This window comes from Pieris brassicae, chromosome 11, assembly GCF_905147105.1.
Source record: "Pieris brassicae chromosome 11, ilPieBrab1.1, whole genome shotgun sequence".
Taxonomy (NCBI): Eukaryota; Metazoa; Arthropoda; class Insecta; order Lepidoptera; family Pieridae; genus Pieris; species Pieris brassicae.
Window position 1 is genome coordinate 1901655 of NC_059675.1, and position 138351 is coordinate 2040005.

At 32.9% G+C, this 138351-nt stretch overlaps 3 protein-coding genes across 4 annotated transcripts; 2 read left to right on the top strand and 1 right to left on the bottom strand.

Moving 5' to 3' along the window:
* The first annotated feature begins 820 nt into the window (after positions 1-820).
* LOC123716419 (mitochondrial potassium channel ATP-binding subunit) lies at positions 821-11230 on the top strand. 2 transcript variants are annotated; one of them, XM_045672156.1, is made up of 14 exons: positions 821-979; positions 1074-1398; positions 1641-1796; positions 1979-2124; positions 2225-2300; positions 2607-2747; positions 3173-3357; positions 3826-4003; positions 4432-4551; positions 5067-5170; positions 6061-6235; positions 7658-7836; positions 8840-8987; positions 9912-11230. In XM_045672156.1, exons 1-14 carry the CDS (start codon positions 933-935, stop codon positions 10002-10004), a joined length of 2073 nt encoding a protein of 690 aa, XP_045528112.1. In that variant the 5' UTR covers positions 821-932; the 3' UTR covers positions 10005-11230. The 2 variants fall into 2 exon arrangements, with proteins under 2 accessions (XP_045528112.1, XP_045528113.1); XM_045672157.1 differs by lacking the exons at positions 7658-7836; positions 9912-11230 and having other exon boundaries at positions 8840-8979.
* A 2457-nt stretch (positions 11231-13687) lies between these two features.
* On the bottom strand, positions 13688-88967 carry LOC123716223 (hemicentin-2-like). Its single transcript, XM_045671856.1, has 8 exons — positions 88945-88967; positions 43317-43410; positions 37499-37647; positions 35108-35188; positions 28178-28261; positions 16048-16182; positions 14899-15115; positions 13688-14143 (listed from the first exon to the last, which is right to left on the bottom strand). The coding sequence occupies exons 2-8, from the start codon at positions 43408-43410 to the stop codon at positions 14028-14030; spliced, it is 876 nt and encodes a 291-aa protein (XP_045527812.1). The 5' UTR covers positions 88945-88967; the 3' UTR covers positions 13688-14027.
* A 10597-nt stretch (positions 88968-99564) lies between these two features.
* Positions 99565-104304, top strand: LOC123716353 (insulin-like growth factor-binding protein complex acid labile subunit). The gene is made up of 2 exons (XM_045672049.1): positions 99565-99754; positions 101224-104304. The coding sequence occupies exons 1-2, from the start codon at positions 99718-99720 to the stop codon at positions 103935-103937; spliced, it is 2751 nt and encodes a 916-aa protein (XP_045528005.1). The 5' UTR covers positions 99565-99717; the 3' UTR covers positions 103938-104304.
* The last annotated feature ends 34047 nt before the right edge of the window (positions 104305-138351 follow it).

Below are 138351 nucleotides of genomic sequence, written 5' to 3' on the forward strand. Positions count from 1 at the left end.
TGCTAAGGGGAGAATCGATTTTATTGTTCTCCACTATGGTATAGAATTTATTATGTCTCTATATAAAAAGGTACTAATTTCATTACAATTGTGAGCCGAGGACATTTCACGGTGCTATATTAACACGAATTATATTAACATTATCTAGATTGTTTTTAAATTATCTGTATTTGATTTACCACCAGTAATTTATCTGTGGAGGATGTTTTAAAACCTATTTTGGCGCCAATTCCGTTTTCCTCTGAAAGTAAGTATAGAAAATACAATTAAAGTAAACTATCTACTTTAATTATTATCTTTGCCTGTAGCAATAGTCTATTTATTGCATATAAATGTAACTATAAACAAAACACATTCAATATATTTCCATATATAACATTAATCTACATTTATGAAGTTTAATAGATACTAAATAAATAATTGTAGTATTTACTAATAATCGTGTAAATCCATAAAATAAAACATTTTTTCTATTAAACAAATACAAAATTTGTTCAATTATTTAAATTTAATATTATAATTTGAAATGAATTTTTAAGTTGGTGACGGCTGATTACCATATTATTTTATTGATATTTCAAGGTAAACAATTCAGTTTGCAATCTATCGCTGCACTGCACCCGTGCGCTGCAGCCGCTGCACTGCTGCCATCCATACAATCTCATTACTATAAGCTATTGTACACACTGCCACCTATTATCCTCATTTTAATTTTTACTCTGCCTGTCATTTAAGCACAGACTACCAAAATATCATTAAATATTTGACAGTAACATGACAAATTGTAAATTGACATTCGACCGACGTAATCTGCGCCAAGTTTTAATTCAAAACAATTTTGAATTGATTACAATAATTTTTATTTACAACCCAGTAATAAAATGATGACATAACATTTTGATTTATCCATTCAAATTTTAAAATCGTTTACAATGTGGCATTTATTAAATTCACAGTCCTGCCAATTAATAAGACAAAGGTTAGTAATTGTTTCATATAACAAAGTTGTGGTTAGATAACTGTGCATTCAAATTAAACAGGAAATTCTTTAATTATAATGAATATGTTTTCAGGCTTACTGCTTTTAGGAGTAATGGACATTACTTGAACTTATTAAAAACAAAACCATCGGATGCGGTGAAAAGATATATTTCAAAGAATTGTACAGAAAATGAACTTAAAGCTTTTCAAATCGCCCCCTGGAAACTTTGTACAGGCATCAGTGTAGGATTATGCGCACGTTTATTTTTAAGTGATACCGTATTTTGTAAAGCTCAAACTCACTCTAGAATTATACAAAGAAGACCAAATGTTCTCGATGATAGTGGAAGGTTTGACTGGTCAAAGTTCATTGAATACCTTAAACCACATAAATGGTTGTTGATTGCTGCAGTAGCTGTAAGTATCTTTGTATACATGTTTGAATAAGGAAGTGAGAACTAGCTAATTGTAATTAATAACAATTTTTTATTATATTTCAAACAATGTCCTGTTTTCATTTTTATTTTTTATTATCTATACATTTATATTCTAGTAAGTAAGGCTCGTTAAATTATAAGATTATGTAAGAGTTATAACAGTAATTAATTTACAAAAATGTTTTTATTGCATCCATAATAAATAAAAATTGTTCTTTTCAGTCAGCTATGACAGTGGCATTCCTGAATATTTATATTCCAGCTATGTTAGGAGTTATTGTTAATATATTAGCTGAATTAAAACACAATCCATCTCTAGACTTTATTGAACAAATCAAATATCCAGCATTTAAAATGGTCTCTTTATATATTGGACAGGTAAGCTTTACAATTTGTGAGTTTATTAATGATTTTAACATTTATAATATCTATAGTAATCAATTTCACAGTCAAAATATTGAATCACTTATATTACATAAATTCTGAACATATATATGGTTGTAAAATGTAGTCTTAAAGTTATTATTAATATCATTTAGATAAGAAATATTATTTTTCAGGCTTTATTTACATTCTTCTATATACATCTGTTAGCACAAGTAGGAGAAAAAGTAGCAGCACAAATGAAACAAGATCTATTTGTGTCTATATTAAATCAAGACATGGCTTTTTTTGATAAGGAAAGGACTGGAGAAATAGTTAATAGGTGTGTAAATAATAGGAAACTAAAATGTACTATTATTATATTTTCTTAAATTGATTTTTACACTGGCAAGCAAAAAATGTTTATATTGGTGTAATTTCAGAATAACTGTTGATGTACAAGACTTCAAGAGTTCATTTAAGCAAACAATATCAGGTGGACTTAGAGCTATTACACAGGTACACCTAAATGTGGATAAATAATTTAATAGATATAAGAAAACATAGGAAAATATTGGATTAAAACATGTTCTGCCCTATGGGTCTACTATATATACACATTGTCAATTTTCAAATCAAAGGCGTTGAATATAGGATAAGAACTGGCAAGAAACTCTGCCTCGTTTTTTAATTATTTTATTTTACAAGATGCTTGTAAGGAGTTGCAACCATTACACCTTGCTGAGTTATAATATTGTTTTAAAAATATTAGTAGTTATGCTAATTTACTTAACACCCTTGAATAATTTTATATGTACTTTGCAGGTTGTGGGTTCCGCAGTGAGTCTCCTAGTAATATCACCTCAGTTAACTGGTCTTACAATGCTATGTGTACCCACAGTTGTTATTGGAGGGACTTTTATTGGATCACTATTGAGGAAACTATCCAGAGAAGCACAGTCTCAGGTTCCATTTAATTAAATTTGTTCAAAAAAGTTATTAAATAGGTACATATTATCCTCAAATAAAATATAGCGTAATTGATGTTCGTATTTAGTAGTGAAAAATAATAATTTGACATTAAGAAAAGTAAAAAATTGAATATCTGTTGATATAGATGAGCAGTGTGTGTGTTTGTCCCTTTTTTTAATTTTTTTATATCTGCTCCATAATTGTAAATAACTTGACTTTCATATATCTAATGGTCATGTAAACTATCAACAAATTATCATAAATATGTCAATTAACACTTTACTTCGATGACAATATATCTAAATGTCCAATTGTGAAATGACATATGACATATGCATTTCCCGCCATGTCACCTGCCAGAAATATTTCACTGAGAATTGAATTCTATGTTTACAATTCTAATAAAATCTTATTTCTAGATAGAAAAAGCAACATTAGTAGCAGAAGAAGCGATCTCGAATATGCGAACAGTGCGAGCGTTTGCAGGTGAAGAGAATGAGGCGCAAATGTTCGCGGAAGAATGCGATTCCGCTGCAAATCTTAGTATGGAACTGGGGTTAGGTGTTGGACTATTCCAGGCGGGAACTAATTTGTTTCTTAATGGGTAATTATATTTATGTGGTTACTTATTGAAGATTTTCTAGTAAATAGATGTAAAAATGTGTGGCCGTGGAGTACCCTCACTTATTTCACACAACTTTTTTTTTATTTGTCATGCTGTAGTCTGCACCTATTTCTTATAGTATAGTCTGTTTAAATATGTAAGGTAGTGCAGTAAGCGCAAACCTATTGGCTAATCTTTGAGTCATATAATGCTGTGTAGATCTTTATAACTACTATTGACTATGATGGGCTATTATTAAAAAGAGGGTTTAAAGCATGTCTTCCAAATTTCGTATTTGTATGTATGTTTAATGATTTGTATTGGTTAACTATATTGAGATGCATTTGCACGCATTATGCAGGGAACTTACATAATAGGTACCTATGTTAATGATATTGACAGGTAATTGAAGTCGGCTTAGTTTTTTAAAAATATTTCACTATATTACGATCAACAACAATATTTCAGAATGGTGCTAGGAACAATGTTTTTGGGTGGTCACCTAATGTCAACTGGGCAGATGTCAGCCGGTGACGTCATGGCGTTCCTTGTGAATGCACAGACTATACAACGGTCGGTAGCACAGATATCATTGCTATTTGGATCTGTCATTAAGGGCATTAGTGCTGGTGGACGGGTTTTTGAGGTATGTCCCATAATTTTTAAGCAGGGAAATGAAATAATATATCTCTTTTAACGAAGATAGCTTTTTATACTAAGAGTAATGATTATTTTGAAAATAAAGAAAATGTATAAAAACATTCTAAAATATTCTCCGGTTTTTCGGGAAATGTGTTTCAACATAATTTAAACTTAGATATTGTTAAGAGGCCGGCAACGCACTCGCGAGCCCTCTTGCATTGAGTGTCCATGGGTGGCGGTATCACCTATCGTCAGATGACCGTCCTGCCCATTTGCCCCCTTTTCTATAAAAAATCAAAAATGTCATACAGAAAACATTCATTAATTTAAAAACAAAATATTACTAGCATGTGTAGAGAAACCATATTATTTTACGTGACTCTATAATTTATGGTAACCACTATGGTGGTAATATGTGTATTAAATATTCAGTACATCAACAAGGAGCCACAAATGGACACATCTGGTACAAAGACAATCAAATATCACGAGTTTCATGGTAATATAGAATTCAAAGATGTCACCTTCGCATATCCGACCAGACCCGATGCGGTGAGTATTTTTTTTAAACAACAAAATATTGATATATTCAGTAGTACGTTGAAAAATTTATAGCTTCTAAATTTCAATTATCGCCAGTTCTCAAATCAAGGGCGTAGAACTGACGAGAACTATCTGTTATTTATATAATCCATTATTCAACGTTTACCGTACCATGATCGTATTAGGATCTTGTAACGCGCAGGTACCTTGGGTTGGATTGTTATAACAACAGTTCACGCAGAAGAAACTCCTGTGCTATTTCTTCTGCAGTCGATAATTTTTTTAATCTACCTTTAATTGTATTATACAGAAGTGTAAATATAGGAAATTATTTTCGCATAATACTCGCTACACGGCTGATACGCGTATAATACGATGTACGCGTATGATACGATGTACGCTTATGATACGCAGAACATGTATGATACGTGGTACGCGGATGATACGCTTTACGCGTATGATACTACGGTCTCTTAAGCCGAAGATAGAATTCTGTTGTGTGAGGTGTTATTTATTAATTTCAGGTAGTATTAAATAACTTCAATTTAAAAATACCAGCGGGGAAGACAGTTGCAATAGTCGGTAGTTCCGGAAATGGGAAATCTACTATCGCCGCTTTATTGGAAAGGTAATTTAATATTTATGAGCAGTATTCGCCTAGTGGCTTCAGCGTGCGGACAAGGCTTTGCTATTACCTTGTGATGCCTCGGGTGATTGCTGGTGGCTCTGTGGGGTTTTAGCCATAGCTAAAGGGTTCAACCCTTCACCACTAGGTAACCCTGCAGCAGGAGGGTATGCGTAACGCATTTCCCCAGGAAAAAAGAAGAAGAAAAAGTGGCTTCAGCGTGCGACTCTCATCCCTGAGGCCGTAGGTTCGAACCCCGGCTGTGCACCAAAGGACTTTCTATGTGCGCATTTATCACTCACTTGTATGGTGAATGAAAGTATAGCGAGGAAATCGGTATCCCTTAAACCCAAAAAGTCAGCAAGTGTCAGGCACAGAAGGCACGGAATAAACAAAATCTTTGTCCAAGACCAAGGATTTTCTTCTATATTATATTGTCTATAACGCCATCTATGCAAAATCCCCGTACTAGACTATCTAAAGTTAGTAATTCTTGTTTGGGGAAAGCGATACTCTTTCATAAAATCGCAGAGGCTCTTTTATCTCTGCCTTTTAATAAATTTAAGAAATGTATTAAAGAAAGGCTGTGTAAAAAGGTTTACTACAAAGTTAACGATAAAAGGGCCTGGGACTAGTGCTAGACAGGCTACTTTTAATTAATTTGCGATATTTGTTTTAAAATTAGTGTGATGATTTGCTATTTTAAAAGAGTACCCAGAGTTACGCCGGCTTTTTCTCTCGGCTCTACTCTCCTACATCCTCGTATCTTCTTTGCCAATGAATAGGCATGTCTACTTATATTTAATGACGTGGAATAAGTGATACTTGTATCATATGTTCCATAATAAACGTATTTTTATTTTATGATGTGTTTAGGAAACTACTAATTACAGGTTCTACGATGTAAATAAGGGTAAAGTGACGATAGATGGCGTGGATATACGCGAGATGGAAGGAAACTGGCTTCGGGGTCGCGCCATTGGGCTGATTAGCCAAGAACCAGTGTTGTTCGCAACTACAGTTAAAGAAAATATTCGCTATGGGAAACCGGATGCCACTGATGCAGAGGTAAGATTATGAGAAACAAAATCTTAAATCTAGTTTTTAGAGTTGTCAAACCACCCTATATAAAGTTTGACATATTTGACTAAGACAAGTTGACATATTAATTAGATTATGGACTTAAGTGTATTTAGTATGCCTAAATATTCCAAATAATATATCGGCTTGTTTAATACTGCGAATGGAAAGAGGACAAATAATAATGGTATATTTATTTTTCTCATGGCAATGTGTACGTTTTGCTCACTCAGGCTTTCTTTTGTTTTATAAGCGAGGCGACTTCCTAAATCGACGGAGTAACACCCCTAGCGTATAACCAAACGCGGGCACTCTCTTCAATATTGCAGTCATTCGTTTCATAGCAATTACCTAAATCATGGGAGTTATGCCCCGAGAGTATACCCAGACGTAGGCACTCTCTTCAACTGTTATTTTGTATTCATTCGTTTCATATCAATTAACTAAATCATGGGAGGTACGCCCCGAGAGTATACTCAGACGTAGGCACTCTCTTCAACTGTTATTTTGTATTCATTCGTTTCATATCAATTAACTAAATCATGGGAGGTACGCCCCGAGAGTATACCCAGACGTAGGCACTCTTCAAAAGTTGCTTTGTATTCATTCGTTTCATATCAATTAACTAAATCATGGGAGTTACGCCCAGAGAATATACCCAGACGTAGGCACTCTCTTCAACTGTTATTTTGTATTCATTCGTTTAATAGCAATTAACATTTCTTTATATTCTATTGTTGTACGCGAGTGGTTAATATAGAGTAAAAAAAAATACAAAAAATATGAAATACCAAATTATCATTAGTATCAACTCGACGTCCGTCATTCTACAACTGAGATTTTCTTACGGCAGTTTTTGCTGCGCACCACCACTATTTGAAGCCAGCTGTCCTCTGTAGTATTACCAAACCAATGCGACCTTAGGGCCCTTCAAGAATCGAGCGTACCACGTCTTAAAAGCTGGCAACGCATTTGCGAGCCTTCTGGCAATTTGTATATGGGCGGCGGTATCACTTAACATCAGGTGAGCCTCCTGTCCGTTTGCCTTCACCGAGATCCAGGAACCGTACATTATGTTTAGTTTTTTTATATTTGATCATCATGCAAAACCAAAAATTGATACACAAACATAATATATTAAACTGTGTTTCAAGACAACGTATACAGCTTCAATTAGCCAAAAAAAACTAAATTAATCAGAAGTTGGTGGTATTGAATACTCTAACAGAAATCTGAAGCTGAGTGGTTTTTATTAAATCTCTTTTTGGATTAGTGAGTCGAATGCACATGCATCTCAAAGCAACATATCGTTCGATCGGCTGCTCGTATCTCGAAACACTTGTTATATTGAGGTACAACTGTATAACATTTCGACAATTTCCAATAGATACTAATAAAGGACATTGTCAGGTATACAGGGCCGCACAAACAGCAAACGCCGAGGAGTTCATACGCAACTTCCCAGATGGGTACGACACTATGGTAGGGGAAAGGGGAATGTCGCTCAGCGGAGGGCAGAAGCAGCGCATTGCTATCGCCAGAGCTGTCTTGAAAGATCCACCAGTTATGATACTAGATGAGGCTACTAGGTAATTCAATACTTAATATACGTCATGTTGCCAGTGCCGGATTAGTCACGTAGTAGCAAATGCCACGGGCCCTACGAATTTGGGGTCCCCGCGCACCAATGTACCCGTTACAGTAATAAAATATCACTTTAAAATCTAAAAGTCGATTTAGTTCAATCCTAAAAATAAATAGGTATTTTACAAACTTTTTACTGTAATGTTTATATAATTGACATATTTTGATTAGCATCTATATCTACATTTCAAGCGGGCAGATTTTTATTCTTGATTCTTGTTGAATATAGAGTATGATTTTATTAAAGAAGGCTATATTGAAAGTGTTACATTGCCGATATCTATATTTGCCTATATTATCTGTTTGATATTATGTCCAAAAAAATGTGTGTGTGTGTGTCAGCTACGACGCACGATTGGAGTTTACTCCTTACGAACGATAATTATGATATATATCGAATAGAAAAAAAGGGTAAATGAACGCATCTGCTAAAATGATAAGAGAAACAAACATATATCTGTAATTATTCGGATTATTTATATTACTTCAATAAAGCGTATTACATAAAGTATGTTACAAAACAATATAAATAATAATAATAATAATAATAACAATAATAATTGTGTTCAATTTATACAAATCCAATTTTAGAGAGAGAATAAGATGGAATCATTCTTTTACACGTTCAATCCTAGAGATATATATGTTTGTCTCTTTCTACGTAACGCCTCAACTTTTCGTGTTACACTTGATTTTACTCCTCATAAAATTTCCGTACCGGGCCTTATAACTCAAATCGTTTCTTAAGGAGTAAACTCCAAAAAAAATATTTGTAACTGTTTTTTTCATTTAACACCCTAAACTTGAGAACTTAAAGCAATCCTAGGGCCTCTTGATAGATGTTACGGCACTGCCTGTCGCGCGTCAACGCAATTTAGCGAAGAAAGGCAGACCACTAACAATCGAATCCAATAATTTTCGTATAAACGTAATTTCGTTTGTTTTCAGTGCGTTGGACGCAACGAGTGAGAAAGTGGTCCAGACGGCGCTCGAGACAGCTTCCAAGGGGCGCACAGTGTTGGTGATCGCGCATCGACTGTCGACAATTATTAATGCGGATCTGATTGTGGTGCTGAACAAAGGAAGTGTTGTTGAAGTAAGTGGAGAATTAACTCGTATGATGTCTTTATTAATAAAGTTTTTATCACTAGAAACTAGATATATGAAGTTATTTTTTTGGCGCGTTAGGAAAAAATTATGAGTGTAAATTTTTATGATGCGCACGCGCACCGTCACAAAAAACTGGCATCCTGAAGTTAGCTATAGTCAAAATTTTAGGTTTTTTTGAAGTTATACTTCAATCGGCGCGTTAGGGAAAAATTATGTCAATATTTTGTTATTGTTAGTGTCGTTTTTTCTACAAAAGTAGCATAAATTTATTAACAGACTTTTATCTTGTTTCGTTACCATTATATAACGAAAATTAAAAAGGTGTTTGTTATATTGTATTTTTTCTCTTCACACCTTTTTTATGATTTCATTTGTGATTTCTACAAAGATGTAAACGCCAAATGACGTCCAGTACGTATACGTCAATGTTGGTGATTGTAAATATTTGCCACCGTTTCCTATTCATCTGCATATATGACGTCAGGATACAATTATCAGTATATATCCCACCTTTAATATTATTTTGGTTTCTGTGACCAGATGATTTTTTTTTAAACTTACTTATCAATATTCTCAATTCTTAATTTGCTTACTGTCGAAATAAAATGGACAAATTATTTGAGCTATTATCTGATACTTCTAAACCAGCTGCCCATCGAAGTATTTCCGAACTAATTCGACTTCGGCTCCTTCAAGAAAATAGCCTTCTTCTAGCAAGTGTCCATGGGCGGTATCACTTAACATCAGAGAGTCTTCTGCCCGTTTGCCTCCTATAACATAAAAAAAATCAACGAGAGCGAACAGTGTGTGAGAGAGAGGGCCTCCAAGAGCGAGAGAGCTATATTTTTAACTTTGACGATGTCTATTCAAAAAGGCGGGAAAATTTAATTACACATTGCATAATTTACAGATGGGAACTCATGACCAATTAAAGAAGCAAAAAGGACATTATTGGAATCTAATTAAACAACAAGACCATGAAACGGATAACCGTTCGTTATAAATATAGAATAAGTAGAGCATTTTTTTAATTTATTTTTGTTATATAGAGAAATGAGTTTTGTATGGATAATATTTTGGTTAAATTATTAGTAACACGGTATGTAATAATGAAACGCGCTTTAATCTGGGATTTATCTACATGAGAATGACACTATGTAGTGTATAGTGAAAATATGTGTTGGAAATCGATTGAACACTTTGGAAATTACTTTAAATATTAAATATGCTGAATCAAAAATCGTTTTATTTTCCTATGTATGCCGTAGCTAGACGGTGGAATCACTATTCCGTGACATTTAAAAGAGCTCATACAATTACCAGTTCTTTCCTTTACGTGACCTTACATGATGGGCATATTATGAACTTCCTGGAACTTCGTACGGTTTGTATAAATACTTAATAGTAGGTATTCTTTGTCCCTTTCGGAATATTAATTTAAGATTATCTATTTTTACTAGCTAACAAACTCTTTAACTCACTGTAACTTTAATAAATAAATAAAAGGTCTTTTTTTCTTGCAAAATTAAAGTAAAGTTAATCCTACTATAATTTTTTAAAAGAAAATATTTTACATCAACGTATTTTTTACTAATTTTTATCTGTACTATGTGTCTGTTGCTTTGACCATGCTATGTTCTAAGGCCCTTTGATTTTTCTTTTTAACTTGAAATATATAAACTTTTTATAAATATTTTTCATTAAAATTTGGTTTGGGTTTATATTAATCGGTGATTTATCGTCACAATGGCGGGTTGGGTTGATGCCGTTAACCTCAGCGCGAGCAGTGGACGGTTCACGCCAACACCAACAATGATTTTTCCTCTCATATTCCTTTGCGTCAAATTATTTTTTTTAAACTTTGATTTAGTGCTAGTGTGCTGTGTAATTATTGTGTTTATGGCATTTCTTTTCGAACCTGCGCAATTTTAAAAGTTTATATCGTGTCGTGTCACGTGTCATGTGCTAATGTATTGGACTATAGTTGCTATTGACCAATGACAATCGCACGGCGTGCTGAATTGTTTTGACTTTTGTGTTACATTTTCACCACTCAGATCCGTAACTCAGTGCATAAATCGTAAACAAAAACAGAGTACTTTGGATTGTCAGTCGATTGGGTTGGGAATGTAGATTTGTCGATTTGTTTGTGTTTGTAATTTGGTTTTTTTTTTCTATTTTCAATATTTAATTTTATTTTTATTGTTAAAAAAATTGAGCAACTTACAGGCTGAGTTGAGCCCATTTTTTATTAAAGTGATTGTGTTTGTATTTTCTTTGTCTTTTATTTCTTCCTATGAAATTCTGTGTTGTGTAAATATTTATGATTTGCCTCTTAGCGATAAAAGGCTTGTTTTAGCAAACCCTTATACATGACTTAGATAAGTGAAATAACTACTGTGAACTACGCGCTTAAGACTCGAACGACAAAATCAACCAATTAAAAACACCATTCATTCGAAGAAATCTTTATTGCATACAGAATCACCAAAATTATTTGTACAATAATAGTTTGAATAACACTGACAAGTTATTTACATTATTATAATTATTTACAAACATTTTTTTTTGAATATAATTTAGGTTAAATTCAAATTTATATTATCACACCGTAGATTTTAAAATAATTTTCATTCAAGTTAACTATGAAATATGGTAAATTATTTGTACGATTTACTATTAACTGAAATGTTTTATTTATTAACCAATTGTTTTCCAAGGAACAAGAGAAATTAATAATCGTTTTAAAGTCAAGTTTACGTAATTCTTATAGATTTTATACTTATTGCTAAGGTTAAATCTAGTCTACATTTTATTTCCTGGGAATTTGCGTAAACCTACTTTCATGTTGCGCTTTTGAAAACTATACTAAACATTTTTTGCACAATACTTTCTTAAGGAGTTATGATTATATCCATTTTGTCAACGTCGGCAAAATAGAATGAATCATCATCAGTTGAGAGAGAAAATTGGCGCAAAAACATAAAAAATAACCTAAAATTTTTTTGTTAAAAAATATTAATTCAAGAATGTCTTTATTGGCAAATAGTAATTATGACAGTCGAATGAGATTAACATTATTGACAATATTGGTCAAAGTAGACTCTACTTTGACTTTTAAATCCGAGTTATAAAATAAACCATAGATAATCATTTCAATTAAAGAAACATTCGAAAACGCAATTTAATCTAGGCCCTCAAGCTATTACTTGAAAATAGCTTTAGATTTTTGAGGTACAGCTCAAATAGGAAGATCTAAGTATTTTGAAAATGAAATATCGTTTTAGTTAATTTGGAGAGTTCTGTGCGAGAAAATATTTTTTGATTGGCTATCAAAACAAGTAAATTGTCAAATTTATACACAATTGACGCAATACGGTGACTGTACACTGATATCAAAAATGTATTTTACAGAATTATAATTAGGTTCACTAGGAATGATTGGTTTTCAAATTTTAAATATTTTGGAATACAAACTATGATTTTTCCTTTATATAAATTAAAACGAAAGACATTTATTTTTAATTTTTTTTTAATTCCTTGTGAAACGGACTGCCGAAGATTTTCAGCTATTCAGGAGGAAATAACATAGTACAATCAGAATTTGACAATTAACGAGTTGCAATCAGTGTAATAGGACTGATTTAGTGATTTTGTTTTTATCCGAAGAATAATTCACTTACATGCACCCACACACACACTCACGCATGTTGTGAGCAATTGAAATAAATTTAATAAAAAAACAAAAAAAATGTTATGGAATAGCTAGGAACCCAACAAGTATTTTTTACTTAAAAGGGTTCCCAAATCTTACACATAATGAAACATTTATTTTTATTTTTACTTGCTTAATCGCCAATGACTAAAGGAGGCTATTTCACTAACTCAACATAGCCTTTGTCGACAGTTGTTTGGTAAAAACTAATATTTAATTTGAAAACCAACCCAATACAATTTCAATCTATTCTAATATCTCAAATAATGTTAACGTATGTATAATTCAATATTTCAGTTACTACCTACGTTACAATATCTACTATTACGTATAACTTTAGTGTTATGTCCATGTACAATAACGTAGTTTCATATGTACAGAGTTTGATAATTTTAAAGGAAATATACTACTTAAACCTTACTGACCATTCTTTATATAATAATAAATGACAGTTTTATACAGTGTAACCGAACACAGACTGCATATAAGAGCTTATTCTGTATAAATTATTGAAAATATATTCCAATTGGAAATTAAAGTAGCAGAACAAGATATTTGTCGAATAAAATTATCTCTGGTATAAGCATATAAGAGTTAAAAATACCTGATATAGATTCGAAAGGTTTCTTGTTCTGTTGTATTAAAATAATGAAGAAACATATCTTCAATTTAGCTGCGCCTCTAGTATGTCAACCATTGTCAAAAACGCAACAATCTTATCGACGAGCACGCTGCTTTATACAAAAATGTGACTCGTGCATATTTGCAAAATCAAAAATACATATTTAGAGTTCATATTTTGCTTAGGAAACTAACTATACATTTAGTCATCATAGAAACACTTGTACAAAGACCATTCGTATTATAGTCTATAGATGGAAAGATTTGAAGCTTTGAAAACTAAGAATAGAATAAAGTAGAACTGATTCATTTAGTTATTTTAAACAAAAAGGATCACATCAACGTCTATGATTTTTTTGTATCGGTACGTAACTTGTCAAGTTATTTTACTTTTATTATATTTTAAAATTATAATAGTCAATGTAATCTGTGGACTTAATGTTTCTGTATAAAACTGTCAAATTCGTCGAGCCCTCATCTCTCACCGCCTTAAGATTGAGACAACATTAATGTTTTATTTAAATAATTACATAAATAATATAAAATTCTTAATAAATATAAAGATGTTAAAATAATTTCTGCCTGCCAACTTACATATCGTTACTTATTACAATTCATTTTCAAAATATTAGGCAGTAAGATTTTCAGAAAGGTAACATTTAAAGAAAAAAACGCCTTAACAATTTACCGTCATCGTACGACAAAATGCACCAACACAGACGCTAGAAGAAGAATACACGTTACGCTTGAGGTAATACCATGGATGGCGCTAGTGTTGCGTCGTAGAATGGCCGCCATTTTATTACCTGTAAAAAACGTAATTCCAATCAATATAATGTTTCAATTCTGGTTTCTTTAAGTGGTAGGTGGAATGTAAACGGCCAACGGTACAGCCCTAAAAGTCAGCTAGTATGATGTATTTAATACTAATGAATATTGTCTTCCTTTATAAATTCCCTAAGTTCAAAATCAACAAAAATTTCGTCTGGAAAATCAATCTAGCAGTTCAGTCACCTCTCATTCCAATTCTCGAGAAAACAACAGAATAAACGCTTAGTCTTGTCTTTTGTTAAAATAGCTTTTACACATTAAGAAAAACACTTTTTGAACGGATTAAGGCTATGTATTATTATTAAAAACTTATAGTTACTTACATAATTCTAAATTTTAAATTTTTTCCGAGTCGGAAAGTGTTCAAAAAGTTCAAAAAGTGTTTTTCTTAAGAATAAACGCAGCAGAACAAACGCAAGAATATATTCAGTGGAACAATTAAAAAAGGTTTTCTAAGCGCCTATCGGATACCTAATCCGCATTGTTAAGCGAAATATTTTTAAATAGGAAATTACTAGTAAAAACTAAAATTTTTAGTTAAGTGGAAGTGTAATCACGCCTGTAGGCTATTTATTAATTAAAAGTATTACTTTTGTATCTGTAAGTTAAAGATTACAGCACCGGCGATATTTTCCAAATGTTAACTTAGCACTATGCGTCCGTTATATATCTACTAACTGTAATATATATAATTTTTATACACATAAGAGCGTAATTAAACAATACTCACTGCCTTCCGATACAAAAACGTGTATAGACGCCGGCTCGGTATTACTCGCACTGCAAGTGTAATTTCCTGAATCCTTCAATGTGGCTCCGCGTACTGTAAGTCTGGATTGAGTTCTTGCTCCCGGCTCCGTCTCCACCGTGATTCCTCCTCTCGTCGCGTCATAGTTAATCATGCGGTCATTGTGGTACCAGAATACGTATTGTGGTGGTGTAGGACTCTGTATTATTATAGTACAAATATGGCATTATTATTGATTCAAATTAACGAATTAACGTAGGTTTTTGACATTTAAATTCAGATGAATCTGTTAGCTATCAGTTTATCTTAGTATATAATTTTTATTAAAATGAATTTTTTAAAATTATGTTTATTAGTAGTATTTCTTTGCTTCATTAGATGGCGTTATACAAGTTAATGTTTTGTAGCCGTCTTAAAAAAGGAGGTTGTTATAATAGATTTTGGTTGAACATGCATATAATACAATCTCCAGGCACGTGTGATAAACTTTGTGTGTCCACAACATTCTTGTAAACTAAAACTCATATCGAGATATTTTTTATATTATGTATAATCCAACTAAGATCCAAGTAGCATCAATAAATTTTTAATATATGGAAATCTAGGCATTTCTTGTGGAAGTTTATTTGTTCGTAGTACGTGTACTATACATGTAGTATTGTACAAGTTATTTCATGTATAATTCTAGTAAAAAAATCAGTCTACAACGTGGTATATGGCGGCAGTGCGCCCGCCAAGTCGAGCAAAAAAAGTGGGACGGCTGTACTCCGTTATCTCGAAGCAGTTCAGGCCATATTCGACCCTCCTTTAACTGCGTTGTGGATAAAATTAGAACAATTTATCTCTCAAATAAAACATGGTATACTAAATGAGATTGTTTAGTGCGATTGCCAAGTCGATTTTCATATTAAAAAACATAAAAGGTTTGTAATATTGGTCCGTTAAAGAAGTCGTTTGGTGATTAACTAATTACGTGATTTAAGACAGGTCCCTTATGTAGGGACTGAATAAATTAACCGACTTAGAATTACATAGATCTCACAACTTTTTACGGTACATGCGGTATTTATTATACGTAAATATAAAAATCAACACAACGTGGTTTCCTATAAATAATCTCAATAAATGTACCTTTTCAACAATGCATATGAGGTGTATAACGCTGCCGAGGTCGACGTGATGTTCACCCGATCCCAGGATGAAAGCCTCGGGGACCACTATCTGCAGTCGGACGTAATGCGACACGATGCCGGTACGGGTTGACACCTGGAATTATTAACTTGAGTTTGGGTGTGGCTTCATAATTGGATGATAAATATTTTTGGCAGTCAGGCGAGGTGTTCCATTTAGAGATATCCATTTACGCTTATTTTTGTCGCCGACATAGTCATATATGTTAACAATTATAAAGCCCGTTTATTTCCAATCTTTAAAAATTTTGACAGTTTAGATTTGTTTTTTAAATGATTTCCTAACTTCCTTCAGTACCATTTATCCATCCAATTTTCTAAATACCATCAGATCGGAATGGTCTTCTCCAGCTTTTTCCAATTTTCTCTATCCATGGCTTACTTTCTCTATTCGCTTCCTGCTAACGATTCTATATTTTCTATTAACCTTTATTAGGCCACTCTCTTCTCCATTTTCCCCCTCGTCTTTCCATAGAAGCAATGGAAAGAAGAGTACTAAAAATAAGAAGAATACAAAAGGTATAGCTTAGTAAAGGTAAAGGTCTTTAAAGTACGAGTACATCTTTTATCTGTGCATGTTTTAGGTCATAATATAAGATAGTGTGTAACTTTTGCTTTTCGTATTATGTTATCGCTTTTTACTTTGTGTATCTTAATAGTAGTGTAACTATTATTATTTTTATTGAGTTTTAATTGTATGTGTGGAGTTTGATGGTACACATGGATTTGTAATTAATAAAATATTTTGTAGGCTTATGCTGAAGTTTCATGTTTATTTAGGCCTTGCTTTATCAACTATTTTGGCAACGAGCCTACACCTAAAAAGTGGACTACATTTTAGTGGGTGCGTTACCAACTTTTACCTAAGATAAGGAGTTGTTCGCCTTAAAGGGTTTAATTCAAGAACGACGAATACAATTAGTTTTGGATTGATATCATATTATATCGAGAAAGGCTACATATAGGATAGGTAATATAATGTGTATTACATCAAAAGAAGGAAGGTGTTGGGTGGTATTAAGTTTAAATTAAAATTTCCACGTGATGTACGACTCACTAGGGATATCATTGTGACGTCAGTACAATGAACACAAGGCTTTTTAAACTTCCCTTAGTTATTAATACTACTACTATAAGGCTAATTCAAGGCAAATTGTAACAAACTATCTACAAATAAACTGCGTGATCCATCCAAGCTCGTTAAACATTTAATTAAATTTAACCGCTTGCCTAATTAAATCTAAACACGCAAGATAAGAGTAATAGAAGAGGTTTAATCAGAAATAACGACTTCTTAATTCTTACACAATTCCTTGTCCAAACATTCCACAGAGCAGTGTAATACGCAAACAATCACTTTGCTACGTGACCTGACTGTAAGCGATTATATATGCTGTGGCGTCGACTAGGTAAACGTTTTGCTCTTTTACTTTATGATTTAGTTGAGAACTTTATAACTGTTACATGTTTTAGGAAAATAGTTGAGGCAATCTGCATTACGAGAAAATAGTCTTTTCAAAAAGGAAATTAAGCATTAAGTAATTCAAGCGTCTGAATCACGAGAATTCTCAATGTATTACAAATATGTATAAAATTGTGAATTATAATGGTGAACATTCGTACTTAAATGGCTTTGATACATAAGCCGACGGTTGTAAGTTTGATCACTAGCGAGAAAATGTCTGGGCGTTTTCTTTCTTATATGTAATATTTTAAATAATACCCGTCTGAAGGAATACAAAGCGCTAAAAAGTAAAGTAAAACTATTTCTTATAATATATTGAATTAGTTTCCTGGAGTGGTATCCAGGTCTCCTCTCCAAATAGTCCAGTCTTCTGCGCCCATCAGTATTACCAAGATCGAACCTTATAGATCCATATAAAACAGATCATACGCCATGCGTCATACCAATTATGACAATGCATAATTAATAAATATTTTTTTTATAGAACAGGGGCAAACGGAGAGGAGGCTCATCTGGTGAAAGTAATACCGCCGCTCAAGGACACACATGCCAGAGGGCTCGCGAGTGCGTTGCGGGCCTTTTAAGAATTGAGACGGTCTTTGGACAGCTGGTTCCACATAGTGGTGCGCGGCAAAAGCTGCATTAAAAACGCTCAGTTGTGGAACGGCGGATTTCGAGGTGGTTTTTCGCATACTCAGCAGTAGGTAGTAATCCGAACAACTCCTCTGAACCCTCTCCATGGTAAGTAGGGTAGAAGAGTAACCATAACCCAACGTCAAGGGATCAAGCAGCTCGGAGAGGGATTGGTTGTCGACGATATTTTTTTAAAGATCGTATATAAAAAATAAAACGTGTGTATAAATTATTCAAACTTCCTATAACTACCTAAATATTACAAAAAAAGAACAGCTTATATAATTTCCATGTGTTACAAATCTACGTAACGAATGAATACGAAAAAACATATTGGACATAACAATCGTTTTATCAAGTTACCTAATAGCTTTGTTTTGATAAGTTCGTATCTTTATTTTAGTAAATTAATGATGCTAAGAAACATTAGAATTTCCACCCGTATACCATTTATATTACATCGAATATATATCATTGTTATGTTTTCTTTGTATTATTACTTGGTTAATTGCGTCCCTTGTCATTGACGTATCCGTTTGTTCAAGAGTAGATATTATAAATCGATTACGTAATAATAATTATCTAACGATTCAAAAACAAATATTAAAAAGCGTTTTAATTTAAATTCTTTTAGGTTTTACATAAAAAGTTATAATTATAGTGTTGGTTAAAAGAGGACGTAATGACAAAGATACGAAAGCTTAGCTGGTATGGCCATGTAGAAGAGATGAACGGAAAGCTTACAAGTAGTATACAACCGTGGATGGATAAATCGGGTATACACTTGTATCGGGTATATATACCTACACCCATGCGTCATACTCGTTAACGGGTGCTACTTGTGGTGACTGGTCGGGCTTCGATTCGTGTATGCGGTGATTTTAGTTATTTTGACTATGTATTTGCTACCACGAGAATGTACCTATCATGCTTACTGCTGATAGAGGACAAATCTTTTTTTTTCTTTTATATTTTTTTATTATTATAGTTAATTACTTAAAGAAATGTCACGTGGAGCATGGTGCAATGGTTGCAGCTCCTTACAAACATTTTGTAAAACAACAAACTTGGTGATTAAAAAGAGTGGCGAAGAGTGTTTTGCCAGTTCTTCTCGTTCTATGTCCTTGATTTAAGAACTGGCAGTTAATGTAAAATGAGAAGCATTTAATATATTTATTTTTGACGTTCATAAGTGTACATTGTGTTACCTAAATGAAAAAAAAGATTTTGAATTTGAATGGATTGATGGAGAGTGGTATATCAGGACCGTAGCAAGCTGAGATCCATGGTATCTGCCTACCCCTTTGGGAAACTTTAGCGTGATGATATAAATAGAAAAAATAAGTTTTAATTAGTGAGCATACAAAATTGTACTAAAACCGATACGAATTTGGTATTTGTCCAACAATAATGAAAATTACATTATTTAAATAAAAGCACACACTTTAGGAAATAGTCAAGCTCTTAAATTATATCTTCAATCTTTATAAACTTCTATACGAGAGAAGGCCGACCCCTGATCGATCGCCTCAAAGAATAATAATGAATAAACCAAGTGACAAAGTAACGCAGGTAGTTCAGGAACATCGCATTTATACATATAGTTGCTAAACTCATATTTTATACATGACACAACCCCCAAATATATATCTTGACGATATATTTAGTGCCGACCACACTATAATCTTGTTACTGATGATTTACGACAACTTGGACGTCAAAAGTTTCTCCAGCATAGTTCCATTAAGAATGTTTTGCAAAGACGGCTACCGCTAAGCGATTCTTTGTGCTGACCCTTAGAGATGATTCATGACACGTTATTTGTTGAAGAGTCGCCCTTTCTGTGACCCTTGATAGGGTTGCCAAACTTTAACTTATTTTAAGAAAAAGCGCTTCCCATATTAACCTTGCTGTATCTATTATGCTCTTTCATTAAAGTTCAATATACATCGTTATTAAGCAGCAGTGTTCGCATAGCGGATTGATTTATTATTTATGATATATTCTTGGATATAAATACAACATACAAATAATTTGATGTTCAATTAGGTATGAGGGTGTGGAATTATTTAATTAATTACCATATAAAATTCGCAATATTAGCGAGTCTAACAAATTCAAAAGGGCATTAAAGATACATGTCAAAGTGATTCTAGTAGATTAAAATTGGGACGAGACTCTCGCTCGTATATACATAATGTTTCTCATGTAAATAAAATACAATATTGTAATGAGAAAATAAAGTTCTTTAAACATTATAAATATATTGATATAACTCAGGGAGAATGCCACGCCGTGCACGAATATTTAGGGAAACTTTATTGAAGGCTCTTAGTCATTTGTGTTGAAACATTTTGATTGGCAGCTGATTCTAACGTAATAACTATGGATACTAATGCGTAGGAAAACGTGCATGCAGTCGTCAAGGCATTCCGGATGGAAGGATCTCTCTTTCTATAAAATTAAGCTGATTCATGCCGAAATATTGTTCTGTGGTCGCTTTTTATCGCTTAAAACATTTCCATTGTATAACATATGTAAACCCTACAGGATACCGCAAATATTCTTTTGTTTCAAGTGAGAATTGTGGAGCCCGATAGGAATAATTTTATGTAAATAGCTGAGCCATCTCTGAGCGCTAAAAAATTCAGAGGGCCTCGTTGAACCGCCTTTTGTTTCGTTTCACGTTGTATTTGGAAAATGGAAAATTCAGGAAAACTTAATTCGACTGTCTGGGTTTTAGTGCCCATTGTAGCTTTTTAATTAGAGCCATAGAAACCGTAATGAAAACATACACGCTGAGTGTTTTTAATTGTGACTTATTGTTTATAGAGTGGGTTTTCAACGGTCTGTTACCGTTAAACAAAAAGTCTTGGGTTAAATAATACCGAGAGAAAGAAAAATTAAAATATAATTTGTTAATGAATTTTCAAAAATAATAAATTACAACGTAGATAACAAAATCTATATTAATTCAACTATTCCGCGTATCTTCAAAGCTTAAAATGCTACATAAATAACACGGAAACTTCATACAAAATTTAAGCCGACATAAATAAGTGTACAATGAAAACATTAAGAAAGCAAGGCGTGTAACTTGCAACCTCAAACTAAATGAGAAGACTGTTTGAAGTTGCATTAATGCGGTGCAATTTACTTTAAAAGTGAGTAAACAAGTCAACTCCAAGTGTTCTCGGATTCAGATCACGCTAATGGAAGTGCTAAAATAAATAAAACACTACACTCGCCAAATGGGTTTAATAGGGATGCGACGTTGGCGCAAAATCTATTTATCTTGTATTTTTTAACATTGTTAAAAGTAAAGGAAATGTTATTTAGACGGAATTATTTTTACACTTATAGTTGATAGTTGTTAGGTTTTCAAACTTTACTGTATTGGAAATAAATATGTCTACGAGTTTAAATCAGTCGATAACTAATCGGACATTTCCGTATCTGCGCCGATAGTTTTTTGATATCTCCCGCTTTATGCTCTTGCTTCCAGCGCTGGTGGAGATTGCAATACTATGGTTTTTGTATTTATGTCTCTCAATATCTGTAGCAAAGTTTCCAGTACTACAATCTCGATATAGCGGGTTTTTTTTCAAGCAACTATTGATATTAATACTAGCGATTTGTAATAACGACGTTGGCAGGTCATTTGTAATTTTACAGGCCTTATTCTGTCGAGCCGTTAAGTATATATTGGTAGTTATAATTTTAAAAAACCATTTAGAAACAGATATTAATCTAAGCAACGGCAAAAAAGCCTTGACCTAACAGTTTTGTATATTTTCCTTCATATATTGCGGTGCCTTGATAGGATTAGCCTCCTCTACCTGACACATGTCACTGATAATTTTACGTATTTGTTTTCCTGACGATTTTTCAAGTTTTACTTGTACATATACATTTCTGCATAGCCGAAGCACACTTCTCAAATAAAAGTCATTTATTATTTATTTACTTTAAATTTTCATAACCATTCTAAATATAACAAAGTAGGGGAAATAATAAATAGACATTAAAAGTTGATTACTGCTAAGATCAGTTTCTTCCAGACAAAACACTACTTCTAAAAAAAATCTTCCTATAATATGGACTAAAGCCCAATTTCAAAATAGAACGTGTGAAATGTATTCCCACGTTGAAAACAAAACATTTGATATCTGATAAAATAAGAATACGTAATCCTAACCCAATACGGCTAAACGTAAAACGAAATAGCCTTTCAAAGCGCAAAATATGCTTGTAATACAAGAAACCTTTTTTTGTTTTTATCACTACGATATCAACGCTAACCGACGAAAATATTCATAATAATGAAAATTCTATTCAAATATTATCGTAAACACAAATATTTCTGAAGAAACAGCGCATAAGTAAATATCGTGCTCTTTAACAAACTCTTGGAATAAAATTTGCCGGATCAAATCAATGTAATTCGAAGCTGCGTTTTACAAATATAATTTTATTTGCCTGCTTTTGGAATGTAAAGGGAATTTGTGGTGTGTTTACATTTATAAGTACATAAATAAAATAATAAATCTCGCTGTATACATGATTAATAATATATGATTATTGATTCATATTAACGTAAATGATGACGGACGAATCATCTTGTTTTTGCGCTTTTTGGACTAAAACTTCCACCTGACCTAATTACCACCTGTTAATGGCTCTAAAAGGTTTTCCTCTACGTACGGTAAACGTTTAAAAATAAATTAGTAAATATAAGAAGCATTTTCTTTGTCAATTCATTGTCAATTTTAACATCGAATTCGAACCCATGTCCCTTATAACGCAATCTACAAATATATGGTAAAAAATTAAACTTTTGCCAGAAAGGTTTCTGCATTTGCTTAACTAATTTACAAAAAATATATTGTCTTTTGTACAAAGGACGACTTTTTACGACTTGCAGGACACTTATCCTTAAAGATAGAGATCCAAAATACAAAATATGTTTAAAATAAAGCTTGAAGCTCTGTATTACTTTGGTAAAACATTTTTTTTTGGATATAGATACGGAAATAAAATAATGAGAAACGAAAACCATATCATCATGGCGTCGGTTAAAAAATATAGCATTAATTTAAATCATAACAAAGCGCTCAGCATATATTAATCGTTAGTCAAGTGTTGAACATTAAAATGTATCAAGTTGACACGTCATGTTGAATAATTTAGACTTATGAATATTGTATTATGCCCGAGAACACTTTGCAACATGGCTAGTTCTTTAAACGCAAAAGGTTTAACTTGTATACTGTAAGTTAAAAATGTCAATTTTTAAGCTGTAATATCTTTTCTTTATATATGGCAGCTACAGTATTTTTATGGATACTAGTATGACTGCGTGTATAAACTATTATGAAAAAAAATCCTTAACAACAAACTATTTATTTTATTTTATTACGCTATCATACATTTGTATCAATGGTTACCAATTTATAACCAATTGTTCTATGCTTTCCTAAATGCACCTTTAATCTCTAATATAATCTTTAATACCTACTGTAGACATAAAACAATGATTGTACAATGTGTTAAAAATAGTTTAATCTAATAATTGATCTTAAATGTAATATTCAATTATAGTTCAATTTCAAGGAATTGTTCCAGAAATGAAAAGTTTAATTGATGTTAATTGGTTATGTATGTATAACAAAATGCCAAACTTAGTAATTATACTAGTCATATAAAAGCAGTGTTGGCCTAGTAGCTTTAGCGTGGAACTCTCATGGCTGAGGTCGTGCACCAATGGACATTCTTTCTATGTGCGCATTTAACATTCGCTCGAACGGTGAAGGAAAACATCGTGAGGAAACCAGCTTTCCTTAGACACGACAAGTCGACGGCGTGTGTCAGGGACGAATAGCTGATCACCTACTTGCTTATTACATTGGCAAATGATCATGAAACAGATACAGAAATCAGGCCCAGACCCTAGTGAGGTTGTAGTACTGATTTATCTACATAAAAATATTAACTCTTTTGATTTGGTTTTGATAGTATGTAAATTTTAACAAATGAGAACCAACAAGAGCTGAAACTCATTACTGTAGCGACACTGTAAGTTGATTAGTGTGTCATTAAATTTGTAGAATCACCCTTCATGTTGGCTGTTAAACAATAGAAATGGATTCAATAATGATAATGCTATTCTTCTTTGTAAAACTAAGCTATGTTAGAGTAGTCCTAAGCTAGACTACGTACCAAAGCCAGGCTAGGCTTTCTAATAAGAAAAAGTAGTCGACATGGTCAAATCGGCTTATACTGTGAACGAATTCGGGCGAGTCAATTATCGGAAATAGATGGAAACTCGGTGAAAAAAGGAAAAATGTGCCTGTAAACGTCACTTTCTGCTATTGCTTCTTTGTAAATGAAGTAGTTCTAATTGTAGACTTTTTCATAGGGTGAACAGGCAGGAGGCTCACCTGATGTTTATTTATTTATTTACATATAACAAATACATTTCTATAAAAAAAACTTCTTTGTGACCTTATTTTTCGAAAAATTATATATACTATATGCTTTACAGAAATTGGTTAAATAAAGTTAAATTAGATAAAGTTTAACAAAAGGCTTTTATTATCATAGACATGAAAAAAATTAATACCATAATCACATCCACGTGGTGGTGTGTTGAAAAATACAATTAAAAACTGAGGTTAACTTTAAATAACTTAGAAAAAGACACATAATTATTTACTTTTTTTAGAAATTCACTGGATTTACAATTAATAGAAAAACGGTCTTGTCTAGTGATGGGAGTAAGTCCGCTACTCTGCTGGAGCTACTCTTCGAATCAATCGTGGTAGGGACACGGAAAAGATGGCGCGTAACGGAAAAATGTGACGGATTTTTTTTTCAACGCCGATAAAGAAGTTTAACTTCAATAAAAAGTAAAAATTTAAATCAAGGTATATTAAAAAAATAAGATACAATGCAAAACATGACAGTAGAACGTTAGCTAATTAGATATGAAATATCAGGAGGACAAACATACTAGTACTAGTAGATATAATAATAAATGATAGCGTACTGCCGGTCTTTTAAGAATTGGTACGTTCTTTTCTTCAAAGAACAATTGACGAATATCAAAAATCTAGGAGTTTTAATTAAGGGTCCAGTTTTGCGTTTCCTCTGAAAAGGTTTTTTACTCCTATTTTTTCGATTAGAATTTTTTTTATTAAACATATTGCAACGATTTTCAGCTGTTCCAGGTCAATCTCGCAACTTTCACGTACTGTTGACGCAATCATAGATTGCATGCTGTGCAAACAGAAAATTCGCGGCAAATAGACGAAAATTTTAACAGTACACCAAAAAGTTTCTACAACAAAATGATTTTAGGTATTTTAAAAATAATAATTTATTTCGGGATAGGTGATCATAAAAGTATCTGCCTCAAAGGGAATTGAGAACCAAGCTCAAAACTTAATCTGCTTAACCTTATTAACACAAAAAAAACCAGCATCCTTATGTTCGGTTTAATACCGTATTAGAGACATGTCGTGCTTATTATAACTAATTATGTTTTCTCTTGATTTTGTTATACATATTTGATTATATTTTAATGTAATTGCTAAGCCGGAAGTTGGTTACACTCTTCTTCGAAATTCCTATTTTTATTCATCTTCATGCTTGCCCGCTCTACGCCCTTGACTTGCTATCTGGTAGTAAATGTACATTCAAAATCAATTTAACATCTTTTCTATTGACGTTCATAAGTACTTGGTAACATATATGAATAAAGTTAGTTTGACTCAAATAGATCACTGAGCCTTGGCCTGGCCCTATCCGTTATAAGTTCTTATACTATATATAAAGAATACATAAATAAACATTCCAAAATTATAATGCCTCTTTTCGTTTAGGTTTTAAGAACGATTTTCACTTCGAACAATCTTTTGCAAAGATATTTTCGTTTGAAATATCGAAAAGGCTTACCTTTTGTAAACATCCTAATACGTCCATAATATATTTAATGTACGAAATATCGGAATTCTCGCTTCAACCCTTTGTTGCGAAAATACTATGTAATATAAAATTCCTTTTAAAAGTCTTTTTATAAGAAATATTATTCCGTCATCAGTTTATCAATCCTGAGTGACTGAACGTGAAAATTGTTATAATTTGCTTATGGGCTTCTGTCGATCTTTTTAATAGACCAGTAGATGAGCCCTGTCGATCGGATTGGTATACAGCCGTAATTCAAACGCATGACCTGTGTTAAGAGCACGCTCAAGCCATTAGGTTCTAGACCAACATTAAAAAAACTCAGAATCTAATCAAGAATCATCCACGAACTTCTTTATGAACATATAACTTACAAACAGAAAAATAATTTGTACAGATGTCTTCGGCTGAACTACTATAGTTTAATAATCGGGTCAAGTCTAATCACCCAAGCTCCGTAAGTAATTCAAGTCTTATTAACGTCGCCTACGTGGCCGTCCCAGGCAAACCTGGCGCCGTACAGTTGCAGATGAGGCAAAGGCAGCAGGAAAGACTTTGAGAGGTGAAATACGAGGCTCAAGACCGAACAAGATCGAGACTCACTGTAAACTCCCTCTACCCCATTGAGGGGTTATAGGAAATAAAGTGAAATAAGTTAAAACGTCGGTTTTTGTGATTAAGATGTTCTTATCATATACGTCCGTAGGATGTCTTAAATGCTCACAGAACATGGTCTCACGATTGTGTATCGCACGCATTAGCCAACACTGCTCTATGTATAGATGCAATTAATTAAGCAAGAAACAACGTCGGACGGTATCAAGATTAGTATCAGTGATAACCCATAATTTGATTTAAGACATTACTCGCCTTGGATATTGAGTGTTAGTTACAGTAATTTATGATGCAGTAATTTAGACGTGGCCTGATACGATAATTCTTGTTATTGAGAAGTTTATGATGACGTAGTATGAATTACCGTCTCGTTAATTAAACTCTAATGGTTATTACAAATCACATAAAACTGTTAAATAAAAATCTTTATTAAAGACAATACATGTAAGAGGTATTTTAGTATTTTTAAACACATTTCAATATTTTTTTAATTCAATTCTAATTTAATAAAATATGAACTTGTTGATAAGCAACTTAACGCATGTGCCAGTTACTCATGTGGTTGATTTTGTTGTTAACGAATTTACGTCCAACATCCGCCCGAGTTCGAGTCGAGTATAAGCATGCACACGAGCATTCTTCGATTAATTTGGACAGTTTATGTGAAATCAGTGTAGTGAATTATAGTGAATCAAGTAATTAATGGAGTGTTTATTTTGCTACCTTTGATGTAGCTCCATTATGTTATACTATTTTGTACTGTACAGTTCCTGGGTCCGGGGTATTTTAAATAATTTTTTTTTTTACTCTACACTAACCACTCGCGTATAACAATAGAACATGAGCGAAATAACGAAATGCTAACTGCTATGTAGCGAATGAATGCTACTTAACAGTCAAAGAGAGTGCCTACGTCTGGCTATACTCTCGGGGCGTAACTCCGACGATTTAGGAAATCATCACGCTTATAAAACTAAGAAAGCCTGAGTGAGCAAAATGTACAGCCATGGCTCGTACATATACTAATGAAAATCTTTTTATAGAATAATTAAATAAGTTTGTTATTGAAGAGCTGGGAACCCTGACACAAGTACGTTTCACTTAAAACGGTTTCTAAATCCTACACATTGTAATGCATTGTTATAATGAATAATTGCATTTTAAATTTTATTAAATCAAAATAATACAATAGAATTATTATATTTCAAATATCTTAAAGGCCGAGTTTCCTTACCCCATACTTCATCTCAGTAAGATGCAGGCAAAAGCCTGTACCTATGCCTCAACTAAAGGACTTTAAAACTATAACCACCATAATTGCGCTCCTAGCACTATCCAGATTCAGATTTACAGTCAGTCTTTTAGGGATTTTGATAATATTAAAAAGCCATACCTGACATTCATAAGTGCCATTGTCTCGTTTCTGTACAAACTTGATTTGAAGAGTCCAGTCCTCAGAACCCTCTCCGTGAAGAACCTGCAATTTTATTAACAGTATATTAAAATTTATATACCGTAGTCTTCAACACCAATTCTGACACCGTTGGTGAGTTTTTTTCGATGGTGAGTTTCGGAGTTAGACATCGAAATGTTATACAAAAACTTCGGGATATGTAACTCTATGGGCACTGGTGAGTTGTAGATCGATTTTTATTTTTTTACTAGCTGCCCCCGCGAACTTCGTTTCTCCTTAATGTGGTTTTAGTTAGCCTTAATACCGTGACACCAAAGAATAATTTCTGTATTATCGTCAATATACTTTGAATTTGATTTACACGTCGGTCTAAGTAACACGTGGTTGGCTATGATAACACCAAAGATTAAAAACTAGAAATAATTGAATTTCACGGTAATTCGTTTACTACAAAATAAATTTAATTTATACTTTAGCCTCAATAACACCTGGTAATCATGATATTGAATTGTAGCTTATATGACACGTTTGTCGGTTTACGAGTTTCGAGTTAACAGATAATTGTGACTGTCAATTAATTGTAGACAAATTATTTGCAATAAAATAAAATTGCGACTATAATTAAAGATCTAAGCTATCCTGTCTCTTAAGTTGGACCAGACTGATCACGGTGTGCCAATTTAATTTAATATCGGTTAAGTAGTATAGAAGTCCATTGTGGAAAAACATCGTGACAGGAGATTTATATATATTAAGATATATAAATATACATGGTAAAAACACAACAGTCTTTGGTTAAATCTAGAATGGCAATAAAGTATCGATGTAAACTTTAATTAATTGAGTCTCTGTGGAATATTGAAATAGACTTTACAATAAGGAAATTGCAGTTTCATAAAGCTTTATTAAAAACCACTATTTATGAAGAAAACTTCGAGCTGTTATTATAATTAATGCTAAAAGTTATACAGTTAATGTAGTTTATGAAGCATACATATTTCGAATGATGTTTTTGTAATATTTGTTCACTTAGTTGGCGAGAGCTAATGCTTTTGATATTTCAGATTTTTTACATCGTTATCATAGCAAAAACCATAATTAGATAGAAGTAGATAATTGTGTAATATAGGTGAAAAATTTACTACAGTCCATTGGAAATAAATGTTTTTTTATCGAAAGAACAAAATCCACGAACATAACACCCATATTTAATACATATCTACGATTGAATAAAACATTTTTATATTTTGTGAACATCACAAATAATCAAATAGTTAACGGAATAATATGCGGTCTTACTATAAGTGAAAAAACTAACAGTATTTCATGGGCGAATCTAAACATAACCACGAACAAACAGTCATCATATAGTATTCGTGATTACTACATCAATTTATAAAAAAAATATATTAAGCTGAAAATTCTCATGCACAGGTATTCCTGCTCCTATTAAAACGAACCAGTGTCCAACTTGTAATTGTTTAATTATTAATTGTTTTAGAGACTGGACGGTATGAATTTGATTCCGTGGAAGATAGGCCGGGTGCTGGTACGGGATGCAACTTGTTCAGATACACTGGCCCATTCCCAACAACAGAGCTGGTGAGGCTTGTGATGTGGCTGAAAAAGCTAAAGCCTGCAAATACAGGGCTCCGAATATGATTTTGTCCCATTCGGTGTCGAGACCCTTGGTCCGTGGGGTCCTAACGCTATAAGGCTTTTAATTGAATATCAAAAGGGTTCGTTGACATCACGGGATACCGAAGACCTGGCAGCTACCTCGGACAAAGAATTAGTCTACTTATTGATAGGGGAAACGTTGTCAGTATCTTCGGAACCTTGCATAAAGGGACTCTTTTTAATAATATATGTTAGTTATTTTATTTTATGGTTGCTTATTGTTTTTATACCTATATCATGAATAAAATATATTTAATTAATTATTTTAATTGATTGAAAAAAAATTGTCTCCTGTTCTACATTTGAAAATATATTACATTTAATAATGGACAAATTTGGAAATGTTAATACATTATTATAGAGGTATTATTTTAAGGTTTGGTTATTCGCGTGACAGTAATTTGTTTTGTATACAGTTATAATATTGTATTGGAGGCAATTTAATGATAGAGTAATCGTCCATCAAAATAATATTAAATTAAAACTATTGAATAATAAAGAAAGAGGGTCTTTTAGTTGTCATTTATTTTTGGTAATACAATTTCCACGTTGAGTTTTAGGTCATGGTTGAAGATCTAAATACTTAAAAGATCTTAGCGCCACCGATTATTTATTTATTATTTAATAGTAACAAACAATACATATTATGCTAATAATAGTCGAAATAATCTTACAATTTAAACACGGCTTTGATACTTGTAATTGTACTAGACCGCAAAGTTTTGAGAGCTTGAGGATGTTGGCAGATCAGGTAAGTTGAAAATTGTTAATGACAACTAACTTAAGAGGTTTCGGAGAATCCTATCAATACTTTACGAGCTCTCAAAGCTAATTGAAAGTTCATTGTTTGATGGCAATCAGTGTTAGTGTTGAAACTTTAAAAATATAGTTATTTTTAGTATTACTTAGACGCATTAGTTTTACTCGGCGTCTAAACAAAATATATATTTTTTATACAACAGGGGGCAAACACGGCTTCTGCCCGGTATCACTTAACATGAAGTGAGCCTCCGGGCTGGCTAACCCATGCACACTCACATTGGTCGCAAGTACGCTGCCGACCTTTTACGGAAATTGGTTTGGAAATTCTTCTGGACAGCTAGTTGTAGAACTTCGTATTCTGCCTTGCTGGTCTTTACGGACTGTTATTGATTGATATTGAAGCACCATTTGCGCAAATTTTTGAAAGATAAATCAATTTTATATAAAAAACACGTACACACTAAAGAAACAAAGTAAATACTCTTTAACTTTTCCTTGATTCTTATTCCGAGAAGAATTCCACATAAAATAAAAACTGTCAGTTTCTTTCTTTCATACAAACGGCAACATAAGGAAAATGGAACGAGAAAGCCTTGGGGAAAGTCAAGTGTAAAGCGTTATTTTTAATATTATCTTGGAAACAACGACTTATTGGTTATCACACATGACCTCCATTCTGGAGAAGCCAACATCGGGCTAGTGTGCAGGTCAAAACCTTAGAAGGATACCAATGATACCGACAAATGTGTGTCCCATACTCCGTAACCGTATTTCACAGGTATTGAAATTATAGTCCTTAGACGTAGATTTAAAGGCCGGCAACACACCCGCGATTCCTCTGGCATTGATAGGATCCATTGGCAGCAGTATCACTTATCACCAGAAAGAGCCTCTTGCCTGGATCTTTTGGTGCCTTTATTAAAAAAAAATTAGTTACTTAATAATTTAAATAAATCTGCTACAAAACTTAATGCCCGATTAGTTAACTGCGAATTAAATCAAGTATAGTATCATCTAATTGGGATTTACGGTTAACCTAATTAAAAATTAAATAGCTTTAACAGTTAACATTTAACAACTCCTACAGAAACACTGTAAATGATTTGCTTAATATTTTGTCTAAATAATACAAGTTTCACACGTTTTTATTTATATAAAATCACCTTTAGTAAAAATGTCACTTCCAATTTCATATTAAATAAGTTACCGCGTCAAATTTGTTACCGGCAAAATGATGAATGTGAGTAATAAAATGAGTGAGCGAAAGTTTTAGCTATGAAATTTTACATTGGATATCCGACACGGCATCCACTAATATTCCGTTTCAATCTCCCTATTGGAACTATCGATAAAGGTGTTACGAGTATCGTTGTTTATGAGTACTAAATGGAGTGAAGAATTAGCAGGATTAGCAATGTGGCTATTTCGATTCACGGATTACACTAATAGAAAATCCTTTGCGCATCTAACACTTACTGGAACGGTTAAGGAAAATATCGTAAATATCAGGCATTCGATTGCCAAGTAAAAAACAGATTTTACGAATGGTTGTCTAGCGGTTTCCTAATCGACAGATTAGTACGAATTTTATGAGTTAATAAATTTACGTTTTTAAACGTAATTCTGACTGAGGCATAGTTACGGTTTTCTGTAAACAAATTAAATTATTATATAACATTCCATCGTGTTGTTTTGTTTTGCAAAAGCATCACGTGTGATGTAAATAAAATATATACGATAAAAGTCCAACTCGTTATCTTTATATATATTATTCTACTGTAGGTAGGTCTATGTCACTGAACTCCCCTATTGATTTGCAGCCTCTATGACAGATGGCGCCACAGTCGGTATCTAGGCTATTTATATATACATCAAATAAGCAGCTGGTATATATATGAATCTTCTGTGCGTGTCCGTAATTAAACTCTTTAACGTCTGGACAAATTTTGTTATTAATTTTGCCGAGAATGATTTACATTATTAGATTTTTGTTGTATATAAGACGTGTATACAACGTCTGTCGGGTCCGCTAGAATAATATTCAATCACGGCTTTTGTTATTAAAAAAAGCTTTTGGAACAAAAATACTTCATAAAAAATCACACATCAATTTCATTCACTTAAACAGTCTTCTTACATCAAACAATGTGTTATTGTAGCATTAAACCATTTTAAAATTCCTTTACTATTAAAAAAAGTATAATAAATCTTTATACTTAACTAAAGATAAATAATAAATTAATGGCACTACAACCTTTTTAGATCTGGGCCTCAGATTTCTGTGTCTGTTTCATGATGATTTGTTAATCTATAAGGCAAGTGTAGGTGATCAGCGTTCTGCACCTGACGCAAGCCGTCGACTTTTTGGGTCTAAGGCAAGCCGGTTTCCTCACGATGTTTTCCTTCACCGTTCGAGCGAATGTTAAAATGCGCACATATAAAATCCATTGGTGCACAGCCGGGTTCGAACCTACGACCTCAGTATTTACTGTGCACAGTTTGTGTTTCCACCACATCAACTTCCTTTATATTAAGAACACTTATACAATAAATAAAAAAAAAATAATAAAAAAATGCTCTATTGAGCAGTGTTGGCCCAGTGGCTTCAGCGTGTTTATTAACAAGCTAATTAAGATTATTGCGTCCTTGAATGTGTGTATCATTTGGGAGGCTAATTAGCAAATAAAAAGTTATAATGGGCTATTCTTAGCTACCACGGAAATTTACATATGAAAATATCGAGGAAGTTTTCAGGGCGCTCCACTTAGCTAGTGGGACCTCATGCATATTCACTAAGCCGCTAATCTGGATCAAGAATAATACTTTCAGCAGAATTCCGCTTTATTCTGCAACTGCAATGGCTGGAGATTTGTTTTAATTTGACTAACTATACTATAGCTTAATGTTATAAAATCCTTTTCAGTGCTGTGTGTAGCAAAGGGTCTGTTTAGCGCGTTTGGCAAGTTTTTCATATTTGGAACGTCAGCTAAATTATTAAAATTTAATTAAAGATCGTATTATTTTTAAGTTACGAATATACATAGCTATTTTATTTATTACATTTTGTATATTATTTTTGCAAAAAAGAACGACCTTAACGACCTTGCGAGTGACGGTATATTTGACTGCAGCATCTTAGTATAAGCACAAATAAAAAATAATTAAATAACATAACAAACTAAACCTATTGTTGGTTTCATCATCAACCTCGCTGAATTGATATCATTATCTTATTATATCACAAGCTTTGCTTATTACATTTTTACGAAATATTTAATTTTTACCTACATCTACCTTTCATAAATTATTATGTATAATGTATGTGAAACAAAACACTCAACTAAAGATATAGCCAAAGATAGAATACATAATATACACAAAAAGATTCAAACATTTACTAAACTTAGAAAGGTACATTAAAAAAAGTTAAATACATGTAACTAATACCTAATTCGGTTATGTGATGGTGTGAAAGTGAGATGCGTTCATGATGCAAAAATATTGTATTTTTGATTTCTATATTTTTGTTCTCAGAATCTTATTAGTGATAAAACAACTCATACATACATATATTCATTTTCATTGTGTTCTGTGTAAATTACTATTATTTGATTCCATGATTTCCACCTTTAATATTACGTCATCTTTCTTAAACTTTATTTGGTAAAATAAGTTTATTTTATTGTTTATTTTAGCCTAAATTTATACTTCAAAATAAAAACGTGGATAGTTTTCGAATTTCCTTAATTCGATTTTGATAGCTACACACAATTTTTCGATGGTTTTTAAATCGAATACAGCACACACGTTGATTTTTTTTAATTTATTCGCATTCGCAACATTTAGTTCTGTATGCCTAGTACTCCGACTAACTTAGTTTCAAGAACTTGAGATAAGACAGGCTTAACGGGTTTAAAGATATACATTTTAATAAGGACCTTACACATTAAAATATCAGTCATATATATATGTCTATACCAATCTTGTCCATCTCACAGCTCATCATTTTTATCTCCGTCATTAAGTTGTGGAATAGGCTGCCCGACTCCATACGACGGGCTACCTCCCTCATATCCTTTAAAAATCTTCTACATAAACATTTCTTAACCATATCCTATCCTTGTCAATCGTGACTTTAGTATTTCTTATTCTTCTGTACTGCATTGCACTTCATGAAACCGCGAGTTTCGTTTTTTAGTTAAAGTTACTTAAAAAAATGGATTGTTTTTGATTAAGGTTGGTGTTTATACATTTTGTTCAAAGATTCGTTTATGGACAACTTGCATTTTGCCCACCATATATTTTTTTATTAGTACACAGCCTGGAAGACATCGCTTGTTAGCGATAAGGCCGCCCGTTGGATCCCTTATAATTCTTATGTCATTTGTTTTTCTATAAATGTAAATGTAAATTCATAAATAATATAAAATATCAGTTACCTTAATATGTGTGTCTCACTAATCTTACCTGAAACCGTTCATCATTGGTGTAGGTGAACTTCCCGGAGCTCAAGATATGCCAGTCGCGTTTTCTAATCCAGGACACTTGCTGCAAAGGAAATAGACCATTAATATATTGTCATCTCACTCAGCACTCCGCTTGTAAAATGAAAAACTGTATTCGTATTCGTGAAATTCGTAGGTTTATTTGATTAAAAAAGGAATTGATTATGGCTTCAGGTATGTTTTTTATTTTAGTGTTAGCTTGGATAAGTCTTCGCGCGTTGATCCGTCCAATGCACCAATAGTTTTATTATAATTGAGACTTCCTTGTTAGGAAGCGGGACCATCGCAAGGTCACTAATTAAGTTTAAAAAATAATAATAATATTAATCTGAAGTCTATCTGCAAAAGGTTGAAGGGCTTTGATATCGGCTGGTAATTCAAGTATTATGGTGTATCGTGTATTAGATGCGTATTTGTAGAGAGATTATAGATAATATGCATATTATGGAGCTCTAATTTTTTTTAAATAGTGATACTATTTTATCTAAAATCTTTAATGACGCAAATATTAGTGAATTATATTAAGTACCTAAACAATTTTCTTTATACAAAATTAGGAATATAAAATTTATTAAAATATATCAGACATGCTACTGCTTGACACAAGATTACCACCATTAATCTATGTTTTACACGTTTCACACACACAACTCTTAAATTTGGCTACTAACGCAACGATCAGACAATTAATCAGACAAGAAATTAAAATACATTATAAGAGGTATACATCTAGAATCTACATCACTAAAACCTTCAACAGGAGCAGTGTTGGTCTAGTGACTTCAGCGTGCAACTTTCCTTCCTCAGGTTGAAGTTTCGGTCCCCGGCTGTGCACCAATGGATTGGATCATTCTGTGTGCGCATTTAACATTACCTTGAACGGTGAAGGTAAACATCGTGAGGAAACCGGCTTGCCTTAGACCCAAAAAGTCGACGGCATGCGTCAGGCACAGAAGGCTTATCACCTACTTGCCTATTCGATTATCAAAATGATCATGAAACAGATATAGAAATCTGAGGTTCAGACCTAAAACGGTTGAAGGCCATTGATTGAACATGTTTCAATATCATATAATATAAAATTAATTAGGAAGTTTTTTAATAAACTTTTTACGCAACGTCTACAATGCATAACAATATTGCGCAGAATCCGTTACCACAAAACACTGAAAATCCGAAACAAACTACAAATATTTACACGAACCTTAATGAAGAATAGTTGAGTGACTCATAAAATTAGTTTCATACGTAACCAGTTGTAACCAGTTAGTACCGGAATGCATGAATTCTAGTTATATAAAATTTTCAGCTGTAAAACGCTTGCTAAGCTCATAGCTGGCAAGTTGGCACAATTACAATCTGACTTGCAGTACAATTTGCATATCGCATACGTCCACTTGATATTTAGAATTTCGAGATATGGAATATTGTGACAGCAATTTGTTTGAATGAAAGGCTATTTGGATTGATTGATGTATTCATGCTGTGAACTCACAAATTTTGTAATAGTATTGAAAATTTGATTGTTTGATATCGTAATATCAACTGTGCTGGCCACTTAATACTAGAAAGCTTAGTTTATTGTACTGTGAATAATTAAATATAAACAAAAAATGTGTGCGTGTACTAGTGTACACACGTAAGAAGTAAAACTTCTTTATGACCTTATTTTTTGAAAAATGATTTACTATATGCAATTGTACAGAAATTGGTTAAATAAAGTTAAATTAGATAAAGTTTAACAAAAGGCTTTTATTATCATAGACATGAATACAAATAATACAATTATTTAATTTTACCTTATTACTACTGAGATAATAACACAAAATCATTAATTGTAATAGAATTATTACTTTCATAGCTATCGTTATTATATATTTTTGTTATTAATGGCTTCGAATCTTTTTGAATCGACCGTGGTAGACAAGAAAAAGATGGCGCGTAACGGAAAAACATGACGCGTAACCGGAAAAATGTGACGGTATTTTTTTTTCGAAGGCCATAAAAAATTTCACTACAAAAAATCATTTGTAATTTTACGGTTGACATCTATTAATGTCCGGATATTATATTTGAATTTTAATATAAATAGCTAAAACATTAGTATATGCCCTTAATAAAATAGTTTTTTTGTTCCTTTAAAGGTCGGCAACGTACACGTACTTCTTTTCTTTCAGTGTTTGCCAAGTAGGCTTCAACAAACATCATGTTACGTGTATAAAGATAATTTTACGATCAGAACATGCTTCCTCACGATGTTATACTGTGAAAACAGGTTGGTGGACAGTCGTAGTTCTTACTTTCCATCAAACTTATTTCAATAAACTTTAGTTTTTAATAGCTTAAATCTTACCCCTCGTTCATTTAAGTGCCCTACAAGGCAGTGGAGGTACGCTGTGCCTCCCAGCTGTGCTGTGACATTGCTTACGGAGTTGTTCGCTGTAACATCTGCTGGTGCAACACTGCCACGCCAACCACGAGCTTTCGATGCGCCGTGATGTCCTGGAAAAGATATCCATACTAATATCATAAATGATAAAGTGTGTTTTTTTGTTTGCAACGGTGAGACCTATTATGAATTAATTGGAAAAATGTGTGCGTGTACTAGTGTACACTCGTAAGAAGTGAAACTTCTGTATGACCTTATTTTTCGAAAAATGATCTACTTCATGCAACTTTACAGAAATTGGTTAAATAAAATAAAATTAGATATAGTTTAACAAAAGGCTTTTATTATCATAGACATGAATACAATTAATACAATTATTTCATTTTACCTTATTACTACTAAGATTATTACAGAATTTCATTAATTGTAATAGAATTATTACTATCATAGCTATCCTTATTAAATATTTTTGTTATTAATTAATGGCTTGGAATCTCTTCGAATCAACCGTGGTAGGGACAAGAAAAACATGGCGCCTAACAGAAAAATGTGACGGTAAATTTTTTTACAACGCCGATAAAGAAGTTTCAATTGTATAATCAAATTACAAAAAGGGTTAAAACAAATTAAACAAACTTATTATTAATACATAATAGAAAAGTTTGTATTTTTTGAAGTGCAACCCTCTCAGCATATCCGTCTTACCCACAAGTTTACCGTCCAGGGATTTTTTAAATTAAAGCTGGCACGTATAATCTTATAAAAAACAATATAGTTACACTGTATTTGTATCCAATATAACATCGAGTTATTTGAATGGTGTTATTTTAATAAACCCCTAACAAAAGCTATTTATAATATTTGATAATGTTTCAAATATAAGTGTAATCTAATTATGCACTCTGTATTAATACTAATACTTCAAATGTAATTCTTACAAGCTGTCTACTATATACCATACCTACTAGTCATAACTTTTATCATTAATATATACAGTTATTGTTTTACAATAAAAGTCTAAATAGTCTTCAAATTAAACATAACGCAACTGATATTAAAATATAGTAACAAAAACTCAAAATCTAAACGTATTACGGTTTTTTGCATATATAATCACAAACCTAAAGAGTTTTCAAATCAATTTCGTTTCGTATAAACTTTACTGTTCTACGGTACCTAACATGTATATACAATTTCATTGTCCACACCTAAACTTTCTATTGACCCCTTTACACTTTTAGATATTCTTTGATGTATAGTCAAGTAGCACTAGAACGGTGCTCTCAAGCCTCGCAACAGTTCGTCTTGCAGGGTTTGCCAGCCGCACTATTAAGGCTTAGTCCTTTGAACACCAGGCAGCCTAAGTGAACGTTCCACTAATATTACAGTGATGGTATAAGCTTCCTTGCTTATGACTTTTACTCGTTCTGATCAATAGACAGTATTGCCTATAACTCCAATATAATTCATGAAATAGATTTTTGAAATCCAAAAGTTCTCGCTTCAAGGTTAGTTTGGTAACATTCATTTCACTTCATTTAGCCCATTTCTAACTCAGATATGTTTCCACTTAACTTACTGATTTTTTATTAATCTATTCGGCTTTCTCCGTCTTTAATTTTATCTCTAAAACCACCTGTGGTTGCTGTGGGAACAGATAAGTCGCTGGAATCGCTACCGTTGTTACTAACTTGGAACATTTTCATATCTTCTGACAAAGAAAGCCGTTTGGAAAATTCAGACGTTAAATGACAAATAGTTGATGAACTTGCAGAATGATCCAAAACTTTAAGGTTTTATTTTGCTCATCGTGCTAGGGAATTGTTCCGCCGGTCCGTATTGCACGGGTTCGACACTTTTTTTGGGTTTCCACACGCAAATTCGGTGTCCAGGCAATTGACACAGTTTGCACACGAAAGACTCCGAATTGGACACGAATTTGGCGTAGACATGAAACTTGTTGGCCATTGACGATTTTTTACGCATCTTATTAGCAAAAGTTCTTAAAATGTATTGTTCTCAAATTCTTTATAAAATTGTGTTTTTTTTGTTAACAGTAGTATATTTTATTTAACAACGCTTTCAAATTTTAAACTTGTCTCAATATTATTAAAACAAAATATTAATACGTCCTACAATCACTGCCGCTTGCACTCTACCCTCTCTATATTTTCCAGTTCGTTGTAAAATTCACTTGAAATAAACAAGTTTTTATCTAAGCATAACACCACTCGTAATCAGTTTATTGACATACGATCCATATAACCTTTTTTCAATTAAGTATATTGATTTAAGAAAAACGTAATCACGTACTTGCCTATTAGATTAACAAATAAACATGCAACAGTACAGAAATCAGAGGCCTAAAAAGATTGTAGCGCCACTGATTTATTCCATTTTTGAAATCGAGATTATTGCATTGTTTCAACCGTCATTTGTCTTTTTCCGTCTAATTGTCTTGAATATTGGACTCTGTGCTATTAAATTTGTAATTAGACTGATTTAGTTAGTATCAATAAGTGTTTACTTGTTACAAACACTTTAATTTTTAGTGTAAACACCACGCTTCGCCAAAAATAAACCGAACATAGAATTTCCATTTTTGGCCAATATCGAAATGTAAAGTGGAAAGTTATGAAACGGTTTAAGTTATTGAGTGCTAACAAGTTTAACTGGATTGACACGCGCGGATAAAATTGTTAACTGAATTGCAACTGTGTACAAAACCGCAGTTTTTTTTATGTACAACAACCTGTAGTACTCCGCGACAAAAGCGGTGATTGGAAGTATCTTGATCAAAGCTTATATTCACGAAGTATTGTAGGCCTGCAATCGGGCATAAAGCTGGCATTGGTTATGTTTCGTTAATAATTTTATAGCGTAGTAAATACATTACTACTATATTTTTTCCCTAATATTTAAATACTTTTCCTTATTGGGTTGGAAGGCCTAGAAGTGATATTTTGTTTGTTAACTTCCTCGTCATTTAACGTAATACTTTTTATACTCATTATGCAATGAAATGGGAGTAAATAAAATGAAATCCGTGCCTGATCTCTAAAACATGCCGGCTTACAAATTTTTTGTTCACCGTGCGAGGAAATATTAATTTGAATGTGTAAGTTGTGAAGTCCATCACAACTGCATTGCTCGGTTAATAACTAGGCGAAAACAGATTTTTAATTAAACTTTTAAATTCAATATTTTAATCTAGATTACTATTAGCCACTTAACACGAAAGAAATGGAAGAAACCTTGATATTAGAGGTTATGTATTGCTTGCAATAATCTTTATAGACTAGGTTCCCTGTTTAATAGCTGAACGATGATAAATATTTTTTTTGATAAAGATTTCCAAATCTGATACCTTAGGATGTAGAGTAAGATTTATGAGTAAATGAAATTAAAATTTGTTAAACAAAATTATATTTAATTTAAGAATAGTGTTGAATAAAACTACTTCATCTATACTTTTCGCTGTCTCGACGACTGTCGTGACTTTTTATAGCAGTTATATTAATAGACATTTTGTCTTTGTAAAAATAGTCGCCTTAATTTCTTTGAATTTTCACTTCGTATTTATTCGTGTATCTTACCTAAAATAGAAACTCGTAGTGGTTTAACAAGATCCGATCTTTACACTATACAGCATCGGTGAAACAATGGTCACTTTCACAAATTAAAAAAAGTTATATATAAGTATTTTCTAACTAATTTGTTAATGATTAACGTTGTCGATTGCTTAGCATAAAACTCTCAGAGACAGTCACAGACCTAATAATTAGTCAACACTGTATAAAGACGAGACTGACAAAGGAGCTACAAAATTATCATGCTGAAATAATGTATTGTTTATTATTTATTGAAAATACGTAACTTTAACACACAATTGCATTAAAAGTCATATAAAAATAGAAATAGTTATTATACAACCAATTTTCATACGTTTTTCATCCTATCACTATATCTTTCACTATCCTTGAATATTTGTATAAGCTATATCATTTATTCTTAATTTCAACATTCCTTTACGAATAACGTAAAACCATAAAATATGCATACTAAGCTTCGAAGTGTAAAATAAGGTTAATTTTCCTAATCTACTCCGAGATTCAACAGGGGTGTCTAAATTAAATCTCCAACGTTTCCTGGCTCTTGACGTAAAGCTTAACGCACCTTAAATTTAATCCGTTTGACGCTCGCGCATAAAACCATAGCGCTATGTTCACGACAATAGCGGTTACTGTACAACGCTTCGCATTTCGCTGCTTGAGCAATGAAACAGGTGCAATTTTAGTAATTTCATTCGGTATTTTATTTGAATTTTAGTAACTATATATGTATAAGCTGGATTCAGAAGGTCTCTAACAAGAAGGTTCTGAAACGAGTTGGAATGTCGAAAAAAATTATGCAGAACATTAAACAACGGAATGTTGCGTATCTAGGCTACGTGTTACGCCATGACCACTACCACCTCCTTCAATCAATTATAATAGGTAAAATCCAGGGTAAAGACAAGACACACTTCAAGAGACTGACGGCCAAGCTCCAGTAATGGAGAGGCACTAAAAGAAGAACAGAAATTTATAACCTTTTTTCAATTTCGATTTTTTATTAATTAGAAGCATGGGCGAATCGTGAATATGTGGGGCTCTGGGCTTTTACACGAAAGTCCCCCCTAATGGATGTACACACAAAAAAATCACTGACCGAAAACAAGCAAATTCCCCGTTCCGTTCGATAGACACGATTAATTGATATCAGGGAAACCAACATAATGATTTGATAAAATTTCAGATATGTTTTCTAATTCAAAATATCGCCTATTGTTTTCTGTGGGGACTTGGGGCCCTTTGTATCCACGGGGTCCTGGGCTGCAGCCCAAAGAGCCGTTAAGTAGATTCGCCCCTGTGTAGAAGGCACAATGCCTGATATAACTCGGTCAATAATGCTGTTGAACTATGACGCTTAATGGAAACAACCAAATTCTAAACGAATTCAAAATTTATTAATTTTATTTATTTGACTTAACATACTTTGTTGTATGATCGAAAATCGCAGCCAAGCAGTCTCTCACTCTTCACACGTTTCACATATTTAATTACATAGGAACAAAGCGCTACATCGAAGTCCATAGTATCGCATTAGCGTCCAAATCGCACATAACCCGTATTGCACAGGCGGTGCAAAATTTTTCGCTAACCGCTTGTATTGAGGTCATGGCATTCTGTTTGATGGAATTTTTAGAATTCTGTTTTACAATATTCTCACAAAAGAATGTGATTGTGTTCTTGTAACAATAGATATGTAATAGACAACTCTTTGTTACAACTATATTGAAGTTTGAAAGTTAATAAAAATATGATTGTTCATTTTCGGCGCCCTATTATGTTTGCTTGTAAATTGAATAACCGTATGTAGGGTACAAAAATATCCAATCAATGTGATTGAACATACTGAGTGGTGTTTTGTTTTAGTTATGATTAATTCTTCACAATAATATAAGCCAACATTATACACAAATAATCTTATTATTCGGGAGGCTTTAAACGTATTCATCAGTAATTTATTCCTAGGAACAGTCTTGAATATCAATGGCTGTTCTCTAAGTTTCATATCTATGATTACGAAATTCACTAATCTAATTACTGCCTCAACAAAAAAATATAAATTATAGGTAGATTAATTTGTCTATATTAATGTTAGCTAGTTTTTGCGACAGTATAACGTACAAAATAAATATTTAACATTTCTATAGTTTGCATATGTATTTGTTACTTACGTATATCCCCTGTGGATGAGGTAAAAAGCGGCAGCATTAGGAGCACAGCAGCAGCAAGCGAAACGCCCATTCCGCTCGCCACTCCCCATTTCATCTAAAACAAAAATGCTTACATTTATCACCGGTTAGTTCATGGTATTAGGTAAAAGGCATGTCCGATAAATTTAAAAGGAATTTGCCTAGACGTATGTTCTCGTATGTTCCAAAACTACACTTCTAGACATTTTCTGAATACCAAATAATAGACCAAAAATTGGAATTGATAAGTCTTTTTTTTATAAAACGGCCAGAGGAGGCTCTCCTGATGTGCCTTTTAAGAATTGTACATTCTTAAAGTTTAGGTCTTAAAGGACCCTAAGTCGAATTGGTTCGGAAATAATTAGTTGTGGACGGACGTCGAGGTGATACGGATGGAATTTCGTATCTGCTTCGACGATGATGAAACTAAACACGAATCTCTTTAGGATTTTGTAGGAAAACTTCAGAGATATTTTATTTTAATCTAGCGCCGATGTCACGTGGGCTGTCTAGAAATAGCGACACGATGCCCCGATTCCCGTAAAATGGCCGTCACAAGGGTTTTAGATTGTCTATTTTTATGTAAGAACAGCCCTTTATCTTAACAGACGGCTTTTCGGAATGTTGAAGTCTGGCTGTACACTGGTAGATTTTCACTATATTTGCATTTAACACAATTATATCATAAAAACGCTATGTGTCTTATTTCTTTAAGGCACATATCCTTTTGTTTAACATTACACCTTCACAGCCAAATCGAACATACACAATAGAAAATTATGTTTACCTAAATACAATTTAACAATATTAGTCCCGTATACAAGTATAAATATATTTCTTATAAAAATCAAAGTTGGCCCAATCTGGGAATTCCAAGGATTCAATAATGATTATTTTCTCAAGTTTAAAAGTAAAGGAATCGAAAAAGGTTCATATATTTACAATGTGCGTGTTTTTCTTTCAGAACTCATTTGTGTTGTGTGCTTATCTCAAAGCTCGTGTAACTCACAAAACATAAACATGGAGTAAAATGAAAACAAAAGGGAATCTATTGAGATCAAAGCGAGGAGAGATGAAGTTAGGAAAGCTTCCGTCGTAAACTCAATCAATTGTTGTTCTGCTATTTAATGTTCATTAGACTAAATAGTTTTACAGTGTTTATTCAAAGACTAGAATAAGCACGAAAAAAATGTTTTTATTCATTTTTATAGTGTTTTGGATCGCTAAACATTTTTTTAGTTCGTACACGGCGACTTTATTTTTAATTACATATTTATTTTTTTACAGAACTGTGGTTACCTTTGGTACCGTTCATACATATCACATTGGCCTTTAACTTATTATTATCATCTAGATTAAAACATACTCTAGTACTATTAAATTTATTTATTAAAAATAATCTAGAAAACGATCCTCTTTACGTGCTGATCATATTTCTTAATAACAAACCGCATATAATTGGTTTTGTAATCAAAAATATGGAAATTATTTACAGTCACTTTACTTTCTCCTTTAAACTAACTACACTAACTACTATACTGTAAAGAAATTTAAATAAAACGTTAAGGGAATGCGAATTTATTAATTGTTTACATAACGACACATAGAGCGCGATATTTTTTGTTTGGTGAATATTTAAATAGCCTAAATCGGAAATATTAGGTTGATGTTTATATGTATAGAAAGAAAGGTGACAGGATAGACATAGATACAACAATAAATAAATAACGAATAAATTAAGTTCTGAAATTGATTTAATTGCATTTATAGTGAACTCATTTAAAGCTTTACTAAAAGTTTTAGCAAATGACTCTGAGTGACGCTAATAGATGTTATAGCCTATGATATATACAAAAATATATGAGGCAGTTTTTATAATTTTGGTTAATGAATACGCCAGTCTAGTACTAGTACTTGAATTCATCCATGAATTATGTCCATAAATAAATATTTCTGCAGCGGTTTAAGTTGTGTCTCAGTCGAGAATATCCTCTAGAGACGCGTAGTCGTTGAAAATTGAAATCGAATCGCCTTGTAAAAATGTTTGAAATAAAAATGTTATTCACAAGATAGATTGATGTAAAATTGAAATAAACGTATAAATTCAATACCTCCAGCTATTACCAGTGCTCCTGTTTACAGCAGCTTGAACAACGAAGTTAAAGTAGACGGATCATTTTTGAATCGCTAAATTTTAATATTTTTGCTACAAGTTATTACCTATAGAAGGTCCAAAAATATCTAAGTCTTAGTGATAATATTATTTTGATTTTAAAACTACACACCATATAACTTAAAACGAACTTTGTCACTGTTGTGTCATTTTTAAAGTTATACTTCCTTCGAAACGTGATGATGATGATGAGAGTAAATTTTTACGATGCGCGCGCACACTGTCAGAAACAACCGACACCCTGAAGTTAGCTCAATATTTTATGTTTTTGTGATATATAATTGAACTTTATTTAACTGCATTATATGTTATAATAAAACATTGAATGTATTAAATACCTTTTTTCTATTGTTAGTGTCGTTTTTTCTACAAAAATAGAATATATTTTTTTTAAAGATTTTTATCTTGTTACGCCAAAGAAGCGGAACTTCTAACGCGTGTACATAAGTACACGCACGTTGTTTTAATAGGTTTCATATTGATATTTAATTTAAATTGCTTAACTTAATAGGCTGGCAACTGGCATCGTAAACTGGCATCTTAACCTTATGAACATACATCTATATTGAATCACAACTGGGAATCAAACTCAGTGCATAAAAGCCTGCCTATGCAAACACTGTTCTGAAGCGCGTAAGGGTCAATAACGTTATTTTTTTATTTATAAAATAGGGGGCAAACGGGCAGGAGGCTCACCTGATGTTAAGTGATACCGCCGCCCATGGACACTCTCAATGCCAGAGAGCTCGCGAGTGCGTTGCCGGCCTTTTAAGAATTTGTACGCTTTTTTCTTGAAGGACCCTAAGTCGAATTGGTTCAGAAATACTTCAGTGGGCAGCTGGTTCCACATAGCGGTGGTGCGCGGCAAAAATTGCCTTGAAAAACGCTTAGTCGTGGAACGGCGGACGTCGAGGTGATACGGGTGGAATTTTGTATTCTGCCTCGACGTCCGATGATGAAACTCCGCTGCAGGTATTAATCCGAACAACTCCTCTGAACACTCTCCATGGTAAATGCGGTAGAAGATGCAGAGTGACCCCACATCTCTACGCAACGCCAAAGGATCGAGCCGCTCGGAGAGGGATTGGTCATCGACGATTTGAACCGCTCTTCGTTGGATACGGTCAAGTGGAAGGAGCTGGTACTGGGGAGCCCCCGCCCAGAGGTGAGAACAGTATTCCATGTGGGGCCGTATTTGCGCTTTATAGAGTTGCAAGCGGTGGCCCGGAGTGAAGTACCATCTCGCCTTGCTGAGCACACCAAGCTTTTTGGAGGCTAATTTAGCCTTTCCCTCCAAATGACCGCGAAACTGAACGTCGTTCGATATGTTCACGCCAAGTATTCCGATGCTGGCTGTGGCTTCAAGAAGAGTGTTTTCGAAAAGAGGAGTAGCGACAAAGGGTATTTTTTTCGCGGAAAACGCGCAAACTTGTGTCTTCTTGGGGTTAAATTGGACTAGGTTTAGTCTACCCCAGTCCGAGACTCCACGTAGTATAGTTTCGACTTCAGACACAAGTTTGTTCCGGTGCTCATCGACAACTGCCCGAGAAATACCTGCCCGGCCAGTGTAAAGAGTATCCCCAGTGCTGTCGTCCGCATAGCAATGAATGTTGCTAAGTTGCAACATGTCATTGATATGCAGAAGAAACAGGGTCGGGGATAGAACACAGCCTTGTGGGACCCCAGCATTCACGGGTTTAAGGTCGGAACATGCTCCGTCGACGACGACCTTGACGCTCCGATCGGCCAGAAAGCTGGAGATCCAGTCGCATAATTTCTCGGGAAGCCCGTAGGCTGGAAGCTTCGAGAGCAGTGCTCTGTGCCACACCCGATCGAAGGCTTTCGCTATGTCCAAACTAACCGCTAGCGCCTCCCCCTTGGACTCAATTGCCTCTGCCCATCTATGTGTAAGGTATACTAGAAGGTCACCAGCCGTACGACCACGACGAAAGCCGTACTGATAATCGCTAATTAGCTGGTGGCCCTCTAGATACCTCAAGAGCTGGCCATTAATAATGGATTCCATTATTTTGGAGAACAAGGAAGTTATAGCTATTGGACGATAGTTGGACGGATCAGAGCGATCGCCTTTTTTAGGGATCGGATGTATCGAAGCGGTCTTCCAGCACTTCGGGACAGTGCCGAGCGAGTACAGGTACCGGAATAGGCGCGTCAGGACCGGAGCCAACTCAGGAGCACAAGTACGCAGAACAATTGGAGGGATACCATCCGGCCCGCTCGACTTATGAATGTCTAAGGAAGATAGTGCCTTGCGAACAGCACGTTGCCGGAATGTGATTTCCGGCATTGAATAATCACACCGCGAAATCATCGGTGGTGATCCCCCTCGGTCATCCAAAGTCGAGTTGGACGCGAAGAGACAGCCCAAGAGGTCGGCCTTCTCCTTCGCAGTGTGGGCGAGCGAGTCATCCCCCCTGTGCAGCGGTGGAATGGATGGCTGACAAAAATTCCCTTATACAGCTTTGGCGAGAGACCAGAAGGCTCGAGTCCCCCAAGGGAGTTGGGCCAATCTCTCGCCAAATCTGGCGATGTGCTCTGACTTTGCCTTAGCGATTTCCCGTTTGAAGGACCTGGAGGCTGAGTTATATGCTTTTTTATGTTCGCTGGTATTAGCATCACGAGATATTGCCGCTTCCGCCCAGGCATTAAAGCATTCTCGCTTTCGACGCGATGCTGCCTTGCAAGAACGCTTAAACCAGGGCTGTGACTTGCCACCGATCGGCACCGCAGAAAATGGAATAAAGAGTTCCATGCCCTGCAGAACCACTTCGGCGACAGAGGCAACGACGGAATCTGGAGCTTCCGACGAAAAGCACATAGGCCCCCAAGGGTAGGACGCAAAGAAAGACCGCATGCCATCCCAATCTGCTGACCGATAATGCCAAATACGGCGACAACCCGAAAAACGGGGCCGAGGAGGGCGCGTAGTAGGCACAGTACTCCGGACCACACAATGATCCGATGAACCCAATGTGTGTGAGGTCAGCAGAAGGTCCATCAAAGAGGGTTCATGACCATCCACATCTGGTATTCGCGTAATCGCAGGGACCATTTGTGACAGGTCGTAAGCTAAAGCAAAGTCGTGAAAGGATCTTCCCGCGTGATCGGTGGTTTCCGAGCCGAGCCAATCGGCATGGTGAGCCTTAAAATCGCCAAGTATCACGATTTCAGCGGTAGGAACCCTTTCGAGCAGGGAATCTGTAGCCATTTGGATGTGCTCAATGAGTCAGACAGTTTCGGTATTTCCGCTATGGGACCTAATCAGGCATGCGTAGAATCGCGGATGGTCATCGCAGTCTACGCGCAGCCAGAGGCTAGATAGATCCCTTCCTTCAAGCGACCCGAGGCGACGAGAACAGATATCCTCTCTGCCGTACACGCAAACTCCCGCCCGCGGCACAAATGAATGTTCCAATTTGTACCTCGGGTAGGAGAGGTAGAAAGTATCAGCCGGGGAGGATATCTGAGTCTCAGTAAGGAAGAATAAGGCCCGCTTCGCAGTTTCGAGGTGAAAGTGAACCGCGTTAAGATTAGAATTGAGCCCCATAACATTGGTAAAGTCCACTGAGGGCGTGGAAGGGGATGCCTTCGGTAAATTCTTCCGTTTGCCCCGAGATCGAAACCTAAAGTTAAAGTTTTTTGCGTAGTTTTTGCCCACCCTAGAATACGAAGGGCAGCCTGTGCTTCCACCACCGAATACTGATTGTTCCGATGATGGACGCTCAGAGGGGGATTCTCCACAGCGGAAACGTGTGGTACCCCCCTGGGGTAATCTCTGTTTAAACTGCATCTTCATATTCTGGGGGGGGGGGGGGAATTGATGGGCTCCGGGAGTATCACTCACCGCACGAAACGCGAGTACAATAAGATGAACCTATTGCATCACTTCACGCCGGTTTTCTGTGAGACAGTGGTACTGTCCCGGTCGTGCCTGCCCGTTTGGCTTAAGCCCGAAATCAACAGCATGGCACTCCCACTAGGAAGGGGGTTGACTGACTGCACTGGTGAAATAACCTCTGTCACAGGTTATTTCACCAGTGGGCGATGGGGTCGTCACGTCCCGACGCCGGCAATAAAAAGTGTACTAGATGTATTACAGACAAAAATCTGATTAAAACCATCGATTTAACTGTCCATTAATCTCAAGTCAATAAAATTATGTTAACTCCGTCGTGTGGGCGTCGTTAGTGCTATAAAAGCCGTATCTTTACAAAGTATAATACCTATCATTTATAACGAAAACATCACGCGAGTCAAGAATCACGAACAACCATCGCAATTAGCCGTAATTTCTTATTAATTACACAGCGGAGAAAGTGTTTTTAGTTCTTTGTAATATTTAGTGAACTTATAGATTTTTAGTATGTGATTTATTATGAATAGACTTGGATTCGTTCTTTTTATCACTTTGTATAAATATGCCTAGCGTAAACGTATATTGTCGTATGTAGGAAAATGTTCTGCAGTATTGGACCAATTTTTATATATTTAATACTTTGTATGTTAATTTAAAAAAGGTATTTTGTTTTATTTATTAATATTCGAAGTATGCGTAAAAATGGTATAGAAAACGATTATGGCAAATTGAAAGATTATAATTATTATCAGTTTTCTACCAGCGACTTTCTAAGCTGTAAGCCCTGAGAGATTTTAAATGTATTCATACCAGAGATATCGATAAATATCGGAAAATACCTTTGCATTGCGGGTAAATACAGAAATGAATAGAACATTTCTCAGATATTGGACAGCCTCGCCGCAATCATTAAGAGTTGGACGGAGCTTTCATAAGTTTCAAAGTTAGCAAGAAATGTACATGAATCTGTGTATAAAGATAGTTTTTCCAGACGAAAATTTTATAGCAATACTTTTAATAGTTTTGTTATAAAATTTAGGGTTAAAGTCGGACTTTAAGAAATTATAGGTTTGGACGCACCTCACGAAATTTATCATTGCTCCGTTTTGAAGCACACGACGAATAGTCTGGAGTTCTGACGATAAAAAAAAGATGTTTCTGGTTAAATGTTGATTAATATGATTTATACTGAATAATTTCCAGAGACACTTACTTAGTTGTACACTTAGCTTATTGCTATTAGCCATGTTTCAATTCAATTCCACCAAATGATTTCCTAGCGCTTAGCATAGTAGTTAGGCCAATGAATCAAAAATATCAAGAGCTTAGTTAACATTTGGTTAAATTACTGACTACATAAATATTGTTTCGATTTTAAAAGCAAAAGCGCATACGAGACAAAAGTTTCCATTTAATTAAACAATTGTATATAAATAAGAATATTCCGTATACTTTAACTCCTCATAAATGTACCTGTGGCAGTGATTTCGACAAGGACATCACGGAGTGCCACGTTCAGAGTGCTTCTCTTCTTGAGATATGCCTCACTTAACGATATCATGCGCCGGTCTTTTGCCATCGTCAACGTGCCAATTCTACTAGAGCCGACAGGTGAGAGAGACGATGGCAAGAGACTGGACGGTACGAGTTTGATTTCATGGAAGATGAGCCGGGTGCTGGTATGGGATGCAACTTGTTCGGATACACTGGCCCCTTTACATCTAAGGCTCACCTTTGTGGCTGAAAAAGCTAAAGCCATACAGGGGTCTAGGCTCCAAATATGATTTTGTCCCATTCGGTGTCGAAACCCTTGGTCCGTGGGGTCCTGACGCTATAAGGCTTTTAAAGGAAAGGTTCAAAAAGGTTAGTTGACATCACAAGAGACCGAAGAAAAGGGGGAGCGCTGCCAGTATCTTCGGAACCTTGCCTTTTAATAATAAATTTATGTTATTATATTTTAATGTTAGTTTTTTCTTATATTAATTTATGTTAAAATGTATGTTATCGCTTTAGTTAAAATTTTATTAATAAGTAAGATAAATACATACAAAAATAACAATCGATTACTTTTAAGAATAAAGAAAAACGCTCAACAGTTAAAAGTTTTAATTAAAATTTACTCGTGTATTGCGCCGCTGTACATTCACAATGAAACGAATTTACGTGTTCTTTGTATGGATTTTAACGAAATTCCTTCTGTTCGTAGTCACACGACTTGAAGTAAATTACTTTAATTTGTATTTATTTCGCGAATGTGCGAATTTCAAACCAGTCCCTGGTTTTAACTTTTTCTTGAATACTCAACTTCTAAATACGGAGATATACTCTTTAATAACTGTCTTTTAAAGGACATGATAAAGTTTAAAAATGCTTTTACTTCTAGTAAAAGATTGAAATAGAAATGAACAGGACACATTAGGAGAGAAGATAAAGATAAATGGACGAAGAAACTGACGGAATAGCTCGCTATGACAAAAGAAAACGAGGACGACAAATAAAAAGATGGGAAGATGAGAGAGACACAGAGAAGCTGGCCCTATGTGGTTGCGTAAAGCTGGAATTAGAGAAGAGTGGAAGCCCTTAGAGGAGGCCTATGTCCAAGGACAAGCTGTATAACAAAAATCAACTGGCTTGCGTAGTATTTATTTTTTATTTGAGTGTATTTTTTTTAATATTTCACATTTTTTATGTACTAGTATAAAAAATACCGCAATTAAGGATTTTATTATTATTATTAACTGTGTTTTAAGGTGAGACTCGCCTGATAAGTCGTTGTTTTCAGTATAGCTCGCGAATGGGTCGTTTTTATAATGTTGATAACAGTAGTCATACGATTTATAATAATGTTCTCCATAATATGTACCTGATATAGCTAAGTAAAAAGTATAATTGTACTAACAAATACAACGGTATATAAATTTTGTACCGAAAGAAAATAATAGGTAAATTAAAATCAATTTATGTTTCATCTTCGATCTTTAATATAATTATAAATAACGGGATGCTTTTAATGAAGTAATACGAATGCACTCATAATTACAAAAGGCTCGCTGTGTGTCTTTGATGAGCCGTTCAATAGTCTAGTCTTAGTCCTTCTAACCAGAATCGTCTGTAATTTTAATAAAGACCTTACTGATTCAAACTCTAAACCATTAAATCAATGAAGAGGTTCTTTGTGCAAGTGTTTTTCTTACATAATAATCATAATTATCTTATTAGAAGTAAGGTAGAAATAATAACTACGTCCTTTATTTTATTAAACAAAGTTTATTTACCCAATTGAGCCTTTGAGGAGTGCCATCAATTCCTCCAAAGGTAAACAGGCCTATCTAAATAAATGTTATTATTATAATCGATGTCAACAGTTTTATTATATAACAGGGGCGACGTAGAAGGTTCACCAGCTGTTAAGTAATACCGACGCGACAAGGGCGTTAAGAATCAGTAAGCTCTATTCTTGAAGAACCGATTCAAACAAGTCGAATTGATTAGAAAATACTTCTATGTGCTTAATAATTCTGTGTAGTCGGTTCCACATAGTGGTGGTGCACGGCAATAATTGCTTTAAGAAGCGCTCAGTTGGGACGATGGATGTCGAGGTGCTACGTGTGATATCTCGGACACACGATCATATTACCAAAACATTATAGAACACCAAGACTATTGATAATCACCATATTAGTTTAACTTATGTACTAGTTTTGTTTTGTTTCTTTTAATTTTTTTTAACGTAGGAGGCAAACGGGACGGAGGCCCACCTAATGTTAAGGATACCCATGGACACTAACTTTGCCGGCCTTTGAAGAATTTGTACGTTCTTGTATTTAGTGGTCACTCTCTCTGTTGTTGCCTTTATAGTTAGAAGTAAAAACTATACTCTACTATACTGCTGTCGATTTTTAAGGATAGCACGGTCAGTAAAAAATACTCTCTTGTAAATGTTTAAGCAAAAGTATATTTTACGAATTGTAGACAAATTATATGAAACAGCAGACCTTAATAGCACCGTATTTGCTACAAATAGTTCCACAAACTAATTATCTTGTCTTTCACAAGCTAAACGCGGCTAGGACTTGTCGGTGTTTATTTTTGTTCTTCAGGGTTGCAATTTCACGGACAATTTAACACAAACTATATATTTTGGTAAACAAGAAGTTTAAACGTTACTAAAACATTTTAGTAAAATTGGAGCTTTATACGGAATATTCTCAATTGAATTAGTATTCGGTAAATTTGACTATTATATTTAATATATTGTGGCCTGGTTATATTTTATCCCTCGGTAGATGTAAACATTTGAATGTGGCAATACAGTAGATATTTTTGGGTACCCCACCCGGTTTGGTAGCAGAGGGTTCACCTTCAGTGAGTTGAGTTTCGTACCCTTGTAGTGTTTGAGTGGTGGTCGTGGCGTAAATGCCATTTCCACCACATAAAATATGATTAACGTCATTGATTAGTCATATTATAAAATTATTATATCTATATCATACATATGTTTTTAACCTCGTAATATCTTCGCACATTATTATACAGACTGTTATATTAAATTATGGAGTTAAATTACATAAGTATAAACATATGTGCTCGCTTATAGGTAGGCAATCGACGCTGTCAATACATAACATTAATAAGGAATGTGTCGACAAATACAGGTTTTGGTCTGTAAGGAGAAATTTAGAATAATACAACGGTTTCAAAACAAGGTAGATACTTTAAAAATGATAGTCCACAAGGATCTTAATTTCGATATTAGACCGTATCCATACGATACCGATATCGCGCAACCTTACTAACGCCTTGGCTCACTTCAACAGGCTACATAACCATGTGAATGCTGAGGCAATCACATATCTTAACAAAACTAGAATAAGACGCCCAAAGAGAATTAAACCTTTTGAGTTAATAAACCTAGAGTCGTGAATATAGTACAAGTGAGTTATCTCGGGCACACGAACATAGTGTCAAAACATTTTAGAACACTAATACTGTTACTGAACATTACTTTAGTTTAAGTTATTCAATAGTATTGTAGAGAATTAAGTCAACATAATATTACTTATTTTCCATAATAAGTGTATAGGCTAGATTGTAATTCATGTTAAGTTGTACTATTTTTTGTGAACTTTACTGTAGGATAAACAAAAATGTTATTCGATGATATTCAATATACATGACAGTATTGACAGGTGTAATTGTTGGACGGCACAACTAGTAATTAACTCCATTAATAACGATCGAAAGATGTCTTTTTTTCGCGGTATTATAAAGAGTTGTAAAACGACAAAAATATGATTCAGGCAAAATTATGGACTTTTAAATGAAAAAAGAAACGGATGACTGTCGTCTGTAATTATTATAAAATGTAGATTATCCTAAACGTACTTTAAGCCAACAATGGTTATAATATTTTGTCGGACACTTTACAAATAAATGAAGCATTAGATTGTAATTAATTCAGTTATGTACTTTATAAACAAGATCATATTTGCGTACATAATAACTTTTACACACGCTCAATTTGTTAATTTGAACACGATTCTAAGCCCATTGCAAATGAATATTTGATGAGTTGTACATTAATTGTGGGGCCTCCTCCCGGGCAAATGATCGATATTCAATTAACCTTTTGAAGTGCGTTAAGCTCTGACCGACTTTACTCGTTTGAAGTGATTTTCCAAAGATAAATTTAGTTATAAGAAAGTTGAATGGAATCTTTTGTTAGTTTGCGTTTACTTGGGCATTGTTATTATAGTTTGTTCAGCACTTGAAGTATAGATTGAGTTTTATACGGCTTACAATAGAAGTGGTTCATCTGGAACGAATTATCTAATATAAGAGAGAGATATATAGTTAGCTAGTTCCAATTTATTTACATATAAAAAGTTATATAGCATTTCAAACATCTGTTATCCATTAATCTATATTAATATATATTTTAAAGTTTAGTTTATTTGATTTCACTTTGAAGATACAAATATTTCAGTAACAGTAAAAAATACTACTACACCTGTTGTTTTAAATTTAATTAAGTTATATATAGTCATAATTTAAATAATATTTAACCTAACCATAACCTCGATTTATATGTATAGAAATAATTAGATTTCTCCTAAGTCCGGTTACAAATTACTGTGCGCGGTAGTTTCCTTTATTGGGTGGTGTAAACTCCCCTGTACTTTTAAAAAAAATCTTATATATTTCCATAAAGATGTAAATTGGAAAACATTATCATAAATACAGATTTTAACAATACAAATCAGTTTGACTTTTACTTCAACCAACTGTATTTATTTCGCTTCAGTTATCCGTAATCTCGCAATTGTGTTTATGCAGTATTATTTCATAATTTTATAGTGAAATATATTTGGGTGTTTGCTTTACCATCTCATTTACAGTTCACTGAGCTCACGTAACATTGGTTTATTAATAAAGCATTACCTCAGTATCTCATACATAAAAATGCTTATCTCATTTTAAAATATACAAGGTATGTATACTAAAACGATGAAAGAAAACGTGAATTATGTTATTACAAAACGTAGTATGTGGCCATCATTTGCCATCGTCGCCACAAACAAAAATACTAAGTTTTGGTACATCAGAAACTATCCAAAATAACTTGATAAAACTGTTATTAACTTTGTTTTCGTAAATTTATGCTATTCTGCACTCGTAGCATGAACTATAACATTTAATAGTTAATGTAATATAATAATAACACAAAATGTTTTGGAAAATTATACAGCGCTTGTGCGTGGGAACTAAATGGGAGCACGAACATCCGTCAAGGAGTATTCTTGTAAAAAATATAATTGCAGAACGTATCACAATAACTTATTAAAATATCGTAAAAGAGACAGGTCTCTACATTAGTTGGATTGTATAAATCACTGAATAAATTCAAAACTCTCGTTAAACGTAAATTAATCAATAAAGCTTTTTATAAATTAGACGATTATTTAAATGGCTCTAATCCTTGGATTGATTTGCTCCAGATCAAATATTTAACGCTGCCTTACAAACAATTTGTATAACTCAAAACTTGGCGATATAAAAGAGTGGCGGAGAGATTCTTGTCCGCTCTACGCCCATGACTTGCGAACTGGTAGTAAATTTAAATTTAAAATCAAGTAAACATCATTTCTATTCGTAAGTGTACTTGGTTGCCTATATGAATAAAGTTATTTTGAGTTTGAAATATCAACAAATATAGCAACATAACATTCACTTATATTTAAAAACTTATATGTAAAAACGCCATTAACATATTGGATTAAAACTACATTTCCCATGTCCCATGCCTCCCTCAGTCGAGTATTGACTGCGCCTGTCAAGATACTCTGATTGTGTCAGACATCCGTCCCGTTTGTGACAGTTGAAGATTTAATCAAAATCATATATTATGTATATATGCGTTACATTTATATGCTTATGGACGTAAAATAAGTCTCTGTAAAAGAGTGACCATCTAAGCTGCAATCTATTTAACCTTTCTCCGGTATGAGTTCATGTATATATGTGTAATGCCTCTACCAGCAAAGTATCAATTAGTATAATTGTACTCCTTTAATTAAATAACACATCTTCTCTCATTGACATGAACGCTCAATTCTATTGAGAAAGATAATTGAAGACTAAAGACGTTACTTAAAAGAGTGCAGATACATTGATTTCGTTTTTATGTATTCCTTATACATTGTAACATACACTTGAGCACTATGTTTCCGTCGGCGTGGTCGATGGGCGTCTCAATCGAAATTACCCGAATTTGCCTAGAAAAAGTTATGATTTTAGCATTTCTGCCTTGTATACCGCTATATAAATAAATAAATCAGTTGAATTTTAGGTCTAGATTTCTGTATCTGTTTCATGATCATATGTCAATCTAATAGGCAAGTTGGTGAGCAGCCTCCTGTGCCTGACACACACTTTGGGTCTAAGTCAGGCCAGTTTCCAGAGCGAAAATTAAATGCGCACATAGAAAGTTGTACAGCAGGGGATCGAACCGACGACCTCAGGGATTAGAGTCGCATGCTGAAGCCACAAGGCCAAAACTGTTCTGTCACAGGTTATATAGCACTTTTAATATGAATAAAAAGATTCTGGTTTAAATAAGTGTATACAATTAATTCCAGTGTCAAAGTTGATATACGACCGAATAGAATATTTATGAAACGTGCGCTCACAACGAATACAGGAAAAAATTGAACACGCAATATTGCAATCAAATATTCTGTTAGACTATGAATGACGGTCTCGTTTGCCATGTTATCAAAGATTAACGATATTTGCAGTTTTTATATAATCTAGTATGAATTAGGTCTGATTGTACGAAAATTGTATTATATTTTATAGAATTTGCTACCTAGTGCAGTATTTGTTCTGAACCAGCTTCGGTACGGCAGAACCAGCCACGTAAATTGTAAACGTAAATTAAAATCCATTACCCACATACCACGAAAAGCGTTAAAAAAATACGAAACAGTAGTATTATTATTACTAACTCTCGTCTTTTACCGTTAAATGTGTTTCAGTTAAGAGAGATAAGTATGATTGTAAAAAACGGGGCTTTATTTTTTATCTTTTGAATTTTCAGAACCTTAAATAGTTCGGATGAGAACACATTAATTCCAAGCACACTGAACAGTCATCGGTCTTGGAATTTTGTAATGAGTTTGACGACTGGCAACTATTTTGTATGTGACTAGAGACTTTCGCAATATGTGGAATTAGAATAATTAAATGTTCTTTATTAAGGACTAATCTTTACCAAACTTTCGCTGTAATTAATTTAAAGCAGCCGAATGTATGTAGATAAATAAACGTAATCAATTCCCGTCTTAAGTTTTGATAAAAATGTCATATTTTATTTTTGAAAAGATCGTTTCAAACTAGGTTAATTATCGATTTATCAATACAATAGTTATTAAAAAAAATTGAATTGCGTACAATGACACAGCAAGAATATCAATACCACAACATAAGTTCATACCTAGTGGTGCCATCTAGTAGCAACTAGGAAAATTATCAGATAAATTTTAAAACTTATTTCAACAGAAACGATTTCCACAGTCCTATTCTAATAACAGGTACGGAAAAATTATTTAATTGCCCAAATATTCTAACTGAAAGTGTAGTAAGGTCACGAGAAGTTAAATTACAGTAATTTTGCTTTTACACATTTTGAACGCGTAGTTTAGTCCAAGATAATTGACATAATTTTAGATGTAAATTGTTACAACTGTTTATAATACACTATTGTATGAATATATATCGATTTAAAACATGTGGCTAATTTATTTGTATGTTGATATTTAAGAAAAATATATATAAGGTTTTAATCGTGTAAAAATGAATATAATAAATGAAGATATGCAAAACATAAGAGATTACCTACGTATTAAATGAGGATGATTAATAGTATAAATATATATTACAGTTCAGTTTAGCAAATTTTTGTATACAAAAATAATTATCTGCTATAAAAATGCGAGAGGAGACTCGTCAAAGGAGAGAAAATAAAAATAACTTTTGCCAATTAAAACAATATAATTTTATACTATAACATGACTAATTAAGAATATTAGTTAATCTGCTGATTAATCTAATAAGATATTGCAAATTATAATTCTAAAATCCTTCAATAGACTCACGAAACTTGACCTCATATAGGACTCCGCAATAATTTCGTTTCATTGAGGGATATCTATATAATTGGTACAGTATAACCCTATTCAGTGTAGAACTCCTAACCGTAAGATCATGTGTTTGCATCCTGGCTTTTTATTTCGAAGAGCTTTCCACTAAAATCGACCTTGTCCAGACAGAATACCTACCCTTTAAACAATAATCACTAAAACAATCTCATAAGTATTGCAAGATTATATAAATAGCAACTCCAGTCCCTACACTGTTTAAAAACAGACAAGAAAATCACACAAGTTCCGAACGGTTGTACACCAAACTTATTAATAGGATACTAATTAAAACTTTCCAATTATATGAAACAGGAGAATTCCACTTCCTTTATTTAACTTCTGAAATTACAAATATGGACCCATCATCTGCCAATATCATTGCATACAAACTCATTCTATACTATCATTGCAAACATACTTGTGTATTAGTATACAATAAGGTATGACTTATATACAATAGTATACAATATATATAATGTCGTACTGAGGCAGCTGTACATGTTTAAATAACTTGTACAATGATTTTAGGTTTAAGTGCATTTTGAGTTTGAGCCAATACACCTTTAAGGTATTTGTATTAGCATAGGATTAATGTATATATTAATGTTTATTATTTATGATTATTAGAGCCAAATTTGAATATGATTTTGTATTTCAAGTCGAGTGTGAAGTCATGCATCTGAATATCCATGCCCATCACGGGGTAATCAAATATCATACATACTTGCTCACAAAAACATTCTTGGTGTATGTAATACAACATACATAATATACCGAGAAATGCTGGTCTACATTGACATGTAACATATGACTTTTAACATAGTTTTACGTACCCATGCAGCATAAATTATAAAGATCTCAACACCCCATACATCTCTGACGCCGTAAAAATGATCAACGTTGGAAAATAGCTGCTCAGCATTTTAAGTGCAGTTAAAATACTGATGTTCCTTGTGAACGTGACTGGATATAACGAGTTCACTCCCTTGCCATCAATGAAAATCGAAAATATCGTGGAAATTATCAAAGAAAAGCAAAATTGCAATTTAAGGCCTCTAATAAAACAGATTGGCGTTAATGGACTATGAAAAAGAAAATTGTTTTGAAAATATTTTCATGTTGGCGCTTCTAAGGGATCTCGTTATCGTAATGATTTCATAAATAAGTAAAGCGCTGTTAATGAATTTTGATAGTGTTCGATTGGGGCTTGAAATCACTTTTGATCATAAAGTAATTTCATTAACTAGGTTGCATCGCGAATTGCGCTACGCTTCATTTATAATAACCGATATTTTAAATTATTTGTTATTATAGGGAATTTGGTACTTGAGAAGTTTTTAAAAAACGCATTTTTAAATTTTGTTTTTTTCTTGATTGTTCTGAAAAAATATTATATATGTACAGTTAAACTAGTTATAATGGAATACAAGAGTTTTTGAACTATTCGTAAATAGATTTTGTTATATATCATTGTAGTCCGTAAATAAAGGCCTGTCAATAAAATTTATTTTGATATTATAAAGAGGAAATATTTGATTGTTTGCAGGATATTTGCATTAAAAAGGCTCCAAAACGATTGGACTAATTTGATTTCTTCTTTGTTAGGAATCTGCATGAATACTTCGATAGTATAAGTCAAGGTGTGAAGAATGTCTAAATACGGAAACTATAATCAATACAGAAAATATGTACAAAAAATTCCGTAATACTATGTGTCTAAACACAATTTAATCAACAAGTTATGCCACAATAACTATTAATCAATAATATGCAGTTCGTACCTCGGTATAAATCTTTATCTATATAATTGATTCCGATCCGATTAGATTTCGTTATGTATAGCCGCGAGCGGAAGCATGTCTAACAGAAGAATGTACTATAAACAATATTTCAATAACAAAATCGTTTCTTAAAATAGATCTTCTATTCTATTATTATTAAGATGTAAGTCACCTGAATAAATTATATAGTTCCTTCTATATTAAAGTAACCAAATAATCTCAGGTAATTAGTTGACATAAGTTGACACAGCTTACTCAGACGAGGAAGGCTACGCTCGAACGATCAAAGCCTTCACACACCTTTGGTGTTAGATTGGTTACATTTTATTACTTTACGTTGTTTACTAGCTACTATGTTCTTATATGCTGGTTTACCATTAATATTCTAGAACTTCTAAGACTAATTTTTCTCCATAAGTTGAACTTAATTAGTTATTCCAATTCCAATCCTAACAAAAATTATGTACAATAAACAATTATACTCATACACATAATATATAGAAATACATCATATATACAAAGAGGTTCAAACAATTACGAAAGGAAATTTATTATAAAACCCCAATTGTTTACAATTAATTACAGAAAAAATAACCATAATAAATATTTGAGTGCAGCCATTAGTCCAATGAATTCTTTTGTTTGAAATAAATTGTAAAGTATTCATTATGAAAATACTATTTTCGATTTGGATAGGGCAACATTGATCACCTTGTCTAATTTAAAATTAACTAACATTGAAGCTGACGACTTTCTGCCGTACTGCTGGTATAGGCTTATATACTTTTTTTTTATAAAATAGGGGGCAAACGGGCAGGAGGCTCACCTGATGTTAAGTGATACCGCCGCCCATGGACACTCTCAATGCCAGAGGGCTCGCGAGTGCGCTGCCGGCCTTTTAAGAATTTGTACGCTCTTTTCTTGAAGGACCCTAAGTCGAATTGGTTCGGAAACACCTCAGCGGGCAGCCGGTTCCACATAGCGGTGGTGCGCGGCAAAAATTGCCTTGAAAAACGCTCAGTCGTGGAACGTCGGACGTCGAGGTGATACGGGTGGAATTTTGTGTTTTGCCTCGACGTCCGATGCTGAAACTCAGCTGTAGGTATTAATCCGAACAACTCTGAACACTCTCCATGGTAAATGCGGTAGAAGATGCAGAGTGACCCCACATCTCTACGCAACGCCAAAGGATCGAGCCGCTCGGAGAGGGATTGGTCATCGTCATCATCATACTTTCCAATTCCTTATTTAACGCTAAATACACAATACAATTTTTCATAAATCATTTCTAAGTAATTGGTTTAATTCGAAATTAGATGAATTCCAATAACAAACAAGTCAGTTTTCTAAAACTATCTATCTCTCCATCTATAAATACTTAAAGACAAAAACAAACCTATATCTAAATAAGTTTCAGGGTAACTAATGCGTAAAAAGCGATAAAAGAAATGAATGGAAATTATCAAAGTTTTCTCTTTAATTTTATTTAACTTTCCCTAAGAGCTTTGTCCTTCAAAGATAATTATGACGATTGAAGCGGATCGGCTTTATGAAATAATTTCGTACTCGCTATTCACAGACGCAAATAACAATTATTTTAGTGTAATATTTTTTAAAACTAAATGGTTATTTTATAAACTAATATAAGCACAAAAAACATATATTTATTATTAAGTATTAGCAAAAATAAAAATCTATTTTTCGATGTAGTGTTTTTTTGTGTAAAAGTTTGAAGATATACCACTAACCCTCTATCAGGACAATTATATTTATTTTTGAACTGACCAGATTGTATTTTATTGTATAGTTATTTAATACCAATAACGAGTATATTTTACTCGTCTGGTCTCCTTTGATTTTAGTTGTATGTATTTTATTGGCCTAAGTCAATCTGAATATATAATCATAGTGATATAAATGATAGTATAAATACAGTGTGCGGTCAGTTTAAGGTATGAACCTCTCGACCATGTTGCGGAAAATAACTTTGGAATTTCACAGCGCTGGTATACCTTAACAGTACAAGTTTTATCTTGATACACCGTATAAGACCCGAGCTATCTCAGCAAACCTAGAGGACGCTAGTAGAGATAGTATAATATAATAGAGAGATACATTTAATTACCTTATTTGCAGAATACACAATTCCCTTACTTGATAATTCGTATCAAGTGGAAATAAACATCACGATCCAATTGATATAACCCGTTTGTACAAATCTAATTTTGATCGTAAATACGTGGAATCTAACGAACATTTATCGTATTACTGTATATAATACTTTATATATTATATGTAAGATCAAACAGCGGTTTGAACTAATATGACTTGATTACATCAGTCGATAATTTGCGGTTTCAGTGACTATCTGTATGTTAAAAAGATACTGTGACAAAGAAATGACATTTACTGTCATGACAGTAAATGTCATTTCTCATTTCTTTGTCATATTAATAATACAATATAATTACAATTAAATAATGATGTAGCTGTAGTATGGATTGATTTTATTTTATTATATAACGAACATTACATATTTAACATAAGTAAATAAATCTTTAAAGTAAATTTATAAAACTTAAATTTGTAGGTAAGGTATTTTAAAATATACATTTTTGATATAAATAATAATTAATTGTGTATAATTAACGTTGTTATGCTTCTACTAATGAGCAAATGTTAAAAAATGATTTACAATTTTTAGATCATTTTTTGATTTAAATAATATTTTGATAATCTCTTATTTATCTTGTAGTAGTCTATGAGGTACTCGTAATAAATAAAGATACTTTTTAAATGTAAGCGTTATAAAATCTCAGGTCAATAAATAATAGAATCATACTTTAGTTTAGTTCTCTCTACCGTGCTAAACGTACTGCCTGAGTTCGACAAATAAAATAGATCTCACATTTCTTGTTCGTTCGACCATACTGCCCCCATTTCCTCTGTTTCCTCTGCACTAATGTACTTTCTACGATCTTTTATTGTGGTCTCTGATATAATAATTTCTAAGAAAAGCGATATTTCCTGACGCTACAGAATGCGGTGTAGCTAAGCTGGCAATTTGCAGCATCGGCTACGCCGTAGGCTATTTCCGTCGTGCTGATATGTCGTTAAGTCTACGGTGTAGCGTCGTAGCTAAAGATAACATCGCAGTAGCTACACCTCAATTTGTTAGTTACAATAAGGGTGAAATTGTAATAAATAATTTAATTATTCTCGCGTGAATACGCAGCAAGTTCTGATAGGGCATTGCGTGTTATGCCTTAATTATAATCATACTTAAATGCTATCTAAATTAAGCAAACATTTATTCTACAATTTATAATGAAGCCAATTCACGGCCTATTTCAGCTTTATAACCGGCTATACCGTTATAACTTAATAAACTGACCCGGTACCCAAGTATTCTCGAAAGTGTCTTATTGTTCTTTGTCTGTTACAAAAGGCTTGACCTAGAAAGAAACTAACAATATAAAGCAAATTAACTATATTGTTTCTCGATTTATTGAAAGTAGTTTTTAATCTTACGGAATACCTCTATTTGCAAATAAATAAACATAAATTAATGAATGTAAATTATATCGTATATTGTTCTAAAATATTATGCATTTTATATATAGATACCCGTGTACCTATATATTATTCCTTTAAAATTAATTTTGTATTGATGTGAGCATTTCAGTGTTTACATAAAAAAAATGTTTATTATGGAATATAAGATACAGGTATAACTTATTCCACGTGATTAAATTTGTATCAGTAGATATCCCTACTCATCGGCAAAGAAGTCAGAGGGTTCAGGGGGAGTGTTAATAATTATAAATGAAGTGTTATATTAAATTTCCTGTCTGCCAGTGTAATAATGAAATGTTTGAGATTCTAAAAAAATATTGTTGATGTTAAAAACTTTCATTCGTGATTTATTTGGTCGAAAGTTTTTAACATTATCTGAAGTGCTTCATGTATATTTGTACACATATGTGGTTCGCTCTATCGTAAGACGAAATATCAAGTATTCTTAACATCATCATTTTCTGAAACGAATTGTTATGTTGTCAAGATAAAGAAATTTAAGTTCATCTGTGATTTTACAAAAAAAAATGTGCGTCACGAGGCGTAACCCTTAAAACATCATTCGAAAATAATTATATCAAAGATAACGCCAACAATTTAGCATTATCATTTGGTAAACGTTATAATCACGCAGATAAAAGGCTGACTAAGCATTCTATAGAACAGAATCCATTCTCATTAATTTCACGCGAATTCTAAAGGCAATTTAGGGCAAGCCGGTACAATTAAACGAATCCTTTTGTAACAGATAAGTCGAAATTACGTTTTATTTGTTTAAGAAGTATATCAGGGATATTATCCCTATATACTACCCAACGCACGGTATGCCTTGTGTTCATTTATTATTTCACATCAAAATATATGAACATCTAGTAATTTGTACTCTAACTTGAATCGAATTATGATTAAAATATGTTTAACTAGTTTGTTTCTTAAGTAAAACACTTGTATATTGTGATTAACGGGAAATATATTTAAGAGCCCAAATGCAAGTAACGATTATTCTCTATAGCGTCGATCTGTTTGAGTCGAACGGAGATCGCGACCGACGTGTACACACGTAAGAAGTGAAATTTCTTTATGTTTTAAGTTTGACAAAAGGCTTTTATTATCATAGACATGAATACAAATAATACAATTATTTCATTTTTCCCTATAACTACTAACATTATTACAGAATTTTATTAATTGTAATAGAAATATCATTGTTATGGTTAATATTTATTTCAAATCTCTTCGAATCAATCGTGGTAGGGATAAGAAAATGTAACCGATGGCATGTAACCGAAAAATGTGACGGTACATTTTTTTACAGCATCGATAAAGAAGGTTCACAAAAATTGTTTAAAAATGGTTGACCATGACTAACAATATATTAACTCTTACTCCTGTGACTGTGAAATGAAAATAAAATGTTATTTATCACCTTAATTAAGGTCAAGCCTGTATCACATTTAATTAATATGATACACTCTGACCACGAGTGTAAAGCAATTGAAACTACATGTTAATAAAAGAATGCGATAATTTCGCGTTTTTGTCTGTAGAGCTTTTATCTATGTTATAACATAATGTTATCGTCCGTTTCTATATATTTCACTTTTATCCGTTAAAATTCCTTTAAAGAAGATTTAGGATTATAAAAAATAATTACAAATTCTAATTACAAATGAAAACATGAAAACGGAATGATTTGAATATTTAACTCAAAGCTGGGAATTAAAATGTCTAAATGTTGAGATCAGAAACGAAATATTTTACAGAAATATTTGGAAACTCGACGGTACGTAAATAAAATATATGAAACTGGAGAATCATCAAATAATGTTATTGTTGGTTAAAGCCGCAATTTTACATTACTGATTGAAAAAAATAATATAAATGTTGCTACAAATTTTTTGAGTCTGGGCTGGGATTTTTGATCATTTGTTAATCTAATAGGCCTGGATGTGATAAGCTGTTAATGGTGCAGGCCGTCGACTCTTTTGGGTCTAAGGCAAGCCGGTTTCCTTATAATGTTTTCCTTCACTGTTCGAGCGACTGTTAAATGCGAATAATGTATCACTAAATATTTGCTACAAAAATAAAATAAAATACCTATATTTGGTCCTTTTTATACAAAACATATGACGTGCGTGCTGACTAGTAAACTATAAAGAACAATTATATGAACGAGTGCTTCGTTTGTAAATATTTCTTGTAGTGTGTTTATGTATTAAATAAATATTGGCAGAGAAACGTAATTGTTGTATGTCGGTATGGAGTTTAAATGGAATACACTTCAATCACATTAAACGGTTGTCTTTTGTTCAAAAGAGTTTAGACGAATTGGTTTGTATTGGTTAATGTAAAATGTTTTTTGGCCTTCTTTCTTCATTATGAATACTATTCTAGAAATCTGTTCTCTTTATAATACTAGTACAATGTATATACTTATACATGATGATGTATTTAATTAATAACTCTATACTACAGAAGTATTGAGTTTAAAAATGTCGATCTGGTCACAGCGAATAAACACATTAAAATAAATAAACGGCTCAAATTTCCTCCAACTTGGAGTAGACTCTTGGGCTGTGTGGTTCAAGTGCAAACACCCTTATTAATAAATTAAGCTTGGTAGATAGTACTGGTGACCTCAGAGCTGGTGCTTTCCTCGCTCAAATAATAAGTATCGCAATACAGCGAGGAAATTTTCATTGTTAATTTTGTTATAATACTTATAAACGCTAATTAATCGTTTTGTATGCATGCTGTGTTTGACTCGATAAAACTGAATATTAATAAGCTTCAATGAAAATTTACAATTTCCTATTTAGTTAAGCGTTATTCAAAACAGTATTAATAACACGTGTCTAATCAACCATGTACGATTAAACATAGCAAAATGTACGAGGTTTAGTGATTTATAAAATATGAACCCATTAATTTCGTACGCATATATTTTAGCGCAATGAGTCAGCGAATACCTCCAACTCCCGTTGGAATGGGCAAAATCACTGTGAAATAGCATAGCAGTGATGTGATTTAAAACGGGCACATACGTACTTAGAATAACGTATTAGTACGTACGTAAATGCTAACTAGAATTATATTATATTGCTATGTCTTATTCATTTCTCGTTTCCTCTTAAAGTGTTGAAGACCCCTTCAAGCCCTTAATTATCGTGGTCAGCCTGCCCGGTAGCTTTGGAATAATCCCACCACCTCGAACCTCTGATCCTACCCGTAGAGCTTCGTCTGTTACCTTAGGTCTCTTGGTGAAGACATTCCGTACTTATTTATGTATTCAATATTTACGAGTTAGGATTGTTAGGTTCTTAGGTCCCAGCCTCAAATATATTGAATCATCTAGTGCTTTATAACACATACACTACATATGCTCCTGATATTTATTAAATACACATTTTACAGTCCACTGGCTGGCAAGATGTGGTACACTCAGTAAAACGTAATATAGATCAAATCAATCATGTGTTTTGAAACTAAATTATTAGCGTACATTATACAGAATGAGGATAGTAAATGTTAGTGTTCTTAATAGAGTAGATTTTACGCAATATATAGGGATAAACTTTGTATAGCCCATTGCAAATGAACTAGTGACTTTTCTCTCTTAGATACCAAGGTAAGCGATGAAACCTCACCTGTCGTAATTAGTATGTGAAATAACAGTGATTTAAGCAGTGATTTTCGTTGCAGGCAGAGGATAATAAACCGTTAACTAGTACAGGCTTGGTTGCATTTGCACGTACCTAATCAGTAGGTCGGTGGTCGTATGAGCACTGGCAATTGAGCACGGCCGGCTTAATGACCAAGCCAGTGGGTATAGTAATGACATTTTCACGTTTATTCATGATTATTGGGCAGTGGTTTGGAATAAAACATTGCCACATTCAATATTCTAATAATATATTCTAAATTCCGTCGCTTCTAGAATTGAAACTCACGTGCATACAAAAACAAGGAGATGTTAAGTATGATAGTTATTCGGGATAAGTACGTTTTCATATAATATTCTATGTTTATTATAAGGACATACCAATGTTATGATTACTTGACCCTCGTTCTGTCGTTAGTTCACGAAATCATTATTCATATTTTTGAATTGAAATTAATGTGTTAACGTTACTGAAATGTATTTTTAAAATCACTTATAAATTATATATTTATTATACCTACGAGTTTTATTATATACAAGTAAAGAATGTACTCAAAGAAGTAATATAAAAATTGTTAACGGTAAATATTCTTATAAGTTCACACGGGCACTTGACAGACCTTTATTTCCAATGTGATTGCGAAGCAAAGATTACAGAGCGTAGCAGATAGGATCCTCAATATTTTATGAAGAAATATTGGGATTACGTGGTCCAAGCGATGTGATTTAGAGTTTCTTTATTCAGAAATATCTCATACATCCCTAGTGTAACGTATTCGCATCTAATTTATACGAAATATGGAAGTAGTACAAAATATAGTTTTTTAAAATAATAATTAAAAGAAGTTTCCGTTTCTGAAAAAACAATAATTGTTTTGTTTTGGTAAGTTCAAAGCTCAAGGTATAATGATTTACTTGTCCAAAGATGAACTAAACAGTTTGCCCCGACTACGAAGACATATAATATAAAAATCTTAACCGGATGAAATTCACTTTTTGATTATATTTTGAATACTTATACTACGATTTTTCTTTCTCGTTCTCTTCATGCTATGTTGAATGTTTTATAGTATTTGTATGTTTTTCTTGATAATACAATTTGTTTGATCTTTTTGTCTTCTTCAACAAATTTCAAAATTACCGCGAACATAAATTTTCCATTTATTTATTTTATATGTTGTGTTTGTCTGAAGCGTAGTATGGACCCTTTGATGAACTTATTGTCTCCTAATTGAAGATAATTGAAACGTTGCCTATATCAAACACATAACTAATTGGCATCTTATTAAAATCAAAAGCCGCTTTATTTATACTCTCGCTCTCGCTCTACCGATTAGATTGTTGTCCTTATTGCTTTTGCTTCACTTTGTATATGAATAACATTGACAAAAGATCTTTCTGATCAAACCATGGTGATGAACGCAGAAAAAACAAACGGACTAAAATGTTTTGGTTCTTAAATATGGTATAATCATTGCTATTAAGATCAGTATACGCGTAGGAAGCATGTGCATCATCAACCTTCTATATGCGATCAAGTCGTTTGCGCAGAAAACATTGTTAACTTTGAAAATAACATAATACATACTATTTTGTAATAAGTGCTCGCTACGGAGCATGCGCATTTTAGCATGTGTATTTTTATAATTACTAAAGAACAATGATTATTTCACTAAGTTAACACTACACCAATTCAGTATTGATTTTTGTTTCCTATACTACGAATCCTTTGTCTTAATAAATGAAGAAAAGATGGCCATGGTAAAAATGCTGAAAAAACGTTATTTAAATAAAGAAAATCAGTTTCCTTTCCTTACAACTCACCAAAGAGATTTATCAATCGCTTCTACCTTATAATTTTCGTTCCACAACGGTGACCATTGATTGAACTTAATAAATGATATCAGAGAGGAAAATAAAGATTGATCGAGTCCATTTCTACTTACGTCCGATGGCCCGTGAAGTAAAGCTTCCATCGGCTGATAAGATACCGATTTGTGATATTATTTATGGTTGCTAAGCAACAGATCATTGTGAGTTCGTTTCAGTGATTTAGTATTATTACTTTATTTTTTGGAGATCCCGAATTACTTGCTTACTTTTTCAACAATTAAAACCATTTACATAAATTTATAAGTTATAGTTACACAATTAATTCGCGAATGTCATATAAATGTGTGTTGAGTTTATCGATCTTACACAGACTGAAAGTGGCGGACTTTTTCTCCATTTTTATTATGTAAGGAAAAATCAGTTCGTAGCCCACTAGTTGCACTTATGTAAAATATCACGTATATACGTGAGACAAACGTCACGTGGTTCTAACATATTAATATAAATCCTAGAATCGCGTCTAAAAACATAAAATTATCAATAGTAACTAACAGTAATGCCCAATTTCAGTTATCCAACATTATATTTCCCCACCTATAAAGTCAACTACTTTACTGCACAGTTTCGAAGTTTAATGTACATGTGACATGGTAAATAGCACCATGCTGTATCCAAAATGGACCATGGCAAGCAATCTATTTGAATACCATCTCAGAAGTTACAGATTAGTACGATGTAATGCTTTAAATTGAAAGGTTGGTGTTCTTATAAAAAATTAGATATGAGTTTTGACAAACTGATGTGTGATTATGAAATTTACTGTTTTTAATTATATTTACATAAATGCATTTTGACTTGATAGAGCGAAATTCCTTGTTATGTATTATGTGTAAATTTAAGTTTTATTATTAGGTATATCTTAAAACAAGAACATATCAAAAAATATATTTACTTAAGTTTCATCGATTTGATAAGTCAACTAAATGGCGTGTTTTGTAAATACTATCTCCAATCTCCAATACTTGTCACTTGACAATTGACAGTAGTATGTAGTGTTTATCTATGCATATGGCTAAAAATATAAACATTTTATATATATTAAGAAAAACACTTTTTGAACGGACTAAAGCTATGTATTATTATTAAAACTTATAGTTATTTACATAATTCTACAGTTTAAATTTTTTCCGACATTCAGCGTGCGTAGTCACGGTGACTGGAGACGATAGGTGTTAAATGTCACAAGTATCACAGCTGCAGAGAAAGTTGTTTTATCTGTATTTATTGCCACGGGGTTGATATCGACTAAAAGATTACGGATTTTTGCATCTTTTAGTTAGTTAGTTATGTAAATAACTATAAGTTTTAATAATAATACATAGCTTTAATCCGTTCAAAAAGTGTTTTTCTTAATGTGTAAAAGCTATTTAACAAAAGACAATACTATTTTATATATATTTTAAATCAAATCACTAATTACACCGTTTTAAATAAAGGTCTCATTTTCATAGCTTGATCATTGTCATAATAAAACTTAAGACGTATGTATATGTAGATATATATAATGAGGTGTAACAGAACAGCGCTAATTAGAGCTTAGTGTAGTTGGTATAAAAAAATAAAAAAAAATGTTTTAGTTCTTTCTGACTAATTATTAATGTGGACTATTAGTAGTTCAACATATAGCCTGAATAATTGTATTGTGTTTTCACTATGTTTACAATGATTAGTAAAAAATATGGTAACCATGGTCACATAAACCATAGTATGTATTGAGTGAATCATTGTTATTTATTTTTATTTTAAGTTTGATTGTGAAGAAATCGCCTATTGTTAAGAATATTAAAGAATTTTAAATATATAGGGTCGATAAATTTCGACGATTCTAAAAACAATGTTATTTTATACGCATTTTCAATAAGAACTTCCATAAAAATCTATTATGAGCTCGGATCCCCAAATGAGCTGTGTATTTTCCTTGTTTTTCCCTATACTTACATAAATTTTTCATCGGAAACCTCCCTTCCGGTCGGCTATTGGGGAGAAAAATAATTTTTTACAAGCAAGTGAAAAATCAAAGCTATTGATAAGACACTTGGCCCGACATTTTATTGGTTTTTGCTGTCATAAATTTTATTTGATTCATTTCTGAAAAAGTCTATCATTTACAAATTCCACATGCTCTGTTTAATTGTATTTATTCATATGAATAATATCAAATAAAATTGTATATTGCTATAGATGAAACTGCACCATTTATTAACGGTAAAGGTTTGCTTTAGTCGTTATATGTACAACACTTTTGAATTTAAAGATTTTTTTAATGTAAAGAAATTAGTAATAAATTCTAGTAATTAATTTTGTAATAAAGTTTTAAAACATTATTGAAATGAATGTCGACGCTTCTATTTCTTATAAATAAACAAATAACTATTGAGTATCAATGCACTTGAGCTATCTGGCATTATACGCGTCCTCAAGAATGGCACTCAATTTTGGTCGACCCGTTCGGTATTTACATTAATTTGATTATTTGGCTTTAAAAAGCAATTTGCGTTGTAAATTAAAGTACATTTCACATACAAATGAGCATCAAACAAAAGCTAACCACAACGCATAGTATTGAGCGAGGCACGAAGCTTAAAGCGTTATTTCAGTGTGAAACGACAAATACAGTGGAAAGTTAGTAAAATCGCTGATGTGCTTGAAAACCGTGCGTCAGCGTTCGCTTTACTGAACGATAAAACTGTGCCGGCGGAAATGTTTAGCAGTTTTATTAAAAACTGGAACAAAAGAGATCAGGTTTGTACATTTCGCGTGTAGCCTTCAAAATGTGTTCGCAACAGCATCCATAACGCAATGTTTTTTGCGATGTGTAGTGTTTTTTACATTCATTTCGTTTCTCTCTACTTCCTTTAACAACCAAATGTACACTTTTAAAAGTTTTCATTTATGTTTGTGTTAGTTTAAGGTTGTATGTCCAAGAATACTTCCAGATTATCAAGAATACTTTTGTTCTCTATATACTATATGCAGTCTACGGTATTTAAGATTATTTTTTTATTTTTATTAAAACGATAAAATATTAGCGGCTAAGATTTTTATAGAGACTATAGAAATTGAATTATATAGCAAATGTCGTAAATTTTCATTTAGATGTCTCATCCTTTCCTGCCCTATTCATAAAACATACAAGTTTTATAGTTACGAATTAATAAATATTTTCCAAAAACGTGATAAATAAAAAAAAATTAAATATACAATTTTACGACTTTAATGAAAAATTTGATTGAATAAGCAAGCAATGAAATACCTTTTATAACCATTTTTAATCTGTGATACACGTAATATCCGCATACATTAATGTAGTTATAGCGTATTTATTACACAGAGTAGCAATTTACTTTGTAAAGTAAATGTTTTGTAATTGCATTGATAAACAATTAATCAATTTGTCATACCGAAATTGGAGAACTTTCGTAAAAAAACAAAATACTATACTATAGAACAATTGAGGCGCACCAAATGCCAAGAAATAATTACAATTGTCCTCGCTATAATATTAACGTCCGACTCGTTTCCATTAATTATAATTACGGCTAAATGTTATTTGACATTGGTGTGCAATGGGACCTTTTCATTATTAACTGGATGATTCATTCAATTTCCAAAGGTTGTATCCATGAATTTTGTTTAACAGACTACTACTATTTTTTAAACGTGAAATAATATAAAACTTGTTCCAATAAAAAAAGTCACAAAAGGTGACGAAATGTTATTGTTTCGTTTATTTATGAAGTATGCGTAGCACTGTAGAACTCAAAGCAAGGGGGTAGAACGGATGAGAAGAACTAGTAAAAAAGTTTCTGTCACTCTTTGCTTGCTTTTGCTGTTGTATCACCATTATTGAGAAGTTAATTTAGATATTACACTGTAAGGTTAAATTAGCCTGGAAGTCTGTATAGTTTCCATAATATATTTCTACTTTTATTAGTGTTTTTGCTATAAAACAAAACATGGCAAACATGCAAGAGGCTCACCAAACGTTAAGACTTGTTTCGTTCTTTTCTTGGAGGAAGTCAAATTAGTACGAAATATTTAAGTGGTGGTGTGATGTGAAAACGCTCAGTGGTTGAACGACGAACGCCGAGGTGATACGGGTGGAATTTCGTATTGTGCCTTGACGTCCGATGATGAAACTCAGCTGCAACTATTAATCCGAACAACTCCTCTGAACACTCTCCATGGTAAATGCGGTAGAAGATGCAGACTGACCACACATGTGTCTATGCAAGCTCCTCGGAAATGAATTTGTCGTCGTATTATGGGCTAGAATAAATCTATACTGATATATATCATATATATGTCGCAAAAACATTTAAAATACTATACGTAAGATTAGTCAGTAAGGCCATGTTAATGTGATGATGGTTGCTGTATAAACTGATCACAGGGTCTCGTAGAATGCCAACGCGACCCCAAGATTTCCCAACAGTGAAGTGATTGGTGAGAGGATTTTAGTGGATAGGACTGTTATAGTGAGTCCCATATTCTGTAACCCATGGCCATTGTGTCCCTCATTAAAAAGTAATGTAAGTGTTAAGTACGTAAAGTGGTGTATGGACTAAATCGAGGAAAACAAAAAACTATACATGAAAGTATGAAAAATACTTTCGCCAAAGAACTTAGCTATTTTCTGATAATATAGTAGATAAAATTGTGAACAAAGTTAGGCTGTGACATTTCGTAATAAAACTTCGCTATCATCAATCACTCGCTGTAAAGTAACGTATTATATTTTCACGAAATACTAAAGTATGACGACTTAATATTCTCTAGCGTGCTCGCTAAAGTTGCTATTTTGAAACTATTTACTAAGCACTTTAATAGATACAGTTTGACAGACTAATAATTGATAACGTCTGCTCAAATATTGATATTAGGTCCTTACATATGAAATTGGCGTTTTGTCGTACTGGCCACTTTGACCTCAAATACATCCATCCTCTTTGGTTAGGAATTCCAATTCAAATTTGTACAGCTATTTACTCATGTATTTGTGCTTCGATGACCGTCATTCATTTGTTTTTTTCATCTGTTTTTTTCTGTTTGCGTCACTCATTTTACAAAATGGAAAACTTAAAGTATCGCATTATTTACGATTACCAGTTCCGCCGTGGCACTAGTGTTGCGAAAACGACTCAAAGGGTGAATGATGTGTATGGCGGTCATGTTGCAAAAGAAAACACAGTTCGTTTTTGGTTCCAACGTTTTCGTTCTGGAAATTTCAACCTGCATAACAAGCCCCGTGGACGGCCTGAGACCCGAGTTGATAATGAAGTATTCAAGGCTATTGTGGAAGCGGATCCATCGCAAACCACGTGCGAGTTAGCTGCAGGTTGCGGTGTGAGTGATAAAACTGTTTTAACTCACTTGAAGCAAATTGGGAAGATTAAAAAGCTTGAAAGGTGGGTACCTCACGAATTGACCGAAGCAAACCGGCAAACGCGCGTCGACTGCTGCGTTATATTACTGAACCGGCAAATTAACGAAGGTATTTTAAACCGAATCATTATCTGTGACGAAAAATGGATTCTTTACGATAATCGGAAGCGCTCAGCGCAAGGGTTGGATCCTGGCCAGCCAGCCAAATCCTGCCCCAACCGAAAATTAACCCCGAAAAAGTTACTTGTAAGCGTTTGGTGGACTAGTGCCGGTATTGTTCATTACAGTTTTCTCAAATTTGTCCAGACTATTACGGCTGATGTCTATTGTCAGCAATCAAACCATGATGGAAAAGCTAGCGGCTAAACAACCTAGGCTGGTCAATCGCTCCACGCCACTGCTACTTCACGACAACGCTAGACCACATACTGCACAACAGACGGCTACCAAATTAGAAGAGCTTCAATTGGAACGTCTAAGACATCCTCCGTAATCCCCGGGCCTTGCTCCAACAGATTACCATTTTTTTCGAAATTTGGACAACTTCTTGCAAGGGAAAAAAATTAACTCTGATGGGGCAGTCAAAATCGCCTTCACAGATTTTATTGATTCCCGTCCGACTGTTTTTTTTAGTAAAGGAACTACCTACGAGATGGCAAAAGTGCATAGAAAACAATGGTTCATACTTTGATTTATTAAATATATTATATTTAAAAATATTCGACTTTTGTTCCTCCCATACAAAACGCCAATTTCATAAGATATCCCTCATAGTAAAGTCAATATATTTGACTATATGTAATGGCTAAAACACGTCAATTAGTAAAAAAACATTCCATCTCGTTTATTTCCTTATAAAGTGATACGACATAGATAACGACAGCCTTAAAGTTCCTCGTTTATGAATACGGTTATAGTCGCCGTCAGGTGTTGTAAGTTTTACGCATTGCCAAAATCATTGAAAGAAACGGTTTTTTTTCGATTTCCTACAAAACAATACTGTTTTACATTGAAAGACACGGAAAGATCGTAACTCAATGAATTATCTGATCATTCTTATCAACAGTATTATTACAATAAAAAAATCTGTTAAACGAGATCATGAAATAGATACAGAAGTTTGAGGCCCACACCTAAAAAAGGTAGTGCCATTGATTTAGATATATTTAGATAAATATTATGTCTGCTTAAAAAAAAACCAAACGGTCACGTTACTAAGTAATATTTGGCATTAAACCAAACTTTGTTTTTAATGCCAACTACGCTGTACAGGCGGTGAGATTTCATTAAAAATTAACGATGCCACTGATACTATCTCGGCTAATGAGTTCAGATAAACGTGAGCGCGAAAAGTACATTTTGTCTCAATATACATGAAATGGAAATGACAAATAGCGTTTTTCATTATTATTTTTATTTAATGCTCAAAATAAAGCACTAATATTCATTTTTGATGTTATACTTCTTTGGGGAGGTTCTTCTTCTTCTTATACGCGTTGAAGAAAAATAATGAGGGTGCACATAGTCACAAAAAACCCGACACACTGAAGTTAGTATAGTTAACATTTTAAAATTAAAAATGTCCATTTCTTTAATTATGTAGAAATATTTTGTTATATTTAAATAAAGTTTATTTAACTAGAAAATGCGTTATAATAAAACATTCAATGTATTAAATACCTTTTTTCTATTGTTAGTATCGTTATTTCTACAAACGTAGGATAAGGCGATATATATTTTTATATTGTTACGCCAAAGTAGTATAACACTAACTGTGTTTTTTTCTAAATTAAGTTTTTTAAATTGATATCTGCCAGTGCGGCGGTACTATAGGATTGCACCTGTTTTATGGTCATTTTATAGAAAGATTTTTATCTTATAGAAAGTACACAAGTAGTTCACACAGATCTAGGACATGCCGGTTTCCTCACGAAGTGTGCCATCTTGAAAAAAAAATCCATTGGTACATAACCATGATTTGGACGCTTTAATCCCTAATAAAGTCTGCGTAAGCTACTTCATCTACGTATCTTAATCCTTAGTACTCTGACGCAGCGCCCCAAACGGAGCATGGGCCTCCAAAACTAATTTGTAAAATGTAAAATTTGTCGAATAATATATTTAACAATATTATATTATACGTGTTTTATTATATTTTTGACAATAATACAACGGCTTATATACGTAATGGCCTTTAATTTACACCAGAACTGAACATTTAAATAATAAAAACTTCATTCATGACAAATAGGTTGTGACAAAATTCCCATACTAGGGAGTCCCTGTTTATGGGTAACTAGATAACAATTATAACAATTAGTAAATATTACATGGTACATTTTTAAAACAGTTTTATGAGAGAAAGTAGGTTTGTGTTACAACTAATCAAACACAAGTCATTAAGTAAGTGTGAATGTGTGAGTTCGTGAATGGATGTGTGTGCGTCCGAGAGCTAAGAGTTGTTAATAAGACGTGTTTGTTGACTATAAATCCGAATGTTATTTAACTAATATAAAGTATAAGCGCCTCTGTTTACTTCGGCTACGAGCAATTGTAAATTCATTCATTGTCTTGTGTATAATATTTAAATTTAGAACGTTTATGTATTAATGCTGTCGATACTTTAATAGCACGTTACGATTTTTTTGTTGAAAATATGTGTTCGTAAGTACTAGAGTGATACGAAACAATGAGACTTGAAAGAACTTGAACTTGAAGAAACTATTTGGTTCAACTACGTGATATTATATTTGATAACATTATATCATTATTTCGCTTAAACAATGAAGATATTTTATGTATTTGCATATAAATTATCTTTATGATTTAGGCATCCCTTTTAAAGCCCATTATTTTCTATCCTTTTTTTTTGTACGAGGTGAAAATGCGCTTGCGCAGGCCCGTGCCAAGGATATCGAGCTTGACGCGGGGACTGTGGGGCTGGGTCTACACTCAAATCCCTCTGCTATTCAGAGGGGTAGCAAGACCCTACCTACTAAAAACACCTCAGCCCTTCACACGCCCTTAAGATGGGCCCTCGGGGTTCGCCAGGCATTCTACCCAAGGATTATTTTCTATCCTAGGCTAGCCTGCTCCATCTCTTCGACATCGATCCATTTTTTTACTTGACGTCCCCACTTCCTTTGCCTTATCAGTTCCATTTTATTTTTGATTTTTTGTTGAACGTCATTACTAACATTTATGTTTTTCTGTACTTTTTGTACTCAATGGCAGAAGAAAAACCTGACCATAAACTTGACCGTAGTTGCTAGAAAAACACGGATTATTTGTTATTTTGTTTGTTAATAACGGTCAAAGAATAAGTCCTTCATTCACTCAGATTATGGATCAAATTTAAAAATTAATATAATACTTGAGTTGACATTTTTAAAATTGCAAAAAAAAATATGTTTTTTTTTATTTGTAACTAGGAAAAAAATCATTTTACTTTTATAATTTGTTCAAGTTTCGCCTTTTAAAGTGTGTGCAAAATACATTTCTATACTGCACACTATTCTCTAGCAAATGTGTAAAGTGTTGGCTTCACTGTGCATATTTCCTGTTTCCTAGTTAAGTAAACACGGAGAATTACAAGCACGCAAGGCAAGAACAAACATTAATTTATCTTTGTTTATTCCAGTCGAGACTCAGACTCACTGTGTCACAAGTTACATACAATGAATGATTATAAAGCGCTTTTTCATTTGTACGTAAAATATGACTGGGCTAATTATAAAGACATATAACGAATTATACAAATATATTATTTGATTTAAGCTAACTATCGAATGTCTTTATAAATATTAATCAACATGTGTATGCTTAACATTAAAAAATCTGACCGATAATATACAAGATGGGACTTAAGATACAAGACAAAAGCCATAGACATCACCTCGAAAATCAGAAGACTTCAAAGTGGATGGGCTGTAAACATGATAAGAGTAAAATTGTAACACGATGTTACCCTAAGGAAGGCAAAAGGAGTTGAGGAAGGCTGGCAAACAGATCTGCAGAAATCTAGCAAGATCCAGATATTAGAATAGTTCTTTTTTCAACCTTCTAATATCTAGTTTAATATAATGATCTATGTTTATATGTGGACTTAAATCGAACTAAAAAAAAGGCTATATTATTATTATCAACATGAATAGGAACTTTTCTGAAATCTTCCAATCAAAGATAATTGTTAGCGGATGGATGACCCGCGTTATCTGTCTTTATCGTATAAGTAAGTATTAATATTAAATGGGCTATCAAAAACCCTATCGGTTCTCAGCTACCGTCCAAATGGTTGACTACAATTTATATCTAATGTAACTTTCCAGAAATACAAAACCAGATGCAATGTAAGAAAGTTTCTTGTATTTCATCCCAACTTTAATAAGTCTGATTAATCAAGTAAAGTTCTTCAAATGGGTTTTAAAGTTTCTATATAAAGGTGTCACAAACATTTTGCTATTCAATTCAAAGTTGAACCGAACCATTGTAAAGCATACCAGATGTTTGGCCAACTTTGAATGGATTTGAAACAATTACGTCAATCAATGGAGTTGCTCTGGCTTCTCTTTTGTATGGTATTATGATATTGATTTAATCATGAAAGCTTTGGTAATTTTATGGATACATATAATAAAGTTATTATTTGCAAAGTAAGTACTTTAATTCCTTTTTGTCTTCATTCTATAAATAATACAACACATATATACCGTTGGCCTAACTTGTGATATAAACTAAGACCCGACTATTGAGGAGGGCAAGAAGTCGTTTCTAAAAGAATTGGATCTAAGAGAGAACAAAGATTTAGTCATCATTATATGTTCATTGGTTCAGACGTTAGCTCGGTAATGTCTTGAAAATAGTCAATTTATAGGTGATATAAAAATATGAAAAGAAACCCGAACTAATTCGACCTGGGGTTAAGAAAAGAGCGTACCAATTTTTCAAAGGCTAGCAACTCATTTGCGAGCCTTCTGGTAAAGTCCATCCATGGGCGGCGGTATCACTTATCATCAGGTGAGCCTCCTACCCGTTTGCTTCCTATTAAATACAAAAAATTAAAAGCCTTTAACGACCAAGGACCAACGTCCTGGGTTGATAAAAATTTTAGTTGTCACTTCTTTACGAATAAACTAAACGATAGTTTGAGCATATTAATCATGAGTAAGACCATTTCGTGGTTAGTTACGATGTATGATGTTCGCTACGTAAACGTAATACGATAAAGGATGTGAAAAGTTTCATCTATGGCCGCATTTATCTCTAAACGAAATTAAGAGTACTGTGTCTGAACAAACACATATATCTAATTATAACTATGACTTTAAAATAAGATAAATAAACAAACTTGTAGCAATTAGCCATAAGTCAATATGAGCCTATATCCCAATCCGCCTAACTTAAAGGTATTGAGTTATTAACAAAAGAAAAAATACAACAAAACACAACTTCTTTTGCCGCCACTTCATTACCGTCAGTCTTGTATAGCGTGTCTGATCTGTGCCAGATGCACCAACTCTTCCGCAGTCACAATACCCGCCCACTGTCTAACGTTACGTAGCCGTGATTTTTATCTACCAACACGCTGTATACCCTGGATTACCATAATATCATAAGTTTTTTCAATGTTCCGATGTCGAACAACACACAACAAACACTCATAAATAAAATATCAGAATGAACAGAAAACGATTTAGATACATTAACGGCACACAAGAAAACAACCTTAATATGAGGTGAAGTGGCTAATCCGATTTATAGTTACACGTTGCCAAATGTATAATCCTGCTAATATTTTTATTTAGTTTTAAGATATTTTTGTGTAAATTGGAATAATTCGAATCATCAATCTCGAACGTAAATAGTAAGGGCAATACTCTTAATTTAATTATGTACTAATCAAATTACTGTGTCGCTATGTGTTAGTGTATTCTTATGTTCTAATAACCCAAGCTAGAATTGCGCAAACTTGGATAGAACGTATTCAGAATTTAAATAACGAATCCGAAATTTGAATTATGGGAAAAATTCTAAATTTAAACGCTACTTTACTGTAATTTTTAATTTTAGAACCAGCTTAAATATCTTAAATGAAGCGTTGTAATGGTCCAATGGTAAATTTACGCATTGGGCGATTACCGCTCTATAATGTGGCCATTGAACGTGCTTTAATGGCTGATTGAACAACAATCGATGTTTTATGCACTACTGTTTATTAGTATTGTAACCTTTTATTAGATGGCATTTTAATAAATTGAGGCTAATTCGTTTACTATGTTAAACGAGGATAGTTTAGAGGATGGTATAGTTTAGGGCATTAAAAATACATGTCAAAGTCAATCTACTAGACTGAAATTGTGACGTGTATCTCGCTCATATATACATAATGTTTCTCATGTAAATAAAATACAATTTTGTAATCGAAAATAAAGTTATTTAATGATTATAATAATTATAGTTGTTGTGTGCATAGTGAGGGTGGAAGGGGGTTTTTTACTTATGATAAAATGTAGTAGCAGTTTACAAACAATTTATTGTTTGGAGTCTTCTTAAATAATCTCTTTAACTTGGCTAAGAAATTGAATAGTTGTATAATTAACACTCCTTAACTGATTTAAGTAACCGGTAGAGTGCATTGTTTATTAAAGTCTATTTGAATTCAGACTCAAGTGTTTGACTCAAATGTTTTGATCTTTAGGATTAATTTAGTTTTATTCTTCTAAAACCTCAACTAACTAAGTACGTTATATGCTCACATGAACAAAGCGTATATGGTTTCCGTAACTAAAGCTTAAATTCATATAGAGATTATCTTCGGTATCCACAGACTCCATATATGTACAGGGATACGATAAAATCCTTGTTCTATGTAAACTTGTATCAACCACTTTAAAATATTTACAAGAGTCGGGGATATTTTTAGCTGCGAACCATTTGTTTGGCTTCGTGGTCACATATGAAGTCTATGTGCAGTCATCTTAGGCAGATTTTTCTTTATTTCTCTTTGATAAATCGTGGCTCTTGTATTATCATTTACTGAATTTACTTACTACATTTGGGAATTGTGTGGAGGAAGTTGATAACAGATCTAACTGAAAGGTTTAGGAGGAGGCCTTTCCCCAAAACGGTTCTATTCTGCAGAACACAAAGAAATGGAAATAACAATAACTAACATAGACTTAGAGTATAATAATAAAACCATCACCCATTTCCTTTTTTTAACATTAAATTTGTTTAAAAAAACCAAAAGTGTACTACGGGCTTCAGGACTCTGGTCCGGGTATGTCCTATGCTAACTATAAGTTTAACAAATATTATACAAACAAAATCTCTATATAACGCAAGTTAAAACAAAAATGTTATTAGTACTCTTTGTACCTTTATTCTTTCGACGTGAAAATTGTTTTTTCATTGTTTCACAGCGACTGCCGAGTCACCGTTTTTTGTACTCTGCAATAATTCCTGTGTTGCTGACAAATATTAATTTTAATGAGAAAAATTTTGGCGTTCTCAGCGCGCTTTTGCATATAACAGGATATTTATGAAAGAATATTAAAGGGAAAATTGTTTATTCTTTTTTGAATAATTAGTTTAGCTTAGGTTTTAATTAAGTCTGGTTAATCTTCATTCTACTACTGCTTATAGAAATTAATATATTATCTTAATTAAAAAAAACATGTCCAAAAAGTAAAGTATTTGTGAATATCGCGCATATATCGCCACAAAGTTCAGAGAATGTTTAAATTCGAGCAGGCGGTGAAGATGTGTAAATGCTTGTAGCCCCGCAAGTTCTGTATAGCTTTTCCTTGAGGTTTCTTATAAGGTATGAAATAACAATAAATGTCTACTTTATAAGGTCACAATACTTATCTACAGCCATAACTTTAACTGTCACAATAAAACCATCATAAATATGTTATTGCGTATTATTATATTCTATATAAACGTGTCGTCCGTAATGCGTATCTTATTATGAATTAATCAATGTTATAAAGTTATAGATATCTTAAACGATTTGCAACGCTTGCGTGAGAATTTTAATTCAATTTGATTTTGGTTACGCACGAAGTTATGGATAGTTGAACAACAATCGATGATTATCTATTAGTACTATTTTATGTACTATGTGTATTTGATGATGATGATCTATTAGTACTATTTTAATTCACGTAATTTTTTGCGTCCATCTGCAAAATTTGGTTTAGGCTATGATGAATGAAATGTAGTATATATTTTTATCTATAAAGTACTTCCTTAGATTTTATTTATCAAACAATATTTTATCAAGGTACTACGATAAATACAGGAAAAGTGTAACAAAGGAAAATAAATAATATTTTTTTGGAAAATTGTTTTGTTTCCTTTGTCAAAGATTTTTTGTTAAGAAAATTTTAGGTGTCTTGCTATTTTATTGTTTGTTTATTACCAAAGCCGGTAATTAAGTGATTAAATTCGAAATTTCCATAATTACCAGCCAGTTGTTCTTATGATTTTAAGAATAAAACCAATTATTAATTCCTTTATAGTGCATGTCTAATCTCTTGAATCAGAAGTCTAACGTCCGCATTACATAACAATCAATAAACTAAATAATAAAATAAACAAACCATGAAGTCTGAAATCACACAAAGATACACATTTTCGTAAATAATGTATGAAAATAGCTTATGAATTTTGAGTCCTACTTTATTTATTTATTTCTAGCCAATAATACTACACGTAACAAAAACACAAAAGAAAAAAGAATGCCCTGAATATGAGCGATCCGAAAACATATCAAGATTGTTCGGTCCCTGCTGCTGATTGCTGTCTAGCCATTCTGTTTAGAGTAAAATCCCAAATTAGACCACTCAGTCCATGGATATCACTTAACATAAAATGAGCCTCTGCCCTTTTATAGTACAGGGGCTATAAAAAAAAATTAAAAATGTATCTGCTCTCTTGCAACGTGTCAAACTTCCAGGAACAGAAACGTTCTATTGAAAAAATATATGTGGTAAGCCCACCATAATGTTGCAGGACATAAATAAGACGTAACGTGGGCCTTTGTTTCGTACTTCACTCACTATAGTGAGCTTCCGTTCTGCTCTTCAGGCGATAGATGACACCACGACGGCCCCAGTCGAGGCCCGAGTCTCGCAGGAGAAGCCCTTCGAAGAAATTCCTTCGAAACATGATACATAAACAAGTTGTTATCGGTACTGCCACTCCTTCCGTGGTCCAAATAAATTTGATGCTGAACAGTCGATCATTGGAATGGCTTTATTTCAACCTGTCAGATCAAGTATAGATTAATCCATCGGAGTATGCAAGGGCTCACTTTTCAAACTTTTCTGTGGTCAGTTACTGATAATCTGTGCCTACCTTAAATTGAAATATAAACTTTATTAACCTGAGATATAAACTTTATCAACTTGAGATATAAACTTTATTAAATTGAGATATAAACCTTATCACACTGAGATATAAACTTTATTAAATTGAGATGTAAACCTTATCAAACTGAGATATAAACTTTATTATCTTGAGGTATAAACTTTATTAACTTGATATATAAACTTTATTAAATTGAGTTATTAACTTTATTAAATTGAGATATAAACTTTATTAACCTGAGATATAAACTTTATTAACTTGAGATATAAACTTTATTAAATTGAGATATAAACCTTATCAAACTGAGATATAAACTTTATTAAACTGAGATATAAACTTTATCAAACTGAGATATAAACTTTATTATCTTGAGGTATAAACTTTATTAACTTGAGATATAAACTTTATTAAATTGAGATATAAACCTTATCAAACTGAGATATAAACTTTATTATCTTGAGGTATAAACTTTATTAACTTGATATATAAACTTTATTAAATTGAGATACAAAATTTATTAAATTGAGATATAAACTTTATTAAACTGAGATATAAACTTTATTAAACTGAGATGATACGAGTCACGCGAGTTTGGCTGACGCAAGAAATATATCTCCGAGAAGTGAGAGACACAGCCAATGCTTCTACAGTTACTTATGGGTCAAATCTGGTTACAATTGAAGAAGAATCAGTTTCTCAGGATCCCCTCTTCACTTTCCTATAAGAGATCGAAGTTCCTATTATATTCTGATGATTCATATGTAATTTTTCCTCCACAACGTGTTTAGTCATTACGCACAGACGGCAGCGATGAAGACGTACTTACTACAAGTATACTATAAGCGACGACGTTTGTAACACGCTAGAGTATAGTTTCGTCATCTTTTGTTTTTATGATCTCCTATTTTACTAATTAATTAGGAGCTGAGCTCACTGAGTAATATTTAATTAAGAGTCCACCGAAAAGAAATCTCTTCTGAGAACATAAAATATATATTTTTTTAAATTAGAGGGTTTATTTTTTTCTGTCGTTTTCAATATGAAGTAGTATAATACAAACAGATTGTTTGATTCTAAGAAATAAATCGTTTTATTTGTTTAGTTTCATTTTGCCAAAATACACATTTTATCTTTTCTGTGAATTTTTTAGTGTTTTCTGTGGACAGTTAATAATTAAAATATCTAGTTATCAGTACAAATTAATGCTTTGATGATGATGATACTAGTTTTGCCATGATTATTTTATCTTTTTTCTTTTAAATGCTAATTTAAACAAAGAAAACTACTTTTTAATGTTTTTTTTTTCATACTGGATTTGTTTATGACCCTGATTTATTTAGTAAGAGTGCAGTGGGTATCTTTGCTTCAAAATATATCTACATAGTACACGTATGAATCACTATCTTTTGATGGAAATCGCATTAAAGTCAGTTACGTATAGCGAAGTGTTTAGACGGCGAAAACCGACTTCGTTTAATATTGCTTTGAGAGTATGTTGTGTGCTGTGATAGTTAAGTAACTGTAACATTTTTTTTACATTATAACCTTTATTGATAAAAATAAATGTGTAATAAAAAAGAAAACTTTTAAATTCTTTCGAAAATGGAGACTGAAACAGTCTTGGAGACTTCTATACCAAAAGATAAATTTATCATTTAATATATCCCAAGTGACATAACGAATGTATGTAACAAAGTGTACCAAATTATCGTGTAATTTCCACGACCTCTAAGTAAATACAGCCTTATTAGTTCACCCGCATTCGGTACAAGGTCGAATGGGTGATTCCGTTGCCCGTACTACGAAACAACAGTTATTTTATAGATACAAGATTTGTTATAAGCAAAAATGCGTATCACTATTATTTAAAAAAAAAATATTATGTCCATGGGTCACCGTTCCACATTACAGTGAAATTTAATATTCTAGAATGTACATATCCAAATTAGAACTCTGATTTTATGACACATTATTGTCTATACAAGGAGAACAAGTCTTTGTTGCTTCTCGTTCGTTAATAGAGAGTTGAGTTTACACTGGCCACGATTTAAGGACTTATTTAGGACAATATTTTCGTTACTGGCAGAACTAAGGTCTGTATATAAAGTAACAAAAGTAGATGTAATATCATACATCTACTTTTGTTACTTCTGGATTATTAATTTGTTCGTACGTTGTTCTATTCAATTTGTAAACGCATACACAGTATAAATGGTCTTTCATATCAATATTACGTTTTATAATTCTACTTTTGAAGGCGTTGGGGGTGAATAATATAAATTCATTACCGTAGTAATTTAAGTAATATGGACGAAGGGTTGTTATTATACTAATAATCTCGTAGACAAAATACGCTTCAAATAACGGAGCTTTGTGTGATGTCGTAAAAATATATTGTTGCTCAAATGTATGCATTATAACACGTACATTATAGTTAATTTGATTTAAAATATATTTTTATTTGCATGAAGAAAAATAATAAAACAACATTCCCGAAAATTTCATATTTGTTCATTTTTCGTTAATGCGTATCGCCATACGCATTTACGCAAATACGCCTATAACCGATCTTTGGTTCGATTACAACGAAAAATGATTTCTCCGGGTGAGTTACAGAACGCTGGTCAAGTTGCTACAAATATTTATGAAACACGTGAAAATGTGGCAGCCCACCGAACACTTATCTGAAGAACTGGCAATAAAATCTCAGGCACTCTTTTTAATCGCCAAGATTTTGTTTTACACAACGTTTGTAAGCTGCAACCATTACACCATGTTCCACATGACATCTTAAGTAATTCATAATAATAAATAAATTAGAAACTAAGATTTGTCCTCTATCAACAGGAGGCATGGTGTAATAGAAGCACTTATATTCTCTTAATATTACCTGCATCACCTACCGAAGCCATAATATCAAAGCTATCTTATAAAAAGGATCCTACGATCTTAAAATTATGTATTGGACAGGAACGATGCAACTTTGTACATTAGTTGGAAATGAAGCACGGTAACAACATTACTTATATATTCACTGCACGATACATGCATAATCTAGTCTTGAAGTAATCGTGCATTCTACAAAAGGCGCTCTGGGACGGTTTCTGCTTTAACGAGCTAACTAGATGCAAATATTGATCGAATATTGAAAACCCATGTATTCTATACTAATATTAAAATGGTGGACAGTTTGTAAGTTTGAGTAATAAATTGGGAAAGCCTCTCACACACTCACTTTCTCATCATCACACAACACTAGTGAATTAGGTATTTCTTAGTTAAATTAATAATTTGTATTGATATTTTCCTGTTGTAAATGTTAAAATCTTTTTGTATTTATTAAGTATTATGGCTTTCTATCTTAAACTATATATTTAGTATAATTGTTTTTATTTTGTTTTTTTATATAATTAGTAGGATTACGAAGTAAACTACGATAATAATTACAGGGGCGGCCCATAAATTTAAAATGTCACAAAAACGGAGAAATTTTTCATTTTTTAGAGCTAAGAATATTGTGTTGATTAGTGCCTTCCTTAACCTATGAATAACCTTTTAAAACGGTCACACGATACGTTATGTTACTAAATCAATTACTTGGATATTGTATTATCTGTTTTGCTATGTCATGTGCTTGTTTGCATTTATTATACAAATTATAACAATTTATTAGTTCAATAAAAGAAATAAATTCTCCTTTGCGTGTGCTTCATAAACGATGGTGACACAAAAATACAAATTTAAATTAACAGAAGATTTCAAAAAATTGTTATTGATATTTTAAGGTTTATTTTAATATAATTATTATATAAAATCTCTGCACATAGACACAATTTAATATAACGATCTAGTCTTAAGTAAAGTAGTTTAAAACTAACCCAATTTACTAAAAAGGATATTTAACATAAGAAAGTGTCGAAAAACGTGTGTTTAGTCTATATTAAGGAATGTACACTCTCTACTTGTTTATTATTTTTTATCGACACACCACTATTTTTTCACACAACGGTTTTTTCCTTTTCAATCTTCTCACTAGACCTGTGGTGGTAAGAAGTTGAACAGCCTCGACATTCACGTGTGGGAAATTCAGCCTTTGTTCGGAGATGGGAAAACTCCTCAATCATAACAATATAAATTACACTGATTAATTATTTTATGAAAAAGGGGGATCTAAATATTATTACTTACCTTTAAGTGTTGTTACTATCACAAAAGTACCTAAAACAGAAATACACACGTAAACTTAACATAGTCATGATTGAGGTTACACAGTTATATAGCAGAAAATACGTTATAATACGTAATCTAAAATATATAGAACTTGAGTATTAAACAAAGAGAAAGAGAAAGCAAAAGAAAGAGTATCGATAATTATAGTTGATCAATTTTAGTAAGGTTTTATGAGTTAGAATAATAATTTAACATCATAATTGAAGCCTCAAGTCGAAGTAGTCAATATTGATAATATGTTTTTTTTAATTACGCAATACCTTGTTAAAATAAGATTTTGTTTATATAATTTTATTAATTATTGATTTATTTTTACGACATGGTCACCATATATATCGGGACGCAAAATAAAATGGGCAGATACGTAGCGTACGCCCAATTTAGTGGGTGCGTTGTTGGATTTTGAGGGAGGAGTATACTCTTTCTTCAAACGACGGTTGTCGTCTTTTTAACTGAATAATCTTTCTCTTGTCATGATATTGTAACGACCGTCCAGAAATACACGAAATAGTAATTTAAACGATTGAATTAAACAATTATTTTTTCTGAATAAAAACATTAAATGTCTAAAAGAAAGATATGTAATAAAAAACGAACATTATTTCCGCCAAGAATTGATTTAAAGCTTTCTCGGGCACTTCGCGGGCTCTAAAATTCACTCAGTAACTATATCTCGATAGCAATAAATCGACAAACCTCCTATCTTGATCTTTTTGCTTTTCACTATCAGTGCAAATGTATGACAAAATTCATTCCTGTGTAGACAGAAATAAAAAAGAAAATCGAGGATTCAAGTTTAATGTACCTTTTTTAAGAAAGTGAATATGAATAACAAATAACAATAAATATTATTTAAATACGCAGTTGTGTCATTCAGTTAAAAGTTTTCATTTATCATACGTGGTAATCCAGTAAAAACTGTATTTAAAGTAACTGGAGCCGTCTAAATGCGCACTGTAATTTTCATTAAAACAAATTTGTGTTGAAGCACGTTTCAATCATTTCCCGTTGAAATTGTTTGAGTTCTGTTTATCAAGAACAATGTTATATGATATAAACACTGCAGTATCAGGTTAGGTAATGCTTTATTATACATAGTTTCGATATTTGGACAAGACCTTTGCCAAAAATGGGCACACAGATACTTAAAAGAAGATTGAAATAGAAACGTGTAAGAGTATTCAACGAAGAGCGATTCGAATCGTCATCGACCAGTCACTTAGCGTGCAGCTTGATCCCTTGGCGTTGCGTAGAGATGTGGGGTCTCTCTGCATTTTCTCCCGCATTTACCTGACTAACACCTGCAGCTGAGTCTCACCGGACGTCAAGGATAAAAAAATACTTGACGTCCGTCGTTGCAAAACTAAGCGTTTCTTAAAGCAGTTTTTACCGCGCACCACTTATATGAGGAACCAGTTGCCCACTGAAGTATTTCCGAACTAATTCGATTTACGGTCTGGTGAAAAGAGCGAGCCAATCATTAAAAGGCGGGCAACGCACTTGCGAGCCTTCTGGCAATGTGAGTGTCCATACAAAGAAAAAATTATATATATATTTTTTAATGGTTTGACAGTTCTATTATAAAATCGTAATAATAGGTTAAAATGTGTACGGCTAAATTTAATAGTCCATATCTGTTTACTTTACATATGTATGTGTAAAAATATCTACGACAACACGAAGCAGAAGCAATCTCGTGTGACCACATGGCAATTTAGTATTATTATGAGCTTAATGCGCTCGGTATACGAGCTTTGTCCGGCGTAAATATTTCACACGAAATTTCCGTAACACCGTCAAATGCCATAATTTTGGATGGTCTAAAAATGATTGCTTTTATTACTTCAAGAATTTAACGTAAATCAAATTTGTACCGGCTTCTAAAAGCGTTTAATAAAATGTATTAAAAATAATGTTACATGAATGCTGCATATTGGTTTTGCGTCAAGCAAATCCTTCAATCGTGACACGTGACAAACGATGTCATGTATTGGAGCTATGAGTTTGCGCTGAGCCTCAACTCGGAATCTTAGAAAGGGAGAATTACCTACTTGCCTCATAATTAACTGATACAGACGTAGAACAGCGATAGGTACGAGACAGATGAGCAGACCACACCAAACATATCTGACGCTTTTGCGTGACAACGCAGTCAACTAAATGTTATTATAATAGTTATGTTATCTTGGTCAAAATTTTCATTATCTGTTTCTCTGATCAGATTTTTACAGATATGTATTTTATCAGCCTTTTTTGTCTGGTACACGTCTTTTTAGGTCATACATCCTCATGCTTGTACCGTACAATAATCAAAGTATAATTAAGATAATAAATGATGTTGAAAATATTTTTTTTACAAAGCTTAATATCTATGTTTTTAGGAAATTTAACAATGTGTTCTTGTCACTTGAGACCGGTGATCGCGTATTGAAGCGTATTTAATTTTGTTAATTTCGATTTGCTTCAGTTTACTTGTTACCATCACGATGGTGTTAAAATATCACCTACTAATGTACAAAACTCCCGTATCATAAATGATAATCCTTAATTAAACGGAGTTATCAAATAATCCCGCTTTAAGACAAAAATAGATAAGGTATAAAAAATCACGATTTATTTATATACTGAGTTTATGACATAAAACTCCGTTAATTTTATGGCGAGCTGAGCAGATTTCCCAATTTACGAGTCACGCTTGATCATAAACTTAGCCTACAGTATTGAAGCTCTACTCATTTCGTTGAAAACACGGTAATAAAATCTATGGATCTCTAGTTTTATCGTCTAAATTATAACGAATAAACTTTCACGATATATCAAGGGGGAAATTATAAAAAAAACTATACCCAAAACGTCACAAACGGGCTGGCAACTGATAAGTTTCATATATAGGTTTAAAGAAGTCTTAAGCGGCTTCAAATCGCAGGTCTTGAATGAAGTCTATATCGGAGATACGTCTAACTCTCTTGGCGTAAAAAAATGGTTTATTATTCGCTAAATGTTCAGGATATAATTATCAGTTACGGTCGCATTCCGTCAGTTCACACCGATTCTGTCATGGTGGCTTATCTTTATTGAGATTATATGTATACCGTAGATGTTCTAATGCACAAAAAGGGGTGCTGAGCTTTTTATTACCTTTTTTTAATGTAACAAACGGGCTGGAGGCTCACATAATGTTAAGTGCTACCGCCCATAGACATTTCTTCTGGCAATGTCTATGGGCGGTTCGCAAGTGCGTTGCTGAACTTTAAAAAAATGATACGCTCTTTTCTTGAAGGTCCGTAAGTTGAATTGGTTCGGTGCGCGGCAAATACTGCCTCAAGAAATCCTTAGTTGTAGAACGACGGACGTCGAGGTTTATTTTCTCTCATACTCCGTTGGGGTCGATGTCAGTCACGACAGGAGTATCATGGGAGTAGGGTAACAGCTTAAAATGCTCATCCAAGCCATGATGCTCTTCATATAAATTTGCCATTGAAATTCTTGTAAAATCCTGATAGCGTATATTAATCACGGCCCAACCACGATTTGAATATCAAATATTTCCTAACATCAAACATGATAACGTAAACCAGGAGGCAAAAGAAGGGCGTGATAAGTAAAACTTTGGGATATTCATAAAAGCTACCAGCCTCATATAGGATTAATAATGTCAAAAATAATTTATTCATATAGGTAACACAATGTATACTTATGAACGTCAATAAAAAAGAAATATACATTAAATGCTTCTAATTTTACATTTACTGTCAGTTCTCAATTCAAGGGTGTAGAACGGAAGAGAAGAACTGGCAATAAACTAAAATAAATGGCTTAAAATAATTTTTTTTTGTATTACACTACGTTTGTAAGGAGCTGCAACCATGACCACGTTCCACATGACATCAGCAGGAGGCATGGTGAAATCGGAGCACGCACTTACATTCTCGTAGAAATAATACGCAAATACATAGTCAACAATAACTAACATCACCGCATACACGAATTCAAGCACGACCAGTCACCACAAGTAGCACCCGTTCACGAGTATCACGCATGGCCAGCCATCGGCCTCCTCGCCATATTTTATAGAGGGACAACCAGACGCATGGATGCCTATAACGTGGCATTCTAAAATATTATAATTAATAATAATAATCAATGAAGCTACAACCTTTTTAGGTCTGGGCCTCAGATTTCTGTATCTGTTTCATGATTGTTTGTGAACTGAATAGGCAAGTAGGTGATCAGCCTTCTGTGCCTGACACACATCGTTGACTTTTTGGGTCTAAGGCAAGCGGGCAAGGCGGTTTCCTCACGATGTTTTCCTTCACCGTTCGAGTTAATGTTAAATGCGTACATGGTAAGAAAATGCATTGGTGCACAGCCGGGGATCGGACCTATGATCTCAGGCATGAGAGTCGCACGCTGAATCCACTAGGCCAACACATCTCTGAATAAAAAAAAAATACTGATGTAATTTTAGATCAACGATATTTGTTAGTAATTAATAATTAATTCGACACTGTTAGTTTAGGACCGTAACATCCAAGTATTAAGTTTTAATTAGTCACGGGATTCTCGCTTATTAATTAGTATAAAGGTTTCTTTTTGCTACATATTTTATTAATTTATTGTGAATTACTTATACAAATATTTACTTTCGACCTTTATTTTTTATACTCTCGTTTAAAATCTGGAGTTATATAATTAATTTGAATTAATATTCTACAATTATTCGCTTTTTTGTGCTTATACGTTTTTTATTACTTACCTCTCATAATGGTTGCCTAGAAGAGATCGCTAAGTAGTTAGGTAACCATATACACTAAATTATATTTTTATTGCACATACCGAGTTAAGTCTTGTAGTTTAAGTGTAAATATACTATATCAGTAATTCATGTCAGTTACAATGATGATCACAACGCCTTTTGTACGGTAGTATTGCGTAAATTCCATATAACGTCTTGATTTAATGTTAAAGTCTGTAAATATTACAATTATTCGGTTTTATATACATATCTATATCGCTGCTATAAAACAAAGATTATTTCCATACACCATCAACTCTATTCCGCCAAAAATGTACATTCCCTTGTATAGAGATTATTTTAACATAAAAACTTTACCATCATATCGCCTCGACGTCCGTCTCTCCACAACTGTAATTTTTGCCGCGCCGTCATTCAAGAAAAGAAGGCTTAATACTTAAGGCCGGGAATGCACTCGCGAGCCCACTGGCATTGAGTGTCCATGGGCGGTATCACTTAACATCAGATGAGCCTGCCCGTTGGCAACTTGTTAGTTGTAAAGAAACTGAGCCGGGTCGAAAATTTTTTATTAAATTTTGACATACATTTATAACATATCGGATTAATATTTAGAATTGCAGTCAAAATATTAATATTTGCCTCAATCCTAAATTAACTTAACGTTAACACTTTCAGTGATTAATTTAAACGTATAAACACAATTAATAAATATTTATCGATTTATTAAGCTGGAGCGCGCCATGAATTTGCTATTATTTTTTTCCGTCAAATAATAATAACGCATCGCATAATTCGTCATCTAGTAATAACTACGAGTAAAAGCAAAGTCGCAAGAGATGTGATTTCTTTTTGTTGTGACGTCTTCTTTTCTAAACTGGCTAATTAACCATGCTTCAAGAAGACACTCAGAAACACAGACACATATAACAATATAATGAAATGTAAATTACGTGGTTTCCAATTCGAATAACTATTCGATTAGTCAATTAAAGTGTGATACTTCGAAAAATGAAACAATTGAATCTGAAAACGTTATTCATATACTACAGCACATATTTGTATAAACCACAACAACAAAAATCAATAATAAACGATAACAGTAATCGTGGATATTTCATTTGTTTTTATAGGCCACACAACAAGGGCTATATAACGCGGTAGAGGCCGAAAAACAGAAATGCTTAAACAATGTTATTGTGTACGATAGGGGGTTGTTTTTTACGTATGTTTTAATGCTTTGTTTAGAGGCCATTTATAAGCATTGTTTAACCCTTTTCATAATAATGTAACACAAATAAATGTTTGTGAAACAATTTTACGATGATATAAGCTATAATGGGTAGATACATTTCTGCATTTTTTTACAGTAATAAGTGATTGGTATAGTATAATCATACACTTAATAAATTTTCACATCTAAGACAGAAGTTTCCCTATTAGTTTTTCTTTACGTAATTGAACGCTTAGAATCCACTAGTGTACGTATACATTGACCGGGATCGAACCCATGACAACCGGAGAATCGTCCACTGTCCTGTTACATTAGCAATGCTAATATAACAGTGCTTTAACTCTTATTTAGTTATTAAAGTATTCATGTCTTAACGACACCTATTACAAGGTTGGTAATGTACTCGTGGTACTTTTAGTAGTGTCCTGAGGCGCCGTTTCCACTACTTTTTTTTAAAGAAAATCCATCTTTTTTTCTACTATGTTACGAAAACCCGAACAGTAATTAGAAAGCATAACCTGGGTTTTAATAGCAACAGAACCTGCGGATAAGTTAATGTATATAATTTAGAGAAATTAGTTTGTTGGCATCAGCCGTTTAATTTCGATATTACAGTCTCCTTTTAAAGGTTTCTGCTTAGTTCCACCGCTCAAACTAGCGCAGGTGATAAACAAGTTTCGTGACTCGTTCCTCGACTGACCCGAATCGACTATAGAGTAACGAAACAACTGATAAATGATTAATTTAATATTTATTGACTTCAAGTCTAAATGGTTTAAATTTATCAAAAATAACATTTAAGAATAATAATGACTATGAAATCACTATTATTATTGACCATTGAATTGTTATGACTTTATAGATCTAGAAAGATCCGATGATCTCTCAAGATCAACATTGATAAATCAAATAAACACACACAAAACTGGTTCATTCAACATGTTGAAAGAACTAATTTGACTTTCATAATAACGACTATGGAATCACTATTACTATGGATTTTCTAATAGTTCTTAATTTGTACATCTATTGATATTGGCTAATCGAATAAACCACAGGTACTAACAGTTTTGAAATAATTTGACTTGGATGTTGTTAATTTATAAACTCTGTGAAATAATGACAATGACAGCTGACAGTGACGCCGTTGCTTTGACATAATAAATTACTTTTGATAATAATGACTATGAAATAGCTATTATTACAGACTATCAAATAGTCGTTCATTTGTAGATGTAACAATATTGGCAATTCAAATAGTCCTCAAGTATAAGAGTTTATAAACTGATTAAACTTTGACGTTGCTAATTTATGAGCTCTGTGATATATGGCAGCTGTCACCAGTGCCATTGCTTCGACACATATAATTGAAAGACCACACTATCTCCCATATATCATTATGTATTAATAAAGTGTAAGTACTTGTAATTCTTCACAGTTAGTTTATGTTTTGAAAATGAAAAATGATTTTAAGGTAACGTACAGAAATACGTAAACGTCAGATATATAAAATGTGAAAATGGCGGGAATATGGTATATTCCCGCTGGCTTCGGATAAGTTATAAATTCTAGAATTCCTAGATCTATTGCTGGTATATTGGATTGCGTGGGCGATAGATATCCCGCACAATGGCTAATGTTACCGTCACTTCAGATATCTTTCGAGAAAACGTTCACAATTACGTTTCTAGGTCAGTTTAGTGCCTAGAAATGTGAATGGAAGTATTTTATCGCAACTTTTCAAATACTCTGCTTAAATTACTTAGGTTGGGGCTAAAAGTTTTTAAAATTGAATAGTTATTGAGCTGCAACATTTGTTTTTAGAATTCAGTTTATATAATTACAAAACTACGCAAGATATAAACACGAATTAACGTTTCATAAAACCTAATCATAACAATCAAACATACAATATTTAAAATAAAAAAAACACGAATTAAATACACTAATATTAAAAGAGAAAAGATTAGATTGTTTGTATTGAATAGGCTTTAAATAATTCTATCACCATTAGAATTCTACATTATATCTAATGATAGCTTTAGCAATCGTCGTCAATTAGTCTTAGTATATTAACCTATCAAACTTGTATTTTAGGGTTATACATGGATTCCGAAAAGCTTTTTTATTCATTTTTTTATATAATTTGATTGAAAGTGGTTGATTTTTTTCCACTCCGATTCAGGAGGCTCACCTGATGTTAAGTGCTACCGCCGCCCATGGACATCCTTTCTATCACAAAAAATAACTGTATGCATATATATAATGTTTACATCCAAATTACGAGGTCTTGTAATGGTTCCCACGTCCATACGTAAGGCATAAATTTAGTACATTGCGTAAATTCAAGCAATTTCCCCCCAAAGACTCGTTCGGGGAAAGTACCCAAAATACTCATATATTTTGAAAACTTATACAAACTTAGTCTTTATCAGTTCAGCGCTGGCGAAATTATCTTGATACATGTCTGAATGAATGATGTTTTTTTAATGCTCTTAATCTAAACAGTCAGTAACTTTCTGTAGCGATGTAATGTTGAGCCAATGTTATAATGGTTTATGTTCGGTAAAATTGTATGGTAGAAGGTACATAATAATAAGGTTGGTTGGTATATTTTTAAGGTTATGATGGACTCAGTTTCCGCACTTAGACGCTCATTAGGTCCGTTGTGCGTAAAGTCAGTCTCCTGGTCACTTCGCAGGCTTCACGGAGTTACCTTACTGCCCCGAGGATTTCTGTACGTTGGGAGGCATTATAGGACTACTTGGGTGACTGATTCCTCTGCGCTGAAACAGCCTCAGCACAATGTCAGTCGTGAGAGGACACAAAGATGTTTATTAGTTCTGTTGAGGCTTAGAAGTTGCTTTGTCACTAGCAGTTTATCTGCTGGTAGAGCCGTTTTGGTCTGTCTGCAGTCCGCGTTTCGCAGACATCGGTGGTGTTTTGAGTTCTGTGAATCTTTGACAAATTCAGGTTCATACTTGGGAGAAGGGCCAGGGAAGGAGCGGATACGGGCCAGCCGGCTTCATTCCGGAGCCTCTCCACGCAACCTCGGCCTTTAAGGCACGAAATCGAAAAATATATTATATATTTTTTAATGGTTAAGTTATTATTTTAGTTTATTAAAAAAAAAACTTTATTTTACAATTAATTTAGAAAATGACTCATCATATTACAACAAGTTATTGAGTAACAAATCTGTTCATTTATAAATTTCTAACTATTCCGTGGCATGATATTATTATTCTTATGTGTCGTGTGAAGCCTTTAGTTATATTAGAAGTGTAAATTTGTAACTCAAAAAGTTTCTATTGTTACAGGATTTTCAGAATTTCAATAGTGAATATTTAAGCTTCAAAGCTTAAACTCAGCTTTATCCAAGCGTAATGGATCGTCGTTGTTTTCACTAACAAACTGGTTCGTTAGACGCTATCGTGGAAAGCGCTTTTCGCTTTTTTTCAAAAGGGCTTATTTGCTGTTGAGCCTGCAATGTGTTTTAGTCGTTTTTCTATGGAGAGTAATTTGACCGTTTATTTACATCTTTGATCAGAACCGAGCCATAATAAATGATATGGAACCGACATACTTCACTGTTAGAATAAACAAAGTCTATTGTTACACACACACTATTTGAATTACTTATGTATTAACATAATAATAACTTAGACACAGAAGTCATTTTGTTGAATAAGTTGTATTTGTAACATTGGTATCTTTGTATTTTAATAAGTATTTTGTTTTCTTTAAATATATAATATGAAGTAGTAACAAAATCTTCATTAAAAATATCACGCTTATTTAAATTTATATTTTATATTGAAATTTCAATATGGATTGTAGAATATTGATTTAGTCTTTCGTTCGTTCTAAAAGCTGTTATTATTTAATACACATATGACCTCTGACAATATTTTTTTGTATTACCGAGTCATGCTGATACGAGATATCTAACAAAAGTGGAATATCCACTGTTCTCTTGTCCATTGTTCCAATACCATTATCGCTTGGACACTCTGATAATGGTATCCTGTGTAAATAGTATAGAACAGGGAAGTTGTTAGAGCAGTTCTTACTCAAAATTCGGAATTCAAATTGTATGGAATTCAATATAAAAACTTTGTGGTTAGGATTAGAATTAGAATTAGAAGAATATAAGTTTTGTAGTAATATATTGTTAGTTCTATTCATAATGCAAATGATAACTAAAAACTTTCGGTTAATCAAAATTTATAAATATTTATTTATGTATTTATTCCACATCATTATCCTGCCTTAACAGTTACAACTTATTCGATAAAACTTCAATTATTTTGACCTACACCGATTTACCTACATATACATACGAAAACATTAAAAATTATACTAACAAGCAACTCTTGTGAACTCAGCCAGTGTACAAACAAATAATAATTAATTTTCTTTATTATTTAATTAATGTCTTTATTAATTATCTTTTGATTTTATATCAGCTTAAACATATAATGATCAATTAAAGTAAAATGAATAGTGTAAACCACTCCCTATATGTCTATATTCTCTTATTAAGAGAATATGAATGTAAAATGTATTTATTTATACACAATCCAGCGCGAGTCGGAAGCTTTAGAACTGGGTATTTGCCCATTTTCAAAAATAATAATATCGAAATATGTGTATCATTTAATGTATATTTAAATTCATTAGTTTATCAGTGTTTGTCAGAGGGTTAAGGCAAATTAGAATATTGATAAAGTGAAGTTTTATAATGGCGCATGGTTTCGTAACTATGAATTTATTGCTATGTAAGTAACATACTTAATATGTTCTTCTGAAAATCGATAACTATATTTTGCGGGTAGACAATTTCTTATATTTTTTTGTAGATTTTATATATAAGGATATACTATTCAGAATCAAATTTACATATTAAATGGTTTTTTTACACACTTAGTCTTGGTTAGTCACCATTAATGTCACTGTTTCGTCTCTTTCAGCATACTTTTTGGGTTAAATTCTCTCCTTTGTCCCCATATTAGAACTCGAATCATCTAGGGATTTAACTATTGCTTCTAATTCTTTTAGAATCTATATGAGTATCTACCACAATAGTTAATGTCACCCGTAAACTTTAGATGGGTATGATGCCAATCGTTAATATTAATGCATTTTTTGTGACTAATCTAAATTGCTATTCTTTTCGAGAACGATAACAATATTTAATAGTTTAATAGTTTATATGATCAAGGATCGCCATTCGTACGCCACTTTATTTTTTTATTTAATCTCCCTTTTTCAACTGTTACCTTAGTTTCACTTTCAACGCAGAGGGATATCAAGAATTGTAGTATTGTCATCCGTGTTTATTGAATTAAACAGCTTACATACTTGCTAACAGGCCAATAGGCCTATGATTTCCTGTTTATAGGTTCGTCTATTTTGTAGATAATCTCGGTAGCGGACATTTACTATTGTGATGGTGCCTATTCTCTCGTTAGTACCCAGTTGAACAGCTGAGTTAGAAATTTAAAAAGAACCGGTTTCCTAAATAGTTCTGTTCGCTTTTTAACTTTCTTATCTTCGTTCAGCTATTTATCGTTTTTGATTTGTGGTATAAAAGAAATGATAAGGATCAAGTCGTCATTTCTTTTATTTAAATCTTGATAAACTTTTGTGGTTTGATAAAATCTTGTCCTGTTTTGGCTTTTTATATACTTTGATATTCTATTTATATTTTATTTAATATACGGGTTCTTTAGCATTAATAATAGTATATAGGTTTTCTATGTCTTCTTTGATCGATTTTTTAGTTTCTTTATACTTATGTTTTCGGTGAGACTTTGTTGTTAAGGTACATCAGAGTTGTCTATATACGTTACTATAACGTTTTTGATTACCTCCATATTTGTTGTTAGATGTTAACTAGCATGAGGCGGTTCACATCGCAGCTACATACGGAAGTTAGTTTTCTTATTTGTGTAAGATTTTTGTTTTCGCCTTTGTGCTAAAGGGTGGTCCCTGAGCACTACGGTGACCAGCCGGCTTGGGGTGGTTATTGTAATGTTTTAGGTTCAGAAACAATTGAAATATATTTCTATATTGATATTTATTAATGTGCTACTCTTGAGATTATAGGACAATATTAAAGTATTTAAAGTCTTGACATGAAATTTCTGTAATAAAATTAGAATGCTGTATGTTAAATGTATAAATAACAAGACCTAATGCAGTTAAATTTTAACTTCACGATTCTGTTAATAGATTTTTTTTTCAGGCATGGCAGCATTTTGGCACATGTCCATAGCAACAAACAATTGCCACATAGATGATGCAACGCGAGTAGATTGCTACTACACCATAATTTGTGAGCAATATGCTGGTTCTGCACCAAACCCATCGTGCTCACATGATCCTTACGTCACTTTTATAATTAAAAACTCAAACCTCGAGTACTTAACTGCTGGATTTTTTGGCGCTACAAATTTCGACTCGCGTGTCCGAAAAATACAAGCTGAGGACAGCACATGGGCGCAAATTGAAGAATCGTCAATAAGATATTTTACTAAAACGGAAGTCGTAGATTTTTCCAATAACCGCATTCAGCACGTAAAGAACTATGCGTTCAAAAATCTACTTTCTTTAAAAAATCTAAATCTTTCGAGAAATTATATTGAGACTTTACCGAGTGCTTCCCTGATGGCAGCTGAAAATCGAATATCTTCATTGAAAGTTGTCGATTTGTCGTATAATAGAATTACTACAATTACAACAAATGCATTTAAGTACTTATCTAATCTAATAGAATTGTATTTAAATTATAATAATATTATTTATATTGAGGATAATGACTTTGGCAGTTTGAATAGCTTGGTAAGTCTAAATTTGAAGCATAATAAGTTAGTTTCAATTAATATGACATTGGTAAATCTCAAAATGTTGCAAAATTTAGATTTGTCTTTCAATTATATTAAATCAATTTCTGATTATGAATTAAATAGGCTCACATCTCTAGAAAGATTAAATATGTCAAATAATCTTATTGAAACACTGGAATCAAATTGTTTTAATCAAGCTTTTAGTCTGTTATCGGTTGACTTTCATAATAATATTATTAATTCTGAGTTAGAAAATGTGATGTTTATAAACAATCACAATTTGAGTTATGTTAATTTTGAAAACAATAATATAACAAAAATACAGGACAACATTTTCAAGCACAGTTCAATCGAATTAATTAACCTTCATAATAACAATATAGATGCGAAAATAACAGAAACTACTTTGAAGGGATTAGAAAATGTTACATTTTTAGATTTATCCGGACAAAGGTTTAATGATTTAACGGAAAATGCCTTTTCTGGTATGAAAAACTTGCTATATCTGAATTTAAGTAGCAATCGAATAAACTCTGTCCATAATACTACCTTTTCACCTTCAAACATTATATATAATTTGGATCTATCGCATAATAGCATATCTGATATAAGTTTTCTAAGGGATTCGTTACCAAATGTTACTATTCTATTTCTAAATTATAATAAGCTAACAAAAGTCGAACAAGGATTATTTTCAAAGCACATGTATTTGAAAACTTTAGATTTATCAATGAATAATATTGTCAGCATTGAACCATTATCATTGCCTTTAACAAGCCTACAATACCTTTATCTTGCTGGTAATAAGCTTAATGGACCAATAAAAAAAGACGTATTTAGTCCAGCAAAACTCCTACGATTTCTGGATTTAAATAATTTTAATATTACAAAAATAGAAAAGCAAGCTTTTATTAATTTGCCTGTTTTAGTTAGACTGAACGTATCACATAATAAGATTAAAGAAATAGATCCAGATAATTTTAAAACAACTGCAAATATGATAAACTTGGATCTCTCATATAATCAATTATCAAAATTTGAATTAAATATTTCATCATTGGGAGGTACTAAGGCAATATATTTGAATAATAATAAACTTAAAGTTGTTCCGAGTGCTAACTTGACTGAGATCGTATATTTAGATATATCTAATAATGAAATTGATAACATATCACTCCCTATATTTAGAACGTTTAATAGTCTGCGTGTTCTATATGTATCGCACAATTCATTGAACTATTTTAATAACCCATACACCAATACATTAAAGAACCTTTCAGACCTTAGTTTATCACACAATCAAATTTATTCTTTGAATATTAGTTATTTCAAGAATTTAACCAGTTTGGACATAAGTCATAATTATATCAGTACAATTAACAGTACCTTTTTACAAAACTTAGATTTGTTACAGTCTTTAGATATTAGCAATAATAACATAACATCAATACTTCCAGGCACATTCCAAAATTTAAAGGTTCTTAAACTTTTAAATATGTCATCTAATTCATTAAAAAACATTCGATTTGGGACGTTTAGGGGCTTACACACGGTTGAAGTACTTGATTTATCAAGAAATGCAATAACTGAAATAGACGTTCATGTATTTCATGAATGTATTGCATTGAAACGTTTAGTTATTGACTATAATGAACTAAAGTCATTCAATATAGAACAGTTAATAAGTATATCACCTTCCCTCGATACAGTGAGCATAGGGGGAAATCCAATTGAATGTAAAGAAATTGTTCGCAGTATTAAAAACTTAACGGAGTCCACAATGCAAAATTCTTCGAGTACAATGCGGATTGTACAGGTAACATCTGTTGACAAAATATATCACGAAGATAACGTTCATGGTATAAAATGTGGAGACGCCGATTACACCAACTCTACAACGAAGATTAAAGAGACTGAATCTCAATCAACCATGTCTGCATTGTCAGTCTTTGTAGGCATTTTATTAACAATTTTAGTAGTTGCGTTTATAGTTCTGGGAGGCTACGTAATTTATAAGTTTAAAAGTGGTAATATGCATTCAGAATCCAGATTGCAAATGAGGCATTCTATGGATACTAGCATATCTGACTTTCAAGGTAATCTTTTAAATTAAGTAACTCGGGTACATAACAATACTGCGATGTTTTGTAAATTTTAATCAAATGATTCAATCATCTTATAGTTTTTTTTATGGCTTTTATAATCGTTTAAAGTGAACAAAAATTAGAAATATTGTAACTGTGGTTTTGTTTAGATAAAAAAATAACCGGAGATTTGGATCAGTTTTATAAATCGTAATTATTCTTACGTTATGACTTCTCTACCTGTGTTAACTGAAACCTATATACAAATATCAATGTTATTATTTTGTTTTTTAAATAATGTCACTTTAACTAGAATTTCTTTGTATACAGTGTTATTATGTTTTTAATTTAATAGATTCATTAAATAAATATAATTATGTTTGTAAATTGTTTTTGTTATCCTCAATTTTTGAACGAATATATTACAATATCGTTACAAATTTATCTAGATTTTTATGTAATAATATAACTCATATTGAAACCATAAGCTTTATATGATCGAGAGTCCAATGAACTGTGTTAAATATAATGAGTACCCGTTAGTTACCAACAGTGTAGGAAAAGAAATAAAACAAAAATATTATACATTTAAAAAAATATAATAAGTTAAAAATAAAGTGCACTAGCTACTACTAGGATTCCCTATGTCGTGAGCAGCTAGTCTTATCTTTTTGACACGTTAAGGGTACTTGACAATAATTTCTACACAACCCTTACATTTTATAATTAAACTATGAATGTACAATTAGAATATTTCCGTTTCAGCGTAGAACAGGTTGATATATTATTCGACGAGTCGCAGAAGCAATTATTACTAAGCATATATATATCTATTAACATGAAGAACCCTTTTAAAAGACTTAAAGGACGCCGATGTACTTTATGCCTCCATGTGGGGTTTAAAATATTACATTAGGGTCTTTGAAGCTGGGTCCTATGTGGTCATATCTTACCCAATATGAGATATTTGCATAAAATATTCATAATTACGGAACCTGTGTGGGCAGAGAAAACGAGGTTATCAAACACAGAAAGCTCTTTATTTTCATATTAATTATACATATATGTTGAAATGTAGATTTTATTTTTATGACGGCGATTTTTGTTAGACCTAAATATAATACATCAACGATTTTATATAATTGTTTTTTTTCTGTAATTTCAGCTTTATTGTGATGATTACAAACCATCTGGGGATGATAAAAGTTCTAACTCTATAGTTTATATACCGATAGAGCGGAATAATAATGGCAATGTCTACTAATCTGCAATTTATGAATTTCACTCCTAAATAGGAAAAATTAACTCAACGTACATAAAGTATTTGTAACTTATAAAAACAGTAATAGTACATAGTTCGATGTGCTTAATTTATTAATTCAAGACAAGTTTTGTATCCATGCTGGGTTTCCATTAAAAGTAGGGTTTAAGATAGAAAATATATTGATCAATTAAATAGGAATCAAAGTTCTTTATATCACCAAACTTCTGTGGTTGATGGTTTTTGTTAAAAATTGAAATTAATGGATTTAGGTCTGAAAAGCGAGAGTAATAAATCACTGGAGTTACAAACCGGTTTTGATATTTTTCACTCTGATAGGTAATCTAGGTTACCTAAGACAACGTTTTTAGAAGGGTTTTGGCCCAAAATCCTGGCCTAGGATGTTTTATAATGCTTTAGCTACTTTTGTTCTAAACAAGTAGGACTTTTTTCCGCTTTTGCAATTAGCACCAACTCGCTCCGTGAAGGATAACATCATAAGGAAATCTGCATACTTATCCAACAACGATGGCATGTCTCAGACACATGAGGCTCAACACTAAGAAACAGATTCAACAATCTGAAATCAAATAAATCCAAGGGTTGAAGCGTAAGGTATATATGGTAATATTTTATACAATAGAACTTCTCCAGATATATGGAAAACACATCGTGTAGTATACTTACCTGTACCTTTACACGCACGTTGTAAGTATGATTGCAGCAGCTGAAGAAATTAAAGCAGGTATGGTACAATAATTACTAGCTAAAGCTAAATAAAGAATAATACCACACATTCTTAATTCACGGCATTTCTAGTAAATTTTTGGTTACAACCTCTTGCGCGAACTTTCTCCATAAAATTCCTACCAAGATACGTGACGATATATTTAGGCAAAGAAATTTGACGCGGAATCTAAAATTCAATATGCCTCAAGGACGTCACGAATCGATTATGCAAAGTTCCTCGGTATTTAGGGCTATTACGAAATACTGTCTTATCAGCCTCAACGTTTGAGAAGTATTGTTAAGAATTTATAAATATTTAGAAATCGGACAAAGTTCATGTGACTTATGGAACTGTGGGTTGTATGTTGTGATTGGATAAACTGACTCATCAACACGATCGTTGTCGTGCAACAAAACAAATGGGCAGGAGGCTTACCTGATGTTAAGTGATACCACCGCCCATAGTCACGGGGCTCAGAATTAAAGAATTGGTACGCTCATTTCTTGAAGGTCCCTAAGTTGAATTTGTTTGGAATACATAGCTGGTTGGACTAGATATACTGTTGACCAATCACAATCAAACGGAATGGGCGTTTTCCGGTTTACAGTCCGTCTATTCGTTGCCTCACTAGTTAATATCTTCAATCAAATCAAAAATAGTTTGATATTCCACCAAAGGTCGCTCAAGTTTTCTATGTGGTCCAATGGCCATTATGGTATTCGAATTACTAAACTTTTTTGGCCAAAAAGGTCAGTCGTTGCAGCCCATGGACACCCGTACGTTGCCATAGTCTTACAGTTGGAGATCCTATCTCCCAGGGAAGACCCCCACCGGAATTCGATTCCACAATTCGCAAAAGTAAATTTCTTGTGAAATAGACCGTGGAAGACTCCAGTAAGGCTTCAGAACACTCCATTCAACTCAAAAGTGTATTCACTTTGTAGAATATAATACAAAGATTGACCGTGGATACAATTAACGGCAATAACGTCTCATTGTATTATTACAATAGTATACCCACTACTCGATTACTACCTAGTATAAACTTGGATATACAATACAAAATACTTAAATCATTTTAGGCTTACGTATTATCGTTGGAGGAGTGTCCGTGCTGTACTCAACTTTGTCATTATCTTGGTTCTGTGATGGGTACAATTAACCTTGTGTTAACCAAGAAGTTTCAAGCTCTGGTAGAATGCGAAAACGACCAAGGAGCCTTGTAGGAACTGCTGCAGGTGGTTTAAATGGGTATTATACACCCAGTCTCTGAATAGCAGAGTTTCTGGTGTGGGTTGAAGGCGATGCGCAAATGCATTTCCACTTCTGATATAAAAAAGGCTAACGTATTAAGAGCTTTTTCGAGTCTTGAGTTTGATCCCCGGAGAAACAAAGTTGTTGGTAGGCATAGGGTTGTCGAAATTTCACATACACACTGTTGTTAAGTCCTAATTATATTCTTATACAACATTTGTATATAAACAAAGCAGCTTTAGACAGCCCTGGTAATAAACCTACATTGAATAAGCTCTTCGCAAGGTTATCATGAAAAGGAAAACTCGAACAAACTTTAGTCAAAGAGAAATTCAGTAAAGAGGCTAAGTTAGTTACGCAGTTGCCTAATTTAAAGGTATCTGGCATGGAGCCGATGCTTTTAGCGGATACATTATGAGCGCTCAAGTTGCATATTTTATGTCCGTTGTACGATGAGTTGACGCTAGGGCTATCACCACCTTCATTAGTAAATATTTTACTGAAAGATAATGATGTCTTTCCCATTGCTTTATTAATATAAAATCATGGTTTAAAATATGGCAGAGCTTAAAATCAAAGCCCTAAGCTGCTAAATAATATGGACATAATTATTTTATGGGCTCAGTCCAGTCCATAAAATAATTATGGACTGGACTGAGCGAATACAACTATACCTGTTCTTGCACTATAATATCTCATAAGTAAATGCCTTTCTTAAATGAGATTCTCTCAAAGTATTAAAAGGACCAAAATCCTTCTAATTTTTGTACTGTTTCGAGATCATTTGTAATTGGCAAGTAGGCAATCAACTTTCTGTGCCTGATACATGCTGTCGACTTTTTGAGGCTACGGCATACGCGGTTTCCTCATATTGTTTTTCTTAACCGTACGAGTGAGTGTTATTTGCCCACGTAGACAGAAATGGATAGAAAGGCGATAGGTTACAGCTAGGGATCAAACCTACCCCAGGGATGAAAGTTGCAGGGATGGAAACCACTAAACCAACACTGCTTAAACCTTAAAATTTATATGCCCGCCAAATCTGTAATATGTGTGTGTATAATGAATAAAAATTATGTCAAATTTTAACTAGTCTGGCAATAAATACTGTTACATTAAACTTTTCTACTTTTCGAAGTTTTAATTATTTTTAATTTGGAACACGTATATTATTTGTAAACTTCTTTCAATTATGCCCCATTTACATATTTATTCGTGCTCATTATAAAATTACAATATAGAATGGAGCGTTAAAGAAAATAGGATTGCAGTGATCGCCTGGCACAATGTGGGTATGGAGCTGTCAGTCACATTCCAGACAATTCAAAAGCTTGGTATATATGCAAACATACAGCTGACACTACTATCAACAGATACATGAACACTTCGTGTGTCGAAGACCAGAAAAGATTGGGGTGGCCACGTGCTTTTAGAACTACAAAGGTTGTTAATGCATTTAAAGCCAAAATTCTTCGAACCTCCATCAGAAAATCTTATCGCAAGAAGACCTTAGGCTCGGTGTTTATCGTCGATGTTCAGGACATGCCCTAAATCAGTCTTTACATTTAAAGAGAGTGGATCGATCATAACGTCTTTTGTAACAGGAATTTATTAAATTTACCGAAGAAAAAAATTTCTCGATTGAAGAACACTACTATAAGCAGAATGATAAAGTGTACGCTCACAGTTCTTAAGAAGTTGCCCAAGTGGTCGGTAAGGTATCTTCGTGGTCATCATCCTGCGTCAGTGAGCCATAAGACACACCCCATCAAGGAGTCACAAAACTATTTTTTTGTGAAAAAGCAGTGAAAACTTCTGTGTCAGGGTTTTTGAAAATATATTGTGGACTTTCCAGCAGGATTGTGCTCCTGGTTACAAGGCACGAACTACAGAAGCCTGTCTTGAATTCAAAGTTCCGGACTTTATAAGAGACTGGCAATGGTAAAGGTGTGGATGAGTCCACACCTTTACCATTTCGACTTTTAATTATTGTCAGTTTTAGAGGAACGCTCTAAAGGACACGGCGACATCTAGTCTCTTAAAAAAATCTAGAAAAATTTCCCTTAGTAACTGTGCGTATATCCATAGATACGTGGCCATACAGATTAAAGGCATGTATAATGTCAATGGTGGCCATTTTGAATAGAATATATTTTTATATTCTATATATTAATTTTGGTAAAAAATTTAATATTATTACATTACTTCATTAGAAAAAAAATAATCATTTTCATTTGTAACAGAACTTATGGCTGGACTAGGTATATGGTAATAACTTTAATGTAAACGAATAATAGGAAATATTTAGTCAATTGGCAGCCCTATAAATACTTCGTAACTCTTAAGTAACATTCAGAAATCTGTGAGCCGTCACTAATAGAAACAGATCTTAACTTCAACAAAATGTATTGCTATGTTCAATTTCAATAATTTCGAAATAATATCTAAGTTTCCACTGAGTTTAATGGGAAACTTTAAAGTAAATTTGTGAACTAAATAAGTTTAGTTTCATAACATAATTCGGCCCATTACCTGTTAAATGAAACGAGTTTTTTAAAGTGTTAATTATCTATTGTAAACCAGATAATGGCGTAAAAGTTGTAGGTACACAGAGTAATCATAGTCATCTGACGTGACCTAGACAACTATAGAGAACATTCTATAATGATTGAAGGCGCCTATTTAAATTTTATAGAACCTAATTTTTTTGCTATTGGAATATTTGCGATTGTGCGGAGAATTATAGATATGGAAAAACATAATGATTTTAATAGCTGTTTTGTATAGATCTTCTGCATCTACCATGCAAGGTTCAGAGGAGTTGTTCGGCACTGGTAACATTTAACAGTTCATCTAACATCAGATTAGCCTCCTGTTCGTTTGCCTTCTGTTTTATATATAAAAAAGTGGGGATAATAGATAATTATTAATTTAGAATTGCTAATTTTAATGGACTTATCGTACAGTGAGAACAACGTAAGGACTCTGACGTGCCTTGGACAGTCAGGTACAAAAGGCTGATCCCCTTTCACCCTAACAGCGCAAGTCGTGTTTGTTGTATTTTATCTAAATCTAGCACAAATAAGCTTGGAGAATTATCGACTTGTGGTGTATGGTAGTGAAAAATCCTTTTTGTCGTGTTTACTCAAGACATCAGTCAAGAGAACCTTCTTCCTGGTACTAGTTAGATTGTCGAAGATTCTCCAAGTTTAATCAATCAAGATCAATCATGAATTTACTGTTGTAAGTCTTACTTAATAAATCAAAATGGCTGTTAGTAATTTCATTAATTTTCAATTATCGATTCAAGCCCAGGCTCGTTTCGGTCAATTCAATTGGTTGAAGGTATTCTAGTCTCTTGTAAATTGAATTTTGGTTTCGCGTCAAATGCAGAGGAATCGGTTGTGAATTTAGCATTCAACTGTAACCTTGCGAAGGACAGTTGTAATTAAGGTAAAATATGCAGCCTTCATCCCGAAACTGTAGACTTATGGACTTTGATTTTGTGAGTTTAATAAAAACTAATATGTTTAAATTGAAGGCACATAATGGAATGAAATAGGTAATGTTAGTATAGGTTACTATGTAATTTATATTTATGTATATATATATAGATTATATAGTAGGTAAAAGCACTTCACTGTTCTGCCCCGATTGGTTAATTATTTTTAAAGCAGATCACGCGCAGGAAACCTTCACGTTATCCAAGGCGTAGCATGGTACTCCATTTTAAAACTAACATATTTTTTTTATATTGTGGCAAACAAGCAGGTGTTAAGTGATACTTACACTGTCAGATAATTTGCAGGTTCATTGGGTCCTTTAAAGAATTGGTAAGCTCTTTAAGTCGAATTGGTTCGGAAATACTTGTGTGGGCAGCTGGATCCAAATATTAGTGGCGCGCGGATAAAATTACCGTAAAAACGGTCATTTGGATGACAATAATTGTTTTCTCCATCTACTCTAAGTAATCTTTATAAAATGTCTCAGTCTAAAAAATCTTGAATCTATGATATAATATCGTGCATGTCTTTCAGTAGAAATTGCTTTAATCATACAATGAAAACTAAAATCCGCACGCGATAAGTATCCCCTTAATCCGACATGCGAAGTTTTGAGGTCAGAAGTTCAAAGTTTACTCATAGGATATGCACAGTTCTTAAGATTAGATAACTCGTTCTGCCACTATATATTGTTACTCATAGCCAGTTTTGCGAGCTTTGATGACCGGGCTACTCACAGCTATACCAGTAATAATAAAAAGAAATGGATAAAGGTATATCTCTCTCTAATGTCACACGACAAGGCTCACATAAATCATGGTTTGGAGCTCCAAAAAGATTGTCTCTTTTTTTGTTTTGATTCTTTATGTAACAAACCTAAATAAAACATTACAATAAAAATCAATGGCGCTACCTTTTTAGGTCTGGGCCTCAGATTTCTGTATCTGTTTCATGATCATTTGTTAATCTAATAGGCAAGAAGGTGATCAGCCTTCTGTGCCTGATGCTCGCCGTCGACTTTTCTGGGTCTAAGGCAATTGTTAAATGCGCATCTAAAAAGAAAATAAATTGGCGCACAGCCGGGGATCGAATCTACAACCTCAGGGATAAGAGTCGCACGCTGAAGCCACTAGGCCAACACTGCTCTTTAAACATTACTCTAGTATGATTTAAACTACGTTGTAAGTAACATTATCTAAATATTTAAAGTAATATACAAATATGCTACTTATCTTATAATAAATCCCTTTCTTATATTTGAGTTTAGTTCCTCTGAGATTCACAAAAGACCTTTGTAACAATATAGACATATTTAAGTGTGGTTAAGGGAATCTACACAAAATTCAGTCGTAGAACTTATGGGCCCATATATAACAAGTGAGACACTGGAAATTCAAAGTTTGCTTTTGCAGCAGCGGCCTCTGGCGGTATGCCCACTACAGTGTTCAGTTTACAAGTTTATTGAACGGTCATTGAACCAATCCTGACCAAGGACTTATGCGTAGGAAATAGAAACATAGCTTAAGAAGAATTTGTTTCTTTTTAAGCAATGTAGAAAATAAACACTTAACTATGAGGGGCACTGAACAAACAACGAAATACTGCCTAGGGGTTAGTAGTTACAGTGGCGTTTAGATATAACATGCCGGAATCAATTTTGCCGAGATTAGGTTTCAAGATAAGACTGATAGACGCTTTCTGCGTAATCTCTGCGTATTTGTCAAAAACATTATTTATCAATTAGGTAAATTATTGAAAGAGCAGCATTGGCCTAGTGGCTTAAGAGTCCGTCCCTCATCATTAAGGTGGTGTTAGAGACGGCACCAATTCAAAATCTACCACATGTGTCAGAAGGCTGATCAAAGAAAGTGTTAAAGCGCCACGGAATTATTTAATTATGTATATTATTTAGTATCTTAACGTATAATATGATTACAGAAATGCAAACCCACGCCTAAAATACTAGTGACTTCTCTTGAACTACACGTTATTATGATAAAATTTAATCTTTAATAAATTATATTGATCATTTATATAATAATAATACCTATTTTGAAACATTTTTTTTACACAGACTTATAAAATCTACAAAGACACCAAAATTATGACGATTAAACAACTATGTGTATATAACACTTGTATCTTAATTTTTTAACTCTCTACATAGTAGCTTATTATTTAAAAAAAATCAAACACAGAACTACACGCAATACTCGTCGAGCTAGTTAGCTTATGTTGCCGAAGCCGCATACACATTATTTGAAGAAGTCTATTAAGTATGCGGGTGTGCAATTATTTAATCAATTACCGTCTAAAATCACAATATTAGCGTTTAACAAATTGAAAAGGGCATTAAAGAGAGTCAGACTAAAATTGGGACGGCTAATGACGATGTGTATTTCACTCGTATATACATATTAGGTTTTTATGTAAAATAAAATACATTTTTGTAAAGAGAAATAAAGTTCTTTAAATACAATGATAATGACTAAATTGTGTAAATATAAACCTAGAATGTAGAATTAATGTATTTCACTTCCATACAATATATTGTCAATAGTTTGTCTCGTTAGAACTTAAGAAAACCGATAAATCTCCTGAAGTGGCACAAATTGTCCATGTATTTGTCACAAGGAATGATTTAAGTAGCGGTGTTAAAAGCTTGTTAGTTTCTTATCTTATAGCAAAATTATAAGTAAAAATTGGTTACGTATAAACGATATTTTGTACAATTATTTTTAAAAACCTGTTTGTCTTTAGACCAGGCATCTGTTCTGGTTTCTTTAATTAATATTTAGAAGCAAGTAGGTACCTTCACCAGTCTTCATAGTGAATAAATATTCATTACTCAGAGTTATAAGTCCGCTTTCGTAGCCAAGACTAATAAGTAACGTTTTTACGGTTACATTTAATATATTGTTCATGGACCCTGAGTGTTACCAACTAGGTTATACATTAAGGTAATACTGATAAGCTAATAAACAAATAAGTATTTTTAGTACAAAGCGCCGATGAGGTATTTACATATTTTTTTTAGGAATGGGTCATGAGGAAGTGTGCCGTCCATCTGCAACGCCGGGCTAGCGGGTGTGTTGCCGACCATTCGATTTAGAAATACATCTACTGAAAGGTTCCACAAGATGCGGTGCGCGGTAGGAATTGCATTGAAAAGCGCTTTGTTGTGGAACACCAGGTGTTGAGATTGAGAGGATGTATTGTCTATAGAAACCAGCATATGTGTTAAGCTTATACGATAGTATTATGCTTGAGTTATACCAATTTGAATTACCTCCACTTGATATTTTCATGGTTCATAGCATAAGATCCCGTATTGTATAGTATATTAGACTAAGATAAGATCCACACGCTAAACAGCGCTTAAATTTAAAAAATCCAAATTAACACGATTCAATTTTATTTAAAAGTAAACGTACGCAAATTGGATTGGCAACTCAAAGGATATTTTATTAACGAGAAAGGTTTATGATGGCCTTATTTGACTAGGGTTAAAGTGATCTAAGCTTTTGAAATATTTCCAGCTATTGTATGGGAGTTTTCTGCTAGTATTGAGCTCGTTAAGCGATAAATGCAAACACTATCAATGCGTTACGGGCTAACGAGTTTGTCCTGAGGCGATGTTGCTTTATGCCATACATACTGAATAAGCGCGGATTTGAATATTAACTGATATTCGAGAACCCTCAGGTATATGGTCAGGAATTAATACGACATAATTAATCTGTGGTAATATTGTGCAAATGACATGGGTATTTGCTCTAAAATCTAAAATGCATTCAACTTACATTATTCGATTGTAAAAAATAAAAAAGTAAGAATCTGTAAGTATCATAAAATAAACGACGGTATGAAATATTTAAATTTCCATACAGTTTATGTATAAAAAAAACAATTAACATTGTTCTCTAAGACATTTATAAAATAATGAAAATTACACTAAGAAAAAAAATTGATTGATTAAGCCATCAAACTATCAAACCATTGAATTTCATTTTGTTTAAAATTCTTGTTACTAAAGATGAATTACGAATGGAATAATACACAACAATTTCAAATACTCACGATTAGATCATTTGCCTCGCTTATTTACATAGCGTCACCACATTTTTTCCAAGCGGAAACTATAATAATTTCAATATTTTCCGCTTTTTAATCATTAGGCAACTAGTTTTTCGTAAAGAAAGGCTTGGTTATGGGCGATTTAACGTGCACAGGAAACAAAACGCGTGACTACACAAATAAAGACCATTTTGACACGGAAGGATACGCTATTAACCCTAATAAACTGGCAACTACTACAATATTTAAGATAGACAAAGAAAATTGCCACCTAAGTTGTTTTACTCTACGACTACGACTTTGCTGTAATGTGGAAAAGACTAAATTGCAGCCATTAACGTAATGAATAGTTAAAATGTTTTGAAATTGTATATAAACTGTTACTTGTCATTCTTAAGTATTTAAAAAAACGTGTGCGTGTACACACGTAAGAAGTGAAACTTCTTTGTAACCTTTTTTTCAAAAAATATGCAACTGTACAGAAATTGGTTAAATAAAATGAAATTAGATAAAGTTTAACGAAAGGCTTTTATCATAGACATGAATACAAATAATACAATCATTTCATTTAACCTTATTACCAGTAAGATTGTTATTGTTAATATATATTTTTGTTATTAATTGCTTCGAATCTCTTTGAATGAATTGTGGTAGGGACAAGAAAAAGATGAAACGTAACGAAAAAATGTGACGGTAAATATTTTGCCAACGCCGATAAAGAAGTTTCACTTCTAAAAATATATTTTTAAATATAAGACTTGTGTAGCTGGTTAACTAAACAACAAACTTTAAAAGTATTAAGAAATTGAATATATTGCTTTAATAAAACTTATATATAAGTTATATAGCAACTTTTGGATTTAAAGGTTTTGGTTTTGATTTCCGGTGTGTAGCTGTAGGCAATTTCTTTTTCAAATAAGACATTTTTCCATGAAAACGGTTACTAACTATATATAATGGATTAATTAACTAATGAAGCCTTTCAAACAGCGAAGTTCTTACACCTAATAACTAATCTTATGAATTGACACATTTTGATATTTAATATTATAATTAATCTACACAATCTTCCTCGGTGATTGCTTGTCTTCTGACATAGGCCTCCTCCAGATTTTTTACTGTAGTACGTCCTATATTCTCCATAGTAGTTCTGCTAATTACGATCCACTTCCCTTGAAATAAGTACTACTTACTCCGTCCGGTCTTTTGACTTTTAACATGCTTCGTTCATTCCCTTGCTGGCACACTCTCAATGGACCATGTTGGGCATCCATCAGGCAAGGTTTATGTACGTATCAAAAACTTTGCTTTTACGTCTCTGAGGTTTCGTCATTTTTCATAATACCTTTTAGGGACCAGTATCTCTTGCATGTACTTGCTAAAACTAAAATTATGAGTAATAGGGCGTATGAAAAGTTAGAAGTAGATCAAAACGTAATCAAATATGTAACTATTGGTATATATCTAGGTTAAATTATATCCCCCAAGAACCTGATGGATAAGGGAGTAATATACACATACCTAGAAATTACTGATTAAATAAATACGGTAGATGAAGGCTCCACTAAGTTAAAAAATTATATTAATAACTATATTTGAAAGTAGGTAGTATATCTTAAGAAACTGGCACAGTTACAAGAGTGTCGCATTCGGCAGCAAAATTATTGTTGCAATGTCGTTCCAATAACAAGTATTCTAATAAAAATGCAACATCTAATGGATTGGAAGCATTTTTAAAGCGTTAACAATTTACTTAGAGATAATAAAATACTTACATGTTGTGTATAAAAGCCGTGCTCGTTAAGATTTTCATACATAGATAAATACATAACAACTTTAATTATTTTATTCAGTTAGAAATGTGTAGATAACTTACTTGCGAAAGTACACACATCAAATAAATGAGACACTCTTGTCTACGACGTAGCACTGTTACAGCTACGGGACTATGGCGTAGATGACAATTTGATAATATTTTAAAATATTCGATTCCAATTATAATTTTTCACAAATTAAATTTATAGTAAAAAGTAAAATGTCATAGAACTTTTATTCTACATTCAGTAAAACTTAACAAAAGTACGTGGATCGAATATTCAAAACAAGAACTAACGATGTTCCAACAAAGTTTCTAATTAAGGAAATTGTATATTCGAACCGAATTTCAATATGATTTCTCTTCTTGCTTGATCCTTAATTAAACTTCGAAACGGTTTTTAAATTCCCAACAGGCCTAGCAGATGATAAGATTGTGGGCAGTAAAAGCCAATTGGATATCTCTTCGATTAAGGATCTGTTTTCAAATATGTCTAACTACAGTTATTTGATTTTATAAATCTTAAACAACAATCGGATATTCATATAGTACATAAATAAATTGTAATGGCTAAATTACGATTATCCATAATATTTTATATCTTATTTATTTTAGATCTATATATAACCAATTTCCAGCTTTTAAGTCTAGCACAGTTTCGTTAAATCATTAGCTTTTGTTGTGAAAATTCTGAAGTGGCGCAATATCAAAAGTTTTTAGAATAATATAAGTGTACCAAATTCAAAATAATTGAAAAGGCGAAAAAAGTTTTTATGCAACAGTATTTATAGCCTGACTAGTTATAATCCAGTATCTATTTAAGGAAATCTAGATACTTTGAGATGCTAGTTTTGGGACTGCAATAAATGCTTATGATGTGATGAATAGATGTTTTAGTAATCCTTTTTAAAAAATTAACTTGGTTGAATATTATATTACAAACATTATATTTAAGCAAATCATCCACACTTACTATCGAAGCTACAATTTTTTTAAATTTATACATTTATACATATCCACGTTTACTTGCTCTGCCAAATAAATTTAAGCAAAAAAATAACAGACACCGACTGAAACTTTTAATGAACACATGACATTTGAGTATAAAAACTGGCTAACATTAAAAATGTTTTTTACATTATATCCCAGAGTTATTTAGGTATTTTCAACATAACTTGGGTTTGAAAGCTATTTGAAAAGTTTGAAAGGGCTTCAAACTATTTGCTATAACGACAGCGTTGAAAACAAGAGCTATGTAACGCTTTCATAATGTTTTTTTGTTAATTTCAACGAGACTTCACCGTTTGGTGTTTCCGGTTATGTGTTGAATATTTTTATTCATATCTGCGTGTTGTCTTACATCCGGATTTTATATTCCAGCCGCAGTAATTATTATGATATTTTATCTAGGAAAAGCAATTGAAAACTTTACATTCTGAGAAAGTATTAAACTATTAGTTTTTTTATAAATACCGTACGAAACAAGGCTGTACAAAGATGCTGTAATCAAAAGATTACGCGAGTTCTCTTACATTTATAAGAATGGCTGAATAGTTGAACTTATACCCCGAGAAAGATTGCATCTCTTCAGCATTGATAGATCTTTGATTTTACTAAATAATATTTTAAAGCATCCCGTTTAGCCTCACCTATATTTTTTATTAGAGTCCGAAATTATATAATATCAGGGTAATATTTCATAAAAAAGTAATATTTACACCTTTTATAATGTAATCTATTTCGCTATAAAATGACACAATTAAACAATATAATGGTTATAAATTCTTACACATTGACTTTTATTTGATATATTGACACCAGAGTTGTTGCTTTCTTCGAATAATTATCGCAATACAGCGAGGAAATTCTACCAGCGTTAAAAGTACTGTACTGTTACAGCGACCAAACTTTTAAATGTGCTTTAATTTTCTAATTATTACTATGTTCATAAAGATATATTATAATATTTTAAAAACTTTCTAAAAACAGAGTTAAAGATCATCATATGAGAAGGTGTATTGTTATAAAGTACAACTGAATGGGTACTTATTCACAATAAATATATTTCTTTGACCGGTTTGAGCACTATTTATTATCAAAACCTTTTTCCGTTCTCAAACTTAATACAATTTGTCTTCTAACGTCGAATTCTTCAAGTTGGGGATCACTTGTTTGTCCTAAGTTGGACACTGTCCTTTTTGATCTTGCTTCTTTTATGTTTCTTTTATACTACTTAAGATGTATGAAATAGAGTTTATATGTTATAATCAAACACGCGGTTACATTACTAAAACTATTTTGTTGAGGCCGCACAAAAGAATTGTGTTTGAGACGATGATAATATATTCTTTGTTTTTAAGATATTTCACAGTTTCTGATTGTAAGTAAATGTAATTCTAATTGTTGAAGCAAACGAACAGTCTTCTTCTGATCACTTTGGATTAAATGATTGCTGCCCATGGATATCTGCAATGTCGGGGGTTCAGTGGTACTAAAGGATGTGTTGCCGACCTTTCAGGTAATATGCACTTTTCTTGAAGTCGTATTGGTTTAAAAATGACTCTACTGGCTGCCGCACCGAGCACCATGCGCGGCAGATAGTGCCTTAAAAAGCGCTATGTTGTGCATCAGGCGGTGAAATGGCAATGTAGCCACACGTGTTAGTCTGTCCAAACAATTCTTCAGAGCACTCCCCACGATAAATGCGGTATAAAACGCTGTTTAAAACTTATGTTAATAGAACACATGTTCATTACTTCTTTTATATTTTTATTGCACCACACACATAAATAAATACATATAAATTATATAAAAAGTATCTTGAATGAGTCATTATAGCGAAACGCAAAAAATGTAAGCGCAAAATAATAAGGGCATTCATATAATGAAACTTTAAACGGAATATAAAATTGGTATAATTTAATATAATTAATTAATTTTATTTAATATAATATATTGGTTGGCATAGGAGGAGAAAACTCACCCGATGTTAACTTATACAGGCGGCAAATGAGAATCTATTTAATATACTAGCTAATTGGTTTAAAGACTTTGGTCTTAAAATTCTGAGAGCCAGGTCATCGTCAACCTTATTAAAATACTGTCAAAAATCTTCGTATTTTAGTATTGTCTTTTGTTAACACAGCTTTTACACTTTGAAAGAAAATCTGAAAAATTTAAAATTACGTAGCTTCGATCCGGTAAAAAAGTGTTTTCTTTGAATCTTCGTATTTTCTTCAACCAAAAATCCCAGTCCTTGGCTCATCGCTTGTAATGCTCTGAGACATCTTTTCAACTCCCTTCCGCACCAAATTAAACTCTTAGGTCCTTGTAACTATGTAATACGCTCCTCTGAATTTATTTTGGAAATTCCATTTCATAGCTAATCAATTTTTAGAAAATGTTTTGGAATATCCGCCATAAAGTTATGGAATACGATCCCATACGATTAGCAACCTCTTCAATATATTTTTAAAATTCTTTCACATAAACCTCAACCACATCCTTCAATTGTAATTTATGTATTAATTTTTCCTTACCTGCCTGGAAGAGATCGTTTGTTAGCGTTATGGCATTGATTCCTTAATTATTTATGTTCTATGTTCTCGAAACACTACAAAGTATTAATATATGAATAAAAATAAGGCCGCCTCCTTTCAAACAAGCTTTATCATTTACCTTTGAAACAACGCTAGTTTCTTACCTGAAACAAAAAATCTTTTTAATAAATGCATATATAAGAAAGATTATGTCTAAATGGTCTTAGTAAAAAATTAATATAGAACACGATGTCTAGACAAGTTCATCGTTCTATGGCGCAGACGGACCAACGGTGTTAGTGTAAGCAAGCTTGGATTATCCAGGATTAAACCTCGTTTGCTTACTATGTAACTGCTATTGTGCTAGGAAATTGATTTAATTAACAAACTACGGCTAGATATGGGAATTTATAGTGATTAAGTTTCCTTTAACAATTATCTAAGGACATATTGAGTTGAGTCTCACACTCAGTGACACACATTGATATTAGACACTGTAATATTATTTATTATAGAAGATTTCGCAGATTTTTAGTGTCTTTAGTGAGGTAATACTAAAGGCAGGGTTAGGTAATACTAAAGGCAGAGTTTTAGAGGTACAGAAGTGCTGTACGTTTTCTTGCACCGTACGAGGGAGTGTTTAATGCGCATAAATACAATCCACTATCGAGCAACTGTTGTTCGAACCAACACCTCAGATGAAAGTCGCACGCTGAAACCCACAATATTTATTTTAGAAAAAAGAAATCTTTTTTAATACTTCGGTGCATTACAATATAAAAAGTGAACATAATTAAATTAAAAGGAGGGCAACTGGCGGCCAATCGGCGGGCGGCAAATCGCTTTCGAGCGAACTCTTCCAGGCAACCACTATGAGAAGAGAAAAATATTAGTTGGCCATCTTGTGCAAAAATACATATTTATATAAACCAAACCACCAAAAAGAACTTTTATTGTTGATCACATCTTTTTTTGAAAAATCCATTTTAGCGGTGTCTTATTTAAAATATCTCTGAACATTAAACGAAATATAACGAAAATTTAGTTTTATTTTGTAATATAAAAAATATATGTCATAATGTCCTCCCGAAGCAGTAAAGTCTCATTTTATTTACAATCAAGTTTAAATTTCGAATCACAGTTCAAATATTGGTTATTACATGGCATCAAAAGATTTATGAACCCAGTTTCATTAAAACACTTCAATATCGAAGATCAATTTGAATATAAAATAACTTCGTCCCTGGGAAGTAAAGATAAATGTTTTGATTTTAATTAAATGTCTATTTTTGTGAATTATTGCCTGTTGTCATCTAGCTTTTGAAACTTTTTGAAGAAAATTGCGCATACTGCAACTGACTTTTAATATTATATCACCCGTTTTTTGATTAAGCCACAATGCAAAGCAAAAAGGGTTAATATTTTAAAGTTTTAAATCGTTTACGAGACCGGACTGTCATTTTTATAGGACGAGAGAGCGACGGTCTAAAAGGCGCGGCGTCATAACAATAATGTTAATACTTTCCAGACACTGTTTTTTTTTAAATTTCACGACATCTTATAGTATTATGGAAAACTCTAGTCGCTGGTTTTTTTCTATGTCTTAGTTATAAAAGCGGTAGTTATTTATGAATACTAGCCTAATGGAGAACAGTGAATATAAGCAAAGGTCCGGAAACGGAAGGGCCTCGCCTTTCCAAATTTCATTTATGCTAGAGGTTCAACGTGTAACATTTTCCAAAAACATTGTTAAAGTTATGTGATATTTTTTAGAGCGTGGTATGCTTTTAGCATATAATAAAGAAATCAATAGCGCTACAACCTTTTTAGGTCTTGGCCTCAGATTTATGTGTCTGTTTTATGAGTATTTGTTAATCTAATAGGCAAGTAGGTGATCAGTCTTCTGTGTCTGACTCACGCCTTTTGGGTCTAAGGCAAGCCGGTTTCGCACATGGAACAAAAATCCATTGGTGCACAGCCGGGAATCGGACCTACGACTTCAAGAATAAGAGTTGCACGCGGAAGCCACTAGGCCAACACTGCTCAGTGCTCACAATGTTTTTAGCAGAAAGTGTTGAGAAACAATATCGGCGATTTTTTTACCATTTAGTATAATATTTTAATTCATTATATAAAGTATTTTAGGATTTTTATAAATTATATAATGTCAGGTAAATAAAATACATTTTACATAAAACAAAATAATTTTTAATATTGATTCTTTTGTGGAAACGATTTTTTATTTTCCAGGAGCCGAACACAAGACTAACGATAAGCGAGTTAAGTACTTACAATTGCGACATGTCAACCATTATTTAGATACAGAACTCAATTCCAAAAATAATGCGCTGGTTGGTACTATAAATAATCAATAGGACAGTGGGGTTCTAATACCATAATACTACTTTTATTAACGCCAGCGAACGACAAATATTGTACGAACTATACGTAATGCGTTTTAGTACATACAAACTAAATAAGTATAATTGTACCGTTTTAACAAATGTCCCTTTTAAACACAGCGTAAACACAATTTGAGAGCAAAATACTAAAGAGTTTTAGAGTGCAATTAGACTTTTTTCGTTATTATGAACAAGGGGTAGATCTTATAGGTATGTTCTATGTAGTTCAATGCTTTTTATAGAATAGAGGCAGGCCAAACGGTCATCACCTGATGTTATGTTATACCGCCTACGGACAGTCTCAATGCTAGAAGGCTCGCGAGAGTGTTGCCGGCTAAGAATTAGTACGCTCTTTTGAACCCTAACCTAACCTAATCAATTCTTGGTTTAAACAAAATATATAAGATCAGTTTTTTATTACAATTTCCCCTTTACTAGGATAACGACTAATGGTGTATTCAAAATCTGGTAATATTTGAAAGCGCATTAGGGAGAAAGACGTCGCGATGATGGAAAGTGATCAATCACATCTTTGTCGAGTCCGGAGCTATTTACATGAAAAATGTTGTCTTCTCGGATTAACTTTTTGATCATTTTCAATACTCAAAATGGCTTGGGGTGGGTAAAGGAGATTATTACGTGGCAATTCGAAGAATAATGAATTAGTTTTTAAGGAAATATTAAGAGTGTAATAATTGAGACAATTACACTCTTAATATTTACATTAATGACAGTACATCTTTGTAACCATGGTAACGAGTAACTTAACATTTAGTTATGAAAATTAGTGTTTGGTTTAGACATAACTGCCTGACACTAGTGAGTTGAAGTTAAATTAAAACGAAATATATAAATAAAAACTAAATATCATTACAGCTAGGGTAGCAAACATGAAGAAGAAACATGCTTATGAGGTTTGCTTTGGTAGATGTGGTAAGTTTAGGAATTGTTGTCGAGGCAGAATATGAAATTTTATCGTCGTTCCACAACTGAGTTTTTAAGGCAGTTATTGCTCCGCATCACCAACATGTGAATTAAAATGGGTGGCGTACAGTTTCTTACTAGTTCTTTTATCTCATGATTTGAATAAAAACTGGGCGTTAAACATAATAATTTAACAATTACCCAAATAAACCTCTTTAACTTTATACTTGAAATGTCAATATTACTTTGTTACATGTTGTCCCACTGATATATTATTAATAAAAAAATATAATTTATTCGTACAGGTAACACAATGGTGATGAGTAATGTCCCTACAGCTTTCGAAATAACATCAAAAATACAGTATTTATATTTTTTTAAACATAGTATTACTATAAATAATTAAAAATTAATAAAAATAAAATTAAAATATAATGCAATGCAATTGCAATGTAACTTTAATGCTGGCAGCATTTCCTCGCTATATTGCGATATTTATTCGTTGAGCGAGGCAAGCACCAGCTCTGGGGTCACCCGTACTATCTACCAGGTGCCAACCTTAATCTTTAATTAGCGTCTGTGCACTTGAAACCCAGGGTCCAAGAGTCTCTATCGTTAAGATTATTAAGATTACTTACAGATGTCATTTTATACAGGTTCAATAAAATTTTCATACAATAACAAAGAACGACCAGTGGCTAATGATCTATAATTTCGAACAAAGTAGAAATTAACATGAAACTTAATATTACAAGTCGTTCCCAAAAGACTTTACTTTGTCTGAATGTTAAAAGTTTTAGATATTTCACCGCTAAATAGCGAATGCGATTTTATACCCTAATTAAGAAAACTTCGAGTAAAATACGAAGAGATGTTGTACGATAAGTTTTATATTATCTTTCATGTATCATTATTCATAAACGTTACAAAACATTCTTTAACTATTCGGCTGCTTTTTATACTCAATACCAATCCAATTTTTCCTACTAGAGATTAATATTTCAATCCATTTCTCATAAATTACTTTTTATCAACCGATTGATTGATCGTGTTTGTAAAATATCTTTGTATTAGACAGAATTTTCACATTTATTAATCTAAATTTGCAAAAATCTGGATTTGAAATAATTGTAGATTATAGATCGAGTATAGAAAGCACCCGTCAACTAAGTAAGTCAACTTCTGAATAAGGTATAAAATTGGAAATCTAACCTAGGACTATTCCTAACTGTTTATAATAAATACATAGGTTTGACTGTTGTTGTCACGTCTATACTATTTGATGTGACGTAAACAAATGTATGTTGTTGTAAATGTATCAACATTTACAACATACGTCTGGCCTAGTGGCTTCAGCATTTGTCGAAATTAGGACCGGCTTATACGCGTGATGTCCACAAAGTCGCGAATGAGCTAATTTAGACCCCATTTACTAATACGTATATCATAATTATTTTAATTTGTTGTATTAAAATTTACACGACCAGTGGCAGACGGCATGGCTAAAAGCTAGTTTATATTAACTAAACAAAAGCTTGTTAAAGTTTAAACTACCTCAGCTTTATTGAATTAAGTTTGGTGTGGACCAATGTGTTTTGCCGACACAAAGAACATCAACATTTAATTTAAAATTAAATTAATTTCAAAATAAGTATTTTCATATAAATTTTAAATACAAAATGTATCGTGTGTAACGAGGAAAAACGCGAAAGAGATTAAAAATCTTTATGAAGTACCGGTTTGTGTACAAAGGGACCAATTTACTGCACACCCTTTGAAGCATTAAAAAACCTAAAAGCCACTTACAGAAAATCTCTTGAAGTGCATAGTTCGTTGTACGCGCCTCAAAGGATAATGAATACAGTGTTCTAAAACGTTTGTAAATTCAAATTTCAAATTTCAAAATGGCTGATTTGTGTCATTAGGCAAAAACATTCACGTGCATCTATTATAAATTAAGATAAGCCCTTTTCAATAAATAAAATATGAGTACTTTAACAAAGTTAATATTCTAAGCTTCAGTAACAGCAACTTTTTTCTCGACAAGCTCGTTAGTGATATTCTGGGGCCAGTAGATGAAGACAGTGGTCGAAAACATGGAGTCATTGCTACCTTATCTTTTATCTTACGTTTCGCACCCACAAAACAGCAGAGATTTTACGTTGGATCCGAATATTTTAACCTTGTCAACATACTTAACTGCCATACGGGCCGTAGGTTGCTCGGGCCTTGGCAATGCTTGAAGTAATTTCTTTTTCCGTACCTGCAGTTACAGACACTACGCTTCCGAGATAATGTTTCTATATATGGACCTCCCCTTGTGCCCATCATATTGTTTTATCGCATCACGACAAGTGGCCCTAGACGGGGCGATGTAACAGTGGAGTCCTGCTAGCGCCTGGACATGTTATCTACCGTTCATGTTTGATTATTCGCGTATGTTATCGTTATCTATAGCGAGCCCCTCTCGCCATCTTTTCAGCATCCTTCCATATCTTTTTTTAGTTACATGCACGCTGTAAAGCACGCGAAACGTCAGGAGAAATTATGTAAAATAAAAATACATAGCTTCAATCCGGTAAAAAAGTGTTTTTTTTTAAATGTATATACTCTATTTTTATAGAATGATGTTTTTTATTAAATACGCAGCTGGAAGCAATCTAAGTACGAGTGATATTTTAAACGTAATAAAAGAGAAAAACCACAACAATTTTCATTTTCATATCATTTTGCCCCTTTCTGTTGTTATATAATGTCTAAGAAGATTCTATGGAATGCTAATTTATTAAACGTTGTGGCCGACAAAAAGTAGACGCGAGTAGCCACAGGCTGAGTCTGTTTAATAGAAAATGCTTTATGAGGGTAACTGTCTCCAACCCTTCACAAATATACAGCACATTAACGCGTAGTGGTGAAAATATTCATGTTGATGGCCCTCATTATTTTACGAGAATAACAACGCAATAAATGTAAATTTAAATCTGATTTGTATTTCTATTTAGTGATAACTGACCCTAACTTTGGTTAATTAGTGTTTCATAACACTTTATACTATTCTACTATAGAATAATTTGTAGAATTTTAATATTTAAAATAGTTATTTAGAAACGTGCTCAAAAATAGAAAAAAATTCACGATTTTTTATTGCTACCACTACTAATAAGTTCGCATAGAAAAAGTAAATCATTGCCAAAAGATTTCACTTGCCAAAGTTTCTCTTCTCTTGACTGTTGTCGTGGGTTTGATCCCCGGTTGTGCACCAAAATTTTAAGAGCGCATTTAATACTCGTTCGTACGGTGATGGAAAATTATCACGAAACAAATACAGTAATCCGAGGCCCAGACCTTAAGAGGTTGTAGCCTGGCCTATAAAATATAATAAATCTAAAAAATGTGTGTGTGTGTCAGCTACGACGCACGATTGGAGTTTACTCCTTACGAACGATAATTATGATATATATCGAATAGAAAAAAAGGGTAAATGAACGCATCTGCTAAAATGATAAGAGAAACAAACATATATCTGTAATTATTCGGATTATTTATATTACTTCAATAAAGCGTATTACATAAAGTATGTTACAAAACAATATAAATAATAATAATAATAATAACAATAATAATTGTGTTCAATTTATACAAATCCAATTTTAGAGAGAGAATGAGATTGAATCATTCTTTTACACGTTCAATCCTAGAGATATATATGTTTGTCTCTTTCTACGTAACGCTCAACTTTTCGTGTTACACTCGATTTTACTCCTCATAAAATTTCCGTACCGGGCCTTATAACTCAAATCGTTTCTTAAGGAGTAAACTCCAAAAATATAAACATGTTAAGAAAAATTATCACTACCGATTCCATCTACTGTGGTATAACCCGAGTTTTATATCTCAATTTCCTTTTCTTCCGCGGGGATGACTCCGCTCCAGATATCAATCCGAGTTAATGATACGTGGGTAGTATACGAGTTTATTTGGATACCCTACGCGTTCTTTTTTATGTTAAGTAGTCTATTTTTTAGCGTCGCCCCGGTCGAAGATAATTTTCCACTATATTTTTATCCTCTCATAAACTATGACCTTTAGATGGACAGCATTTTGTCTTATCTCAAAGCTAAAAGAAGTGTTATCCTAGCGTACGAAATATAATTAACAAACAAATTTTTGTATACCTACAATGACTACTTGTTCGTGGGGTACAAAGAAAACATTGTACAAGTGTCAGAGATGACATTTGTAAGATGACGTATCTGTTACAGAAGGTTGATTTTTATTCGTCACACGTGATACGAAAAAAATATAGCCCTTAATATTTTTTTATACTTTACATATTCGTGCCATTTTTAAATTAGTAAATGGTGACAAAGATATTATTGAGGTAATGTCATAATTTCTGGAAATATTTTTTTAGTTCAGGTTATACTCACGCTTGTGTAAAGTAAACTTGAAAAACCCTTAACAATTTACTTCTTCCTGGCTTGAATATAAAAGATGTTATCCTTACAATTTTTTCTGGCACACATTTGATACAGATAAATGTATTTTTAGATTAATAAATTAATATGAAACTAATAACTAGCATTATATTTTTTTTATATTAATTTAATCCGACAAATTCCAATAGATTTTTATATCTTATTGCACTGCCACGATCAAAGCTCGTTAATAACTACACACCTGTTACAACAATTGAAATTATTTAAAAATAAAACGACATTGTTTAAATTTTTTGCGAAAAATACTTTAATTATTGAAATTGTATAGTGTGTCAAGTATACCATTGACAGGTCTACCGTGTATAGTACAATGACAGGTCTACCGTGTATAGTACAAGTTTAATTTTTATACGCTACCTAGAAACCTAGTTATTTACAGTAACCGGTGCGAAGTCAGACTGAATTGCTAGAATGAATATTTATTACACACTAATTCGTCGACATTTGAACCAAACTTATCAACTGTGATCAGGTATAAGGTCAACAGTGCTGTGGTTGGCATATTATTTATGCACGAGTAGAAGAGCAGAGCATAATATTAAAGTCGAATTCTGAAAACAAAATGGTGTACACTTAATGTAGTTTCTAATTAGTACATGATAAAGTGAAATGTAAGCGTTATTTAAGAAAAATTACAGAAGAAATCAACTTTCTGTCTAAGTATACTTATACTGTCCGCTTTAATTCGTTGGCAGGAACTTTTTGCATTTATTCTATTTTAGTTATACATATTTTAATTATATGTATAAGCAGCTAATCTTCCTACACATCGCCCATTGCCAAATCCAGCCATTACCAGCAGGCTGCGTAGACTGGAGCATAGAAACAATAGTATTTTGCTACCTCATAGAAATCATAAAGATTTCAGCATGACGGTTTTCTGATTTTTGACAGATAGCAAGAAATTTTGCCGATGACTTTCCCCTCTAACTTGTTTGTGTAGTAAACTTCAATATTCTAGAAAAAATGCAGAAAATGCATTTCCCTTTTCCCTCTATCAACGCGTAGACGCATAAGGAAAAACTTGTATGTTAATGCGCGGCTGGCCGTTACTATCTTGAGAAGGAAACTTCTTAAACTATTATTTATATTATTTACATCAATTTTACCGTAAGATTCCCTTAATTTGACGATTCTCTTCTATTTTAAAACTATTAAACGTAAGAATTGCAGAAAATACTATTCAATACAGGAAACCAATCTGTACGTCTAATAACTGCAATAGCAATAAAATTATATATCGTTTATATATCTTAAATCTATGTCGATATATAGTAGCGAGCTTATTATTGTGTTTTGTTTGCAGCGCGTTACAGTTATCCGATAGATGAAGTCTTTGAAAGATATTTTACAAATTATTGTTCAACAATTGAAATTCTAATTGTTTGTATACAGTTTATATATAGAGTACAGATGAGTCCTACATTAGTGTAGAACTTTATGGCCACAAAGTAATCGTGTTGCAAACAAAGGGTTGTATTCGGCTCATTTAACACCGAAAATGTAACCCTATAATACGTATTGCTTGTTCACGTCCGAGCACAACATTTTATGGACCACATGTTTTCGTTCTTAACAGCGAGCTGCAATTTAGTGTTGACGGTGGTGACCATGTTTTTGATATTTCAGTGCGGTCTATAATATCGGACGTCGGACGTCGAGGCAGAATACGAAATTCCGCCCGTATCACCTTGACGTCCGTCATTCCACAACTAAACGTTTTTAAGGCAGTTTTAGCCGCGCACGACAATTAGGTTCCACATAAGAAGTTGCCCACTGAGGTGCGCGGCAAAAGGTGATCTCTAAAGTATTTCTAAACCCATTCAACTTAGGGTCCTTCAAGAAAAGAGCGAACCAATTCTTACAAGGCTGGCAACGAACTCTCTGACATTGAGAGTGTCCATGGGCGCATCACCTCCTCAAGTCAAGCGTAAGTTTCCTGTCCATTTGCCCCCTGTTCTATAAAAAATAATTCTAGCAGTGTTGGCCTAGTGGCTTGCTAGACTTTCATCTCTGCGTTAAGTTCGAACCACGACTGTGCACTTGGACTTTCAGACTTATATTTTTCTATAGATCTCCATTTCTATAGATATCTCAGACCAATAGTTGTAGCGCTATTTTGTATTTGTTTCATGTGAAAACTTTTCTCTTAGTTTAAAGTATACTTTAAAAAGGTTTTTATCCCGCCTTTAGAGCCAGTCAGGGAACTCTTTAGAAATTGACGATTGAACGCATAAGTTCAATTCCTAGTCTCCCACGAGTGATGAAAAAATTAAAAAGGTAACAGTGGCCCCGACCAGCAATCGATCATGACTTCAATTATCACATTCCCTTTACGATACAGTGCTAAGAAAGAACACACAATGATAACTTCGTAGAAAGATTCTAGAAAGAACTCTACTTTGTTGGCAGAGAGTAAAATTCAGACACTTTAATAGTTTTCAATAAAACATATTAAAGGACGATTATACTTAATAAATAACAATAAAATGTATGGTACATTTTATAGTACAAGAAGTTTACAAACATATTTTGATAACATAGTCATTCTACCAAAGTTATTACAATGTTACGAACGCCGTCAGCCCCAGGTGGTTACCATAATCCATTAACAAATTAGTAAATATTAATCATTATTTTGTATGTATGAATGCCTTGTTGACATTTTATTTTCGACATATTCTGTGGCAGGGACAGAGAGGAAACATTAAAAAAAAATGGTTGGCCATGTTTCGAATTGATACATAATTTAAATTAAGAATAATAAGTTTCTGATATTTATATCGTAAAGTATTAACAATATTTTAAACCTACAGTAATATTAGGTCCTTACATATGAAATTGGCGTATTTCGTACTGGCCACTTTAATCACGATGTTCTCCTCTTTGGTAAGGAATTCCAAATTCAAATTTGTTTAGCTATTTACTCATGTATTTGTGCTTCGATGACCGTCATTCATTTGTTTTTTTCTGTTTGCGTCACTCATTTTACAAAATGGAAAACTTAAAGTATCGCATTATTTACGAGTACGAGTTCCACCGTGGCACTAGTGCTGCGAAAACGACTCGAAGGGTGAATGATGTGTATGGTGGTCATGTTGCAAAAGAAAACACAGTTCGTTTTTGGTTCCAACGTTTTCGTTCTGGAACAAGCCCCGTGGACGGCCTGAGACCCAAGTTGATAATGAAGTATTGAAGGCTATTGTGGAAGCGGATCCATCGCAAACCACGTCCGAGTTAGCTGCAGGCTGCGGTGTTAGTGATAAAACTGTTTTAATTCACTTGAAGCAAATTGGGAAAATTAAAAAGGTTGAAAGGTCCTCACGAATTGACTGAAGAAAACCGGCAAACACGCGTCGACTGCTGCGTTACATTACTGAACCGGCACAATAATGAACGGATTTTAAACCGAATTACCTGTGATGAAAAATGGATTCTTTACAATAAACGGAAGCGCTCAGCGCAATGGTTGGATCCTGGCCAGCCAGACAAATCCTGCCCTAAGCGAAAATTAAACCCCAAAGTTACTTGTAAGCGTTTGGTGGAGTAGTGCCGGTATTGTCCATTGCAGTTTTCTCAAATCTGGCCAGACTATTACGGCTGATGTCTATTGCCAGCAATTGCAAACCATGATGGAAAAGCTAGCGGCTAAACAACCTAGGCTGGTCAATCGCTCCACGCCACTGCTACTTCACGACAACGCTAGACCACACACTGGAGAACAGACGGCTACCAAATTAGAAGAGCTTCAATTGGAATGTCTAAGACATCCCCCGTACTCCCCGGACCTTGCTCTTATAGATTACCATTTTTTTCGAAATTTGGACAGCTTCTTGCAAGGGAAAAAATTTAACTCTGATGGGGCAGTCCAAATCGCCTTCACAGATTTTTGGCAAAAGTGCATAAAAAACAATTGTTCATACTTTGAATAATTAAATATATTATATCTAAAAATATTCGACTTTTTGTTCCTCCCATACAAAACGCCAATTTCATATGTAAGGACCTAATAATAATATTAAATAAAAATGGATAAAAACTAAAATAAATTTCACCGGTCACCGGTTACTACCTACCAGGCGGCAACTTAAATCTTTAATTAGGGCCTGTGCACTTGGTCCCCAAGAGTAGAGACTCTTAAGAGTAGAGTCTCCAAAGGGAACAAAATCAAAGTTGGAGGAATGATTCTTATTTTTTATTTATTTATACTTTGTTACCATAATATACATAATCATACAAACAAAATACAAAAAGTAAGTAGGTTTCATAAGTTATTAGGCAACAGGCGGCCTTATCGGTAACAAGCGATTTCTTCCAGGCAACCCTAATATGGGAGAATAAAAAAAAACACGCGCAGAGGGTAAAGTACTAGAAGTGCTTAATTAATTAACAAAATTATTTTCTGCCAGTTCTGCGGCTGCATTAGCTATTGTGCTTGTCCTTCGGATGTGACGAGGCTAGCACGTTCCCACAAGTAGCAACCCATAACAAAAGCCGCCTCATCCTCCAAGGGTTCAAATATAATCCATCCTACGACTTGCTATCGATTGAAGGCAGCTCTCTTGCCTCCATCAATATTTTAGCAATTTCGGAGCGTGTGGCGAGCAAAACGACCTTCACTCTTATGGAAATGGGGTCCATAATTAAGAATAACTATGTTTACTTATGATTATATTACAGGTTTTTGGACTGTGAATCTTAAAATTAAATTTTATTTTCAATTATGCCCTCCCTTTTCAAATATTTTCTTACTTCAATTTGATATAATTTGAAAAATTCTAGGATTGAAGTTGGGCTGTACTATAAAACAACTCAGTTCTACTAATCAAACTATACATTTGAAGCGTAAGTACTTATATAATAGTTAAAGAAACTTAATTAGCAAATAGCTTTAAATTAGCTAAGCGTTGCCAAATAACGAGAATTCCTCAGCTTTACTGCAAATTGAGCTTGAATTTCCATACTACAAGCATATCGCTGTACGATTTAGGTGACGGCGAAATTGTTTAAGTCATTTGATTGTAATGTTGTTAATTTGGATGTCACTAAATTAGCTGCCAAAAATGTGGGAAGTTAGCCAGGAATGAAAATAGTCACAATTATGAGGGCCTATATCAAAAGACACTGACCGTAAAACTGGTTGCTAAGAAAAAAAACTAATTTTTCATGCATTTTTTTTATTTTAAATATGGCCAGTGATTGCTTTGTTTATTAATTAGTACCAGTACGTACACTATATGTTAGTAAATCTTCAAAATCACTCATAATTTGAACCAATTGGAATATTGTTTTATAAATGGGTCTTATTTTTTATTGTGGTGGGAACTAATGAACCAAATTTATGCTTACATTTCTTCATATAGTTAACCAAGTACCCTTATGAACATCAATGTATAAAATTAAACTGCAATGTTCTAAATTTAAATTTAATACCCATTCCCAAATCGTAGAGCTGAAGAATGGAACTGGCAAGAAACGCTTCCCAACTCTTGGAAATTGTAATTTCTTTGCCTGAACAGTGAAAGTTTACGTTATCTCCCATGTGCACACACACAGGTCCACAAAATTAGATTACATATTATAATCATTAGTGCTCCCTTTGTGAAACCACTTATACTAGTGGACCAATTATTGGCTAACCTAGAGTTTAATAAGCAATGACAATAATTAGTATTGTCTTTTACTAACATCACTTTTACACATTTAAAGAAAACACATTTTTAACGGATTGATAGAGATTAAAATAGAGGACACCTTGAGTAATTTCTGCAAAAACCCTTCATCTTTTAGTCGATATCGACTCCAGGGAAATAAATACAGATAATATAACTTTCTCTACAGCTGTGATACTTTTTGACATTCAACAACACCTTTTGTATTCAATCACCATGACCACGCACGCTGACAGCACGTCGCAATAGCGAAACATCGGGTAAAATTTAAAATAATCATAAGTTTATAATGATACATAGCTTCAATCCGGTAAAAAAGTGAATTCTTTAAATGACAATAATTTTTAAGAATACATTAAAATGAAAAATTATGAACATTTTATTTACACCTCATTGCAATAACACAGAAATACAGAACAATAAATTAATAAAATAAAAATGAAGACAACTGGCGTTCATATTGCTTTCCAGCTATATCTTTCAGGCATACACTGTGAGAAAAAAAGTGCCTAACTAAATAAGACATACAATTACGTAGACAAAAATAAAGGAATAAAACAAATAAATGAAATATGTAAACAATGAAAGGGATGATAAAAAAATAACATTCATATGTGTTGAAAAAGACAAAAGAAGAAATGGATCGCAATATTTATTAAAAACTTTTTAAGAATTGTCTCTTAATGTTGAATATAAGTTGAAGTAGTCGCTGTTTAATGTTATTAATTATGACTCCATATAATTCTCTAGAAAAATGAAATCGTCATTTAAAATCCTTCTAGACTAAGCTCTGCCTTTCAGGTATCTTAAAAACTCCAAGTAAATCTTAGCGAGTCCAACAAATTATGTAAATTAATACTAAGTGGACGAGCTCCGAGATATTTTATTTCGTTATAATTTTAGGTTATTTTACTTCGAATTTTATTTTATAAAATTCATTAAGTAAATTTCTTAATCTCATTTAGTGCTGAAATTAGATTGGTCTATACGTGTTTACGACCGTTGAGCGAACTGACAAAAATTCTAATATTTGTTAGTGTCTATAGAATCTTTTTCTTATGTAATTGGAGGCAAGCGGGCAGGAGGGGCACCTGATGTTAAGTGATACAGCCGCCGATGGACACTCCCGTTTCCAGAAGGTTCGCAAGGGCGTTGCCAGCTTTTTAAGACTTGGTACTCTTTACTTGAAAGACCCTAAGTCGAATTTGTTCGGAAATACTTCAGTGGGCAGCTGTTTCCACGTAGTGGTACCGAAAAACTGCCTTAAGATACGGATGGTTTTATGTAATGCTTTAACATGTTTTTCCTAATTAATTTTTTATGTTTGATTTTTGTTTCATGTGTGTATTTTTTATTTGTGATGAATTCTACTAGATTTAGGGTCACCTGTTACGACAGGATTCTGTTTTTTGTCTATAATAAATATTTTGTGTAAACTTAATAGCATTTTTGTCTCATTAAGTATTATTAGAAACCATAGTGTAAAATAAAATAAAACACGTCTTTCCCGATTATGATTGGACAAACGGAAAGACATTTAATTTCTCGGGTCTATGTTTGGTCTAGAGATACTGACAAGTGACAGTCCAAGATATAGTGTTTATATTTTGAAAGATTCGTAAATTAACGCAGTAAGGATATTTTTTTTTCGTTGAACTAAAATACCAAAGTGCAAAATAAAAAAAACAATAATATAATATCTTTTATTTTTTCTCCTGTCGCTGCAAACGTGGTTAAAACATAGTAGGTACATTCAATTAACAATGCTTACTATCATGTTTGATGTTTACTATCATGACCAGGAAAATGGATGGAGACCATAGGGATAGCCCAACACTGACCGGTCAAGTATCAAAACCTAGGTACATATTCTCTGACGTCATTCACTTAACCGTAGATCGTCAGAGATGGGAGCAGCAGTGCAGGAGTCAGGAGCATCACGACTTTATGATATGACCTTATGATTTAAGTTATCTACCTAATTTTGGGTTCTTTTCATAGTAAAACATTTCCCCAAAAACGTGTAGTTTTTCTTCTATAAAACACAAATATTCTCCCTTTATTATGTAACAGGCTATCCAGAATCAATATCACTAGGAAAAAGTGCTTGACCTATTTATTTTTCCTCGAGTTCAAATACATTACCAACAGTTGATTAATCAGCTTTGATATGAAGGCATTGAAATGGCATGCAAGATATCTGTGCCACTAACAAATTATTATCATTTTTTTTTCACATAAAAGAGTGCGACCACATGAATTACAATCTAGCCTATACAATAATTATGGCTAATAAGTTAATATTATGTTGACTTAATTTTCTACAATACTAATGAATAGCTTAAACTAAGGTAATGTTCAGTAATAGTCTTAGTGATCTATGATGTTTCAACACTGTGTTCTGAATGTGTCCGCTCTACACTACACTAGGTTTATTCACTCAAAAGGTTTAGTTCTCTTTAGGCGTATTATTTATGTCGTGTCAAGAAGTTTGATCATTTATAAATCATATTTTTTAGAGAAGTGTGTAAAATATGTTAATTTGATTTAACTCTTTAGATAAGTTTAGATCAAATAACCTTAAAATATAGTTATACGCCTAATTCCAAGCAGAAAAATATTAGGCAGTAATTATAAAACTTGGGGCGAATAAAGTTGTCTAATCAAAGTCTCTTTGTAATTTTTACCAAATTTTTATAAGTATATCTGAGTTATAATTATGTATTTTTATCTATTATAGATAAAAAAAACATAATTATATAAGATATAAGTATATCTTTTTATTTCTACAGGCAAGACCCTGAAGTCCAGTTTGTCCGTATAGTTTAATGTGTTAAGTGGCAATATGAAAAAAATTCCAACAAAAAACCCATACAGAGATTTCTTAAAAAGAAACTGACCTAAAACGGAAGTAGATTAGCCCAAAAACAAATATTTTGCCAACGTAATTTCGTTCAAACCTGTTGCAGCCACAAGCCCCTTCGTTAGTAATCATCTAAAAATTAAAATCTAAAGAAAATATGAGTACTGAGTACTTTTCTATTATGTAGACATTACGCTTTCAAGAGATCTATCTAGGGTACCTAAATACTTGTGAGTGTGCTACAGCTGCAGGCAATTCAGGCTTTACGACCGACGATTCTAGAACATTCGAACGATTTTTAACTCAGATATTTGCTTAATGCGAATTTAACTTTCCGGCTGCGAATGAATATTAAATGGGATTTTAATGAAATCTTTCTTAATATTGAAACAATGCAACGTAGTATTTAGTAAGTAGTATTTATACGAAGCGCACATCGATCCTGACCTAATTGATTCTGACCATTTAATTATGATCATCACATTTCTGCATCTGTTTCGTGATCATTTGTTTTTTCTAATAGGCAAATTTGTGATCAGCAGTGTCACTTTTTGGGTCGATGCCATCCCGATTTCCTCACCGTACGTCCAGATGTTAGATGCGCACATCAGAGAGAGAAACACACACAGTAGGTTAGTGCATTATGGACGGGAAGTGTGGACGTACTGTGCGGAAACTAGGATGTCATAGACTGGCCTATGGCCTATATCTATATAGAAAGTCTGGACTTTCCGTCCATTAATGTACTAACTTACGATCAGAGATGAGAGTAGAACGTTGAAGCCACGAGCCCAAGATTGCTTTAATGTTGTCAAAAAAAATTAGTTTAATATTAAAGCGGCAAAGCGGAGTTATCGCAATAAATAAGTAGAACTTTTTCACTCACATTTTTATTTTGACCCGAAAAAATGTCATTTGAACCTTGCTTTGGCAAACGTCCAGATTCGTAGAGAACTTTAAAATCCTACAATTATTAAATAGACTCACCATAAACACTGTTACAGCTTATATTTAATAATGTAAATTCTTTAAAGTTTATTAAGATTTGGTATTTATAATGTTTATTACAAAAATGAATATCTTGTTATTTGGGCTAATAAATATTTTTTCATTTTTTTAATAGTGCTTGGCTTATTTACTCGATATGAGTCACAAGAACAACGTCTATTTAATGTTGAATTACTAAAATACGAAATATGTCTGTTTGTTACATACATTAGCCAACTTTGTTGTAAGTTTTGTGTCCCATGGAAACAAGGTTGGTCCTATATAATATTCGCTGTTACTAAACAGATACGTAAAAAGGAGTTTACCTAAAGAGATACTCAGTCACGCTACGAATAGTAATTAGTTTTTATACGATTACAATAGGACTTACTTGTAGTACACGCGTCATATTTGACAAACCATATTACTTCCGCACTTCCCTTCGGATTTGAATTGTAATTTAACTTGATATCTCGAGTCTGCAGAACTGCACTTACAAAGCTACATTCCCTCGTGGTTACATTCGAAGTTAATAGAAACATGCTGCATGACGTTTACCACAATATTAAATAACCTTGGAGTTTGTGTATAGCCTATAAGGCTTTAGGGTCTAAAAATGCAGGTATTCTATTATTTTTCGTACGAGAAAGTGTTTTACATACAGGAAAAATCTATCGACGGGTGTTCAAGTTTACTAGCTATATTCTACTAATGGATCATCCATGGAGGTTATAGGATTAAAAAACAAAAGGATAGGATTCAAGAAAAAGATATGTTGAAAGAAGAGAAGACAAGGCCGAGAAGAATTGTTGTCATCGATAAGTCTAGAATCTAATCTTCTTGTATTCTTCTGTACGTTTCTAGATAGCTCGAAGGACCAAAATTTACGTAGTGGGTCATCGGGGTGCTTTGAATA

Coding starts and splice junctions, on each gene's coding strand:
- LOC123716353 (XM_045672049.1), top strand. CDS start 99,718: ATGGCGCATGGTTTCGTAACTATGAATTTATTGCTAT. Junction 99,755..101,223: donor AACTATGAATTTATTGCTAT/GTAAGTAACATA, acceptor TTTTTTTTTCAG/GCATGGCAGCATTTTGGCAC.
- LOC123716419 (XM_045672156.1), top strand. CDS start 933: ATGTGGCATTTATTAAATTCACAGTCCTGCCAATTAATAAGACAAAG. Junction 3,358..3,825: donor ACTAATTTGTTTCTTAATGG/GTAATTATATTT, acceptor ACAATATTTCAG/AATGGTGCTAGGAACAATGT. Junction 5,171..6,060: donor ATCGCCGCTTTATTGGAAAG/GTAATTTAATAT, acceptor TACTAATTACAG/GTTCTACGATGTAAATAAGG.
- LOC123716223 (XM_045671856.1), bottom strand. CDS start 43,410: ATGAAATGGGGAGTGGCGAGCGGAATGGGCGTTTCGCTTGCTGCTGCT. Junction 16,183..28,177: donor ATGGCACTTATGAATGTCAG/GTATGGCTTTTT, acceptor TAATAATTCCAG/GTGTCAACCCGTACCGGCAT. Junction 14,144..14,898: donor CGTTTTTGTATCGGAAGGCA/GTGAGTATTGTT, acceptor CGTTTTTTACAG/GTAATAAAATGGCGGCCATT.